The following is a 144179-nucleotide window of genomic DNA, read 5'->3' as shown; positions in this document are numbered from 1 at the left end:
CTTGAATATGGAAATGATTATCTAATATTATTTTATTTGGTATACAGATTGAGGCATAAAATAGAAGAAACGAGGTTGACACATAATAATGTGAAGCAGTTTAGAATGAAGATCGACATTAAAAGATAAAATGAGGTATATAATAATGATTATGTATTTATTTATTTATATAATTTTGTTTTATAGATTATTTGGAGGTCTTACGACAATGGATAAATAATATCGTCTGTGCCGCCACATGCGCAACATAGTTGGGAGGGCTGTTAATATTGGTGTGTTGTTATACCGTTGATACATTTCGCTTTTGTTGAGTACCAAAGGACCGATAGAGTGTTGAGGTAGTTTGGTTTCCACCAGCTTATTCCGTGAATTCTAGAAAAGGATGATGATCTCCGCACATTAGATGCACACGTCATGCCCGTAATTGATTGGGTTACAAAACATGCCTACTACATCAATCTTTGGAACAACAGAGCAACGTTGATGTCAAATCTCACTCTTATTCAATATGATGACTTCGATTTGCAAAATTCAGCACACTCGCTAAAGTAGGTCTCTTTCACTACACTCGTTATTGATCAGACACTCAATCTTCTTCCCTTTATCGGACCAAACTTTAGCCATCCTAAAGTAGGTCTCTTTCATCACACTTGCTATTGGGAGATGACATGTACCTTTTTTGTAATGAATTAATAGTCTCAGCAAGGTTTTTTGTCATGTGTCTGTATCGTCGACCACCATTATATGCTTGCAACCATTTTTCTCGTGGGATTTCTGAAACCCACTTCCAAACACGCTCATCATAAAACATCTTCAAATTCTCCAACCTCTTATCAAAATTTGGTTGGCGTAGTTCATATCATGTTTCATAATATATATATTTGGTTAATTTCAATTTAGAAAACACACACATAAATAGATACATATGTTGAAAATAAAATGTAATCATACTAACTTTCTCGCTACGAATGCGACCATTATGAAACTTTTCGATATAGTTCTTACCAATATGGTGAATACAATATGCAGGATATGCGTGCAGAGGTGTCCATTGACTTCCTGGTAGTTCAATTACCGCCAAAAGGTCTGTTCCTCGATCGGATATCAAGCACACTCCATGTTCTTGAATTTCATACTTACGTAGATTGGACAAAAAGAAATCACAAGCCTTTAATGTTTCTCTTTCAACAATGGTGAATGTTATTGAAAAAAAATTTCGTTGACCATCTTGTGCAACGACTATCAATAATATATGTTTATATTGGTCGTACAACCACATATCATTTACTTGGACCATACGTTTGCAAAATAGAAATCCTTTTATACATGGCTTGAATGCCCAAAAGATTCTATGGAATATTCTCTTCTATTTAAGAAGTTGACCTTGTAGGTTGTATGTAAGCATGGTCTGAGATTTCACTATGGTTCCTGGGATTAAACATTTCATAGCTCGTAACAAATCCAGTAACTCGTTGTATGATGTATCCCAATCGCCATATATCAACCTCTTTGCCTTCTCCTTCGCATACCAAACTAGTTTGTATTTTACATTATATCTGAACTGGTCTCGAATAGATGCAACTAACACCGAACAAGGGATCCTTGAATATTATTCAACCAACACCTTCATATATTGGCATATTACATAGAAATCTAATAGTTAGTGATCTTGTTCGATGGAGTTTCGTAAACATGTGTGAGGACTATTGTATCTTGTAATGATCTAAGCATCTTGCCTTAGCATTTTGGTCACTCTGATCAGCCATTTACACTCGGAGCCATATTTAACAAACTTCGCGTACATAGTTTTCTGGTTAGAATCTGCAACCTTGTAATCTACATGATCTTTTATGCAATACTCTTTAATCGCTAATGTAGCTTTATTTTCCTTTAAATTTCTTCCCACTTAATAATTCACCCGAATTTTTAGATGATTCAGTTACTTAGCCTGAAGTCAAATATGGCATCTCTGGAAATTCAGGTGCTCTTATCGCATTATAATCTATCTCGTACGTGTGAGGAGTAGATAGATACGATGTCGGATATTCATCATTGTCCAAATCAGCTTCACCACCATCAAAAATATTGTCATCGTTAACCAAATCAAGTTCCTCTGTTTCTTCATCTTTTCTGGAATCATGTGTTTCTCCGCAACGATTTTCAACGTCAATATCAACAATCGATTCTGGATTATACATGTTTCTTGCCCCATACTCTACTGTTGTCGATGTCTCACCGACTTCATTTTCACTTTCCAACATCACCATAAAATTGTCTATCGATCTATATGTTAGGTCCTCAAAGTCACTTCCAAAAGTCATTTGAAATGAATTTCCAACCACATTTTTTGACTACCCAGAAGCATCAAATATCTTATACACCTCAACAAATAACTCAATAACTGAAATATTTGTTGAGTCATGTACTTCAATCATGGTTCTAATATCATCATCTTCTTCAAGTGGTACTGTAACATACGTGACTAGATTGGGACATATCATAAACTTGTACCCCAACCCATCAATTGTAGCTCATATTTTTCTTTCTATCATCTCATTCATTTCTATAAATGTGATGTCTCTTTTATATATCATATTTATAGGTTTTTTAGACTGAAAAATAACACCGACCTCATTCTCTATAATTTGTCCATTATAATGGAAAATCATGAAGAATTTGTTGCTCATTAAAAATATATATTTAGAAAAATAAAATATTCTAACAATATTTTGCTATTATTTAAATAATAATTAAATTTTTATACTATTTTTAATAATTAATAAGTCAAAATTATCTAATTGGTTGATCATTTGTAATTCAAATACTAAATCAATACTATTAAAAATGTATACTAATGATTTAGAAGTCAAATAAAAACTAAAAATATTACAAAACTGAAATAATAATACTTCAAATAAAATCTATTCGTACTTACTTGAGAACTCTTTCCCCCAACTTGATTTACAAAAAATATCTCGAAATAACATTTTATTCACTCTTTAATCTACAAATGAACTGAATATCATTTAAGAGAATAATACGAGGTAAAATATAAAAAATTATATAAATCATTCGAATACTTAATAAAATGGTCAAGCAAATTTGTTAAAAAAATTTCTCAAATTCTCCACCGAATGCTCCTTCTTCCAACTGTTTGCTTCTTCTTTCAGTCTTCACTATTTTTTTCTTCAATCAGATAACATCCCAACTCATATATATATGCATCTAAAATTATTTTTATGCAAAGCATATTTTACACGCATAGCATGGCATGGTAACATTTGCAAAGCATTGGGAAGATGCATGGGAACAATGCTTCACTATTCATTCACGGGTAGCAGCTTTGAGTAGTGCAGCATCAACTTTGCATGGAGTAGAGATTCATGTTGATTACACATGGAAATCATGGGGTCTTCACCTTGAAGTCGCATGGAAATCCTCACATCTTCAAATATCTAATGCATGTTGAAAACGTGTAGAAAGCATGGAGAGTTCACCTTGAAGACGTGTAGAAAGCATGAAGTCTTCTCCAAGTAGCATAGAATTCTATATGTCTTCAAATTTACTATAAAAAATACCCTATTTAGGGAAATAAAACACTGGTTGGATTATTTAGGGAAATAATTTTTCCAAAAGTGTTATTTCAACCATTTTGCCACCTCTGTAATGTTGTTATTATTATTTAAAGAGCCAGATTTATTATAATAATAATTATTGTTGTTGTTATTATTATTATTATTATTATTATTATTGTTGTTGTTGTTGTTGTTGTTGTTGTTTTTGTTGTTGTTGTTGTTGTTATTATTATTATTATTATTATTATTATTATTATTATTATTATTATTATTATTATTATTATTATTATTATTATTATTATTATTATTATTATCTTGTAAATTCCCTACATTTGGTACATGATTAGTAATGAATTAATTTCAAGGTAATTTTATTTATTATGTAATTTTTAACCACTTATAACACATGATTTAAATTAAATAAAAAGATAGGTAGAATGTTACATATATATAATACTTTTTAATTAAAATTCAATTTTATTTTTTTTATTTTGATTTTAAGTTTAAGTTTGAAGTAATTTAGATTTTCTTTATACACATAACCTAACAAATTTACACAAAATAAGGATTAGTATATACTTTGGTACTTGTCGCATCCGACCCCTCGGTGGAAAGGTCGACGAGTTGCGAAGGATAGGGGTCTATGAAATTCATTTTAAGGTACGATTAGAACACCATAAAATTATGTAGTTTTAATAAAATATTTTTTTATTAAAACACCAAGTTTGGGGTTTATAAAAACCAAAAAATAGGTTCGGGAGTCAATTACACGTGGGGAAGGGTTAGCACACCTACAGCGCCCAGAAATCGGTGCTTAGTTGATTACCCTATATTTAAAATTTTGGAAATTTGGAATTCGAAGTTTATTTAATTTAGAAATCACTATGGATGCAAAGTTAAATAGGGTGCTCGTTTATTAAAGCCAATAATATTCATCCCCTAGCATGAATGTGGGAGATCAATTATTGTTCCCAACAACCAGACATTGCCTTGAGATTTTAAAAATGAAGGGGTTTTGAAAAGGATGATGACCTACTTCGGGAATTACTAGTAGTCGCCCCCAGAGCATGATTGTGGGAACTATACCATTAATTCCTTAATAAGTCAACATTGCCTTGTGTTTGAAAAAGAAATGCAATCAATCAACAGGTTGAAACCTAATTATACTAGTAAGTTTATTAAAGGATTTCCTAAACTAAGGTAACAATTTATGAAAATTAGAGAGCCTAAGGACTAAACCTAAAATGAAAGCTCTAATATCAATCTTTTAAAAAAAAAACCCAATTATTGAATTGAATATTCAATTTGAAAAATCAGGCATCTTAATGCAAAAACCCAAATCGGATTATTCCTAATTAAAGGACTAAGATGAAAATAACTAGATTGAAGGCTCTAATTAATCTTAATTTATTATTCCAATTGGATCATCTAACTAAAAGTTCAAGGACTAAATGGTGAAAAAAATCTAAGGCCAAGACTCTAATTATTAACTTAATTAAAATTAACCAATTATTGAATCGAGTAATCGAATGAGCCTTCGGGCATCTAAATGAGAAATCCAAATCGAATTACTCCATAAATTTAAGGACTAAAGTGAAATCTAAATATAAGGTTCTAATTATGAACTAAAAAGAATATAAATCAAAGGTTAATCCTAAATCTATAAATTAAAGAAATAAACTTATATAAACTTAAATAAAATAAAAAAAAATAAAAATATAAAAAAGGATAAAATAAAAAAAACTAACAGTCATGCATAAAACACTAAAATTAACAATATAAAATTAATTAATAATTATAAAGATAAATTTATAAACTTATTAGTATTAGGATTAATTAATAATAATAAAATTACTCCAGGGATCAGAATGCAACAAAAACAACGGATTAGGGATCATATTTAAATTAGGACATAAAAAATTTAAATTAGTGACCAAATTAAAAATAAACAGAAACTGAGCAGCAAAATAGAAATAAATTAAAAAAAAGTGAAACAGTGATCAGAATGTAAAAACAAGCTAAACCTAGAAGGAATAAAATGAGATTCTACCTAAAATTCTCAGTAAATTAAATATTAAACAATAAAAGATAAATCATGCAGTTAAGGCACAAACATTTGAAATAAAATAAACAAACACAAGACCAGGGACTATGGTGCAAAAACAAGGCAAATATTGGATGGCATAAACGCAAATAACTCAAAACTTATTACTAAAACATAAAGATGGGAAATAGCAAAATAGGGACATGAAAATTTGAATAAAAAGGAAATGGTGACCAAACTGCAAATAAACGACAAAAGTAGAGGGACCGTAAACTATTTTAACCCTAAACTTTAGTATTTAAACCCCTTTTTTGTTTTTGGCTCACTTCTAACCCTAGCCCAAAAAAAAACCTCTATCCGATGAGAGTACGGAAAGCCAAGATTAGAGATTACTGAGTCCGCTTTTGTACCACTGATGCGTGGCTCAACTAACACAACCATGTCTGGTAATCAAGTAGAAATTGTTTAGCCGCCATGAGGAAGCATGTATGACCGCATCCCTGGACATTCAAACAAAAAATTTTACAATCCATAAAAATGAGATAAGAGAGAGACGTATATTACTCCGTCATGGGCACGGATAAGTCTCCACCCGTGTCATGGTCTGCTACTTCGGTTGCATCAATAGCCTGCATGCAATTGCTTGTATTTGTGAGAGCAGTGGCCTGAGGTCCAATTTGGATAGGTGTGTTCTGATCTGGAGGTTCTCCCATCGGGGCATTCTGTCTAATAATTGAATTATTGGGGGCTTGAGGCGGTGCAGGAATGCAATTTGGGTCGGTGTTACTCATCGACAGTGATAGCCGAGTGTCGATCAGTGTTTAGGATAGGACCTTTGCGAGTTAGGGACTCAGTCTTCGAGCTGCTGGCTTTGTCCGTGCCTCGAGAGAGAGCTGGGAAGTCCGCAAGATTAATGGTTAGAGGTTTGCGGATAAAGGTGGCTCTCGGCTGCTTGGGTTTGGCAGCACCTTTCCCTTTGACAGCTCTCGTTTGTTTGGGAGCGACGGCTTCCGTCTCTATTGGCTGCTTGGAAGGGAGACTTTGTTGAGGACGGGCTGGAGATTTCTCATTTTCATGATCATTTTCCGGTTCAAAGATTGGATTAAACTGTGTCCCGCTGATTATATCATTCACGTTCGACTGCTGTCCTCTACTTTGCTTCTTAGTTTGGCGTCTTGGTCTACAGCATGCAACCATCCATGGACCGTATGAGTTGTCTTCTTCAGGTTTGTTGGGGGGATGCTGATCTGTTGCGGTAATTTCATGCATATTTTCTGCTGTTAGGGTAGGATAGTTATCACGGGAGTGTCTATACTTCCCACATTCAAAATAGATCGATGGAAGTGATTCATACTCTACTATCTGGAGTTTTCCGTTTAACAGCAGCTTGAAAATCAGAGGCTTTGAGAGATCTATACGAACAGCCATGCGGGCGAAACGACAACGTTTGCCCCATTCGGTTTGATAATCGAGTTTGATGACTGGTCCAATGGATTCCCCAATTTCGTTCATGATACTCCTCTTGTACAACGTTATTGGGAGGCCTGGCAGTCTGATCCAAGCCATTACCGTGTTCGGGAAGGGGTCGACGTGGTAAATTCCGGCGTCCACGGCTCTACCGTGAGATAGTGCCCAAAAATTGTCCACGGCTTGTCGGCAAGGGCGTGAAGGTAGTCAGCATGGGTTCGGAAAGTGACTAAGAAGTAATCGTTTTCGACGTCCATTAATTTGATTGCTTGTTTTGGCTTCCACATCTCATTGAGTTTGGTACGCAATGTGGTATATCTGATCCTTCGCCCCCTGGAGTTCAATCACATCTGTTTGTTCAAGACTGTATTCTGCTAGGGTTTGTATACGTTCAGAAAACTCAATTGATATGATGCCATCAACAACAGTTCGGGTAACATCAACTTCATGGATCTCGATGTCCTCTTCATCAAGAATCTCGTCCACGTCTTGCGGATCATCGTTCGGATTACTTATGAGAGAGTCTTTGTAGGATGGTTGCGGAGCAGAAGCATTCACATCGGGAACTACAGGCTTATGCATATTCGCAGGGAGGATGAAGAAAGGTTGGAGAACGGGCTCCTCTTCTGCAGAGGTCCCCCCTCGATCTGGGGGTCATCATCGAGCCGTCGGTGCTTCCTTGGCTGAGGGGGGATGGGGCTTCCATCAGCAGGAGAAAACATGCTAGGGTTTTTTCTTCAATAGGCTAAATGATTTTTTTTTTAATTGTTATTATGGCTCCTCGGTTTTCCTCTTCGTTGGTTTATTCATACTGACGTTGACTTTACATCGGATGAACTGAAGCGCCGGTAAAGAGGAGAGAGGAGTTTATTGTCTTCTACATCGTTTTTGTTGTTTTGGCGTTAGGATAAAAATGTAATTTCACTCTCTGGTATTTTGGGTATTTTATTAAAAAAGGAGAAGATAAAAGGCTTCTAATCTGATCTCAAAGCGCAAATACACCCAATGAGCTAAAATTCAAATGCTCGACAGGCCGTGTCGCATCTCGAATACACGTGTCATTATTTGAATGGTTAGATGAGATCCTAAAGGAGCACCGTGATGCCACGTCTGCAATCGTAACTGTTTCTAGAGAAACCGACCCTTGCCAAGACCAGCCCTCCTCACGCTCTATAAAAAATCCCTAATTTCTTCCCCCCAGGGAAAAAAAAAACAATAAGAAAGGAACCCTGATTAGCCGATCCCTGTTTCAAATCTTTCGAGAAATTGATAGCGAACATGTCGTCGTCAGGGAGGAAGATTACACTGAAGAGCTCGGACGGCGAATCGTTCGAGGTCGACGAAGCGGTGGCGTTGGAGTCGCAGACGATAAAGCACATGATCGAGGATGATTGTGCTGATAACGGGATACCGTTGCCTAATGTTACCAGTAAGATCCTGGCCAAGGTTATCGAGTACTGCAAAAAGCACGTCGAGGCGCCTAAGACCGACGATCGATCCGTCGATGACGAACTCAAGAGTTGGGATGCTGACTTTGTCAAAGTCGATCAAGCCACTCTTTTCGATCTCATTCTGGTCCGTCAGCCCCCTTTTTCCTTTCTCTTTTCCCGTGTTTTCTCTTTTTTGTTTATCTTTCATTGTTTCTGATGTTTCAATAATTTGCTACTATTCTGTTGGTTACTAGGCTAGGGTTTTAGAATTGAATTTAGGGGAAATAGTTAAAAATAGTTTATTTTGGGCCTATAATAATAGGGATCCGTTGCAGTTTTTGATGTGGTTGGCATGCGGCTGAATGCAAAGACAATTACGTTTCAATTTGTTTACATTAGTGATTTGTTGGTGTCTTGATTTTCTCAATGAATTAGAACATACCATCGTGTATCAATTCGTAGAGATGTCATGAATTAGAATACGCCATCGTCTATGCTTAGTATTGTTAGGGATATAAACAAAGTTTTGCTACTTATTTGTATAAGCAAAGTAATATTCCTGGTATAATTATAATGTTTTTGCTTGGTTGTCACAATTAAACAATGCTCTTGTTTCACTTTAGAAGCAGAAACCTAATTTGTGATTTTCATTGGATGAAAAAGTTTGATTCCATATCAATTCCTGGTTTTAACAAAAGCAAGAAACATAGCATGGAAATTGATATTTCGATATTGTGTTTGGAGTTGCGCATATGTTTGCAGTTAACCAATAAGAAATCGAAAATCGTTGTTCCTGCTTTCTGTGAAAATTATATGTATTTCTGCAGGCTGCCAACTATTTGAACATCAAGGGTTTGCTGGATCTTACTTGTCAAACTGTTGCCGACATGATCAAGGGGAAGACTCCGGAAGAGATCAGGAAGACATTCAACATCAAGAATGACTTCACCCCTGAAGAGGAAGAAGAGGTTCGTAGGGAGAATCAGTGGGCATTCGAATGAAGTTTCGGCTTTTCCGATGACTGTTCGTTCGATTGTATCAAACTTATCTATAAAATGTATTCTATTGATGTGACTTTCATCTGTACTTTCGTATGTTTTGTGAGCACTTTAAACTCTTCAAAGTGTCGTCTAAGTTCCTACATGTCTTGAAACTTCACCAAACAAGTCTGTAATGCCCCTTGGATCATGGTTTATGATATGAATGAGAATGGTTTGTCTATATTGCGTTTGTCCTAAGGATTTTGGTTGTTTTGCTTTTATATTAATCATGTCATTTCATAATCCAGGTGTTACCATCCATAGCTATATATATGCCTTTTTTTTCAATTTGTCCTACCATAGTAGCTTCCATAATCCATACTGTCGATCATCTTTATTTTGGTGTGATTGCACAAGAAATTTTGACTTTTCTTTTTCCCTAATGGAATATGTATAGAACTTTGATTTCGATTTAATAAACACAAAACGGTACAATATCAATACTGAGAACAAAATAAAAATGCTATATTAGATTATATTTAAGTTTATAAATGACATTGTACATTGAAAGAAAGTTGTCGAGTAATCTTAACGAGGAATTGTAAGTTTAGACAGTCATTGTTTTGTCGAAGGGTAACTTTTGCACTCTTTGTGAAGAGGAGTTGTTGAACTTGGGTGAAATAGCATTTTTGTATCAATGGGAAACATGTTATTCAAGTGAAAACACACAATGAACTGGCAAAATATTGTCGACCAATAGTAAACTAGCTTTCAGCAAGCTTAGCATCCTTTTGCTCCACACTCTCCCTCCATTGTTCACCTACTCTTAAATTATGATCAATGTCTTTCAAATCTACAAGATTACACCCAGCAACTCTATCCCCCTATCCTTCATCAACTGTTTTACTCTGGCAGCATCCTCCCATTGCCCTGCCACACCATACACATTCATCAATAACTGATAATATGATAAGTTTTTAGGCTCTTTTTCGATCAAAGATGTTGCTATTCTTTCCCCAAATGTCGCACCTTCCCTAAATCGACACGAGATGAGCAAGTTAGCCCAGAGCACAGAATCAGATGATAAATCCTCAACACAATCCGACATTTGCCTTAGGATCTCCTCCGCCTCTCGGGAAAGTTCGGCACCTACATAAATATTTGCCATGCACCAATAATGTGCAAAGTTTGGCTTTATAACAAATTTGTTCTTCATTTGGCTGAAATAGTTTCTGCCTTCTGTTACCAATCTCGCCCAAGCACAATCACTCAGAACACCGACGAAAGAAATTTCATCAGGAGAAATGCCCTCTTCTCCTCCAACCTTGCATCGATCAACCGTATCTGTGAATAATTCTAGACCATCTGCCGGATTACCATGAATGCAATGCCCCAAAATTATGGCATTCCAGCAAACTTGATTCCTATATCTAATCTTATCAAACATCCTACGAGCTAATCCTACTCTCTAGCAGTTACAATACAAATTAACTGTGAGAAAGCAGCCATGGAAGTTGAGACGATTGTATGAGTTGAAGAATGAAGATACAGGAAAATAAGAAAGTGAAAGAGGAAAGCACTGAAGATACTTTTATTTTAAATGACTTGTATGAATTACAAACTAAACTTGGGTATTTTATAGCCCAAATATAACAACCTAATAACAACTCAAAACAGATTTAACAAACTAATAACTAATTACAACTTATTTCTAACATTCTCTCTACTTTCTCAACCCTCTTGAGCTTTAGAACTTGACTCGTTTCTCCACTTGGTTGGTTCAACATTCTCCAAACTGCTATTCTGTTCTTTCCAAAATTCTTTCAAAATTCATTTTCCCTTAACTAGGCGGTCTATCAAGAATCGAAAGTATTATTCTTTCTTTCGTTCTACTTACTCACCTTCCTTTTCTTTTTCTAAAAGAAAAATTTTCATCCAGAATTTCTTCAAAACTTTTTTTCTCTCTTTAGGACTGTACCTCTTCTCACTTATTGGAATTTCTTTTTGTTGGAAGCAAGGCGGTTAAGCTTCGAGCTCCCGGATGCAATCTGAAGCCTCTCTTGGGCAAGAAAACACCGTATTTTGTCTGGTTAAGGAAGCCAAGGCTGTTAAACTCTTAACCCTCCCCAGAGATTTTCAGTCATGAACACTTGGCTGTGAAGCTTTCAAGTCTCATATTACCTTGTGATAGAAGCATCATACCATGAAGAAACTATAACAAAGAGTTCTTGAGCAAACAAACCAGTAATGCCCAATTGGAGTAAGAAACTAATACTCATATAACTCGGCAAATCACAAGTCTCGCTCAACCAATTGATGCCATACTCAAAACAATTATGAGAGAATGAACCAAGTGCAGTCGTGAAACAAAGCAATCAAATATCAATGTGAATTAAACTGAAAAACAAATCTGATACTTAAAAACAGCAGCACTATTCTATGTAGCATACCCTTCTCTACTCTCATGATCAACATTGACTTCCAGTAGCAACCAGAAATTGTTGCTTCCTTGGGGGGAATTGTGCAAACAACTAAGACAAATAGACGAGCCTCTTGAATCATTGGAAGCTATTCTAAGCGGCTCAGAGTCCAAAAATGGACCAAGATGGGATATAACCGAGGGAGAAGAAAAGCATCTCTTTGTAGCAAACAATCAAGAAGATGGTAGGCACAAACTGTTAAGATAACACTTAAACAAATTCATGGTGAAATTGCAGCAATCGTGAAAAAAAACAGAAAAGAACATCCTCCGAGAGCATATGAGATGGAATCATCAAAGGCATGAACACATATATGAATCAACGATCGCCATAGACAATTGATTGATGGGGCAGTAACTGAAACAATAGACATCGGCACATCAAGGAATGAACGATCACAACAAACAAATGGAGATATAATGGACACGATGAACAGACAAGACAATGATAGATCTGAATAAGCGAGCAATTTGTAGCAGTGACGGCCAAGGTATCAACAACAACAAGATTCAATCGTGGCGCAACTACGGAAGAGAAAACGACGCCAGGATCTTTTAGCTCTGATACCATGTGAGAAAGCAGCCATGGAAGTTAAGACGATTGTATGAGTTGAAGAATGAAGATACAGGAAAATAAGAAAGTGAAAGAGGAAAGCACTGAAGATACTTTTATTGTAAATGACTTGTATGAATTACAAACTAAACTTGGGTATTTTATAGCCCAAATATAACAACCTAATAACAACTCAAAACAAATTTAACAAACTAATAACTAATTACAACTTATTTCTAACATTAACCAAAGCTGTATCAATTATAATATTCGACTTCATGCCATTCTTGATTAAAAATTCGTGAACGGATCTCCCTTCCTTTAATCTAGCCGACTTAGAACAGACACTAAGCACACTAGCCACAGTCTTCTCATTCCCCATAAATCCAGTTCCCAAGCACACTAGCCACAGTCTTCTCATTCCCCATAAATCCAGTTCCCACCATTTGTCTAAATAACTTCAATGAACACCCCCGGATTCCCAGCTTTTAAATAACCCTTAATCATAATATTGCAAGAAATCACATTCTTTTCTGGCATTCTATCAAACAAGTTGTGAGCCAGATCCAAATTCCAAATTTTAGCATACGCATCAATGAAAGAGTTCCAAGAGGCAATATCCCTTCGAGACATTTCAAGGAACACTTTATTAGCAAACTCAAGAATCCCACAACAACCATACGTATGAATCAAGCAGTTGCATACAGGCAAATTATCAACGACCCCAAATTTAATTGCCTGGCCGTGACACTTTCGGGCAGATTTAGAACAATCCATTTTCGAACAAGAGCTTAAAAGTGGCACAAAAGTATAACTGTTTCGAACAAAGCACCCATGAGCTCGCATCTGGAAATAAAAAACCACAGCTTGATGGGGCAAAGAACTAAAACAGTAAGCTTTGATAACCGAATTAACACGGAAAGTACCAGGATCCCCAATGCACGGGAAGATCGAAACGGTATAATCCCAACTTTAAGGAATGCATCAAAACCCTGTCCACCCAAAAAGGGTTTTGGAAGAGACCCAAAGTAATCAAGTGAGCTTGGATTTGAAACAGTTTCTTTATATCTGGACACGAATCGAGAATCGAAAGGGTTGTTGGGAGGGAAACGTGCTTGCTCTCGACTCGGTAGAATAAAACGGCGATGGAAATCGGTGATTGGGTTTTGTGGAGAGAAGAGGAGAGTTGGGTTAGCGAAGATGGTGTATCTGAAACGGAGGAGTTCACGAATGGACATTCTTGCCATTCATTTGGGACTTTGTTTTGATGCTTTCTCCTCCAACTCAATTCGATTGCCGCCATTGAAGCATGTTACTGAAGGTCAAAAGGAGAAGCCTGTAGCAGAGGAAAGAGTAGAGAGTGAGAGACATTCTTCAAAATTGTTGTTCCTGGTTAGCAAATTAGGGATCGTTCTATGTAGCCTCAAGCCCGGAACTTGGGTCCAGCAAACACAGAAAATAATGGGTTTCTTTAACAAAATGCCCCATCTTGAATGAATGTCTCAGTTGAGTTGATTTTACATCAGTTGAATTTGAGTCGAATTAATTTATATTTTATTTTTTTATTAATTTAAATTCAAATTAATTTTATATTAAAATTACTTTGAGTTCGAATAACTTTTTTATTTTAATTTATTTTTACTCATCAAATGTGCAATTCTCTTTGGTTTGGGGGAGAATTGATCTTGATGTCAAGATTTGATTGTCTGTTTAGGAATGGAACTATAATTGTATAAATTATATATGAAATGACCAGTGGTACATTATATTATCTTTTAGGGGATTGAACTATATTTGTTAAATTGATCGTACAAACTATATATTCATGTTCCATGTTTGTTGATGAGAACAAGTTGTGTACCGGTTGTTGATGATACACCTCTTTTGGTTTGGATGAAGGATTATACCCAATGAGAAAATGACCTTTGACCAATATTTTTGTGGAGAAGAGAGTGGATCATGAGGAAGAAGACGATGAAAGAGACTATTGAGGTTGCAGAGATTTAGCCCCATTATAGTCTCGATTGAGGTATTTATAGTGGTCGTTAATGTGTGTTAGTCATAGGGTCATGAACTCATGATAGCTATTCATAGATTGATTAGTCTACAAAGATCTGGTGGCCATACTTCAAATTTCGTTATGGCGCATCTTATGGACTTATCAGATGTCTTCTCCATGTGTTGTAGTTAATCAAACATGTGTTTAGAGGATGTAGGCTAGTCGAAGACTCTGGTGAACATAGAAAATTTCAGAAACCATCTCGAGAGGTATAACAATATTCATATTATATTGTTTATCATATTATATATATATATTTTTCATAAATCCTTTTATTGATCTCAAATTTAATTATAATTTATATAAATTCATTTGGAAGAAACATTCAAATACAAAATATTTAAATAATAACTATTATAATTAAATTAGAAAAAATATATTATACTTAGAGGATTGTTTTGATTATTAAACTTTCAAAATCAAATTATCATTAAATTAATAAAATATTACACAAGTGATCATTAAATTTAAGCATAATGATAAAATTAGCTCATAACGTACAAATAGTCCGAGATTATTATAATATAATATTTATTCATAATTTTTCTTAACTATTAATAATATTTATACATTTTACAAACACAACTGTTTAAATCTATAACGTCTAGAGAGAAAGATATTCTTTTTAATTATTAAAATCACTTGAAAACTTTTCGTAATAATTCTGAATGGGTTCTTAAATGTATGTAATTAAGTTATGGGTAAAATATAAAAATAGTTCATGAATTTTTATAGCACTTGCATTTTGGTCACTGCACTTTTGAAACTTATAATACAATCATTGAACTTTCAATTCGTTTTCATTTTTGTCCCTGCCGTTAACTCCTATTAGTTTTTGCTGATGTGGCATTAACTGCCGTTAACCCACCCCCATCTTCTTCTTCAGGTTAATTTTTTCTTCTTTTTCTCCTGTTTATTTCTTCTTCTCCAGGTTACTTCTTCTTCTTCTTTAAACGAGCAGGAAAGCTCTTGTGTAAGTTTGGATGAAGTCTCACTAGAAGCAACTAGATTTCTGCAGCTTCAACAAGTCATGGAAAAGGTATAGTAGATGAAAAGATTTTGTGGTGTGCATATTTGCATGTTACTTACAGATAATGACTAATTTTGGACCTCCATTTTCGCCACTGACCACTAATTTTTGGCAATGAGATATTTAATACGAAGGTAGCTTATACGTCATTGTTGTCTGAAGAATGGTTTCTATAGATGCATGGCTAACACCAATTGAGAAAAGCAAACCCTGATTCATTTCCATCAATTCTCCAAGCTTCTCTTCATTAGCGGATAAACATAGATCATCCACGGCATGCGACTGGATGATGGTAGACCATTCATCACTGATAGCTTCGATGGCATTTAACACGGAACACATGACATCGGGATGCCTGGATTTCCAAGTTGAAACACTAGCAACCAACGCCTTTGTATCACTCCCGAATTTGGCTACGAAACACAAACTCGTAACAAAGTCTGTCGCAATCTATAGCTTCAACGACAAGAAATTCCACGGTAAGGAGGCCTTTAAAAGGTATTTGGCTGAAAATGGAAGTGCTCTCGAAGAACTTGTGACGAAACTTAGAGAAAAGCTACTTGATGGTGAGAGCAAAAAGGAAAGTCAAACAGATCTCTCCGATGATAATGCATCAAAAGAAACGATTTCATTTGATACTACCGATGAAGAAGCTGTCGCCGCCATTGAAGCTTAAGCATGTTGATAATTCGGACTGTAATTGTTTTCTCAAGTTATCTCTTCGGATCAGCCCTTAGTATGTTTTTGATTCAGTGGATACAAATATGGAAGGAATTTGAAGGTCCTCTGATTCATTGCCATTTTTGACCCCTTGTTAAAGTTAATATTAGGGGTTCGGATTGAGAGCATTGTAACTCGAGCATTGTAGCTCGGATGGAGAGATACAAGAAGTAAATCGGAGAAATAACCCCGGAGAAGAAGATTGGGGGAGGTTTTAACGGCAGTTAATGTCATGTCAACAAAAAATAGCAGGGTTAACGGCAAGGACAAAAATGAAAACATATTACAAATTTGATGACTGTATTGTAAGTTTCAAAAGTTGAGTGACCAAACTGCAAGCGCTCTAAAATTTCAGGAATTATTTTTATATTTTACCATTAAGTTATTTATATTTTATCCAAAAATATATAATTGAAACCACAAGTCTAAAAATAATCATATTTCCAGCACCTTTCGAGGTTAGTCTAGACATAATTTGAAGGATATATATGACATAAGTATACGGTTTCGTTGGTGAGCACAGATAGAAATTAGGGTAAAGTATACAAATGATCCTCCGATTATATGATATTATTTTATTGAGTCCCTTTATTATTAAATGTTATAAAATGATCTCTCGATTATAGGGAGTTGCTTTGTTGAGTTCATCGACTATTAAATGTTACAAAATAGTCACTCAACTATTCATTATGTTCCAAATTCATCCTTTTCCGTTAAAAAATTAACAGTCGTTTGAGCTGGACGTTAAAATGTTAACTGAGATATGATAGTCATTTGAGATTATGAAATCATATTTTATCATATCTCAGTCAGTAGGTTAACATACAACTCTGACTGTAGTTAAAATTTTAACGGAAAATGATGAGTTTGGAATATAATATAGTCAAGTGACCATTTTGTAATTTTTAATAGTCAAGAAACTCAACAAAACAACTCCTTGTAATTTAGGGATCATTTTGTAACATTTAATAGTCAAGGGACTTAATAAAATAGTATTCTATAGTTGAGGACCATTTGTATACTTTACCCTAGAAATTATTGACTAATTTACAAAGACACGTCATTCTTAAGCCTCGACTATTTTGCAAGTATACGATTTCTTTTTGTTAATTTTACTTGAATTATATAAATATATACGAAAAAAATTCATTAATTCAACTAAAATGGTAGTAAATGAATACAATAGAACAATTGTATAATTTTAAATTATTAAATGATTTATAACAAAATAATATATTTCATAATTCATAACTCTGACTATCGGAGGCCTTCCACGGAAGCTGTTCTCAACCTGGCGTTGGGGGCAGCATACTATCCTACCTCCTCTCACCCTATTACATATGGAAATAGGGTTAACTGTATAATTGTAATATTATAATTTAGTGATATTAGCGTGAACGAATGTTGATACACGTCGTTTGGATTCAGGAATCTCCGATTATATGGTTAAGTTTAAATTCTACTACTGTCACTCTTGATGAAAAATCTATAAATTCTTATGTAAATCTCGATTGAATCTTAATTATATCATAACCATGATCTGGGAAATCACCCTTAATCTAAACTTTATTGTAAAAGATACGTAGTAAAATTTTGTATTAGAAATGGACACAATAAATACGATACGGAGTACCATATCTTAGATTCTGTGACAAAAAAGCAGAGTACGATGACATCAGTGGGTTGATGGACTATTCAGTGGGAAAAACAATGCTCAACTATTTACCTGGGGGCACCGGTTCTTTTGAAAGATGAGAGGATAAGAAGGTAGTCACGGAGCGAGTGAGCGAGTGGTCACAAACGCATCGTATTTGCCACTACTAGTACTATTAACTTTTGGTTTGATCCCCCTAATTGCACTTTTAATACAAGTAGATCCCTCTTTGAGTGGAAAACTAACAAAGAAATTAGTAGGAGGACTTGATGAACAAAAGTTGAAGAGTCTTTTAAGGAAAAGAAACAAGCCAAGTGGGGAAGCAAACAAAGACCCATATACATACGAGGAAAATGCAAAAAAATAAAAATAAAAACAAAAGCAATGATCCCCCAACAGTCATACTTGTTGCCCAAAATATACTTGTTTTTGCACCGGTTAGCAGTAAACGATCACCTCTTCACCCACACTTGAAATAGCCCTTCCTTCCCTCCCATGTACTCGTTTCCTTTTCTAGCTCCCCCTGGCTGCTGAAAAAGAGGGGCTTTGGTTAACAAAGAAGGCCGAGATTTTCAGTTTGCTCAAAATGGAGCTGTCGACGTTCGCTGAAGCGTGTGCTTTCTGGAGAATTGAGCGGCGGCTGCTACGCGTAACTGCATAATCACGAAGGGGTTTCTTTCATTGGGTTGGTCTTACTCTTGGTCTTTCGGCTAATGAAATCAAATTTGCTTGTTTTTTACCTGTTCTTGCTGTTTCCTGAGTTTTGCATTCTCTTCCATAAGATGAGCAACTTCAAGCTCTAACTCAGTTGTGTAAGCCTGCAAGGGAAAAAAATAAGGAATTTAAAGAGTGCTGCACCTGCATATATCTAGTGGAAAATATTTTTTGAGTGTTTTGAGGTAATGAAAACCTGTTTCCTAGCTCTTGATCGTGCAGCGGACTCTCGGTTCTTGATCATCCTCTTGTGCCGTCGATCACCATTACCGTTATCATCTTCCTGGACCCTTTTCCTACCGAAGGAGGCCAAGCTGGAAGAAGGAGCCAAAGCCTCGAACGGACAATTGAAAGCGTGGACAGTCGAGATGGGGCCGCTTTGCACACGCGAGCTAGACCTGATAGGATCCACGCTATCTAGGAAATCGAAGCCGGGACCCGAATTCAGGCTCAAAACAGTGGCGGGAGGCGGCCGAGGAGAACCATACAGCATGGTGTTGGCCTCCCTATTAGTGGGAGGGACCTCATTGGTAAGAGGCCTGGCGAGAAAATCCTGGAGGACAATGTGAGGATTGGAGCTAACCGAGAAGGCTTCCCTGGAAGAGTGGTCGTGTAAAGAAGCGAGGTTAATTTCGTTCCACACTTCTTCCATGGTTCTGGGTCGATGGGAAGAAGAGGCAGCAGAGACCTCGTTTAGGCCTAGCGTTGGTGCTTTGTTGTTATAGTTGGTTTCGTCCCACATCGGTGAGTGAATATGCTATACCGACTATTAGAGGGAGGGAGAGAGGGGGAGGGTTCGTGTTTGGTAGTGTAGTGTAGTGTAGTGTAGTGGGAAATGAAAGGAATTTTGGATGTGCTCCAATGGCAATGGGCGATACTTTTTGTTGTGATTGGTGGTCATTATTCATTCAAGGGGAAAGGTGAGTGCATTTGAGCCACGCGCTCCTTTGGCAGAACTGTTTGGTATATATATATATCAACATATATTATAAGTAACACACACGAGGAAAAGAGAAAAGAAAAGAAAATGTCACATCCCATCATTAACTGCAAAAGCTTAGAGCCTCGAGTAAAATGTAATGACTCGCCCCCAGTCTACTTTGTGGATCTATCTTAGGCTCGAAAAACTCTTAAACCAGGCTGTTTTTAATGGCCATTTACCAACATTTCTGATGAATTTGACTATAAAAAACGTATGCTGGCGGTGGAAGCAATTGACCAGAAAAAGATACTGAGAATCAACACCATGTCCAGTTCGATCCGTTCATTAAATTACATGGATTGAAATAACCACATTGCATGTTCATTAACATACTTGGTGAACATTAAGTGAAGTGCTGTCAACTGTTGCAATCTCTTTTCACCATCTTTCACAAGTTGTACTGCCTGCAACAACCAAGTTAAAAAAAAAAACCCTCATCACTCCAAACCGTACCCAGCAGCAGCAGCACCATCCCTGCCATGCATTGTCTGGCATTCCAACTACAAGCATAAATGAGTCGAGATTCGGGTTTGTCCAAAACCATTTTTTGAGATGAAAAAACTTGGTTGAGAAGTTTTGATTTGAAGTGCAGCAGGTACAACAAAGTTAAAGGTAATAGGAAAGATTGAATCCAGCACACGATTCAAGTACGTAGATGTGGAGATTTTGAATGGTATGGGGGAGTCTGGATTTGATGGAGACTGGTCTACTGCTTTCTAAATTTGAGTTCCCAGAGAGAGGTTATCAATCATATTCTGAATCTTCTTCTGGTGAAGGGTGATTGTCCCAGGTGGAATGAATGATAAACCGTTGGTTGTTCCCATTCAACAACAAATGACAAATAGCCCGTGTGGGGGCATGCAACAGTAGTAGACAAATAACCCGAAAGCAAAGGAAAAGAGAGGAGCCTTGCCTTTGAATGGGAACCCAGTTCTCCACGTTCAAACAGTTTTTTTCCATATCATTGGGGCTGTTGTTTCATGTGCCTTCAGCCACTTCCAGTTCCACCTCTTCTTGCGTTTTTGCCATATCTGTCATCTCCCACACAAATCGGGTAAATCTTGCTTGAATAATTCATCTCTTCTTTTCCCAGATCAAAACCATTACACTCGTCCCTAAAGGAATAAATATGATGCTCTACCACGCCCTAACTTTTTCATAAACCAATTTGTCTGTTTGATAACTCATTTAAACACATGTACTAGTAATATAGAATGTACCTTTCTTTCATAAAGATAACACAACATCGTATTTTCCATTGTCCATTATTAATAATATCACCAAACTTTTGATGCTAAAAAAGACTCGTGTAAAATAGAATGTTGATATTCTTATAAATCTTAGACTCGAACAATCGTATCTACATCTACGTTATTAATTAACTAAATTTTTTTTAAATAAATATTTCTTTATTAATTAACATTTCACTCTCCATTCAGTTTCTGCGATGGGTTGAATAGCTATTACGGGAGGCTAGTCGTACATCATACTCTAGCCACTACACAATCTACCACATGAGAATTAATGCTCTGTTATAATTAATAGTTATACGTTCATCGTTTAATTTTTTTTTATTTTACTCAATGAACTTTAACATTATTCATTGTTCTTATTTTAGTCATTTTACAGTTGAATAATTAATGATATTATGACAAAACACACAACATCACACCATCAAAATAACGTGATTTTATATCTTTAAAAGAATTGAAATTTAAATCGTAATTTTACATCTCTAAAAAATGAAATTTAAATCAAAACGATATGGTTTTGGTATAAATTTTAAAAAAATATTTCTTTCCTTCATCATATCCCTTTTCTTCTTCTTTTTCTCCCTCTTCCCATTTTTCTCCATTTTCTGCGATCAACATGAACGAACGCAAATCTCATTTCTCTCCATTTTCCGCCTCCATTTTCTTTTGACTCCGCTTTCATTCAACCATCAGAATTTTCTTCGACGTCAGTTTCTTTGTCTCTAATATTTATCTTTTCTCTCACTCTCCTCCTCCTACGACTTCCTCCTCTGATTTTTCTCATTTGTCCAAAGCTTTTTGAGTTAAACCCCCTTAAGAATCTGTCATCTTTAACCCCCAAAGGCTCACAACTTTACATCTCTTCCTTCAATTTGGTCTTTACCAAAAGAGAGCCCTCACCCATCCCTTAAATCAATCAAAATTTGGAAATTAAAAAACCTGGTCTAGACCCTTAAAACCCAAGCTTTGATCTCAACTTCCATTTCCCTTATCTTTTCGGCCTTTGAAATACTCAATACCCACAGTCCCAAATTTGGTCTTTACCCTCATAGCCCAATCAACGAGAGCATAGAGATGATGTTGGGACGAAGCAGAAAGGTCGGAACTCATAAAAGTTTCGATAATCAATGTTGTTGGGATTGGGGGTGAAGAGATAAGGAGGGGGAGAAATAGTGGAGAAATTTTGAGCCGTGACGGCAGAGAAGATGAATTGGCAGGTTCTATACAGCGTGTGGAATAAAATATAAGAACTTTTATTTTTATTTTAAATATTATGTCATAATTAAATATTAATAAATATATATCATCTTGATATACTAAAAAAAACCACATCATTAGGCTGTTACAAATTTAAAGATCAAGTGAACAAAATAATTCAATCTATAGAGTCTAGTAAGTAAAATAAAAAAATTAAAAGTTGAATGAGCAATTAAGAGAGAGAGTAAAATTGAAAGAAGTACGGTGTAATTTATCCTAAATAATAATAGGCTATTATTATTGCGAGAGACGGTCAAAGCTCCAAAACACAGAACCATACATGCAACAAGATCCATTTGTAGGATGGTTGTTTTCAAAGGTTTTTCCCACAAATGACGGACAAACTTCATGAAGCAAAAGAGAAAGTAGTTAATATAACGATAATAGTAGCATTGATAAGTACATATATAATTTGAAGTGTAGTTCTTGGTAAAAATGATATGCGCCTCGAGAAGACAGAGAAAAAGCATATGTAGGCATGAATAGCACCAGTAGCTGCTGCTGCTGCAGAGGCCATTCAACTTACAGCGCCACAATTATGCAGGCATTTACTTCATTCCCCGTGCAAACCCAAGGGTATCAAAACCACCCCCGAGGTTTTTTTTTTTTTAAATAAAGATTCCCCAGGATTTAAACACCAACACCAAATAGTAAAGGAAAAATCCAACATCCTCATAAAACCCAAAAGAAAACATTTTTGGTAAGTCACAATAAACTTCGTGCTACTACTAGCTCAAGTCTGTCGGTTCACTTTTTGTTACCCTTTTCCAAAAGGTGTTTTCCTTCTCTTCTTGTAAAGGTTTTTCTCTAATTTGCTGTACGAGAAATTGTATTTCATCGCAACAAAGGCATAATGATGACCCCATGGTGTCAAAATCATTCTCTACTCTATTCTTCCAGGAACAACTCTAGCATCGGCAAATTTCCGCTTAATTTGAATTATTTGCTGGACCAACTTGAGCACCGATGGCACTTCCCCCGCTGTTATATAGCTCTGGCTGGTTAACAAAGTCCACAAATGATGATCTACCTGATAGCCCACCATCATTAGAATCTTCTTGGCTCATTGCACCACTCTGGTTTGTATTACTCTGATCCAGTGAAATATTCTGAACACAAGCCACCAGCGTATCCTGACCAGATATGGTAGGGAATTGAACAGAAGGTGGCATTATCCACTGCATCCAATTGTTCCTCTTCCTTACTTTATCACCCTAAAATGTGAAAGTAAGGTGATCAAGGTACCTCTCTAGATATATGTTCTAACAAAAACATCAATTAAACATCAACAATAAGAGGCATGAATGTCTTGATGGTCAACATGACCAGAATTTCATTATAGATCACACACATATATATCCCAGGATTATCAATATAGAACGTACCAGTACTTCAACAACTGTTGAACTTTGCAGAGCATCCGTTATAAGCTGACTATTATCTGTCAATAGTGTAACCTGAAAACGGGAAGCATAAAAAATGTTGCCTTTGAAAAGCAAGCTTTAAAGTATATGCTTTCCAAGAAGCAAAATCACAATACAAGCTTATCCAACAGCTAAGCTTCTGAACCATTGTTGTCAACAGCATAAGACGCACTCTAGACACTCGAGCCCTAATACTGCCCAAGGCAAAATGAGCAAAAATGCAGTTTTTTGGTTGAAGTGTACTATCTAGTATGAACGAAAAATAAGCACAAGATTTATAATTATGATCATAAACTCTAAAGACTGATCTATTATATCTACAAAACATGCCAAATTATCTTTTAATCATGTTGGTCAATAAGCATGATTTTCTCCTTGTCCCATGTCTGTTATAGTATATTCAAATGTTGAGAAGTTTGGTATTATATTTATACCCTTTCTTAATAGCAAGAACTTCAATCATGCGGACATTTTTATGGTTATTGCCTTACAAAAAAGGCATGCACAGGTGCATCAAATCAAATGTGTCTTGTGTCTAATGCGCTTTTGTTATTCGACAAAAAGGCAGAATGTCAAGAAGTGATGTTCACTCACTGCCTGACCTGAAAAGAAACGAGGACATAATCACAAAAGTTTTGACTCCCAAAGGATGACGGTAGATCACTATTATATATGGACTAATGTCTCTAGAAAGCGATGCTAACTATTTAAGCGGGGAAAAAACCCAAGGAAACCTGTTCGTGCACTGCGTTAAAATACATTTGACTTGTTTCCAGAACACCACACGCCTTTGGGAAAAGGTTAAAATGTTATATGAGCATTCCAATAAAACTTAAGTCATAATATGAAACATTGGAAAGAGTTATTAACATTTATGACAAAAAGCTAAGATTGCACAAAATTAGTTTTGATGTCATGCAAGCCAAGGCGATAAACGATTAAAAAGATTCATCTCTTGCAATTTATTGAGAAGTTAAAAGAGTTGGAACAAGATTTACATGTGATTTTTATCTACAAGGAGAAAACTTATGATAGTACCTAGAGACATTTTTTATGGGCATTGGACAAGAATACAACCCATCTCAAATTTACTCATATGACAAAGATAAGAACTTGTTATTTAGAGGATATTTATGAGAGCACTTAGAGGAATCATTTTATATGTTTTGAACAAGAACACGGCTAAATATGTTAGTGTACCGTGGTATGTATGAAGGAGTAATTATGAAGATGAGAACTTGTGGTTGATTAAAAGATGAATTGCCAATTACAATATGGGTACAACAAAGATCAACATCAATTCCTTTTCTTTTTGCTAGAATAATGGATAAGATAACGAAAGAAATTCAAGATGAAATACTGGTGTATGCTATCTGCAGACAATATTTTATTGTTTGGTGAAACAGAAGGGTTTAATATAAAATCAGATTCGTTGAGACAAGCACTAAAGTTCAGAGTGTAGATTGTGCAGAACAAAACCAAGTAAACGATACGCACATCTTGTAATATATGGATGGTATTCAAGACTTGATCACACTAAAATGGTAAGTGATGGTGGTAGCAGAGTGCTTTAAATGACTTGGGGTGATGATTTAGAAAGTACAGAGACTAATGGAAATGTTACTCATAGGATCAAGGTTGGGTTATTATCTTTTGAACAAAAAAGGGACCAAGGTTGGCTTACTTAAAGTGAAAGTGCAATACATGGCTACCAAACCTACTACTCTATACAATACGGAACGTTGGTCAACAAGAAGCAACATGTATGCAAAAGAGCAGTGTAGACTATAAGCAAAATTAAGGTTTTCTAGTAAGATTAGGTTGGAGAGTTAGAAATGAGAATATTCATCTCTAAGTAGGGATAGCTCCTACAAAGGAGAGGGTGGAACCATTTACAGTGGTTTGGTGATACTATCATCCTATAGCATTAAATTTAAGAGAATCTTCATGGAACAGTGAGCGGATTAAGTTTCCAAACAGAGAAGTAAAAAATTATCTAGCAAAATTAGAACATCAAACATCTCATGCAGTCACATTTGAATCAATTAGAAATGTTAAGTAAATAATCAAGTTAAGTATATACCATTTATTAATACCTCCAAATTACTAAACAAAAACAAAAAGCACAAACTCATTGCAATTTGAGCTTTAATAAAGCCCATTGTTAACAATAATAAATAAAAAGAACTTATAACATACCAAATGAACAAGAAGTTGGAGAAAAAGAAAAATGGAAGGACTACATGTACCTCACCACAAGTAATAAAGACAGATGATTAAAAGTTAAATATCTCTAAAAAAGATAAACAAGTTCAACCAGGATCTAATGGGTGGGGGTGTACGTGTGTACATAAGCAGCATATAGCAACATAGATAATAATCAACTAATGGTAAGAACAGGCACTGATAGAATGCTACTATAATTTACAAATATATCAACAATATTTGCTGATAGCAAGCTAATATAATCTCAAATATATCAACAAAATGATGGCCCGAGAAGCAGTGATTTATTCAGCATTGGAGCACACAAATAGTTAATGATGGATAATGAACATACAAAAGTATAGTTTTTACATATAAACAAAACAGGTTACAAGTCCTAAAACTTAAAAGTACATCTAGAACGCAAGCTACAAGAAAATAACACTAATGCTAACAGAGAGGCTTAGCAAAAGTGATCTATTAACTGAATATAAATTTATTGGAAGTATGTTCTCTCTTATAATCACAAGAACAGAAAAACATAATAAAATAAGGACAGTCAAGACCCAATACAGAAGATTGAGCCAGCAATAACAGAAATTATAGGAAATATAATAAATAGTTCAATATATAATATAACACGAAAAGGATATTCAAAATCGTGTAAACAATTGCATTTAGATGAGTTTTTGTCCACTGGAATTCTCTAAACAAACAATGCAACTGCCAATAACATTTCTCACAAATAATAGTCAAGCAAAATGTGTCTTAAAGTATTTAACGGTTGTCATTAATAAATAGGAATACTCATGCTAAAAGCATCAAGAAACATTCAGGAAATAGCTCAACTAGCAGGCAATCGTGAAAGTGAACACCGTGTTTCTTGATTATTAGGATTTCAAATTATTTTCTTGGAAATAGAAAAATAGCTTGAAAATCTAGTAGTTGACCATTTCTCGTACTTTAATTTCTAGGAAATAAATCACCAAAACCCAGAACAATGCAAAATTCAGAGTATTCCTTCCATGGTTTTGCAATTTTCTTAAAATGCACAGCTGGCATGTCACTATTTCAGGGAGTATTAAACCCAAAGGAAATCTCTCACATCTGCGCCATAGAAAATGAGGGTGCTGGTTTTACCATTCTGATATCTTTCTCTCCCCCCCCCAAACAGCTTTATGTTTCAGGAAAAGCTTCTCTCTTACAATTTTAAGTAACAAATTACAAATAATAACCAAAAGTACATTTTCTATCATTACTAAATTAATTTATTAAGGCACATATCTGTTTTTCTTCTTTAGAACCTTCAATTAAAATAGATTTACTTTTAATGATAATCACAAAAACTAGCAATAAAATAATAACAGACAAGTCCAGTAGGCATATATGTTATGAACTTAATACTTACATAAGGATAACAAACGAAACTAGCACAGGAACTTCACATGAAAAAATCTCAAAGCGCAGGAAGTTCACAATTCAGATATATGACGCTAGCTCCAAATTCTAATAACACACCTTTTTGAAGCCGGCTATTAATTTAATAGGAACCCAGCCCTGCTCATCCATGTTCTGCCTCAAGTAGGTGTCCTTAATTAGATTTTCATTACTGCAAAAAGAAACAAGCAGATAGCTTTGTGGGTGACCTCAAATACCAAGATATGGCTGCAGGATTAACTAAGTTGACCCAAGTCATCATGCAAACAAAGCAATCACCTGAAATAATAATCTATCTGATTGACTATACTAGCATGCAACTGATTGTCATGAGGCTCCGGAGCTGGGAAAAACACTGGGGGCATTGGTGCAACAAATGAAAAACCTCTAAGTGAATCTGGAGGAGCTGCTGGGACCATATAAAGGGATGCCATATCTAAAAGGAAGTAAAGAGATTATGGGCAAACTTAGAATGTCAGTCGACCCAAAAAAGCAATAACAATAGCGAAAATACATCTTACCAGAATACCCCATTGGGGTGCCAAAAGGCCTCATAGGAGTATGTGCAATAAAAGGTATAGTATTAGGCACAGGAGGTGGTGGTGGATGCCTCATTACCCTAGGGGCAGCCCTTGGTTGCATGTATGCATCTCTGTTATTAAAGTTTCTACCACTCCACTCATGACTTCCATGATCTTGATTGCGCCTGCCTCCAAAATTCTGATGGTGAGAACCATCTCCTCGTGGATGCGGACCACCATTACGATGCCTGTATGAATTCCGTGGGTGTGGGTGATCATTACCGCCAGTATGAGACTGTGATACAAATCCACTTCTCTGTACATGATTCCTAGAAGAGGGGCTATTAACAGGTGATTCAACCACAGGACCTTGAGGCAGAGACTGAGAGAGACCGCCATTGGATGCTGAGATATTACTATTACGTCTCATTGACTTCTGGCGTGTAGGAGTGATATGGTTTGGAGTCATATTCAAACTTGTGTTTGAATTGTTGCTGACTGGTTTCTGTGTCGGGGATGATAACACGCTTCCATTTCCCTACAATTTAGTAAACAAAGTGAAGCTCCTGTTAATACCAAACCCAAAACTAAAATTATATCATAGAAAATTTTGACCAAGTTAATCCCTAAATACTTCCTAAACTCATACAACATTCATTAAACAGTTTCCATCAAATATAATATAATTGAAATAAACCCTAAAGCTGGATTAAGAATTCAAGAATCCTTGCATTTTTTTTTGCCAATTCAAATTTTAGCAATTAATATCTTCCTTACCGAACAGATAACCAATCATCTCCGGTTAAAACAGCTAAATTTAGGTATTTTAACAGCTGGAAATAAAAATATTTGAAATTATAACGCTTAATCAGAATCTAATAAAGAAGGGCTTAAATTTTAGGAAAACAAACCTGAGAAACTGGAGCATCGGAAGGAGAAGACGATGATCCATCCGACAAAGCTCGGGGTGAATCAGAAGAGGATTTGGAAGGAACCTTAGCGGACTCAGACAAAGCAGGCCACTTGTTGGTCCCCATAACCGGCCCAACCTTGGCATCGGCGTTAGAAGGTTTGTTCCATGCTGTCTTCTTACCGGCATTGCCATTAGGCCCAGCGTTCTCACTCTCGACACCTTCCTCTTCGTCCTCCGTCCCCACAGGAGGTTCGGTCAGGGCGGTTGATGGCGGCGATGACGAAGAGGATGAAGGCGTTAATGAAATACCCGCGATCGGGTCGTTTTCTCCACGGAACATTTCAGTCCAGGGCGAAGAAGCCGCCTTCATGGCACGATTCGATTGGTTAGGGCTATTGGGAGAGAGATTACCAGGTATCACTGCAGCGGTGGTATTGAAATTAGCAGTATTAGTATTCGCAGCCATAGAAAACTCCGATTAAAACAAAATTCGCGATTTCCTTTTTTTCCTCTATCTACGAGTTGATAGACGCAGAAAATCACTGGGAAAAAAAAGAACAAAATTTTGATTAAAAAATAAACAAAATCCGCGACGAGAAAGAGTGAGAGCTAAACTATTCGAGGCTCCAAAAACCGCAAAGGATTTTTTCAACAAAAAAAATTAGGGATTCGAAAATCCGATCGATGAAGAGAGACGAAGATTAAAGAAGAAGAGCAGCGATGGAAGCGCTGTAACCTCTGCTTCTCTCTTTCTTTCTATTTTTCCTCTTCTTTTTTTTTTTTTTTTTTTGCCTTTCTAAATATTTTTGTTTTGAGTTTTTATTTTTATTTCAATATATTTCGTCCAGCTCCTTGCTTGTTATATTGTTACGATTTTTCTAACTAATTATTCCAGGGTTGTTTTGGTCAATTCATACTTGAAGAAGAGTAACTTTTTTCACCGCTGTAAAAACTAATTTTGAGTTTTTCACTTGCTTTGATTCGTAGTAAAATTCAGTAACGCAGGGTTTGAAAACCTCTTAACTAACAATTTAATTGAAAATTATAAAAAAATTAATTATGATTATTATCACAAAGCTAATTTCATTATATTTATTTAATAAAATTTTAAAATAATTGAAGATGCCTAATTTCGTCCATGCCCATTATATTTATTTACATTGTGACAGGCCTGAACCTATGGCCCAGAATCATTCCAAGGCTACCCAGACACAAACAAATCCTAATGGCCCAATGCATCAGTAGCCCGTCTAACAACCTGAACCGGGTTCACTCGTGCCCGACCCGAGCCAACAAGCTAGGGATTCCATAACCCTAGTCTTCTCTCTTGCGCCGCAACAATCCATCAAAGGACCCTCCTTTCACGCGGCTACACCGAATCCTCCGACGCCAGGAAAGCACACCAAACTGAAAATAAAACAGCGTCGTGTGTTAGTGGGATTCATCAACACCAACAAACCGAGTTTTACTCGGAATCAAATGGACTAAAATATGACTTTTTTTACTATAAATAAATCACTAGCAACACACATAGGGGAGCGGAAATTACACGAAAAAATAACGAGGAAAATACACGAGAAAATACGAGAGATTACATATGAAATACGGAAAAAACAGAGGAAACTGAAAAAAGAAGAGATTGAAATCTATTTCGGGTTCTAAAATAAAAAAGATCGAAAGAACCTTACTTGAGGGGGGATAGCTCTCGATTTCCTTCTCCAAAGTCAAGCGGACCGTACGTTCTCAAAGGTGATGCTCTAAGCCCTTGGTTTTCTTGATTTTTGCTTTAGTTTAAAAGAGAGAAGTTGAGAGGGGGATGAAGAGCGGTAGAAAAGAGAAGAAAGGGAAGTGATATTAGGTTTTCCCTAAAAACTTATAATGGGGTATTTAAATATGTTTTAAATGCTGTGTTTTGGGTGTTTTAGGGTTTCAAAAATCATTGTAAGGAGTTTATTTATGCGAGAAAAGCTTGGTCTTTGTGATATTTTTACTTTGGTCTTCACTTATATTTTACACTATTCAGTTTTGAGCCTCTTATTTTCTTACTGTTTCGTTTTAGTCCCTTATGTTTATTGTTATAGTCATTTTAGTATTTATATATTTTTTTGACTGGTGGTTTTACGTAATATCTAGCTTACGTCCTTGTAGTACTGCAATGGTTGTAATCGGGTCATCCTAGTTAATTAATTATTTTTTACTTATTTATTTTGGGTTTTGTATATGTTCCATATTTCATTTTAATCATATTTCATTTTAATCATATTTATATTAATGATTTTAATTATTAATTTTGTGCACTATTGCTACTGTTAGGAATGTGATTTTAATCCCTTTAGTCAAAACTTTTACTGTTGAAATAATTTATGCATTATTTTGTTGAAATTTAACGAAAATGGAATCCAATGGTGCTATTAAGTGGTTCCTACCTATATTACATTTAAAATTATGTTTAAGCAACAATTATTTTTTCTTTCATTTTAAATTAACATTTTTTATTTCTTTTTATTATTCATTTATTTATTTGTTTATGGTTTTCCTTTAAAATTTAGATTTTTTTAAATTTTTGTTTCAAATCGTTTCCCCCTCTTTTATATAATATTTATTTATTTATTTATTTATTTTGATTTATTTAATATTCGTTTATTATTTCTTATCTAACATTTTGACTTTTTAAGGTAATTTCATTCGATCAAGGGTAAGTAATTCGAATTGGATATTTTTTAAAATTAAATTTAAATTTTTAATTTTCACAATTAAAGACAATTGATAAATTAATTGGTACCGAAAGGGCGGTTCAAGGGTGCTAATCCTTCCTTGACTGTAACCGACTCCCGAATCTGACACGTTTCTGGTACAATGCAGATCAGGTAAGATGGTGTCCGACCCACCTAAATTCGATTTAAAGTGGTCGGTGGCGACTCCAACCCAATCAATTCAAGTCGAAGCCCAATTCCGGGCCCCACTAAAAGACGGTTCCGACAGCTTGGCGACTCCATTGGGGATAGGTAAGTGAGTCAGGCCGAAATTAATTTCCGGTTGTCTTTTTTAGCGAAAATTACAAGTTTAAATTTTAATTTATTTATTCGATTCTTATTATTTATCTTTGATTATTTTTTTCAAATAAATAGTTGTATTAACGTTTTTTAATGATTTCAGATATTTTTCAAAATTGTCATCTCTAGCTCTATACCCAAGCTCCAAACCCTTTTAAGTGGGGGCAAAAGTGACGTCTTCGTGTGAATTTATTCACCGTATGGGCCTAGCAAGTAACCTTCGGGATTCATATACCTTATGCCTTCGTGTGAATTTATTATTCGTATGGGCATAAGGGAATGTTTCCTCTCGAGTTTAACTTAGTCCACATAAGCTTGTAATAGGCTTAGGACTAAGGGTCTGACAAGCCCATAAGGGCACCGACAAGGAGAACTCGAGTACCTTTTTTAGAACCTAAACCGGGAGAGTATAGGGAATTAGAGCCCACCCCAAAACCTCATTCCAAACCCTAGGTTGTTTTGTTTCCTGCTTTATTTTCTGTTCAAAGCATGCGAATTAGACAAATATGATGTTAGGATTTGTTTGAAATTAGCATGCGGGATAGAAATCATGTTCGGGTAGGAATATTAAGCATGTTCGGGTAGATATCATGTGGGGTAGGACTTTTATTTTTCATGATTATTTTTTATTATTTTTACCTCACTAACTCTTTTTTTTCTCTTTCATTTTATTTTCATCACTTGCATCATTTAAAACAGGTGTTGATCCACCAAAAGCGTGTTTGCTAAACATGAATAATCTGCATTAATGGACAAAAGGGTTGTAATACAAGAGATGAAAATGCAGAGGACAGTCTACAAGGAGGCTATGTGTCACATTTAATCCAGAAGACGTGGTGCCCGCAATTGAAGAGTATATCACTATACTGCATTATAAAGTGCTCAATGAACTGGGTCTACATCAAGCACAATGAAAGTCTATCTTTGAAGAACGGACTGACAGAAGTTTCAGGGGCAAGATGAATACCACTGATCTTAGGAGTCACTTCAAAGACGACAATGACAAAATGATAACTGAAATTGGAGACCATTGCTGACAAATTCAAGAAATAGACAAATGGACTTCACATAGTTCCTATCAATTAAGGGCTCCAATGACGTATTAGTTGGGAACAAGCTCAACAAAAGATAAATGCCGGAGGTGCAGTCCTTCGAGACTTTTTTTTGGGCAAACAACTCGTCATTTGCACGGTTCATCCAGAGAAGCCAGTGCGGTTCGACAGGTTATTCAACCGGTGACGGATGAAGGCGGAAGACTAGTCAACATGTCAGAAGCTGTCAAAATATTTTTGTCTCTTAAAAGATAAAACACTTTTGTCACTAATAAGGATTATTTATAATAACAGACACATTTTTGGATCAATGCCTAAGATATTTCATGCATCATGCATCATGTATTTAGACATTTGGCATTTTGTTATTTTCTTTGCATTCACATTAACTAACATATACATTTTTCATCAAAAGGAGCAAATACTGGATACACCACCTCAAGCATTAGACACACCTCATCCACATAACACCCGCCTGAAAAAGAAGAAGATGGAAGCAAGAATTGAGAAAATCGAGGAGAACATGGCCAAATTGCAGAAAGAACTTGAAGATACGATAAACCAGAGTAGTCTGAGTACTCTGAATACAATTATGAAAAATCAAGAGTCCTTGGTCGATCAAATTATGGCCAAGTTGTCTGGTCTACATCAGACCAGTGCACCTGGGGCAGGTTCACCGGAAGGGGTAACTATACCACCTACCCCTCAAGTGGTTGTCTCACCTGAAATCTTACCAGAACTTCGAGGGGACTCATCTGCTGCAAAAACGAAGCCCTCGTCCTCTGTATTTAACCCTGAGAACAATCCGGGTTATTACCATGTACCGGATTTGGACGAAGAGGACAAAGCGAGGAAGATGAAGGAAAAAATCAAACAATTGGAGGACCAAATGAAGATAGTTAAAAGAGACCATGACTACCCTGGAATTGATGTTGTAGAACTCAGTCTAGTCCCAGACTTAATTCTTCCTTCAAAATTTAAGTACCCGAAATTCGAGAAGTTTGACGAGAACAGTTATTCATCCGCTCACATCACCATGTTCTGCCGAAAGATGACAGGATATGGAGGAAACGACCAACTCCTGATCCATTGCTTTCAGGAGAGTCTGTCGGGCTCAGCCATTCGGTGATACAACCAGCTAAGTCGATCAAATATCAAGAACTGGAAGGACCTAGCCAAGTTATTTCTGGAACAATACAAGCATATCAATGACATAAGGCCAGATCGAGTTATGCTACAAAGCATGGAAAAGAAGCATAATGAAAGTTTCAGGCAATACACACAAAAATGGAGGGACTTGGCTGTGCAAGTTCATCCACCGTTGGATGAAAAAGAAACCCGAAAGCTCTTCTTACAGACCCTGAAGGCTCCATACTTTAGGTACCTGGTTGCGATCACATCAGGAAGCTTTTCAGACTTGGTTATGGCCGGAGAAATGATTGAGTCGGCCATAAAGCAAGGTAAAATTAAGGATGGGGAGGCCAGTAGGAAACCTCCTATGCAAGAGCGGGATGGAGAGATTAACAACATCAACCATGCCAGTAAAGGTGTTACGATCTCCAAACCGAAATCAACTGTTGTTGTACCGTAAGGTACTTCTAAACAAGATTCTAGAGAACCCATGAAGGAAAGGGAGCATTTCGACCCTATTCCGATGACCTACAAAGAGCTTTATCAGCAACTACTTGACACCCATGTAGTGTCACCATACCCGGTGGAACCCATGAAGCCCCCATACCCCAAGTGGTATGATGAGAATGCACATTGTGAATATCATGGCGGTGTCCCGGGGCACACAATTGAGAACTGTTACGCATTCAAAAGAGTCGTACGGAAGATGCGTAACCAGAACTGGATCGACTTCAACAATTTTGGGGCATCCAAGTGAGGAAGATCATTTCATCATCTGAGGCATTCTCTTTGAACTTGTTTTTTTCCACTTTTTCAAGTTTTTGTAAGAACATTTGAATAAATTTACTTTAATGATGATGAACAATGAATCAAATTTGCAAACTTGCAATTCTTTGAATATCATTTGAATTAAAAACTCTGTGAATGGTTCAAAGTTACGGATCTTTGACAAAGTAACAAGTTTTAAAACAATGACCTTGACCTTACCCAGAACATACCCTCAAACATCGTGCCCTGCTTTTGCAATTAACCAATATAACATTTTTCTTTCATAAGGTGCGGACAACATATGGCATCCTTTTGCATATACCATTACTATGCTTTTTATTTAAGACGTTCAGTGATGATCCTGATTTTCACATATGGAATAGTCGAGTAGGTGAATCTAATTTAGGTCAGTTGCTTGAAAATTGAACTCTAAAGATAAAATTTTTGACTTTTAACAACACCTAGACTATAACAGGTTCTTCTTGACAATCTTAAGAAATTAAATCCGTAAAGTTGAGCTATTCCACTAAGGTAATTGGTTATAGAGGAAACTTGAAAGCCCCGACCTTATGAGTAGATTACGTTCAAACCATGACATTGCTCGAACGCTTGGCAATTCGGTGTTTGCTCCACTGCTATTGTCCGGTGGAAGACTTTGTGATGAGATGAACCCTTCAGTTAACTTGATAAAAATGATTATAATGTTAAGTTGTCCCTCTAAAGCAATTGGTTAAACGCCCCGATTTTATGGATTCAGCTAGCCAGATAACGACAAATCAAATCAAATTTATCTAAGCAATAAATTTTCGGTAATGATGGACTAAGGGAGTTAGGGAACACCTGTTATAGTCAACTACACACGAGCACTCAAGAATTTCATTTTTAGATCGATATTTTTTTCACTACCTTTGTTAGAGAATCCTACAAAGCTTGAACAAATGGAAGATTTCAGAGGACCGAAATAAAAGGTCTAGTAATTGATCATGCTAGTTGCGTCATTTTGTTCGCACTCAATTGAAATGCCAAAGTATGCTGCGATATTTCAAAAAATGACATTTTTACCAAAACCTTAGAAAGGAGGCCAACCTAAAGCCAACTCATCCATTTGAACATTTATCAAAGAACTGTAACTCTGAAAGCATTAAAAGAACTCTTGATTCCTTTAATATTCTTTGAACTCACGTTTACAATTTGATTCAATTGCGAATAATATTTTACAACATTTTTATCATTTTCCCTCCTAAAATAAGAAAAAGGGAAAAAATATTTTCAAACATAACAATCTCATATATGAAGGGTATGTAAAGCCCAAACTTGAAAAGAGGATGGGGCACGATCAATTCTATGGACTAGATTGGCAGACAGAGCACGAAACTCCATCCAGGAGATAACACATAACTCATTCATGTTGCATGCATCTTAGACATACCTAGGTGCATCACATTCATCATTTTTAGCATACATGATTTTTTTCAGCTTTTAGAGTCAAGTTTCGACTTCAAGACGAAGAATACTCGATTCAAAAACACCTTTAAAGATCGATGGTGGTTGCTTAACTCAGCAGCGAGAAGCTACCCCTCAACTAACTCGACAGATCGCAAGATTGAAAATCAACTTCAGATGAGTTCGAGAAATTATTTAGAAATAATTCATTTCGGCTAAACTCAACAACGAGTAACAGGTTTCCAGTTAACACTTTCAAGCCAGATTTTAATTCCACGACGAAATATATCTGGCGGACAGAATTTATCAGTGGACTTTCCCGTGAAGAGGAGTCATCCCAAAATTCATATTACTTGGTTCAGACCCGCTCAGAGGAACCACTTGAAGAACTATGACCGGCTTAGACCTGTGAAGCGAAGCCATTTTTTAAGACAACATTTGCAGCATAACTCAATGCTAGAAGGGTTTTATGCCAACAAATCCCTTCAAGTTCGACTACGCTCAGCTCCAAGGCATATCATTTGCAGCATAACTTAAGTCGAGAAGGGTTATCTACCAACCAAAGACCTTCGAGTTCGACTACGCTCAACTCTAAGGCACCTTATTTGCAGCATAGCTTAAGTCGAGAAGGGTTATTTACAAAAGACCCTCGAGTTCGATTACACTCAGCTTCGAGGGCACAACATTTACAACATAACTCAAGGCTAGAAGGGTTATCTGCCAAAAGACCTTCGAGTTCGACTACGCTCAGCTCCAAGGCACATCATTTACAGCATAGCTTAAGTCAAGAAGGGCTATCTGCCAAAGACCCTCTAGTTCGATTACACTCAACTTTGAGGGAACATTATTTACAATATAACTCAAGGCTAGAAGGGTTATCTGTCACCAAAAGACCTTCGAGTTCGACTACGCTAAGCTCTAAAGCACATTATTTACAGCATAGCTTAAGTCGAGAAGGGCTATCTGCCAAAGACCCCCGAGTTCGACTACACTCAACTTCGAGGGCACCTCATTTATAGCATAACTCAATGCTAGAAGGGTTATCTGTCACCAAAAGACCTTCGAGTTCGACTACGCTCAGCTCTAAGGCATATCATTTACAGCATAACTTAAGTCGAGAAGGGTTATCTGCCAACCAAAAACCTTTGAGTTCGACTACGCTCAACTCCAAGGCACACCATTTGCAGCATAGCTTAAGTCGAGAAGGGCTATCTGCCAAAGACCTTCGAGTTCGACTACGCTCAGCTTCGAGGGCACATCATTTGCAACATAACTCAAGGCTAGAATGGTTATCTGCCAACAAAGACCTTTGAGTTCAATTACACTCAGCTCAACGGCACATCATTTGTGGTATAGCTCAAGGCTAGAAGGGCTATCTCCCAAAGACCTTCGAGTTCTACTACGCTCAGCTCTAAGGCACATCATTTACAACATAGTCCAAGACAAGAAGGGCTATATGTCAATAAAATCGTCGAGTTCGATTCCATTCAGCTCGATGACACATCACTCACTATTGTTTGGCTGCAATCGAGGTTTTTCAGTCAAGAAGAAGACTTGGGTTAGCCGTGCCTTAGTGAAAAGAAACCGTTTTCCAGCAGCGTAGCTTAAGTCGAGAAAAACTATCTGTCAATGAAGACTTTTCGAGTTCGATTTTATTCAGCTCGAGGGCTTGTCAACCATATGGTGGAGTCAATGAACTATCCTCCAGTCGAATTTTTAAACCAATGTCTTTAAATCGAGAAGAAGACCGAGGTGGACTGCGATTTGAAGCCACATTCTGATTCTAAACTACGACTTCAATTCCATGTCATTTCAAGATGGACTCGACTTCACGACAAAGGAGCCATCAGTAACTCAATTTGACAGAGAGTTATTCTTCAACTCCACTGAACGAAAATTAATGTCTTTTTATCTTTGTCCTATTTTTCGTTCCACGAAAAAAGGACAAAAAGGGGCAGTTGAAGACACCTAATTTTGTCCATGCCCATTCGATTAATATTATATATTATTTACGTTATTATTATTATTATATTATAAACATATGTATTTATTTTATTTTTTACATCGTGACAGGCCTTAACCTATGGCCCAAAACCATTCCAAAGCTGCCCAGACACAAACAAATCCTAATGGCCCAATGCATCAGTAACACGTTTTGAAGAGAACCATGACCCAATAAGTGACCTGGACTCGCGAACCCGTCTAACAACCTGAACCGGGTCCACTCGTGCCCGACCCGGGCCAACAAGCTAGGGATTCCAGAACCCTAGTCTTCTCTCTTGCGCCGCAACAATCCATCAAAGGACCTTCCTTTCACGCGGCTACACCGAATCCTCCGACGCCAGGAAAGCACACCAAACTGAAAATAAAGCAGCGCCGTGTGTTAGTGGGATTCATCAACACCAACAAACCGAGTTTTACTCGGAATCAAATGGACTAAAATAGGACTTTTTTTACTATAAATAAATCACTAGCAACACACATAGGGGAGAGGAAATTACACGAAAAAATAGCGAGAAAAATACACTAGAAAATACGAGAGATTACATACGAAATACAGAAAAAAACATAGGAAACTGAAAAAAGAAGAGAGTGAAATCTATTTCGGGTTCTAAAATAAAAAAGATCGAAAGAACCTTACTTGAGGGGAGATAGCTCTCGATTTCCTTCTCCAAAGTCAAGCGGACCGTACGTCCTCAAAGGTGATGCTCTAAGCCCTTGGTTTTCTTGATTTTTGCTTTAGTTTAAAAGAGAAAAGTTGAGAGGGGGAGGAAGAGCGGCAGAAAAGATAAGGAATGGAAGTGATATTAGGTTTTCCCTAAAAACTTATAATAGGGTATTTAAATCTGTTTTAAACGTTGCGTTTTGGGTGTTTTAGGGTTTCCAAAAATCATTGTAAGGAGTTTATTTATGCGAGAAAAGCTTGGTCTTTGTGATATTTTTACTTTGGTCTTCACTTATATTTTACACTATTCGGTTTTGAGCCTCTTATTTCTTATTGTTTCGTTTTAGTCCCTTATGTTTATTGTTATAGTCATTTTAGTATTTATAAATTTTTTTGACTAGTGGTTTTACGTAATATATAGCTTAAGTCCTTGTAGTATTGCAATGGTTGTAATCGGGTCATCCTAGTTAATTAATTATTTTTTATTTATTTATTTCGGGTTTTGTATATGTTCCATATTTCATTTTAATCATATTTCATTTTAATCATATTTATATTAATGATTTTAATTATTAATTTTGTGCACTATTGCTACTGTTATGAATGTGATTTTAATCCCTTTAGTCAAAACTTTTACTGTTTAAATAGTTTATGCATTATTTTGTTGAAATTTAACGAAAATGGAATCCAATGGTGCTATTAAGTGGTTCCCACCTATATTACATTTAAAATTATGTTTAAGCAACAATTATTTTTTTTCTTTCATTTTAAATTAACATTTTTTATTTCTTTTTATTATTCATTTATTTATTTGTTTATGGTTTTCCTTTAAAATTTAGATTTTTTTAACTTTTTTGTTTCAAATCGTTTCCCCTCTTTTATCTAATATTTATTTTATTTTATTTTATTTTATTTTTTCCTTTAGATTTATTTAATATTCGTTTATTATTTCTTATCTAACATTTTGACTTTTTAAGGTAATTTCATTCGATCAAAGGTAAGTAATTCGAATCGGATTTTTTAAAAAATTAAATTTAAATTTTTAATTTTCGCAATTAAAGACAACTGATAAATTAATTGGTACCGAAAGGGCGGTTCAAGGGTACTAATCCTTCCTTGACCGTAACCGACTCCCGAACCCGACACGTTTCTGGTATAATACAGATCAGGTAAGATGGTGTCCGACCCACCTAAATTCAATTTAAAGTGGTTGGTGGCGACTCCAACCCAATCAATTCAAGTCGAAGCCCAATTTTGGGCCCCACCGAATGACGGTTCCGACAGCTTGGCGACTCCACTGGGGATATGTAAGTGAGTCAGGCCGAAATTAATTTCCGATTGTCTTTTTTAGCGAAAATTACAAGTTTAAATTTTAATTTATTTATTCGATTCTTATTATTTATATCTGATTTTTTTTTTTCAAATAAATAGTTGTTCTAACGTTTTTTTAATGATTTCAGATATTTTTCAAAATTGTCATCTCTAGCTCTATACCCGAGCTCCAAACCCTTTTAAGTGGGGGCGAAAGTGACGCCTTCGTGTGAATTTATTCACCGTATGGGCCTAGCAAGTAACCTTCGGGATTCATATACCTTATGTCTTCGTGTGATTTTATTCTTCGTATGGGCATAAGGGAATGTTTCCTCTCGAGTTTAACTTAGTCCACATAAGCTTGTAATAGGCTTAGGACTAAGGGTCTGGCAAGCCTATGGGGGCACCAGCAAGGAGAGTTCGAGTACCTTTTTTAGAACCTAAACCGGGATAGTACAGAGAATTAGAGCCCACCCTAAAACCTCATTCCAAACCCTAGGTTGTTTTGTTTCCTGCTTTATTTTCTGTTCAAAGCATGCGAATTAGACAAATATGATGTTAGGATTTGTTTGAAATTAGCATACGGGATAGAAATCATGTTTGGGTAGGAATATTAAGCATGTTCGGGTAGATATAATGTGGGGTAGTACTTTTATTTTTCATGATTATTTTTTATTATTTTTACCTCACTAACTCTTTTTTTTTCTCTTTCATTTTATTTTCATCACTTGCATCATTTAAAAGAGGTGTTGATCCACCAAAAGCGTGTTTGCTAAACATGAATAATCTGCATTAATGGACAAAAGGGTTATAATACAAGAGATGAAAATGCAGAGGACAGTCTACAATGAGACTATGTGTCACATTTAATCCAGAAGACGTGGTGCCCGTAATTGAATAGTATATCACTATACTGCATTATAAAGTACTCAATGAACTGGGTCTACATCAAGCACAATGAAAGTCTATCTTTGAAGAACGGGCTGACAGAAGTTGCAGGGGCAAGATGAATACCACTGATCTTAGGAGTCACTTCAAAGACGACAATGACAAAATGATAAATGGACTTCATATAGTTCCTATCAATTAAGGGCTCCAATGACGTATTCGTTGGGAACAGGCTCAACAAAAGATAAATGCCGGAGGTGCAGTCATTCGAGACTTTTTTTTGGGCAAACAACTCGTCATTTACACGGTTCATCCAGAGAAGCTAGTGCGGTTCGACAGGTTATTCAACCGGTGACGGATGAAGGCGGATGACTAGTCAACATGTCAGAAGCTATCAAAATATTTTTTGTCTCTTAAAAGATAAAACACTTTTGTCCCTAATAAGGATTATTTCTAATAACAGACACATTTTTGGATCAATGCCTAAGATATTTCATGCATCATGCATCATGCATTTAGACATTTTGCATTTTGTTATTTTCTTTGCATTCACATTAACTAATATATACATTTTTCATCAAAAGGATCAAATACTGGATACACCACCTCAAGCATTAGACACACCTCATCCACATAACACCCGCCTGAAAAAGAAGAATATAGAAGCAAGAATCGAGAAAATTGAGAACATGGCCAAATTGCAAAATGAACTTGAAGATAAGATAAACTAGAGTAGTCTGAGTACTCTGAATACAATTATGAAAAATCAAGAGTCCTTGGTCGATCAAATTGTGGCCAAGTTGTCTGGTCTATAGCAGACCAGTGCACCTGGGGCAGGTTCACCGGAAGGGATAACTATGCCACCTACCTCGTAAGTGGTTGTCTCACCTGAAATCTTACCAGAACTTCGAGGGGACTCATCTGCTGCAAAAGCGAAGCCCTCGTCCTCTGTATTTAACCCTGAGAACAATTCGGGTTATTACCATGTACCGGATTTAGACGAAGAGGACAAAGCTAGGAAGATGGAGGAAAAAATCAAACAATTGGAGGACCAAATGAAGATAGTTAAAGTAGACCATGACTACCTTGGAATTGATGCTGTAGAACTCAGTCTAGTCCCAGACTTAATTTTTCCTCCGAAATTTAAGTCCCCGAAATTCAAGAAGTTTGACTGGAACAATTGTTCTTCCGCTCACATCACCATGTTATGCCGAAAGATGACAGGATATGGAGGAAACAACCAACTCCTGATCCACTGCTTTCAGGAGAGTCTGTCGGGCTCAACCATTCGGTGGTACAACCAGCTAAGTATTCGCGTTTTGTGAGTACTATAAAATTACACGCAAATAATGTGCAAGTATACACAATCGCTCAAGTAATAAAGTGATAAGTGAGTATCGTCTCCACAGGATTGGAAGGATATTGAGTAAAGTTCATGCACTATTCTATCTAAGTATAGTTAGTCTTGATATATATAAATGTCAAAATGAAAAATGTATGATGGTGGATATGAATGAATGGTCTGATGGTGTAGTAAATGGAAATGCAGTGGCAAGAACAGATGTTTAATATTGAAAATGGTGAAATGTCAAGGCAATGAAAAATGGTAAAACAGTAAATAAAAGAAAATAAAATAAAAAGAAGATAATCCTCACGTGACAAGCTTCCAATGGAATGAATGGTAGGGATTGATCTAAGGATGCTAAACTTATCTCTCAGGCAGATTTAAGCTATATGGTCTTTACTTACTCGACATGGCTTTCCTAAAATGTTCCCACAGGAACCTAACAGAATAGGATGCCAAGGCATCTGCTCTCACTCAACGATGTTGGACAGCCTACCCTATTGATAAAGACACCCTTTTTAGTCGTTGAAATCCTATCCTAGTCTCTTCCGAGATCTAAGGGATTAGGTTATAATATTCCTAGGCCGGTTCAAAGCCCCTTGAAAATACTATAACCCATTGCTTATGAGGATCTTGTCTTGCGTTTCTTCCGAATACTTACAAGTATTTTTAGCTTAGGATTCTTCCGAACACCTAACCTTCATCTAAGAAATGGACATTTCAATGCCTCTTACAAGCCTAGATGGTGAAGCATTCATAAGCAAAGCAAATAAAGAACCAAATAAACTTAAATATATCATTAAAATAAAGTTAAAACATCCATTAAACCAACCACCACCAAATAAGTTAGTTCATGGTGGGGATCGAATATTCCATGAATTAAAACATGAAAATCATTCTTGCCAAACAACCCAACTAAAATAAATAAAATAAAACAGCAAAGGGATGGAGGAAAAAGCCTTCGACGCGCGCCACCGGAGGTCTCCTCAGCCACCACGAACCGCCTTAGCTCGCTAGCTCCTCTCGGCGCCTAGCTCGCCACTTCTTGAAGCTTTATCAATGGAGAAAAACCCAATGAAGAAGAAAGGAAAAGGGAAAATAAAAATATGATTTTTCTGCTACAATACGCGTCTCCTTTCTTTCACACCCTCTCTCTCTTGTGAGGTGTAATATATAATAAAAATATCTAGGAGGTAATGATGATGTTGTTGGGATATTGTTGGGTGCAAAATACCCCTCATACCCCTAGAATCACATGTTGTGCATGAACCTTATCCTCCAGGTGTCAGTGGTCCCCTAGCAGGTTGTTACAACCATCATTTCACGTGCAGAGCCAGCTGTCCACGTACAGCTGTATATTTTTGTCGTTTTCTGCGCCAGAAATTCCGAGGCATTTCAATCTGCTTCAGCATGTGATGCCGCGACATTACTTCCCAGCTCGTCTATTTTGCTTGTTGTTTCCTGCACATCACTAAAAACCACACCTTCCTCCTCATATAGCACCTTAATAAAATAAAATAACACAACCACCACAAATGCAATTACATGCAGCTACATACATCTAAAATGACTTATATATACCCTTAAACAAACAATAACTTAAGTCAAAAAGGCCTTAAAAGTAGTCTTTTTACAGAGTTATCACTAAGCCGATCAAATATCAAGACATGGAAGGACCTGGCCAAGTCATTTCTGGAACAATACAAGCATATCAATGACATAAGGACAGATTGAGTTATGCTACAAAGCATGGAAAAGAAGCATAATGAAAGTTTCAGGCAATACGCACAAAAATGGAGGGACTTGGCTGTGCAAGTTCATCCACCGTTGGATGAAAAAGAAACCCGAAAGCTCTTCGTACAGACCCTGAAGGCTCCATACTTCGGGCACCTGGTTGCGATCACATCAGGAAGTTTTTCAGACTTGGTTATAGCCGAAGAAATGATTGAGTCGGTCATAAAGCAAGGAAAAATTAAGGATGGGGAGGCCAGTAGGAAACCTCCTATGCAAGAGCGGGATGGAGAGATTAACAACATCAACCATGCCAGTAAAGGTGTTATGATCTCCGAACCGAAATCAACTGCAGCTATACCGTCAGGTACTTCTAAACAAGATTCCAGAGAACCCATGAAGGAAAGGGAGCATTTCGACCCTATTCCGATGACCTACAAAGAGCTTTATCAGCAACTACTTGACACCCATGTAGTGTCACCATACCCGGTGGAACCCATGAAGCCCCCATACCCCAAGTGGTATGATGAGAATGCACATTGTGAATATCATGGCGGTGTCCCAGGGCACACAATTGAGAACTGTTACGCATTCAAAAGAGTCGTACGGAAGATGTGTAATCAGAACTGGATCGACTTCAATAATTTTGGGGCATCCAAGTGAGGAAGATCATTTCATCATTTGAGGCATTCTGTTTGAACTAGTTTTATTTTCTACTTTTTCAAGTTTTTGTAAGAACATTTGAATAAATTTACTTTAATGATGATGAACAATGAATCACATTTGCAAACTTGCAATTCTTTGAATATCATTTGAATAAAAAAACTCTGTGAATGGTTCAAAGTTACGGATCTTTGACAAAGTAACAAGTTTTAAAACAATGACCTTGACCTTACCCAGAATATACCCTCAAACACCGTACCCTGCTCTTACAATTAACCAATATAACCTTTTTCTTTCATAAGGTGCGGACAACATGTGGCATCCTTTTGCATATGTCATTACTATGCTTTTTATTTAAGACGTTCAGTGATGATCCTGATTTTCACATATGGAATAGTCGAGTAGGTGAATATAATTTAGGTCAGTTGCTTGAAAATTGAACTCTAAAGATAAAATTTTTGACTTTTAACAACACCTAGACTATAACAGGTTCTTCTTGACAATCTTAAGAAATTAAATCGTAAAGCTGAGCTATTCCACTAAGGCAATTTGTTATAGAGGAAACTTGAAAGCCCCGGCCTTATGAGTAGATTACGTTCAAACCATGACATTGCTCGAACGCTTGGCAATTCGGTGTTTGCTCCACTGCTATTGTCCGACGGAAGACTTTGTGATGAGATGAACCCTTCAGTTAACTTGATAAAAATGATTATAATGTTAAGTTGTCCCTCTAAAGCAATTGGTTAAACGCCCCAGCTTTATGGATTCAACTAGCCAGATAACGACAAATTAAATCAAATTTATCTAAGCAATAAATTTTCGGTAATGATGGACTAAGGGAGTTAGGGAACACCTGTTATAGTCAACTACACGCGAGCACTCAAGAATTTCATTTTTAGACCGATATTTTTTTTTTGCACTACCTTTCTTAGAGGATCCTACAAAGCTTGAACAAATGGAAGATTTCAGAGGACTGAAATAAAAGGTCTAGTAATTAATCATGCTAGTTGCGTCATTTTGTCCGCACCCAATTGAAATGCCAAAGTATGTTGCGATATTTCAAAAAATGACATTTTTACCAAAACCTTAGAAAGGAGGCCAACCTAAAGCCAACTCATCCATTTGAACATTTATCAAAGAGCTGTAACTCTGAAAGTATTAAAAGAACTCTTGATTCCTTTGATATTCTTTGAACTCACGTTTATAATTTGATTCAATTGCGAATAATATTTTACAACATTTTTATCATTTTCCCTCCTAAAATAAGAAAAAGGGAAAAACATTTTCAAACATAACAATCTCATATATGAGGGGTCTGTAAAGCCCAAACTTGAAAAGAGGATGGGGCACGATCGATTCCATGGACTAGATTGGCAGACAGAGCACGAAACTCCATCCAGGAGATAACACATAACTCATTCATGTTGCATGCATCTTAGACATACCTAGGTGCATCACATTCATCATTTTTAGTATACATGATTTTTTTCAGCTTTTAGAGTCAAGTTTCGACTTCAAGACGAAGAATACTCGATTCAAAAGCACCTTTAAAGATCGATGGTGGTTGCTTAACTCAGCAACGAGAAGCTACCCCTCAACTAACTCGATAGATCGCAAGATTGAAAATCAACTTCAGATGAGTTCGAGAACTTATTTAGAACAAATTCATTTCGGCTAAACTCAACAACGAGTAGCAGATTTCCAGTTAACACTTTCAAGTCAGATTTCAATTCACGACGAAATATATCCGGTGGACAGAATTTATCAGTGGACTTTCTCGTGAAGAGGAGTCATCCCAAAAGTCAAATTACTTGGTTTAGACCCGCTCAAAGGAACCACCTGAAGAACTGTGACCGGCTTAGACCTGTGAAGCAAAGCCATTTTTTAAGACAACATTTGCAGCATAACTCAATGCTAGAAGGGTTTTATGCCAACAAAGACCTTTGAGTTCGACTAAGCTCAGCTCCAAGGCATATCATTTGCAGCATAACTTAAGTCGAGAAGGGTTATCTACCAACCAAAGACCTTCGAGTTCGACTACACTCAGCTCCAAGGCACCTTATTTGCAGCATAGCTTAAGTCGAGTAGGGTTATTTGTAAAAGATCATTGAGTTCGATTACACTCAGCTTCGAGGGCACAACATTTACAGTATAACTCAAGGCTAGAAGGGTTATCTTCCAAAAGACCTTCAAGTTCGACTACGCTCAGCTCCAAGGCACATCATTTACAACATAGCTTAAGTCGAGAAGGGTTATCTGCCAAAGACCTTCTAGATCGATTACACTCAACTTCGAGGGCACATTATTTACAATATAACTCAAGGCTAGAAGGGTTATCTGTCACCAAAAGACCTTCGAGTTCGACTACGCTAAGCTCTAAGGCACATCATTTGCAGCATAGCTTAAGTCGAGAAGGGCTATCTGCCAAAGACCACCCCCGATTTCGACTACACTCAACTTCGAGGGCACCTCATTTACAGCATAACTCAATGCTAGAAGGGTTATCTGTCACCAAAAGACCTTCGAGTTCGACTACGCTCAGCTCTAAGGCATATCATTTACAGCATAACTTTAGTCGAGAAGGGTTATCTGCCAACCAAAGACATTTGAGTTCGACTACGCTCAACTCAAGGCACATCATTTACAACATAGCTTAAGTCGAGAAGGGCTATCTACCAAAGACCTTCGAGTTTGGCTACGCTCAGCTTCGAGGGCACATCATTTGCAACATAACTCAAGGCTAGAAGGGTTATCTGCCAACAAAGACATTTGAGTTCGATTACACTCAGCTCAACGGCACATCATTTGCGGTATAACTCAAGGCTAGAAGGGTTATCTCCCAAAGACCTTTGATTTCGACTACACTCAGCTCTAAGGCACATCATTTACAGCATAGTCCAAGACAAGAAGGGCTATCTGTCAATAAAATCGTCGAGTTCAATTTCATTCAGCTCGATGACACATCATTCACTACTGTTCAACTATAATCGAGGTTTTTAAGTCAAGAAGAAGACCTGGGTTAGCCGTGCCTTAGTGACAAGAAACCGTTTTCCAACAGCGTAGCTTAAGTCGAGAAAAGCTATCTGTCAACGAAGACTTTTCGAGTTCGATTTTATTCAGCTCGAGGGCTTGTCAACCATATGGTGGAGTCAATGAACTATCCTCCAGTCGAATTTTTAAACCAATGTCTTTAAACCGAGAAGAAGACCGAGGTGGACTGCGATTTGAAGCCACATTCTGATTATGAACTACGACTTCAATTCCATGTCATTTCAAGATGGACTCGACTTCACGACAAAGGAGTCATCCGTAACTCAATTTGACAGAGAGTTATTCTTCAACTCCACTGAACAAAAATTGGTGTCTTTTTATCTTTGTCCTATTTTTCGTTCCACGAAAAAAGGACAAAAGGGGGCAGTTGAAGACACCTAATTTCGTCCATGCCCATTCGAATAATATTATATATTATTTATGTTATTATTATTATTATATTATAAACATATGTATTTATTTTATTTTTTACATCGTGACAGGCCTGAACCTATGGCCCAGAACCATTCCAAGGCTGCCCAGACACAAACAAATCCTAATGGGCCAATGCATCAGTAACCCGTTTTGCAGAGAACCATGACCCAACAAGTGACCTGGACCCGCGAACCCGTCTAACAACCTGAATCGGGTCCACTCGTGCCCGACCCGGGCTAACAAGCTAGGGATTCCAGAACCCTAGTCTTCTCTCTTGCGCCGCAACAATCCATCAAATGACCCTCCTTTCACGCGGCTACACCGAATCCTCCGACGCCAGGAAAGCACACCAAACTGAAAATAAAGCAGCGCCGTATGTTAGTGGGATTCATCAACACCAACAAACCGAGTTTTACTCGGAATCAAATGGACTAAAATAGGACTTTTTTACTATAATAAATCACTAGCACACACATAGGGGAGAGGAAATTACATGAAAAAATAGCGAGGAAAATACACGAGAAAATACGAGAGATTACATATGAAATACGGAAAAAACAGAGGAAACTAAAAAAAGAAGATAGTGAAATCTGTTTCGGGTTCTAAAATAAAAAAGATCGAAAGAACCTTACTTGAGGGGGGATAGCTCTCGATTTCCTTCTCCAAAGTCAAACGGACCGTACGTCCTCAAAGGTGATGCTCTAAGCCCTTGGTTTTCTTGATTTTTGCTTTAGTTTAAAAGAGAAAAGTTGAGAGGGGGAGGAAGAGCGGCAGAAAAGAAAATGAAGGGAAGTGATATTAGGTTTTCCCTAAAAACTTATAATAGGGTATTTAAATCTGTTTTAAACGTTGCGTTTTGGGTGTTTTAGGGTTTCCAAAAATCATTGTAAGGAGTTTATTTATGCGAGAAAAGCTTGGTCTTTGTGATATTTTTACTTTGGTCTTCACTTATATTTTACACTATTCGGTTTTGAGCCTCTTATTTCTTACTGTTTCGTTTTAGTCCCTTATGTTTATTGTTATAGTCATTTTAGTATTTATATATTTTTTTGACTGGTGGTTTTACGTAATATATAGCTTAAGTCCTTGTAGTATTGCAATGGTTGTAATTGGGTCATCCTAGTTAATTAATTATTTTTTATTTATTTATTTCGGGTTTTGTATATGTTCCATATTTCATTTTAATCATATTTCATTTTAATCATATTTATATTAATGATTTTAATTATTAATTTTGTGCACTATTACTACTGTTAGGAGTGTGATTTTAATCCCTTTAGTCAAAACTTTACTGTTGAAATAGTTTATGCATTATTTTGTTGAAATTTAACGAAAATGGAATCCAATGGTGCTATTAAGTGGTTCCCACCTATATTACATTTATAATTATGTTTCAGCAACAATTATTTTTTTCTTTCATTTTAAATTAAAATTTTTTATTTCTTTTTATTATTCATTTATTTATTTGTTTATGGTTTTCCTTTAAAATTTAGATTTTTTAACTTTTTTGTTTCAAATCGTTTCCCCTTCTTTTATCTAATATTTATTTATTTATTTTATTTTATTTTATTTTTTCTTTTTGATTTATTTAATATTCGTTTATTATTTATTATCTAACATTTTGCCTTTTTAAGGTAATTTCATTCGATCAAAGGTAAGTAATTCGAATCGGATTTTTTTTAAAATTAAATTTAAATTTTTAATTTTCGCAATTAAAGACAACTGATAAATTAATTGGTACCGAAAGGGCGGTTCAAGGGTGCTAATCCTTCCTTGACCGTAACCGACTCCCGAACCCGACACGTTTCTGGTACAACGCAGATCAGGTAAGATGGTGTCTGACCCACCTAAATTTGATTTAAAGTGGTCGGTGGCGACTTCAACCCAATCAATTCAAGTCGAAGTCTAATTCCGAGCCCCACCAAAAGACGGTTCCGACAATAATTTTTTAAGATAACCTGCCCTTTTCGTATCATTTACTCTTTCTCATAGTAAAAATATTTTAAATTTATAGATAGATAATATTTTCTTTTTCTTTCACTCAATTTTGTAGATGTGCTATTATTTAATACTTGATAAACTTGTCAGAGGATATAGTATAAACATTTATTGTTAAAGTATTAAAAATATTTAATCATATATTATTTTATATTCACTTTAAATTTATTTAAAAAAATTTGATAAATTTGTCTATAATATTTTTATATGTCAAAAAAGCGCCACGTAAGGTAAATTGATTTCATTATTTAAAGTGAAAAAAATATCATGAATTGAAAAAATATTTAAAAAATTATGAATTGATAATAATTAACTATTACATTAATAATATATATAAGAGCTCAGGTTAGCAAGTCACTTAAAATGTGATATGATTCAATGACATAAATTAGAAAGTGATATTAACTGGGTTGATTCAAGTGATAAACAGTTTGATATCGTTTGAGTAATGTCTCAGGTTCAAATCCTTGTGTACGTACCCACCAAAATTAGGTGTGTAACCTAGGTTGGTCCAAATTAATTAAGAAGAAACCTTGGAACCGGAGGTTAACAAAGAATTAAAAAGTGATGGAAAACAAAAGGAAGTGGGCATGGTAACTTGTTGGTCAAGGACGGTTGAAAAGGGCTTCAAAATTTGAGGAATATCAGATAAGATGGAATCTAAGTATGTATAAACATAAAATGCACAAAAATCTATATGTAAAAATGTCTTTATTATTGAAAAAAAAGGTCCCTAAAGTAAGTGTTTTTGTCAACTTTTACCTTGAATTATTTTTTTACATATTTCAAGTTCTTAGACTTTGTTGAATATAAAAGATAGAGATGAGGGTTGATGAATTGATGTGAATTTATTAATGAAATAGATAGGATTCATATTCATTTTCTTACTTGACATTTTAACTATTTAATTATCAGTTTTTTTCCCACAATTTCTCATTCTTATTATGCATACCAAATAAAATTTTAATATATTTTTATTAATATTTATATTGTTATCTCAGCTGGTTTTTTAATTCAAAATAATGATGCGATAAATTTTAAATGGTTTTATAATATTATTAAAGGTGTCACATGAAAATATTATATAAAATTCTAATTTTTTAAAAATATTATTTTAAAAATATTTGAAATCATTTTATAAATTTTGGATTATAACCTTTTGAACTAAAAAATTATTAAGAGAAACTTCCCCATTATCCCACCGAATTGCAACCCAAAAAATCCCATCACTTTTCATCTTCCTCATTTGGTTGTAATATCATGTATATGTTTTATTTTTGTGCATTTTTTTAATTATTAATTTGTGATAAGTACTGTAAGTTTAAAAATAATTCTCAACTGCACGAACCAACTTACCTCAGTGGTTAAAGGAATTATTGTTGTTACTAAAGGTCATGGATTCGAGCACCGGCAATTGTAGTAGGGTGATTAAGCATTTATTGTCAAAGGTTGAGAGTATATTTAGAACAAATACTATTTGTAATGGAATAACGATAATTCCTTTACCACCGATATTACTTTATTCGTGTTATATTTTATGCATTCTAACATGATCATTTGTGGTTATACCTTACTTTGGTACTTCGTTATATATAAGTTAAGATAAATGTATGTATATGTTAATATAGGTTACCATGATAATTGATAGTTAAGATTAGTGGCAGATACATAAATTAAAGAACAGAGTCTAAAATTTAAATATTGTATTCTAAAAAATTTAGGTATGTAAATTTCTTTATTTTTTATTTTAATTAATAAATTTAACACTTTTTTTCATAATAATGAGTGTGCAATTATTCTTTTAGGGAGCCACATACACCTGCCCCTGGTTAAGATCCTAGTAATTGAGTGCATGTTGATAACTAGCTAGAAAAATATGTTGCATGCTTAGTGTAGGTAAAACTTGAAGGCATAAAGGCAATGTCTTAATGGTATGTGTCAATGGTATGATATGTATGTTTGGTAGATGTTCTAATAGACTTATCTAGTAGATAATGGCAAAAACCTATTAGCATGCATGTGTATGGATATTATAAACATTCGTAAGTTAGAATTGGTTTGTGCATTATATGTTAGGAGAAATTATGTGTCATGTTGCATATTAGTTTATTTGTAAAGATGAACCATCTTTTGTGATTGTAAAATGACATAATATGTATGTTGAATTTATATTTTAATAAGAATGGTCAATAGATACTTGTAAGTTATGTTAATGGTATGAATATAGAATGGTTAAATTTTAATGACATTGAAGAACCAATGTTGTCATGTGGTAACGAGTTGTGACATTTTCAAGACCACTAGATTTGTGTTTTTCTTCAAAGATTGTTGCATTGCTTCGAGTTCTAAGAAGCAATCTATTGTGGCATATTCAACTTGTACTTCTTGTACTTGTCGTATTATTTGTCTTAGAAAATTATTGAAAGAACTTCACTTGTCACAAGAAGGATAAATAAAGATTTACATCGATAATAAGTATGCATAAACACTCAAAAAAAATCTTGCATTTCATGATCAAAGATAACATATAGACATGAGATATTACTTTATCATAGAATATATTATCAAGGAACTAGAACTTAAGTGTGCGAGACTTAAGATCAAGTGAAATGTATTTTTATAAAATCTCTCAAGACCGAAGGTTTTTAATGTATGAAAAATTTGATGCGATTAAAAAAATATTCAAATCAAAAGGAAGGGTTGGATATTAATGCTGGTTCCGACTATCGGTTCTATTTTCTCTTTATTTTTTTTAGTTTTTTAATAAGAATAATTATAAAAGGTGGTCTTACAAATGTCCTTCCAACTCAGCATGTTGATTTTTATTTTTGAGTTAGAAAGGATCTTTTTAAGAAGAAAAAAAAGTTTGCATCAGCATTTTAATTAACCGAAACAATCAACGTTGTAAATATTTTAATTATACCAAGTAAAAACATTTAGACTAAATCCCATTTGGAGTAAGTAGAGGGACCAAAATCAGAATTTGACCATCTTCTATGTCTTTCATCTTGACCTTGTGGCTTGAGGGTTCAGTATGGGTTAAAAAAAACCAGTCCATTGAACATAATGGGCCTCATTTTTTTGTTGCTTTTGATTAGACGGAATACAAGGGCAAAATTGGCCCAATAGGTTGGAAGGGTTAAAAAAAGTGGTCCATTAGGTCATCTCCAAAATTAATTTTGGATCTACAACAAATGTTATAGTACAATGTAAACTCGTCACTCCCTCATGTCGAGTTTGCCAAAACATTTTTTTATTGGGCTAAATAATTAACCTACCTACGATATTGTGTCAATTTTTTCGAATACAAGTACACATATATATGGGTCGATAACCCATCTGGTCGATTAACTTGACCCAACTCAAAAATGTTTCTTTTTTCTGTCTTTAACAAAATATTCCTCTACTCCACTTGACACGTCTATTGTTACTAGGGCTGTAAACGAGTCGAGTATTGCTGAGCTCGACTCAACTTGAAAACTCTGATATGAAGCTCGAAACGACTCTAAAACTCGCGAACCTAAAATTTTCAAGCTCGACTCGAACTCGAAATAATGAACTGAAGCTCGTAAAAGCTAAAAAAAAGGCTCGAAATGAAAAAGAAAATCTTAAACTTAACTCTATTGAAGCCTCAAACTCGAATATTAATACATGAAAACCTTATATTGCATTTTAAAAAAAATCAACCCATAAATGTTAATATTATTAATAATTTATTTTCTAAAAAAATAAAATCTTAATGTATTATATTTTTGAACTGCTGATAAGCTTTTTGAGTCGAGTATCAAGTAGTTTGTTTCGTCTCATTAAGAACTCCAGTCGAGCTTGAGCTCGAGTCGAATCCATTTGAGTCGAGATTTGATCGAGTCGATCTCAAGTAACTCGCGATCTGTCGTCTTATTTACGGCCCTAATTGTTACCCTCCAATATTTTTTTAATAACTTAAGGTAATATTTGTTTAGAAATATATCCTCTAATATTTTTATTACTTTGGAGTAAGTATAATGTAGTATTTGTTCTCTAAATCATTTAGCATTGAATGTTTATACCTCTGACAACTTTTCAAGGGGCAAGTTCTGTTCGGGTTGGGTTCGAATGGAGGGTAAAAAACTCTGATCCGAGGATAATAATGTAATTTCTTTAAAAATTTATTATTATTTAATTAAATCCTTATTTTATACTGGATCGGATTGGATTTATACTCTAAAAATTCCTGTCAGGTAGGGTAGGATGGAGGATATAATTTTTTTTGGTCGGATCAGGTTTGGATAGAGGATACATATTTTCAAGTCGAGTTAACCAAAAACCTGACCTGCTACCATCCCTATGTCTATGTTATCAATAGATTAAAATAGTTACGAACATATACTACATTATAATTATCTTAGATTATTAAAAATAAATAAAAATAAAAGTGTAATTGTTTTTGAAAATATTCAAGTGTAATTCTTTTCTAATTTAATCTATTTTTAATTAAAACCTTTTTTTCTTAATTATTTTTAACATTAATTTTAATATAATATTCGTTTTAAGGAAAATGTTGTATGTACACCTAATTCCAATTCCATGGACCTAGGCATTATTTTCGCCACCTTCCGATTGTTTTTAAGAGAATAATTACTAATTTCTTCTTATTGGGAAGTTATACTTCCGGAAGAGCATTCTATTTACTGCTCGATTTCGTTGGTCTATGTTGAGTGGTTTTTGGGAAACAGAATTCGAGTAGGTACAGAAATTCAGCGTTTTTCAAATTAAAATTACTATACCTGGAAAATTTGACTCTAATCCGATTATCCAAATCGATTTATTCGATTCAAAACTCAAAATAAATTCAAGTGGAATGATCTAATCTAAAATTGATCCAAAGTCCGAATAACTCGAATCAAACCAAAATCGACCCAAATTTTAATTAAACCAAAAGCAATCAAAACCAAAATTAACCCGAACCAAAAGCAACTCAAATTTAGTTTACTTACAACCGATTTGAACGTAACTTTGACCCGATCTTGACCAATAATTAATTTCAAGTGAATGAATAATTTATTATTATTATTATTGATAAATAGTAAAATGATAGTATGTTTTATTCTTATTTTATATTATACTACTAGTTAACAATCACTTTTAGTAATAATTTAATGGTTCAATGATCTTTCTCACTCAAAAGACAATCTCTATATTAATGAAATAACTGAATTAGACTATGACAATATATATTCACATAAAATTATTGATTTTAAAGATTTATTAATTTGATTGACTAAGACTAAAACCTTTAGCTCTGAATTTGGGATGAGACAATACATAGCAACATTGAAAGTTATGATGACAAAGGTTGACCTAATAATATAAAGGTTGACCCGAATTGAAACCAGCCTGAATTGACCTGAAAATCTAATAGTTGACCCGAACCGAAACTAATCGACCCGACTCGACGCCAACCGATTTGATATTAACACAAATCGAAAACCAACTGATCCGACTTTGACCCGATCCGAACTAAATCCGAACCAGATCCGCTCCCTAACCCGAATCTAAATCGAAATAGTCTAAACCCGAAATGACCCGACTTGAACCTGATCTGAATGTCCCAATTGCTACCTCTACTAATAAGCCGATTATGCTAAAAGCTCAGCCATGTATGGATAATGCTAATATGTCATTTCCTAACCTCTTCTAAAGCAAAAATAAATTAGCATTTCAACAACTTCAATGGCAATCACAAAAGCCTAGAAGAAAACTGGCATTTGCAACATATTCGAATTCAATCTCGAACACTACACATCCTACAATGGTAAAAGTAGAACAGGACACGGGACGAACTCAGCCAGCAGATTTGCATCCACATGCTTGGAATGAATGGCTTCCATGCTCATCACCTCAAGATCCAAGTTCATGTCATCAGCAACTTCGCCGATTATGGCGGTAGGCTGGCTTCCTTCCCCAAGTCGTTCCAACAACTTGAATTCCTGAAATCCACCTGTTTTTCACCCCACTTCAGTTGGATTGAGTAAAGAGAGAAGAGCACCGAGTTGATGCTGATGATGATTCGAAACACTTGGTGCAAGCAATGTAAGTAAATTATCGATAAATATAGAAAATGAAAAAAATAGATAAAAGAGAGAGAAGATAAATGATTGTATACGTGCAACGTGTATTAAGATCTTCCCATGGGCCATTCTTAACCATGTCGCCTTCTTAATCATGACCGTTAATCTCAGTTGTCTAGATCTTATGACTCCATTCAAACGCAACGTTTCGACAATCTTTCAAATCCAGTATCGTTGAATAAACGTAACCGGCCGCCACGACGGTGATTGCAGAGACAGCGACGAGATTACCGGTAAAGAAACCGCCTTCTCTATACTGATAATTGAGGTAGTTTATTTTTCATTTAAGGAGAAGCTTTAGAGTAAATATCTCGTCGATGATCAAAAGAAGAGCATATTCGGCAACTGAGATTGCCTTCTTTTTTTCTGCGAAAAGTGTCATCAATGGTTCCCCTTTATGAGATTGCCTTCTTAATCCCATGAACATATAAAATGTTATCATTTCAGATAACCTGAAAGAGCTACTAGGTCATCCATAGATAGGCCTCTCTGAGAGAAGCTTTGCTGCAGTTGAGATATGTTGAAGGTTGGAGCTGGCAATTGTATGGTTTCGCTAGCCTTCGACGTTCTCCCGTCTTTTCTTCCCTTAGGCACATCCCACGTAGGACCTCCGGACTATAACGAATTGATCGTATAGACACCATTAGATCGACCGTATGCATATATTACACATATAGAACTTACAATCTGCATGAAAGAATGTCTTACTAGCACAACAGCATCCCTTGCAGCAAAAGCCAAAATATCAGCACACGAAACTACACCAGGACACTGTGCTTCAACTTCTTTCTTTGCATTTTCTACAACATAGAACGCATGCAATGAAAGATTTGCAGGTCCGTCTTTTTCGGCTTTATTGTTTCCCTTCGAGTACAACAGCACAGAAGCATCACAACCCTGAAAAGAAAAGGCCATTTGAATGTATTAGTCAATCTTGAAACCGAACTTCGAAGATGAAATCTCTAAAATCCACACCGATTACCCTTATAAAGCAATCATGAAAATGCATTCGGAGAAGGGCAGCAGGGACCGTCTTATCCTTCACAGTGGCACTCTTGACAGCTTTTGCAACTATCGACTCGACGTCGGGACAGGTTTTCTCGTAGTGATTCAGGCTAAGAGCAATGGCCGGCGAAGAAGATGGCAACACAAGGACAACTAAGGTCAGTACCGCTACGAATAAAGGCATGTCGTCGTCTTATTTTACCGACTCACAAGTAGATTCGAGCTTGTTTTTTGCATGGGAAAGTTTGGAGATTTATAGTGAACCAGAGGGATCCTTTAGTGACGAAGGTGAGGTGACCTGCAGGTGGCCCCATTGTATATAGTCATGAATTGCTTCTTCAAGCAAGGATGAAGTAGTGTTTATTAAGCATCCTTCATCCGACCACAAACTCTCCCATGCAACTGAACTCTGTCATTTTCATATCTATATTAAAAATAACCCAACTTCCTATTGTAACTATGGCTTGTGAGGATTAATTTTCTAATATTACATGCAACTAAATTGATGAATACCCAAGCATTCGTTGGAACATTTGATTTAGTGACAGCTTGAAACAAGTGTTTTTTTTCTCTCAATAGAGGTGTTCAAACGATTAATTCGGTTAACCGACCGAACTGAATTACCCAAATTTTATTAACCGAATTTTTATGGATTGCATCTATAACAAGATTAGGACAACACTCCCGGCCATTGCTAACGTCTGGTCCAACAACAGGAAAAAGAAAAAAAAAGATTCTCGTTTGGTCAAAAAGGAGGTTCGGGTGTAACAATCACAGTGGTTACTTGCCTTAATGAAGCTCCTTTTTCAAGCACGATTAAGGCCCCTTTTTATGTTAGCCATGGTGTTCACGGGGCATTTTACTGTAATACATTTATTTTTACCAAATATTTAGTTTGATAGAAATCGATGACAAACTATGAAATTTAATAGAGAACAAATGAGAATTTGGTTCTTTTGGATATAATACATACATTTTATCCACACAAAAAAAAAACATTTTGATTCTTAGTGGTAGAGGCATGGGTGAAGATGCCCCTGGAACGCCAGAATGATTGCCATTTCCCGCTGTGGCTTCCGGATTGACGGCGACAGCAGAAGGAACTGCCATCGGCGGTATCACCGGTAGAGTGTTCGAGGTCACGATATCGTAACCTATGAAAATCAGATCTCATTGTTAAAAGATGTATGAGATAAACTAGATATGCCAACAGAACAGAAAGGCTACTTACAGTCTGATGCTTTCCAGTCGGGTACCATCTTCTCTCGATCGAAGACGATACGATAACCGGTCATGAAATTTTCTGAATCGAATTAAAGAAAACGTGACAAGGAATTGAAACATTTACTCTTAGAAGAATATAGCTACATTTTGAGAAGCTACATGAATTTATAGACAGGGATCGATCTGTGTCTGGGAGACTTACAAACCCGAAAGTGACATTGGCCTCGACGGGTTCATTTCCATCGACATCTTGGGTTAAGTGCAAGACATCCTCCGCCAGAATTCGATCGATGAAGTGCCGTCCGACAGATAGTCAACTTGACAAGGACAATTATTCCAAGGTGAAGAACATCTTCTATGATGTTCGCACATGGCACTGTTACAGGGAACCTTTGAGCTTTTGGATGATGTATTAGGGCTGTAGATGTTAAACTCTATTCCCTAAAACATGCATATTGCAGCATAACACCCAATACCCATCAAAATGGATGTTCATGCATCAACAAAAGTAGCTTTAAATCATGGGAAGCATAATTTATTCACGGGATCCACTAAGCGTATCACTTTCATAATTTTTCATATAATTAATATTTTAATAATTCGATACTTGAATTTATCGATATTTATAAAACTTCAAATCAATTTCATCTTTATAAAAATGGATGTCACTTGTTCCCATATGTAATGGGGTAAGGGGAGGTAATATAGTAGGTTGCAGTACAATTTCATCTTTATGATATCATTAAAAAAGTCTAAGGGTGCAATGATTGAAGAAATCAAAGAAATTATTATAAGATTTTATAAAAAAAAAAGATAAGATTTAATAAATCAAATAAATCTTTACGGCGGTGTCACCTAGGGATGACAACGGGTTAGATCTGGATAGGATCCAACTAGATTTAAATCTGGATCGAATCTAGTTAGATTTAGATCCAGACCCAATTTTATATATTGGATTCAAACTTACCCCGGATCCGTGGGTTTAGAAAATTGAGACCCATATCCATATCCATAAGATCTCACGGATTCAGGTCTAAAACGAGTCCAAAACGGGTTTGTTAAAAAAGGTCATTTGACATATTTTTAACGTAATAAAAATGTTATTGACTAATTTTACATCACATCTCCAATTGAGGAAAGATTAATTTCAATACAAATAGTAACAGAATAAAAAAAGATAAACTAAGGTCTTAAAAAAACTACAAAAAAATTACACAAATATCTTTTGAATAATACAAACATTAAAAATGTAGATTATAAAATATTTTATTGTTGCAAGCCGAGTTTAAAAACTCAACTCTATAAGAACTCAGGTGTCTCCTTGTAAAATATTTATATATATTTTAAAACATATTATGTAATGTTTATATATATTTTAAAATCATAGGAAGACTTTTTTATAAATGGGTCCAGGCTCGATATCTTAGTATCATAACCAGACCTGAACTTGTACTTTAATCAAAAGATTCATATCCAATTCAGACCCATCGGGTCTATAATTTTAGGACCTACAAACATATATGGATCTACGAATTTAGGTCGGGTCCAGTATCCATTGCTATCCCTAGTGTCATCCCAACTCTGGTTGGGCATGTAGGTCTCGTCCAAACCATTTGTTTTTAGGGTAAATTATATCATTAGCCGTTTTACTTTTACCATCGATCTTTTAATTTTATCAGTCAAACCACTTAACTTTTACTTGTTGTCAACCAAACCACCCGCCATTAACAACTGACAGGAGTGGTGACGTGACAGTTAATAAAATTGATATAATTACATATTTGGTCCTCAATAGTTATATATTCTATTAATTTGATCTTAATTTTTATTTGATTTATTAATTGTAATCCTCTAATCAAATTATGACATGTGTCACAATATAAGTTGAGATTTTTTTATTAATATTAATTTATTTTATTTTCCACCCAACCAGATGGTGACACGTGTCACCATCAAATTGAATGGAAAATTAGTAGAAGCAGAAAACACAAAAGAAAGGGGTGATGAGGCTCGATCCTGTGCCCTTTGGACTGGTTGGACACACCTAAGTCACTGAGCAGCCCCATTATCCATTTATACTTGCCATTTGATGCAATATTCAGTATATAAAAACTGTAACAAATGAGACATTTTTATTAATAATTACATATATATATATATAACTAAATTTATTTTTATTAAAAAATATATGAAATTATTTGATAAATTTAACAATAATTTAAATATATAATCATCAAATTAAATATTTTTAACTTAAGTAATAATTTTAAAATTATATTAATAACTATATATATATATTTAACTCAAAACTATTTAAAAAATTATTTTTTATAAAGTTAAAAACAATTGATATATATATATAATCATTAAATTAATATTTTTTTATTAATAATTTTATATATTTTAACTCAAATTTTTTATTAAAAATATGAAAATATATTATAAAAACTTGGTTAAAAATATATATAGAATTATTTTAAAAAATTGAAATTTATTACTTAAATTAAAACTAAAATTATTTTTTACTTCCTTTCTTGTTTCTATCATTCCTTAAAGTTATATACCATATGTTGCATATGAATGTCAAGCAGTGTATGTAGCTCAAAGGTTTGGGCGTTGATTTCAACCCAAAGATTGCAAGTTTGAATCCCACCTCGCCCTCTTACATTCTACCTTCTACTTCCTTTAATTTTCCATCTAATTTTATTAAATCAAATTAAAATTAGGAACAAATTGATAGAATATATAACTATGAAGGACCAAAGCTATAATTATACCAATTTTATTTCGCGTGGCTTGATTGATAACAATTAAATAGTTAGGTGATCTGATTGATAAAATTAAAAGATCAATGATAAAAGTAAAAAGCCTAAATAGTTAGGTGGTCAATAGAGTTTACCCCTGTTTTTATTTTATGATTCTATTATAAATTTCTGTTTTTGGCGGGATAACCCTTCTATTTTGGGAGTTTTTTTCGTTTCCGCACCTGATTCTCTGCCCTTTTTAATATTGAAGCCGAGGAAATTTATGAAAAATTGTCTAATTGGTACCCAAAATTTAATTTTTTATAAATTAAATTAATGGTACTCGTCGTTAGTGGTGTTCATCGTTGCTCGTCGAGCGTAGAAGAAACCTCCTTAGTTAAATAGTTCAGCCTAATAAAATGAGAATTAGAGATGGACTAAATTGATTAAATAGTTCAGCCGCGGAGGCGGCGATCCCGTTGAGCTAAGACGGCGTAGTATTCGAAGGAGTCTTTTAAAGGCCAATGCGAGAGTTTTCCAATGGAGTTGTGCACGCGTTGAGAGAAGCGGTGGTGCATCTCGAAAGTGAAGATGCGTCCATAGCCGAGTTTAAAGCTAAGACCCAGATTGGTATCAAGAAGAAAAATGCAGTCTTTAACATTTTTCTTTACTGGTAATTAGTTATTACATGAGAATTCAAGTCGAGACTCTAAACAGATTCGTTCTTTGTTTTTGTTACACCGTAAGCGAAACAGTGGCTTTTGCATGTGCACCGGGCCGGTGGGTAGCTGTTGGGGCCTCTACCTTTAAGCTGAGCAAAAGTTATTTTACCCAATAGATCAGAATATGGATCCGATTACTGGGTCTCTCAGGTTGGATCCATTGGGTCTACAAACATGAAGGTCATTTTACCCAATAGATCAGAATTTACAGTCTATTTATTCGGCCTGTCGTGGGGCGCATGTGCCTATCTGTTCGCTCTTTACAGCCTGAAATTCGACTTCCCCAATAACCCAGATTTGGTTCTAAAGATCTTAGCTTTTTGCCTAAATCGAATGGTCGTTAATCCAATATCAAAGTTTTCAAACTTAAGTAATCACATGGCTTGAAAATTGAATAGCCTTACATTAAATGGTCTTCCTGCAACTCCACACAGCTAGGATACATACAAAAGCAAGACAACAAACAGTTATGCAGATTGCATAATGTTCGACGGTTGACATCCACAAATTTACCAGAATGTCAACCATGACCTAGTCAGCTGCATGCATTCTTCCACTTCAAACCAATTGAGGTGAGCAAGGAGAAGTGCAGCAAAATTTTATTTCACGTGATGTGACGATGTCCATTCAATTACCTTTTCTCTTTTGCTTTTTTTTTATTTGACAGATTTGATGGATGAGCATCAAAATTATTTAGCCAAATTCAATGATATAATTGATCAACTTGAAAAACGACAGATAGAGACGGCTGCTTTTGCTGAGAACAAATTTGGAGCATAAGAAATCTTAATATACAGAGGAAAATAATTGTGTTAATTTAGTTTTTTTTAAATATCAAAATAAGTGCCCAAACTATATAATTTTTCTTGAATATATGCCTAAATTATTTTTTGACTCATTTAGTTGTCTAACGATATAAACTTTACCCATTTAAATGTCTGGGTAGTCAACGATTTAATTTTTCCATTAAGTGACGCGTGTCAATGCTTTTAAAAAATTTATTCAAAATTAAAAAAATAAAATTATATATATATATATATTTAAAGAAAAATATAAACATTTTAAAATAATCCCAAAACTTTGAAAATATTCATTTCAAATGCTAAACCCAAGTCGATCGTCTCCCTTTGTCGTCGCCGAAACTCCACCCAAACTCATCTCCCCCATGCAACCAAAATTCCTATGAAATCGTGATCGATCGATGGATGAATCGACGTTTCATACCTCGCGAACCCTAGAATGAAAATCGTGTTCTCACGCGACATCGAAGGCCAATCGACGACAACTGTAATGGCGTATGACTAAGAGGATGACATGGACTACATCGGCGGCGGCAGTCGCGACCTAAAAGGCTGCTGCGACGACATGTTAAGGATAGGATTTGGTGATTTTATGCAATTTGGGACTTTTTTATAATTTAAGAGAAATTATAGTTTTTTATAGATATAATATTTTTTTAAAACAAAATAAATTTCAAAATCACTAGATTGTTACATGTATCATTTAACGGAGAAAATTAACGCCGTTGATATTCCAAACATCTAAATGAGTAACGTTTATAATGTTAGTTAGATATAAGAGTTAAAAAATAATTTAGAATCTAGGTATGGTTTAGATAATTATTTTAGTATTAAGTTTTTTTTTTTACTTCAGAATCTCTGTACCTAGAAAGATTTGTGTTAATTATGTGGACCAGTATGTTTATGATACAATTAGAATAGCCTTTTTTTCCTGACCTGCTACTGCAATTTTCAAAGCAATGGCCCCCACCACTTTCCATGTATTATCATTTCTAGCTGCACAACGTTCTTACTCAAGAATCCTCAAAAAAAATTCAATAATTACCTATCAGACCCTTATGGACTGAATTTTACCGTTATAACATCCATTTGCCGATATAGACGAAAGACACGGATCATCAAACGCACGTTTCTTGAGTTTTTGTCCGCGCTGATGCCATACAGTAAAAGCACGATTCATCATCCGCGCCTTCCATAAATACCCCACCCTTCCATTACTCCTTTTAATTATCACTTATTCTTTCCCCTAAAAATACCCCCTCATACAACTCTCAAACCACAAAAAAAAATATTTTTCTTCTTCCTTTTATCATTCATTCTAACAAGTTTAGAGTGAGTCGTGTTATTGTTTTTAGAAAATAATTTTTTATTTTATTATAATCATTAAATAGTTTATTATTTTATTATATGTTATTGCACTAATTTTTTATGTTTTGTATTTATAAAATGGAAGGCGGGTTGTTGCGTTTAGATAGTAATCATATCTCGAGTCATTTTATAAACACGGTAAAAATTTTAAATTGTGTTATGTTAATTATTGTGAATGCTTTATTTATTTATTTATTTTTAGTATTAGTTTATATTTTAATTTGTATATTATTTATTTAATTAGGGGAATGACCGTATATTAGATCCATTTATTCGTAACGCTAAGTTAGAGTATCGAATCGTGTCTGGCAGTACTTAGCCGAGGCTGGATTCGTTTACATAGCTAGATATGAAGGGTATTGTAACCTTGAATCTAACCTTATTTATGCACCGGTTCAGAGGTGGAGACCAGATACACACACATTCCATTTATCGTGTGAGGAGTGCACTATTACACTAGAGGATGTTTCTTTATATTTGGGGCTTTCGGTAGATAGGGATGTCATTTCTGGTATGGCGGATGATGATTGACATTCCTTGTGTGATGAGTATATTGGAGGTATCTAGCCTAATTTCAACGGTGGTCGAATACCGTTATCATGGATGGCTACAAATTTTTTACAATTGAGCGACAATTGTTCCGTAGAATAGGCTAAAATATTTTCTCGGACTTACATATTACAACTCATAGGAGGGATCTTGATGCCCAATAAATCTTGCAACCAAGTTCATTGTATGTTGTTGCATCACCTCACAGATTTTCGAGTTGCTGGTTCATTCAGTTGAGGCTCTACGATTTTACCATCTATGTATAGAGAAATGTGCCAAGCATCTGATTATCGAAAAAATGCTATCGGAGGATCTCTCATTTTTCTGCAATTATGGGCGTGGTATCGCATGCCATTTTTATGTCTGATTGTGAAAAATCTGTTAGTCTTCACGTTATTGTTGAGATAATTTTCAATACTGAGTTCGTATATAAATAATTTTTCTGAGTATATAATGAAATTTTTTTTTACACTGAATAGGTGGTCATGTATAAGGAAAGATCATTGTGATATACCAGACGAATTGAAAGAAATTCGGCCACTCATTGATCAAAAGACTCGTATATGGGTATGTATTTAAATTTTATTACTTATATTTAATTATTGTTATATATTTGAAATATTATTTTGATAAGAATTATATATATATTTGTTTTAGTTTCAATGGACTCCTTATGCTACTGAAGAAATGAGGCATTGCATCCCACCTTACTTGAGTGCCCCATTAGATGTATAGATGACGGTGGCCCCTCTGATATATTATGTTATTGTCGAGTGGCATCTCACTGATCGCGTGCTTCGCCAATTTGGTTTCGTGCAATCTATTCCTAAAGCACCTAGGAATATAGACAATTTACATAACATCAATAGACGGGGAAAAAAAGAAGTCAACTGGCTGATGAAGCACAACGAATGGGTAATGATCTGGGAAGATCGATGTGGACGTATTCCCCGTAGAGAGATGATTTATGTGGATCATTATTAGGTTACAGATTATTATTATTAGTGGTTCAACACGAATGGGAAGTCGTTCCTATTTTTCAAGGAAGCACGAGACAAGAGCATTCATCGACGTCGAGAAAATAATCCACCCTCACAGCACTATCTTCCCCCCGACTCATGGACAGAGAGCAGTCACTTGGTTTATCCTCAGCTGCAGTACCAGAACCATCACACCAGCCATCGTCTACACAGGTTTACATTCTGCATCAGTTTTAGATGGGGATACAACCATTTTAGATGGCACCGTAAATGTTTCAGATGCCACCATAGCCGGGTCAGACGCCACCGTAGCCATTTTAGATGCCACTACAGCCGGTTCAAATGCCATCGTCGTAGGGTTTTATGACACCTCTTGGTGGATATTATAGTTCTATGCTTATAGATCCAGCGTGGGCTTCATATACTACTTATTTGGCAGGTGATGTTTCACCACAGACTCATACACCTCTGACCTAGTTTTCGCAATCATCGATGTCGATATTTTCGCAGTTTTCATAGTTTTCTATGAGCGGTGGGATGGTTAGTCATACACCTCCAGAGTCCTTATTCTATAGAGGTACTACATCGTCGTTCGTCCCTCATCAGCAAAATATAGCTGCTACTGCTGATGATGATGACGATGAGAGTGAGGATGAAGAAAAACTTATACGAAGAAACCCTCATCGAAATAGACAGTCACCGCCCTGTGGAACACATTCAATACTCAAATATCTTATAGACTTGTTTAGTTTGTAATGTTTTTATTTAATTTTCTTTATTTATCAACAAATGTAATGTTTTTATTTAATTATGAAATTTTTTATTTATTTTGTTTGTTAATGTTTTTATTAGTTAATTGTTTGAATTGTATCGTTTGTATTTAATGTGTGTATTTAATTGTTTTTATTATTTAGTTTGTAATGTTTTTACTTAATTTTCACTTGAGTAGCCCATTACTTAGTGATGCTCAAATGACATTAATTGAAAGTAAACGAAAATGAAATGACACAAATTGAGATTTCAGAAAAAAAACAATTTCATTGTCATAGCATCAATGGTTACGTGATGATAAAAGAGATGGTCATTTTTCCTATTGTGGCCTAGGTTTCTACAATACCCACATCTTTTGTTTTCTTTGGACGTATCTTGAATATCCATATCACAATGAATTCGGGTGGATTTTGGACGACCTATCTCCTTTAATAAGGACGGATCTGGTACAATCGGAAGCCAATTCTGAACCTCATATAGGTCTTTCTCATTACCTATGGGGGAACTCAAATTCATACACCTTAAATACTTCTGAAAGTCAGTATACGAGATCTACAAAATGGTTATAGTCTTGACAGGTATAAGAGTAATCTGCTATGACATGGGAGCATTGATACTTCAGAGTTTAAAAAACTCACAGTCATACCAACTGTCTTGTAGATTAACTTTGAACGAGTTAGCTTCAATCCCTTGATGAGGTCATGGCATTTTTGTGACACGAAATAATTCATGGGTTCGAGAGAAGCTTGTTACAGACATTCCATTTGAAGCAACAATTCTTTTTTGTATATATGCAACTAATCTTGGGTGATAAACATGATCGTTTTTGCATCTAAGTTTCAGCTTGTCCCCTAAGCTTGGCAAAATGCGCTCCCAAACTAAAATTTGTCGTTTTAACCAACGTTGTTACTAGTAAATGACGCGCTCCCTTTAAGGTCGAATTGATACCCTCAACTAAGTTGGTCGTCATGTGTCCATACTGATATCCACCATCATATGCATTTGACACATTTCTTTATCGATGAGGCTGATGTAATTTACCCTTTCTCGTTTTTTCCTCGCAGATCTTGAAGCATGGACTCAAACGTTTAAAGAAGTAGTTCGTAACCTGAGCGTCAAATGTAGTACTTACTGTTAAGTTCCCATAAAAAAATTAAAATGATGGAGAAATGAAATTAGGTATTGAGACATACCTATGCACACAAGTAATTGACGTTCATCATTCTTTTTGAATTTTTCATGATAGTTCGCGATAATATGTCGGATACAGTACCGATGTTGGACATATGGTGGTTGTCACATTGGACCCAAAGACTCCATTGTTACTTTGATCCCAACTCATCGATCTGAAATAACACGTATTTTTCCCCTTGTGACAACATGTAAGCGTATGGTTTTGGGGATGAGTGAGTCGCCGAACCTCGGGTAATAATAGAGTACCCAATAATTCAATGTGAATAATAAAATATGCTGATGGTGATCCACACCTTCCGTCGCGTGTCAGGTTTTCGACAAAGGCGTGATGGTGATTTGCACGTTGCCCACGTGGCGCCAGCTCAGACGAAAACCCAGGGAAGGCGAGCTTGATGATTCTCGCCTTCTATCCATGTTAGCAAATAGGTGTTAGATCGGTAAAATTTAGTCAATGAATTTCTAAAAAGTAATTATTTGTTCTTTAGGTGATTTTTAGATAAAAACTCCTCCAGCTTCATTATCTCAGTTTCTACCCTACGGCAGATACTTTTCACTATTTTCACATCATCTTTAGTCAATCCTTCCTGCTCATCCCATCAAACTACCCATTAAAAGATCAATGAGCATGTGAATCTACATATGATTATTCAATTATCTATCATTTTATCTTTGACAATTTCAATCCAAAATCAAATTAACATGAAGAAGTGCATGGCTCAAGGAATATAATACTCTACTGAAAGAATAAAAAGCATTAACTTCCCCATATCTATACACCTCACATTGTTCTCGTACATATCTCACTGTCCCTGTAACAATAATAATAAAAAAAAAGCTAGTGAAAGAATATACTTTGGAATGCTTTTTTTTTATGTAATTTAGTACCATGTCAGCACTTGGATTTTTCTACTGTTTTCTTTTTCATTTCTGTCGATGATAATGACGGTTAAACTATCGGCTGTAATCTGATAAAAATTATCTACGTGGATTTGTAACTTATTTAAATAATATAAAATTTGATAACTTTTATTTTTATTTAATTAATTTATAATCATTTTTGTTTTTATTTAATGAAGATGTGGTTACTCTGAATTAACTGAGTTAACATCATTTAAATATTTTTGATATAATCATATATTTTGTCCATGTTATTTATATACTCTCAATTTAGTCATATTTTTAATAAATTAAAATAAATTTAATCCTCTAATCGAATGATGTCACATGTCATGCCAGTAAGGTTGTTTAAAAATACTCGACCCGATTGAGCTAACCCGTTGACCCAGTTAAAAAATATCAGGTATTTATAATAAAAATACCCGATTTTTCGGGTCGGGTACTCTGACGGGTTTCTGGGTCGAGCGTTGATCACAAAATGTTAGTTAACCGGGTACCCTAACCCGATACCTGATTTATTATATACTTTTTATTTTTCATTTTTATTCTATATTAAATTTTTATTCATAATCCTCAAATTATTTTTCTCTAACATTCTAAAATCCTAATTTCTTAAATTTTGACACCATAATGTTCTAAATTCTTAATTTATTAAATTATTTTACATTAATGTTTTAAATTATTTTTAAAATATTTATTTTAACTTCAAAACATTCAAAATTTAATTTAATTTCTTTATTTTAAATTTTTAATAAATTTTATTTCAATTATGTAATTTGAATTTTTAACTTTATGTATGGATTATATATATTATAGATTTTCAAATTTTAAATTTTAGAATTTTTTATATAACTTTTTTAAAATAATATAATTTAAATAAAAAATAAAAAAATTATGAACTGAATACATGTGACCCGAATTATATATAATATAATTATATATATATATATATTAAGTTAAAATATTTTATATCAACTTAACAAATATATTTTATTATTAACTTAATTTAAAAATATTTTATTTTTATTTTTATTTAAAAATATATAATTTATTTATTAAAGTATGATTAAATTGAGAGAATATGTAAATAATAAGGATAAAATGTGTGAATATACCAAAATATTTAATTATTGTTAACGACAGTTAGCTTGGGATGACCATATTTTAATGAAATAAAAAAAATGATAATATCTTATGTTTTATGAAATCAGAGATAAAAAAATGAATAATACACAAAGATAAGTTACCATCCATATAGTTAAACTTAAAAAAAATCAAATATGAGGGTTATAGTACTTTACTATATTTAAATGAAGATCAATTATGGCTTCTACATTTTTACTTAAAAATCACCAAATAATTATTAATTACCTATCATATATATATATTGACCAAATTTTATCGATTTAATACTCATTTGTTGACATGGATGAAAGGCGTCGATCATCATCTGTGCCTTTCCTGGGTTTTCGTTCGAGCTGGCACCACGCAAGCAAAGCACGGATCACCATCCGCGCCTTAACAGGGAAAACTGACACGCGACGAAAGGCGTGCATCACCATCCACACCTTTCATTCACCTCATACAACTCTCAATCTACACCAAAAAAATACTATCATTTTTACTTTTATCATTCCTTCTAACAAGTTTCAAGTGGGTTATGTTATTATTTTTAGAAGGTAAAATTATTTTTATTATATTATAATAATTAAATAGTGTATTATTTTATTATATTTGATTGTGCTATTTTTTTTATGTTTTGCAATTATAAAATGAAAGACATATTGCTACGTTTAAATATGAATAATATCTCGAGCCATTTTGTGAATACGATAATAATTTGAAATTGTGTTATGTTAATTGTTTTGAATGTTTTATTTATTTATTTTTGTAGTATTAGTTTATATTTTAATTTGTATACTATTTATTTAATTAGGGGAATAATTGTATATTAGATTCATTTATTCTTAACACTAAGTTAGAGATACTGAATCATGTCTGGTTGTATTTAGCCGAGATTAGATTCGATTACATAGCTAGATATGAAGGGCATTATAACCTTGAAACCAACCTTATTTATGCACTGGTCGAGAGGTGGAGACCATAGACACACACATTCCATCTATTGTGTGGGAGTGCACTATTACGCTGAAGGATATTTTCTTATATTTTGGGCTTATGGTAGATGAGGATGTTATTTCTAGTGTGGCAGATAGTGATTTTCATTCCTTGTGCAAGGAGTATTTTGGAGGTAACATGCCTAATTTCAACGGTGGTCGAATACCGTTATAATGATTGGCTACAAATTTTAGACAGTTGAGCGACAACTGTTCCAAGGAAGAGGCTAAAATATTTGCTCGGGCTTGCATATTACGACTCATAGGGTGATGCCCGATAAATCTTGCAACCAAGTTAATTGTATGTGGTTGCGTAACCTCATCGATTTTCGAGTTGTCGGGTCATTCAATTTGGGTTCCGTATTTTTTGTAACATCCTCAATATCGGGTTAGTGACTAAATTGGAAAGTTTTAGAATTTGGTGATTAAAATAGAATGAATGAATAGTATAAAGATTTATATGTAAATGATTGTGTAGGATTTAATTGAAAGGAAAAAGGAATGTAAGGGCCAAAGAGTCATTTGCAAGGAAAATTAATTAAAGAAGGGATAAGGATATATATGAGTACAAGTAGGTTGAAAAGGAGAGAACATCAAAGACTTCTAGAGTTTTCTTCTTCTTCTTCTTCTTTTTTCTTCCTTGTGCGTGTGAACCAAAGCAAAGGTAAGATTTCTGATTATTGAGTTTCTTGTTAAATTTAATATTGGGTTTTGATTATTAGATGATAACTAAGCTTAAGGAAAGCTTAAGTTATCTTAACATCAAAGGATGATTGAGTTAGGAGAGATTTAAGATTTGAAGTTCTTAAATGAAATCTTGGAATAGAGTTCATAACTAGAATTGAAAGTTATATTTGACTTGCCATCAATCTAGTTAAGATATACGAAGTGTTAAAAGCGGAATTCAAACATGTTGATTTATTAATGTAATTCTTGAATTACATATGAATGATAGGATTTGAAGGTTTAAGATGAAATAAATGAGTATAAATTGGTTTAAGGATGTGTACTAGAGTTAAGAATGAAAAAGAGGATTAAACATAAAGGATTTAATCCAAAATGAATGAATTTTCGGGTTCAAAAGAGGATTCTGGGCAGAGTGCATCGATGCACATTCATAATGCATTAAGGTTAAAACCCAGAAATTGTTTGAAGGTGTATCGATGCATTGGTAGTGCATCGATGCACTCTTTTAAAATAAAAACATCGAATGCAATTCATGCATCGATGCATAAGTAGTGCATCGATGCATCCAATTAATAATGAATCATCGAATGCAATTGGTGCATCGATGAATAAGGAGTGCATCAATGCATCCCAGCAATAATAATACATCGAATACTTTTTATGCACCGATGCATCAGTAGTGCATCGATGCATACCTTCATTAAAAGATGAAATTGACTTTTCTCTTAGTATAAAGAGTGAACCATTAGAGTATATTAGTTATAATACTGATATAAATCCTGTGTGATTATGTAGATAATAAAATTAAGCTTATTCCGGAACGGTCAAAGGATTATAATCGAATCAAAGCAAAGCTAAGGTGAGTGCATACTATATGTATATTATAATAGAATAAGACTTGTGATAAGTCTAATCCCTAAGTTGATTTTAATAATAATATAGTAGTGGTGAACATGCATACATGATAATTATTGTGATACATGCATAAGACATATATATATGTTCATGTGATATGATATGTGATATGACATGTGATATGAGAACATGATATGAAGTGATATGAGATACATGATCACAAGAGAAATGATATGAGTACATGAACATATGAAATATAACAATAATGCCCATAGTAAACGATATGAGAATTATAGGTGTAATTGGCATGCCAAGAGTCGAGGGTATAATAGTCCTTCGGGATGTAGTCCTTCAGGATGTAGGGGTCCTACGGGACATAGATAATAGTCCTACGGGACGAATATTGAACTAAGGTTCGGTGCCCCATGAGGGAATTGATACGAGCTGTGGTGACAGCATTAGTGCACAACCTCAATGTACTCACATACCTCTATTCTCAATAATATACATGGGCTATACAATTGAAATGCAAATTTACAGTGAAAGTGATACAAGAAGGTAAGTTTCGTATGTGCATTATATGTTATCGTGCAATAGATACTTGCATATTGAAATGTCATGATCCAATGGTAAGTATGAACATTCATAAGTTTATTGTTGCATATTCATTTATTGCCTCACTAAGTCTATGACTTAGCGTGTAAGTGATTTACACGTAGGTACCAAAAATCAGGAAAAGTGGAAATAGAAGTAGCACGGACAACAATACTACTAAGAGATCATATCAGAAGTAATTGACAAAGTATGTACTTGGTTATGTATAGAGTGTTGGCATGTAATAAGTGTTAATTACGAATACTCTGATTGATTTTGTATTTTATGTTCTTATGTAAATTAAAGTATTTCGTTTTAATGAAAGTTTTAAAAATTCCCGGGATTTTCTATAAGAGTCAAGGTTTTGAAAAGTCAATGTGACACCTCAGACTTGTATTCGGGTCGGATATGAGTTAAGGGTGTTACATTTAATGGTATCAGAGCTACGGTTTAGTCGATTCTCGGCATAAACCGAAGTCTATAGTGTCTTATAAGGTATACATGCCAACAAAATAGTGGAAACTTCTGATCTGATGGAATAGTAAGTATGTTATTTTGCTAATATAACTATATGGTTGTATTTTTATAGATGTCCGGACAAAGTAGATCTAGAAATGAAGCGGAAGGTGATAGACCCGCTGAAAGCAGTAATTCACCTGCCCTGGCCGGGCAGAGTGAAGAACAGACATCCTCTGGAATGTCTGTCAATGATCAAGATATATTCTTTAGAACGTTAGACGCGGTATTGACGCGTTTCCAACCTCCTGTTACTTCAACTCCAAAAATGAATGTTGCAAAAGAGTTGAAGGGATTAGGAGCTCCAGAGTTTAAAGGGGAAGCCAATGAAGGTCATGTTATTGCGGACCTTTGGCTTAATGACATGAAAGTCATGCTTATGGGACTTCATTGTTCCGATGCCGAGAAGCTGGATGGAGTAATTTCCTTGTTGAGAGGACAAGCAAGGATCTGGTGGACCAATGTTACATTGAGGATATCTAATGCCCAAGTAACTTGGTCATTATTTTTAGAAGAATTCAAGCATAAGTACATTGGAGATCAATTTGTTCGTCAAATGAAGTAAGAATTCATGAATTTGAAGCAATGGAATCACACTGTATATGAGTACGAGTGTGAATTCAATAAGTTGAGCCGTTTTGCTGCCGAGCTAGTTCCTACTGAAAAGGATGCTTGTGAGTGGTTCGTAGAGGGTTTACGTCCTCGGTTAAAGGAAATGTTGATTGTCTTGAATTTATCATCATTTCAAGAAGTTGTTAACCATGCCAAGGCTCTAGAAAGAGCTCAGAACGAGAGGTTTAAAAATTCAAGAGCTCAGACAGTCAAAAGAACGGGTGTTTCTTCGAGTTTCGCACCATCAAAAAGGGGCAGAGATGCTGGTTTTCGACCCCAGGTTAGATCGAAATCAGTGGCATCCTCCGCTAGAGGATCAAATCAAATGAGAGGTAGAAAAAATCAGTCAGTGAAATATGGAGATGGGAGAACTAATCAGAGTCAAGCCAGACAATGCCCGCATTGTGGAAAGAATCATTTAGGGGTATGTCGGATGATTTCTAGAGTCTGCTTTAGATGTGGAGACGCCGGACATTTCGTTCGAGATTGTCCAATGTCAACCAGTGAATCTGTAAAACCAGAGAGGTATGTTTCTGTAGCCCAGAGGGGAAGAGGTAGAGGCAGAGGAAGAAGTCAGTCAGATTCCTCTGCTCAACAGGAGATACACTCCACTGCTCGAGTGTACAACCTCAAGACCAATGAGGATTGTGATGACCCAGATATTATAACAGGTAACTTTCTATTGTGTGACAAAGGTGTTATTGTATTGATTGATCCGGAGTCTACATATTCAAATATTACTAGTACGTTAGTAAGAGAATTGAACATTCCTTTAGAAACTACTAGTAATGAAGTAATAGTGACGAATCCACTAGGGCACAGTGCTTAGGTAAATATGGTGAGTCGAGGGTATCCCATACGGATTCAGGGAATTGAATTTACTGCTAATCTGATGGAATTACCTTTTGATGAATTCGAAGTGATACTGGAGATGGATTGGTTATATCGTTATTACGCTGATGTTGATTGTAGATTGAAAAGAGTGACATTGAGAAGTTTCGAGGGAATATAAGTTATTGTATTTAGTGAAAGATGTAATCCATTAGCAAATGTGATTTCAGTGATGACTGCAAAGAAGTTACTTACAGGGATGTCAAGGGTTTATTGCTAATGTACTGGATGTTAGAACCAAGGAGAAAGGGATTGAAGAGATTCCTATAGTCAGAGAGTTTCTCGATGTATTTCCTGCAGAGTTGCCAGGTTTACCTCCTGAAAGAGAGGTAGAATTCCAGATTGAGATAATACCAGTAACAGCGCCCATTGCAATGGCACCATACATAATGGCTCCAAAGGAATTACAAGAATTAAAGATTCAATTAAAGGAGTTATTGGACAAAGGGTTTATTAGACCAAATGCATCACCTTGGGGAGCTCCAGTTCTATTTGTTAAGAAGAAAGATGGATCAATGCGTCTTTGTATCGATTACAGACAACTCAATAAAGTGACCATCAAGAACAAGTATCCATTTCCCCGAATCGACGATTTATTTGATCAATTAAAGGAAGCTTCAGTGTTTTCAAAAATTGATCTACGTTTGGGTTATCATCAATTAAAGATTCAAGAAAAAGACATTTCGAAAATGGTGTTTATAACAAGATATGGTCACTATGAATTTATCGTGATGCCGTTTGGAGTTACGAATGCACCAGCTGCTTTTATGGATTTAATGAACATAATTTTCCAACCGTATTTAGATCAGTTTGCTATGGTGTTTATTGATGATATTTTAATATATTCAAAGTCAGAAGAAGAGCATAGTTCACACTTACAGATTGTTTTACAGATTTTACGAGACAAGAAGCTTTATGCTAAATTTTCTAAATATGAATTCTGGTTGAATGAAGTGGCATTCCTTGGACATGTAATTTCTGCAGAAGGAGTTCGAGTGGATCCCCAAAAGATTAAAGCTATTATGGAGTGGGAAGTTCCAAAGAATATATCGGAAGTTAGAAGTTTTCTGGGGTTAGCTGGTTATTTTTGAAGGTTTGTTAAAAACTTTTCGATTATAGCATTACCCCTGACTAAACTGATGAAAAGGAAGTAAAATTTGTTTGGATTCAAGAATGTCAAGAGAGTTTTGAAAAGTTAAAGAAGATTCTTACAGCAGCTCCAGTGTTAGTTCAACCCGAGTCTGGAAAGAACTTTATAGTGTATAGTGATACGTCTCATAGTGGTTTGGGATGCGTATTAATGCAAGAAGGCAAAGTGGTAGCCTATGCTTCGAGAAAACTAAAACCGCACAAGAAAAATTATCCAACACACGACCTAGAGATGGCGGCAGTAGTGTTTGCTTTAAAGATCTGGTGTCACTACTTGTATGGTGAAAAGTGCTACTTGTATACGGATCATAAGAGCTTAAAATACTTGATGACCCAGAAAGAGTTGAATTTAAGACAAAGAAAATGGGTGGAATTTCTCAAGGATTATGATGTGGTGATTGATTTCCATCCTGGAAAGGCAAATGTGGTAGCTGATGCCTTGAGTCGAAAGACGTTTGCAGCTTTGCGAACTCTTGATGCTAGATTATCTTTAAGAGAAGATGGTGCAATTTGTGCAAAACTGACAGCCAAGCCCGTATGGCTAAATCAAATTAAAGAATTGCAAGTTAAAGATGAAAAGTGTTTAAAGAGAATACAACAGATAAAGAATGGAGAGGGTACGGATTATAAGATTAAGTCTGATGAGAACTTGTATTATCAAGAAAGATTAGTAATTCCAGATGAAGATGAATTAAAGAATGATTTGTTAACGGAAGCTCATTGTAGTTCATTGACAATGCATCCGGGAGGGAACAAAATGTATATGGATCTCAAGAGTCGATATTGGTGGCCGGGAATGAAGAAAGACATTACATAATTTGTATCAAAGTGTTTGACTTGTCAACAAGTCAAAGCTGAACATCAAGTTCCGTCAAGATTGTTACAACCGATTTCAATTCCTCAATGGAAATGGGAAAACATAACGATAGATTTTGTGACGGGTTTGCCTTTAACTCTGAACAAAAAGGATTTAATCTGGGTAATCGTGGATAGATTGACTAAGTCAGCCCATTTTATTCCAGTACGAACTGATTTCTCCATGGATAGGTATGCTGAGTTGTATATTAGAGAGATTATACGGTTACATAGTGTACCTATTTCCATAGTTTCTGATCGGGATCCTAGATTCACATCACAGTTTTGGAAGTCATTACATAGAGCATTGGGAACTCGGTTAAACTTCAGTACAACGTTTCATCCTCAAACTGATGGTCAATCCGAGCGAACTATTCAAATTCTGGAGGATATGCTAAGAGCTTGTGTTATTGAATTCAAAGGATCGTGGGAAAAGTATTTACCACTTGCTGAATTTGCATACAACAATAGTTATCAGTCAAGCATCAAAATGGCTCCCTATGAAGCTCTATACGAAAGAAGATGTCGTACGCCCTTGAACTGGTATGAACTTAAGGATCGAGAAGTTATTGGTCCTGAGTTGATTCAGAATACGGAAGAGAAAGTTCAAGTAATTCAGAATAACCTGAAAGCTGCAGCTGATAGACAGAAATCGTATGCTGATTTAAAAAGGAAAGAAATTGAATTTCAAGTCGGAGATAAAGTGTTCTTGAAAGTGTCTCCGTGGAAGAAAGTATTGAGGTTTGGACGTAAAGGAAAGTTGAGTCCTCGGTTCATTGGACCTTATAAGATTACTAAGAGGGTAGGATCAGTAGCATATCAGTTAGTTTTGCCACCTGAAATGGAAAAGATACACAATGTTTTTCATGTCTCAATGCTTAGAAAGTATAGATCTGATCCATCTCACATTGTGACTCCTAAAGAAATTGAAGTCCGACCAGATTTAACTTATGAGGAAGAACCTGTTCAAATATTATCTTACGAAGTCAAACAACTAAGGAACAAGACTATTCCATTGGTTAAGGTCTTGTAGAGGAATCACAAAGTAGAGGAAGCAACATGGGAACGTGAAGAGGACATGAGGATTAAGTACCCCTACCTCTTTGCATAATGAAAATTCGAGGACGAATTTTCTTAAGGGGGGAGAGTTGTAACATCCTCAATACCGGGTTAGTGACTAAATTGGAAAGTTTTAGATTTTGGTGATTAAAATAGAATGAATGAATAGTATAAAGGTTTACATGTAAATGATTGTGTAGGATTTAATTGAAAGGAAAAAGGAATGGAAGGGCTAAAGAGTCATTTGCAAGAAAAATTAATTAAAGAAGGGATAAGGATATATATGAGTACAAGTAGGTTGAAAAGGAGAGAACAACAAAGGCTTCCAGAGTTTTCTTCTTCTTCTTCTTCTTCTTTCTTCCTTGTGCGTGTGAACCAAAGCAAATGTAAGATTTCTGATTATTGAGTTTCTTGTTAAATTTAATATTGGGTTTTGATTATTAGATGATAACTAAGCTTAAGGAAAGCTTAAGTTATCTTAACATCAAAGGATGATTGAGTTAGGAGAGATTTAAGATTTGAAGTTCTTAAATGAAATCTTGGAATAGAGTTCATAACTAGAATTGAAAGTTATATTTGACTTGTCATCAATCTAGTTAAGATATACGAAGTGTTAAAAGCGGAATTCAAACATGTTGATTTATTAATGTAATTCTTGAATTACATATGAAGGATAGGATTTGAAGGTTTAAGATGAAATAAATGAGTATAAATTGGTTTAAGGATGTGTACTAGAGTTAAGAATGAAAAAGAGGATTAAACATGAAGGATTAATCCAAAATGAATGAATTTTCGGGTTTAAAAAGAGGATTCTGGGCAGAGTGCATCGATGCACATTCATAATGCATCAAGGTTAAAACCCAGAAATTGTTTGAAGGTGTATCGATGCATTGGTAGTGCATCGATGCACTCTTTTAAAATAAAAACATCGAATGCAATTCATGCATCAATGCATAAGTAGTGCATCGATGCATCCAATTAATAATGAAACATCGAATGCAATTGGTGCATCGATGCATAAGGAGTGCATCGATGCAGCCCAGCAATAATAATACATCGAATACCTTTTATGCACCGATGCATCAGTAGTGCATCGATGCATACCTTCATTAAAAGATGAAATTGACTTTTCTCTTAGTCTAAAGAGTGAACCATTAGAGTATATTAGTTATAATACTGATATAAATCCATGTGTGATTATGTAGATACTAAAAATAAGCTTATTCCGGAACGATCAAAGGATTAGAATCGAATCAAAGCAAAGCTAAGGTGAGTGCATACTATATGTATATTATAATAGAATAAGACTTGTGATAAGTCTAATCCCTAAGTTGATTTTTATAATATAATAGTGGTGAACATGCATACATGATAATTATTGTGATACATACATAAGACATATATATGTTCATGTGATATGATATGTGATATGACATGTGATATGAGAACATGATATGAAGTGATATGAGATACATGATCACAAGAGAAATGATATGAGTACATGAACATATGAAATATAACAATAATGCCCATAGTATACGATATGAGAACTATAGGTGTAATTGGCATGCCAAGAGTCGAGGGTATAATAGTCCTTCGGGATGTAGTCCTTCGGGATGTAGGGGTCCTACGGGACATAGATAATAGTCCTACGGGACAAATACTGAACTAAGGTTCGGTGCCCCATGAGGGAATTGATACGAGCTGTGGTGACAGCATTAGTGCACAACCTCAATGTACTCACATACCTCTATTCTCAATAATATACATGGGCTATACAATTGAAATGCATATTTACAGTGAAAGTGATACAAGAAGGTAAGTTTCGTATGTGCATTATATGTTATCGTGCAATAGATACATGCATATTGAAATGTCATGATCCAATGGTAAGTATGAACATTCATAAGTTTATTGTTGCATATTCATTTATTGCCTCACTAAGTCTATGACTTAGCGTGTAAGTGATTTACACATAGGTACCAAAAATCAGGAAAAGTGGAAATAGAAGTAGCACGGACAACAATACTACTAAGAGATCATATCAGAAGTAATTGACAAAGTATGTACTTGGTTATGTATAGAGTGTTGGCATGTAATAAGTGTTAATTACGAATACTCTGATTGATTTTGTATTTTATGTTCTTATGTAAATTAAAGTATTTCGTTTTAATGAAAGTTTTAAAAATTCCCGGGATTTTCTATAAGAGTCAAGGTTTTGAAAAGTCAATGTGACACCTCAGACTTGTATTCGGGTCGGATATGAGTTAAGGGTGTTACATTTAATGGTATCAGAGCTACGGTTTAGTCGATTCTCGGCATAAACCGAAGTCTATAGTGTCTTATAAGGTATACATGCCAACAAAATAGTGGAAACTTCGGATCTGATGGAATAGTAAGTATGTTGTTTTGCTAATATAACTATATGGTTGTATTTTTATAGATGTCCGGACAAAGTAGATCTAGAAATGAAGCGGAAGGCGATAGACCCGCTGAAAGCAGTAATTCACCTGCCCTGGCCGGGCAGAGTGAAGAACAGACATCCTCTAGAATGCCTGTCAATGATCAAGATATATTCTTTAGAACGTTAGACGCGGTATTGACGCGTTTCCAACCTCCTGTTACTTCAACTCCAAAAATGAATGTTGCGAAAGAGTTGAAGGGATTAGGAGCTCCAGAGTTTAAAGGGGAAGCCAATGAAGGTCCTGTTATTGCGGACCTTTGGCTTAATGACATGAAAGTCATGCTTACGGGACTTCATTGTTCCGATGCCGAGAAGCTGGATGGAGTAATTTCCTTGTTGAGAGGACAAGCAAGGATCTGGTGGACCAATGTTACATTGAGGATATCTAATGCCCAAGTAACTTGGTCATTATTTTTAGAAGAATTCAAGCATAAGTACATTGGAGATCAATTTGTTCGTCAAATGAAGCAAGAATTCATGAATTTGAAGCAATGGAATCACACTGTATATGAGTACGAGTGTGAATTCAATAAGTTGAGCCGCTTTGCTGTCGAGCTAGTTCCTACTGAAAAGAATGCTTGTGAGTGGTTCATAGAGGGATTACGTCCTCGGTTAAGGAAATGTTGATTGTCTTGAATTTATCATCATTTCAAGAAGTTGTTAACCGTGCCAAGGCTCTAGAAAGAGCTCAGAATGAGAGGTTTGAAAATTCAAGAGCTCAGACAGTCAAAAGAACGGGTGTTTCTTCGAGTTTCGCACCATCAAAAAGGGGCAGAGATGCTGGTTTTCGACCCCAGGTTAGATCGGAATCAGTGACATCCTCCGCTAGAGGATCAAATCAAATGAGAGGTAGAAAAACTCAGTCAGTGAAATCTGGAGCTGGGAGAACTAATCAGAGTCAAGCCAGACAATGCCCGCATTGTGGAAAGAATCATTTAGGGGTATGTCGGATGATTTCTAGAGTCTGCTTTAGATGTGGAGACGCCGGACATTTCGTTCGAGATTGTCCAATGTCAACCAGGGAATCTGAAAAATTCCCGGGATTTTCTATAAGAGTCAAGGTTTTGAAAAGTCAATGTGACACCTCAGACTTGTATTCGGGTCGGATATAAGTTAAGGGTGTTACAGTTTTGATATATATGTATAGAGAAATGTGTTAAGCAACTGATTATCGAAAAATGTTACCGGTGGATGTCTCATGCTTCTGCAGTCATGGGCGTGGTATTGCATGCCCTTTTTATGTCCGGTGGTAAAGAACCCGTTAGTCTTCCCGTTATTGCTGAGGTAATTTCAATACTGAGTTTGTATATAAATATTTTTTTCAGAGTATAATTTTACACTAAATAGTTGGTCATGTGTAAGGAAAGATCATAGAGAAATACCTGACGAATTAGAAGAAATTTGACTACTCATTGATCAAAAAACTAGTACACGAGTATGTATTTAAATTTTGTTATTTACCTTTAATTATTTTTATATAATTAAAATATTATTTTGAAAAATATATTTGTTGTAGTTTCAATGGAGTCCTTATGTTACTGACGAAATGAGGCGTTGTATCATACCTAATATGAGGGGCCCACTAGATGTATGGATGACAGTGGTCCCTTTGATATTTTATGTTATTTTCGAGCGACATCTGACTGATCGCGTGCTCTGGTTATTTAGTTTCGTATAATCTATTCCAGAAGCACCTATGAATCTCGACAATTTGCATAACATCGATAGGCGGGGAAAAAGAAGTCAATTGGTTGATGAAACACATCGAGTGGGTGATGATGTGGGAGGATCGACATGGATGTATTCCCCGTAGTGAAGTGATTTATATGGATCAGTATTCGGTTACGAATGACTACTACCAGTGGTTCAACATGAATGGTAAGCCTTTCCTGCTTTTCGAGGAAGCACGAGCTCGGAGAATTCATTGACGTTGAGAAATACATTCATTGTCACAATCATATCATCCCCCAACTAGTGGACGGATAACAAATACTTTCGGTTCGTCTTCAGCTGCAGCACCAGAACCATCACAGAAGTCACCGTCTACATTGGGTTACATTCTGTAGTTGTTCCAAATGGGGATACAACCATTTCAGATGGCTCCACAGTTTTTTCAGATGCCATTACCTCTATTTTAGATGCCACCACAACAGGTTCCAATATCATCATCATAGGGTTTTATGACCTCTCCAGGCGGTTATTACAATTTCATGTTTGTAGATCCAACATAGGCTTAATATGCATCATATTTGGCAGGTGATGTGCCACCATAGACTCAGATACCTCCTACCCAATTTTTGCATTCATCGATGCCTATGTTTTCACAGTTTTCTATAAACAGTGGGATGGTTAGTCATACACCTTCAGGGTCTTTATTCTATAGATGTGGTACATCATCTGTCCCTGATCAACAAAATATACATGTTATTGCTGCTGTTGCTGATGATGATTATGAGAGTGAGGAGGAAGATCAACTTATACAAAAAAACCCTTATCGAAATAGATAACCACCGCCTTGTGAAAAACATTCGAGATGCAAAAATCGATAGACTTGTTTATATTGTAATATTTTTGTTGAATTAATATTTTGATATAACATTAAATTGCAAAATTATTTTTGGACTTAATTGAATTTGTTAAAATTATCAAAAATAATTTAAAGCCCTAATTAACTTGAAAAAATATGTTTTGAATATTTTCCAACTTAGTCAAACTTTTTTAAAAACAAGCTTGATCGTTTTCGATCTTTAAAGTTAAGTTTCCAAGGATTTTTGGCTTAAAGGGTCGATCATATAGAAAAAAGATCGATCATTTACTTTAAAAGACCAATCCCTTTGTTACAACGGTCAATTTTTTTGAAAAATAATCGATCCCTTTTAATAAATGATCGATCCCTTGTGCATTAAATGTTGTTTTTGTTATAGGCAACAACTATAATGATCCCCAATGGCTCCAAACAGCTAGAATTAATGGAGAAGGTATAAATTGAAGATCAAAGCTTTCCAAGGTCATCAAGAATCATATTGAACCAATCTATCGACATCAAAGCTTAGTTTTGTGCTTAATTTGTATATTCTTTGTTGTAAACACACTTGTGACTTACATTGTTTATTTTGCTCAAGTGTAATTTGGGTGAGAACTTAATTAGTGCAAACTTATTTGCCTTTGTGAGGTTTTTCTTTAGTTTGCTAAATTTGTAATTACTCTTTGGCAGAGAGTGTATTCAAGGTTTTGTGGTATAAACCTTGAAGTTTTTGTGAGCTTAATCTTCACTTGAGTAACCCATTACTTGAACGTAAACGAAAATAAAATAACATAACTTGATATTTCAGAAAAAATAATTTCATCGGCACAACATCAATTGTTACGTGATGATAAAAGAGATGAACATTTTTTCTATTATGGCTTAGGTTTCTACAATGCCAACATCTTTTGTTTTCTTTGGACGTCTATCGAATATTCATATCACAATGAATTCGAGTGGATTTTGGACGACCTACTTCCCTTAATAGGATGGATTTTGTACAATCAAAAGATAATTATGAACCTCAACTGGGTCTTTCTCATTACCAATAGGGGGAACTCAAATTAATATGCCTTAAATACTTCTAAAAGTCGGTATACGTGATCTACAAAACGGTTAAAGTCTTGATAGGTATAAGAGCAAGTTGCTATGACACGGGAGCATGGATACTCTAGAGCTTGAAAAATCCATAGTCACACCACCTGTCTTGTAGATTAACTCTGAACGAGTTAGCTTCAATCCCTTTAAGAGGTAGTGGTATTTCTGTGACATGAAATAATTCATGGGTTTGAGATAAGCTAGTTATAGACATTCCATTTGCAACACCAATTCTTTTTTTGTAGATCTGCAACTAATCTTGGGAGATAAACATGACTGTTTTGCATCCAAGTTTAAGCTTGTCCATCGAGCCTAGAAAAAAGTGCTCCCCAAATGAAAGTATATCGTTGTAACCAAAACTATAACTGGTAAATGACACGCCCCCTTTAAGGTTGAATTGATAGCATCAGCCAAGTTGGTCGTCACGTGTCCATATTGATATCCACCATCATATGCATTTGTCCATATTTCTTTGTTGTAAAGGTTGATATAATTGTATACTTGCTCAATTTTCCCTCGTAATTCATGAAGCATGGACTCAAACGTCTGAGGTAGTAGTTTGTAACATCAGCGATTTATGTAGTACTTACTGTTAAGTTCCCATAAACAAAGAAAATTCTACATAAATAAAATTAAGAAATGTGACATACCCATGCGCACAAGTAATTGGAGTTCATCATTATTCTTGAACTTTTCATGATAGTTTGTGGTTATATGTCGAAAACAATATTGATGTTGGACATATGGTAGTTGTCACATTGGACCTAAATGGTCCATTGCTGCTTTGAACCCAACTCCGCGATCTGAAATAACACAGATTTTTCCTTCGTAACAACATATAAGCATAAGTTTTGAGGAAAGAAAGTCCAAGAATCTATATTTTCTCATTCAACAAGGGAAAAAACAACTGGAAGAATATTACGATTGTCATCTTAAACAACTGTCAATAGTAGAACTTACTTGTATTTTCAATGCAAGAATGTCTTATCAATCTGGACCACAGGCTTGTAGTATTTCACAATATTAATGCACTGTGGGTAAGTCCAAAATAGCAGTAGAATTGGCATCAATCGCGAAGCACTCAATCATTGTTGTATGCATGGCAAGTTTCAAAGTCCATTATTGTCCCAGGATTCAGTGTATGCACTACCCTAAACCAACTTGGTAGTTCGTTGTAGGATGAATCCCACTCACCGTGCAATTTTTTAATGACATTCTGCTTTGCCTTCTATGCTTTCTTGTAGGAGACGGTGTACCCATATTTAGACTATATAGATAAAAGCAACACAACAATAGCTATATAAGAGCTTCCTTTGACCATGAGTATGATGGCTTGACAGATAATATCGAAGTCTAAGTTGGGATGGTCCTGGTTTATCTCTCTAGGACAACATGTATGATGACCTTTGTATATTGTTAGTTCTCATATGTTATTTTTCCTCTTCCTCTTCGATACACGAACCATCTAGTTACATCCGTTATCACGTTGGGCACAATAGCAGACATATTTTTCGATGGTGATCGGTCGATTGATGAGTTAAATCCATAGTCACAAATATTAGACATATCCGTAAATTCTGGCCCATATATTGCACTATAGTCAACTTCATATATATGTGTTGGAGGTTCGATGTGTACCGTAGTTGTGGGAACTTCATCTACTTCATCATCATCGGAGTTCACGTTGAATTGCGATGATTATGGCTCAACGAATAGTCCAGTCTTAGCACCATCTACACCTGGCTCACGAAGAGGTTCTTTTGGTGGAGATAGAGGTTTCTCTATGATGCCGATATTTAGGTCGAACAAGCTGATAGTTGAATGCCTTCCTATTGAACTTGAAGGCATCGTGTCATACGGGTTTTGGAGTGAGTGTTGTGTCGCAAACATCTTGACATTGAGGTCAAAGAAGCTCGCAGTTGAATGCCTCCCATTGGAACTTGAAGGCATCGTGTCAAATGGGTATTGAACAGATTATTATATCGATGACATCCTCATATTCAAGTTAAACAAATTGGCAGATGATTGCCTTCCCATTGAACTGGAAGCGACGTTGCCATACAGATTGTTCGTGGAGCCACCTCGATAGGCATCATAATAAGTTGCTGATGAATGTCTCCCCATTGAATTTGATGGGATGGTATCATGATGTGGATTTTTCATTATGGCGTTAAAATCATTACACATTATTGTAGTTGAGATGTCAACTTGATCAGCTTGTTGAGCCAGCCCATAGTGGGAGCAGAATGATATACCACAAACCGTAGACACTTCAACAAATTTCGTATATATATGTGTATCAGCATCTGAATTTTGATTATGAGAATCAACCATCATAGCAACATCGTTATCGTTGGAGAGTTCGAACGTTGTATAAGTTAACGAAAATACTACAAAAAAAAATGGTTGTCCCTTGTTCCCATATGTAATGGGGTAAAGGGGAGGTAAGATAGTAGGCTGCCCCCAACACTAGGTTGAGAGCAGCTTCCGTAGGAGACCTCCAAATTATGAAATGCCCTCCATGAGACTCGATCCCACGACCTCAAGGTTAAGAACCTTGTGCTCTACAATACTACAATAGTTGAAATACGCCTAATTAAATAAATAATATACGGACTTAAAAATAAATTAATGTTAAAACATTAAAAAAATTCACAGTAAATTTAATAACACAATTTAATATTGTTAGCATCTCGAAAAAATGTCTCAATATTTGATACCGCTTTCCATTTAAATCAGTACACAATAAAACAAAATTATTAGTATAAAAAATTTTGGTCAAATAATTAAGTATAAAATAAATATAATATAATATAATAATAAATAATTTTATATTCTAAGAACTATAATAAAATCTATTTAGTTTGATAAAAGAAAGAATATGAAAATAATTTGTGTGATATAATGTTTGCATTCGGGGGTATTTATAGGGGAGGGGATGGGTGAGTTGTTGTGCTTTAAGGTTCGGGTAATAATGGAGTACCAAATAATTTAAGAAGAATACATCCACGCCTTCCGCCGTATGTCAATTTTCCCCGCAAAGACGTGAATGGTGATATGTGCTTTGCCTCTGTGGCGTCAACTCTATAAAACCCAGAGAAGTCCATATCATCAAATGGACCTTAGATTAATAAAATTTAATCGATCAATGCATAACAAATAATTATTAATTGTTTGGGTGCTTTGTAGGTGCCGTATTATTATATAATCATATCATTTAGAAAAGGGTAAAAAGGGTACCCTGCCCTTTGGTAGAGCTGTAAGTCATTGCCATCGTACCTATGTATTATCTTCCGTGGCATTTAGTGAATGTGGGGCTTGATTTATTTTTTTTCACATGGCTTGGGACAGTAAAACATAGCAAAAATTAGTGCTTAGTATAGTTTCTCTCTGTTACAAAAGTTTTCTTTTTGCTTATCCAAAAAAAAAAAAGTTTTCTTTTTGCTCACTTCGCGAATTGGTTGCCAGCATTTGTCTTTAAAAGATCTCTGCCATGTCCACAAACCTCTTTCCTATGAAAGAAAAAGGTTAGGGGAATAGCTGCATTGTTAAATTAGCTATTTCCAGGAAATACACACCAAAGAAAGCAATCTTCATTCATTGAAATGGATGGAGATTTCAATTCTTTTCAAGTCTAAAAGGCCAAAAGTGTAGCAAAAAGACAAGCTTGTTACTTTGTCTCACCTCTGGCATACTCATCTTCATTCCCCCCCCCCCCCTAATGGTTAATCAGGTTTATTTTAGTTAAACCTCTACTTGAAACCCAAAGCATCTCCGTTATCGAACACAAGGGCAGTGAGCCGAGTTGCGGCTTAGTTTTACTCTTGTTTTTTCATTATCTGATGTGATTCTCTGCAACTTTTCCGAGACACTTTTCTGTCACAGCCAATACCTAGTCTTTTCTCAAGGGGTAACAGAAAACTTCTTTTCTTGTTAAAACGAGTGCATTTGTTGTCTAATCAAGAACACAACTTTAAATTCCACAAAAGGAATCACCTTTGGATTTCAGAAATGGGGTGTGCCACTTCAAAGAAAGAGGTTGAAGATGGTGTGGTGTCACTGTGTAAAGATAGAAAACGCCTCCTGAAATTGGCTGTGGAGCGTAGGTATGCTCTTGCAGATGCTCAATGTAAGTATAATCAGTCTCTCTATGCGGTTGCAGCTGCCATAAGACTGTTTGTAGCTAGGCATTCCTCTCCTTCTTCTCCTTTCCTCATCACTTTCCCAGCTACTGAGACCCCTATGGCAAACTCCATGTTCTTTCAGCAAAAACCCACCGAGCCCACCCATGAGACCATTCACTGTCAATCCTCTCTTTCAACAGTTTTTCTCAAGAGAGGGGGTCAATATCAAGGACAAGAGGAAGGTCCAAGAACTGAACAAGGTAAAGAGGGTTGTCTTGAATCCTCAGAAGAAGAGGAAGAAGATGGGGTCATTTGTGAGCATTTTTATGGTGAAGAGGCTCCACCAGCAATACCATCGCCAGAGAAGGAGTTTGCCTGGGATTTCTTCAACCCTTTTGATGAGGTGAGGACAAGGGCAGTGAGCAGCTTCAGTGACAGTTCTCAGGAGGAATTGAGAGCGGTGAGAGAGAAAGAGGGAATCCCTGACCTGGAAGAAGAAGGTGAGAGAAAGGTCGAGAATGCAACAAATGCTGATCATGATGGTGATGGGGAGAGTAAGAATAAGAACAAGAGTACAAATTTGAGTAATGGTGATGGCCATGATGCAAATATTTGCCAAGGTGAAAAGAATAGTTTCAGAATGATTAAGACACCTACAGCTAGAAACGAGAGAGAGTTGTTGGAAGCTTTGAAGGATGTTGAGGACCATTTCCTTAGAGCTTATGAATCTGGTTTGGATGTTTGTAGAATGTTAGAGGCCAATAGAGTTCAGCTGCAATCTGGTTTGGAGGAATTCAAAGGTGGGTTATCTTCTCTTTCTCTTTATCATTTTCTGTTTCTTGAAAATGCTTCTAATTCTCACGTGATTTTCTTAGATAATCTAGTTTTTCTTGTATCATCCTCTTGCAAATTGAGCACTGAAGGTTCCATATTCTTGTTATTGCAAATTAGGCTCAGAATAAGAAAGGAGAGGTTATTTGGATGCCCAATCTATTTACTTCATGGTCTGTGCATGTCATTTTTTTTGCCATACTTCGATTTGTATGACAGTTTAACACGCTGACTGGCTGCAGAGAGCTCAAGTAAAATTATCCGGTCAATTACTTCAAGCCGGTCGCCGCTATCCCGATCTTCGTCCTCCAAAAGCCTCGTTTCATGCAGTTCCAGAAGTTCTTTTACATGGACAGAGTTAAAGACTGATATGTTTGATGATTATGGAGGAATGGAATCTGGAAGCCACTCACTGACTCTAGGAAGGTTGTATGCTTGGGAAAAGAAACTCTATGAGGAAGTGAAGGTACTATAGACACATTTGTCTATCACTGGCCCGAAAATGGGAACTCTCTCTCCTTCTTTCTCGAACACACATGCCTTAGGAAATGATTCCTTTCACCCTGTTGTATTGCTTGATCTACTTATATCCTCTTGCTTTTATTGTGAGTGCTTGAGTTCATTGAAAGTTCGTGTTTTCTCAAGCTTATGTAAATACCTTCCTACATTTTATATTTCTTATAATCAGGCAGCAGACCAGACCAGGAAAACTTACGACCAGAAATGTTCTCAAATGAGAAACCGCATTGCTAAACGGGATGGCCTCTTCTCCGGAGACAAAACAAGAGCTGAAGTGAAAGACTTGCATAGCAGAATCTTGGTTGCAATACGAAGTGCCGAAACGATCTCCGAAAGGATTGAAAAACTGAGGGATGAAGAGTTGCAGCCGCAACTTATTGAGCTGCTACATGGGTATGAAAGCAAATGACAAAAATAAATATTTCAGATGTGTTGTAGATTTTTCATTGTGATAATCTTCATTGCTCTCTCTTTCTGCAGCCTAATGAGGAACTGGAAGATAATGATGGAATTGCATGAAACCCAAAACCGAATCATGTTTGAAGTTACCTCTTTCAACTGTCCTGCTTATGGAAAGTTTTGTAACGACTCTCACCGGCTTGCTACACTTCAGCTTGTGGAAGAACTTCATAATTGGCGCTCTTGCTTTGCTGCATATTTATCTGCACAGAAGGAATACATTGAAGCTCTCAGCGGGTGGCTTTCCAAGTTCATTTCTCCTGAAGTAGAATTACGCCCCAAGAAGAGGTCTTCCGTCCCAGCATTAGCAGTCGATGGACCACCATTACTGGCAACTTGTCTTGAATGGTTGGCTAGCTTGGAGAAGTTGCCGAATGAAGCTGTTGTTCGGGCATTGAAAAGCTTCGGAAAGGATATGCACGCACTTTGGGTTCAACAGGGTGAAGAACAAAAACAGAAGAGGAAGGTCGATGGACTTGCCAAAGAACTTGAGAGGAAGGTCTTGGCATTCCAGAGAACAGAGCATAGGGTTCTCAGTTCAAAATTATCTGAGCAGGAATTAGAAGTAAATGTTCGGAGTCGGATCGAGTATTTGGCAGAACGGAAAAATCTGTTGGATACATTCAGGAAAAGAGTAGATACCGAGAAATTAAAACACCAAACTGTCATCGAAGAAACACAGCAGATAACAGTGAAAGGATTCCAAACAGGATTTTATTCGGTTTTTGAATCCTTGGTTGAGTTTTCAAAGGCTTATGTAAAAATGTATGCCGACCTCGTGACTCATTGCGAAACTGCTAAGGCACCGGAGAAGGAAGATGAAGGTGAACCAAGCTATGTAGATGAAATGAGTTCTTATCTATGGGGTTGAAGTGACTGAGACATGGAAAAGCCCGTAAAAGAATCTGGTTATATAACACCTTATGTTGCATTTCTCACATACGGAGTTTCATAAATAAGTCGCCCGAGCAGCTTGCTCGGGAATCGTGTTTGTGGAAAGCTATTGTATTTGGATGATTGTAAGTATTAATGATCTTAGTTTGATGCTAAAGAGAGTTGCATTTCAACAATTTGTAACTGTTTGAGATCATTGTTTTTTCTTGTTCAGTTGGTTGAAGAAATGAGGAGTTGGTGGTTCTCAAACTTCTCAATGAGTGTTCGTTGATCGAGTTGATAAAGTGTATTTTTCAGTTCTTGCCAGGCCTGAGTCGTTATAGGACGGTTTTTAGGCGTTTTTGCCACACATCATAGACCAAGTTCACCCATTGTCTGCATCATTTCCATGTTGCAAGCTCCGGATAAAAGAGTAGTATTAAGAATTTCTTCAATGTTGCCCTTTTCCATACTCGGCCTTGCCTGCATTTTCAACAGCTTACTTTAGCACATGTTTAGTGTCTGAATTGTCAGCTTACTAACAACAGCAAGGCAAAGTTATAATTGATTGGGGAAAAAAAAACTAACCCAGTCAATGGTATGATAATAAGGGTGACTTCCAGCGGAATCCACAGCCTGCCAGGCAACAATAAGTTGCAGAAAGTATAACACCAAAGCTATAAGCATCACTAAAGGGACTCAAATGGAAACTTGCACAATATGAAGGTTTAATATCTCGGTGGATTATGATTGGCTTAATCCCATCATGCAAGTGAGCTATTCCTGTAAAAATAAAACAAAAATAAAAGAGCATTTTTATCTCAAAATTTAAACCAATTTTTCTATGGGAAATCTACCATTAGCAGCTCCAAATTCCAATTGCCACCTCTTCCTACACGCCAAATATAAGCAGAAATTAGTGTTTCATTTTCTTCTAGTTTTTAAAACCTATATACACAAGTAAAGAACCAATGGTTCGTATTCGTAAACCAAATTTTTTGCAACTTTTGGTCCTGTTTCAAATAAAGTAAAAAAAAAGAGTTTAGGTTCTTAGCATTACTTTAGACGATTCATTAATCAACAATTTGATGCTCAATATACGTACAGGTTTCTTCACAAAACCTCACCAAACCTACGGGATTCAGATAATTTACTTTCGAAAGAAGCCTAACTTCTGTTTCAAGAAACCAGTAAAAACAAGGTAATTAAGTAAATTACTTGTGCTGTTTTAAACTAAAGTACCGGAGTATAATACGTAAGGCTGCTAACCATTTCTAAATTCTTCAACACTGGTACGATTTCGTGCGAGCTCTCTTGATTGCTAATGTACTTTCACTGTCAAATGTTCCGTTATAGACATTGCCCAATGAACCTGATCCCGACAAACACTCCGCACTAAAATTTTTGGTAGCTTCTCCAGCTCCTCCATTAGGAAACGCCTCAACTTCAATTTCTCAGCTTTCAGACTTCGTAATTGTATAAAGATATCATGAAACAAGAAGCAATCAATTCAATGGAAGAACTATTTTTCATTAAGAATAATGACTGGTTCTACAGAACTTGACTCTTGAGGCAAAACTGGTGGTATTAAAGGAAAAACACATATGTGGTCTAAGTTGTTTAACCTTTACCTTCACGGATCCATCTTCGTCTAAGCTTTCTTCTGCAAAGAAGAACAAGAAGGAAAATCCCAGCAGCAAGGCAGCTAAAATGGCAATGATAAGAAGTACTCACATTTTCTTAGGACCATGAACATGATCAGGTGTTTGCAAACCTTCTAGAAAAAATCTGTTGGCCATCCATGTGATAGATGAGTAATGTTCTACCCCAAACTGCTAAATCAAATAATTTCTTCCATTGGCCCATTTTCATAAAGATTTGGTTTACTTTTCTTATGTTATCTGAACAAATTCCTTGACTAAAGGGAGCTATGTCATCATGGACTCCCTCTCCATGTTATCATGGACTTGGTCTTCTCTTGAGACGGAACATAGGCCAAAGAATACATCAAAATTTACATGTGTTGGAAGAAGAAAAGGAGGCATGGAATCTACATGTTCTTGAGTTCAAAGCTGACATGTAATCAAAACAGACGAGAAAAATCAACAAAAACCCATCAGGGTCTCTGCTGTTCCCTACATCACATCTTTGTTTTCTTATTATTGCGGTGCTAGATTCTGAGGAATAAGTTACTTTCCAAAAGGTATGTTGCTTAATATTCATATAGTTTTCATGAACTTCGACTGCCAAATATGATGGCACAATCTTGAAATGAATCTTGTGAACCTGATCACATGGTTAATGGGAAACAGAATTGCTGTCTTTGCAGCACAAATGAAAGCATTGGAAAAGGTAGGTGAAACACTTGTTAATGTACTTTAGTAGTACAACAATCTGCAATCAGACAGTCTTTGTTGGGATGCCATCTGCCATTGCTGCCAATCATAAATGTTATCAAGATTTTAATGTGATATCTGGCTGGCTGGCTGGCTAAAGTATCACAGTTGATCAACTTTTTCGGATCTTAAAATCATATTACTATCTGCATTATCATGCATCGTTGCACTGAGAAACCAACACAACACTATCTCTCAATGTCGTTTCTTGATTTAATTTGAGATTGTTGTGAATCGAACTATGATCATTGCAATTCCGAAACTAAAAAGTCCGATACTGATGGTACTGTTGATGCTGATTGTTATGCAATAATATTGTCGGGAAGATTTTAAGGGCAAAATGAAGCTTAACCTTTCTCCGTGCTTCAAATATGTCGTAGCTAATGGTTGAGGATGCTCTCTTCTATTCAGTGGGAGATGAGTGGCCCGACCCTAAAACATGTTCTGACCGATATCTGTACAAAGTCAGGACCCGAAAAGATTAATTCCCACAGCATCGGCGTTCCTCTGATGAACTTATATTTACAAAGAAAACAATAATCATTGACACAAAACACTGTATTATCTTCACTATGATTCTTAGTAAAACAACAGAGGTCTCAATCCAGGATGAAAACTAACGAGAACTGTAATACCGGCATGCCAACTCGGTTTACAACAGCCATTCACAAAAGGGGAGTCAACATAGAAAGATAGGCGATTAGGAGTTTGATACCACAATAAGATGAATATGGAATAGTCAGAAAAACAGAGTAGGTAAGCATATTATTAACAATATACAAGCCCCGGCAAGTCAGACCGTATAAATAGAATACAAATAGCTTTTTCTTAATTCTACAGTTAAAGAAACAGATCCCTTCTGCACAATGGACAAGAACCATGACTAAGAAGCCACTTATCTATGCAAGGCAGGTGGAACATGTGATTGCACTGCGGCAAACTCCGAACAGTTTCTCCAATCTGAAAGTCCTGCATAAATGATAAGGACAACTCCAAATGTCAATCAAATAAGCTTCTTATGCAACTAGTTTTATTACCACGACTAGGGTAGAATCGAGATAGATTATGGTTGAACCTGAAGGCAAACCGAACAAGGAACTTTCTCCCCGGCTGCATCTGCATTGTCATTGTTTCTGATTATTATCTTGGGGATTTTTTCAACCAGATCTCCAGCCAATCCTCTCGTACCACTGGTGTCAAAGATGTTCTGGACCTCCTCGAAAGTTGTTCCAGCAGCTCCCATCTGATAACATAAGCTGAAATCATAAGCAAATTGCCATTTTATGGAACCATCATTTTCTAGCATAAAAACTATTAACATATTGTAGAGCATATTACCTGACTTTGAACAGCGCTCAGCATTGCCGGACCAATTCGTTCCCGAACAAGCCTCCCACTTAGAAGGCTAGCAATGACATCAACCTGCAGGATTTGCAGGAAAACAAGTTAGATTTGACTATAAAGCTAGAAGGATTATAATTAGAATTAGAGATGGAAACATAAACTTATCGATTTAGAACAATCAAGGTTTCTTGTTCCTAATCCCTCTTTCTATTAACTTAGAAATTAACAATGGAGCCCGTAAAACCCAGGGCAATAAATAAAACTGCTCACCAAGTAAAGCAAGCATAAGATCCCAGATTCGTCGGATTGCCAAAGAATAAGAGAAGATTCGAAGACTTCGATCGAGAAAACAGCTCCAGATATAGCCCCAACAGCAGCCCCTCGAACGAACCCACTCTCCGTCTCTTGCCCTATCAAAGCCCCCGTCATGGCCCCTAACAATGTGCCAACTGCAGACAATCAATCTCATCAGCAAAATTTTGATCATAACAAATTACCTTAAGGCACCAAAATATTCTTACACGTTAAATTCTAAGAACTAGAAGGCAGTACTTCCAAACTGCTTAACAATCAAAAGGCTTTCAATGAAAAAAAATTATGATTCCCACAGAAGATTTGATAAGGGGAAAATGGAGGAAAAGAAAGAAGATGAGAGAAGAGAACCAACCTAATGCAAAGAAAAATGTTAAGATGGCAGAGAAAATGTTCCCAATGATGGCGGAAACAGCGAAATTGCAAAAAACTTTCACATTTCCAATCAAATCTCCAAACGAAGAACATGGTGACAAAGAAAAACGAGGTGGGCGTCCGTAAAAATCCATTCTTTTTCCCCTTTCTTCGCTTCGGGTAATTGTTGAATTGGAAACAAGGTTCCGGTGACCAACAGAATACAGGTGTTAGAATTCGAATACTTCCTTCATGAAAAAGAAACAAGAGAATTCGAATGATTGATTTCGTCTTCTTCTTTTTTCCCTTTTTTTTGAATGGATAAACGATAAAGGTTAACCACTCACATAATATGTATATATATGTTTTTAAATTAATTAATTAATTAATTGCTAATATACAATCTAGACTTTATCTAAATCACTTCACAACTCCCAAAAATTAACCCTAAGTTAAAAACCTATAATATCTTAAATCACTTAGATCCATTACATGATTAGCATGAAATGGAAGTATACAATTTGCTTCCTTTTTCGTCATTTTCGACTCGAAATATGATACTTTATCATCGTGAAATGTGAGAGAGATTAAAATTAAAGAATTTTCAGTCCCCTCCCTGTCCACATCGTTAGAAGGATAAGAACTCATAGCTGAGTTGTTCCTGTCGGGTTTTGTTTTTCCATTCATTCATAGCTGACCATTTCGGCTACCATTTCCGTAGGAAGTTTTTCCATTTTTTTAAAATTAATTAATCAATGATATCTAGTCTATTAACTGATTAATTCATATCAGATACTGTAGAAGTAAAGGCGATTCTCCAAATCCAATTTGTTCCCTTCGTAAACGCCATGATTCGAACCCTTGACCTTATTTAAAGGACCTAGTGCCTCATCCCACTAGACCAATTAAAAATATTTATTTAATTTAAGTTTCAAATATATATTTTTGGGATGTTTTTACTTTACATACCATAATAATATAGGATATTTATTCTATGGAATGTGGATTTATAATCGTGCATAGTAAAATTAAAAGTTAAACAAAATCAATATCTTTGTTTTATCTGAGGTTGTTTTTCAGATTGGATAATTTTGCTTATTTTATTCTTTAAACATTATCAATGAACTTGAACCGATAAGATAGAGCCGAGGAGGGTATCAGGCTGCACCGGCCAATCACGAACCGACCATGTTCGCAAAATATCTCTAAAATATTAAAGCGATTCATTTTTAAAAAAAAGATAAGTACGCATGGCTTCAAGATATTCCTGTATGTGATAAGAAAATGCAGTGCTGGCGAACATGGAACATGAATTCCAGCGAAGCAAAGGAAGATTTGCATTTGAAAACATGCTTGTTGTTGCTTGCATAGGGACACGGATATAATTTCGTAGATTTTGTATCTTGGGATAGGTATAAGTTTAGTGAGTAGTGACGGGTGTGACTGTAAAAAACCATACCTCTGTTGATAGTGGGTAATTGATGGGTTTGAGATCTTACCCACCCACATCCGCCCGCCTACCAGGGGCGGAGCTTAGTGAGGGTCCAAAGGGGCTTCGACCCTGTTAAAATTTATATATTTGATATAATTTTAGTCTAATAGTATTTTGGTTCATGTAAAAATAAATATTTAAATTAAAAAATATAAGAATTTATTGAATATTTTATTAAGTAAGGATCGAACTAAAGAAGAATATTTCCGTGTTCTCAAAAATTTTGGTTTAATAACAATTTAGGTCATTGTAAGTTTAAATATTAGATAAATTAGGTGTTATCTTGTGAATTTTGAGTTTTTTTATTATATAAATTTAGGGTGAGCACAAGGTAATATATGTACAAAGACTATCAACTATTTAACAATAAACGCTCAACCCCTACATGCACAGTGCTCGAACTTAAGATCTCAAGGATAACAACAATCCCTTAATCACTGATGTCGTTTGGTTTGTGATTAATTTTAATTATAAATACCTAATAACTCTTTATATTTTTCTAAATAGTCCAATATTTTGACCCATGTCAATATTTAGTTAGGCTCCGTTACTGCCGCCCACTAACTACCCATCATATAAATTTTGAACCATTATGAATTTAGGTACAATTTTAAAGATTATTTTATAAATCTTAAGATTTTATAAGACATAACTTGTAATTTAACCAAATATTAGGATATAGAGTTTGTAGAAGACAATTGTTTCTCTTATCTCAAATTGATAAATATAGGTGAATAGAGACGGATACCAAATGGACGGTGGATATCTAGTTGGGTAATAGATGTAGGGATCAATTTGAAAATATACCCACGTGGACGGATGTAGATTTAAATATTTTACCTATAATAAATAATTGGTAGGTGGTAAATACAAAATATTAGGTAGATATAAAGATGAAAAAAAGAGTATCCATATCTACCCACCCGTCTACCATCCCTATCTCTGCATCAGTAACAGTTCATCTTACATTGCATGAAGTGAACATGCATAATTAGTAGTTGATTGGCTGTAACAAAATAAAACCTCTATTCTTGCATATGATCAGTAATGGAGGGTGCAAAATGGATGCCTCTATGCATACGATCAGTAATGGAGGGTGCAAAATGGATGCCTCTATGCATACGATCAATTAATTTACACTCGACATAAGTGAAAGTCTTAATATTGTTGATTTTTTTTTCAAAACCCTCCACCAAACTTGTATGTCAGTGATGTGAGATGCAAACAATTTCTCTACATCACACTATTTTACCAACAACAATACCAACAATCTTCTCAACAGTGTTAGTGAAATCAGATCTGGTCAATCGAGAAAAGTGGATGCTCATCACCTTCGATTGTCTGCAGACTCAACAGCTGGTCGGTTGAAGTAGGCATACTTGCTCTTTGTCCACCTGCACATGATGTTTGAAAAGCAGGTCTTAGAGTCCCACCAACATTGTACAACGAATAAAGGCGTTTTATAACTTGTTCTAAACTACTAACTACGACTTCATAAGATGAGCTAAGATTTTGCAACATCTTTTTCCAACTCAGGATGAATGTTGTATACCAATATGTTCCAACACCGGTTTGTCGAATATGGGGGTATTTTAGGGAAAATAAAAAGCCCGAGTATTGCAACTTTGCAAAGACAATGTCTATGTCCTGCTATGGTATCAATTCTCTGCAGGATTTAGTTCTGTTATTTTCATCTGCTGATTTCTCAAACAAAATTTTCTGGAATTTCATATGTTTCCTTAAGAAAACTGTATGACACAGAGATTTAGTGCCGAGATTGTTTATAGTATGATTTCCTTTGAATATTTATTCTCATCATGATCAGAGGGGCCAATATATTGAAGAGAGATTTTACAAACCATTTTATCCCCACCCAACTTCATTGTTCTTTCCATTGCCTTTGCTGTTATTAGCTGGGGCTGTGATGTTCTGCTTAGTGTTGTAATCTTCATCACTTAGCGACTCCTCGAAGTTCTTGTCATCTTCCTCCTACACATTGCACAATATTGATCTCGGAAAAGTTAACCAAGTGACTCTTATCGAACTCATGTTTAGGCATGCTATAGACTTTACCAAAACAGACTCCTGGCTTTCTAATGCCAATACAAAATCAGCTAGATATGATTTCTTCTAATCAAATGGATGAGTATGATTGCTATATAATCAACAGATCAACATGAATCAGTAAGGTGATAAGTGTTTTCTGTGACGAATTTCGTCATAAAGCTAAATGAGTATCGGATCATCCTACCAACAGATTGTGGGGTGCTGCAGCTTCGATGACTGTTTTCTTCAGTGTTCCTTGGTTCTGAGTTTTGTTCCTCACCAGTCACCAGCATACATGGTCATGGATGCAACTAAAAGTTCACTGGTAGATGCAATTTCAAGTTGGAACAAAGAATCCTTATTGCAGACTGAATTTGTTCAACCAAACACATACCTACCAGCAACCTCGACTCGAAATCCTTCTAATGGTTTGGATTTTGATATTTAACAGATGAATGAGGACAGCGATGAGCAAGGCAAATTGCAGAGAATACCAATAAAAATCTCTTTATGGTAAGAGACTTTCCTGATACCGTAGGAAAAACTTGACAAAACTGGAACTAAGTTTCTGTTCTGTTCATTAGTTTCATATCTGAATTTGAACCAACAAAAACCTAAGAACGATACAACATTAACCGGACCTAAAAGTATTGACTAGTAATCATTCTGATAAATTTAAAGGGAACGATGAGATGGGTTTTCTTTAATTGGTATAAAAATATATTATATTCATTGAATAGAGTAATCGAACTTGGCATATATGATATACATACATACATACACATAAGCACATCAAAAGGAAAACCCGCCATTCAAACTATCCACAAAACCCATAAACTTCAACCACGAGAAATTCTTCAAGTTTCAGTGGTGATCTTGAGTGTCTTGGTCTTGAACCGATACCTAGGGGCTCTGGGGATCACCTGACTGGGCCCAAAATGCCATTGACCGGGACTATCCGTGAGAGGAGGGCCGTCATCATAAACATGACCCACAAGTTTCCCGCAGCTATTGCACTTGATCTTGGTTCTGTTCCGTTGGATTCCCCAGTAATCAATGGTCTCGAAGAAAGGCCTGAACTTGTCTTCTTTCTCGAACTTGAACTTGGTCTCGTCGACCATGGCGAAAGAAAGGGTGCCCTTGTTTCCCGCCTCGAAGTAGAAATCTGGAGGGAATAAATGGGTTGTTCTTAGGTTCAGGTCCGTTCCGCACTCCCTACAGCTGTAGATGGAAGCCATTTTTGCTTGTGAAATTTAAGATTTTTGCTCGGAGGAACTGGGATTTTATGGGGGCAAACCGAGCTGACGATGGCGTTCTGCAGAGTTTCTAAAACGCGTCATTGTTAGAAAATTCGTGTACGGCCAGCTTAATTAAAGTTGTTATTGCTGAATTTTGCCTTCTTAAGTCTTCTTCCCATTTTATGACGGAGTCGGTGACGTTAGGTTCTCAATTTCTAGATAAATTATTTTTAGGGTAAACTATAACAGTGACCACCCATCCATAGTTCCTTTTTGTTTTGACAATGATTTTTAAATTTTTTTCAATCAGGCCACTCACCGTCAACAGTTAACGACATGGCTGTTAGTAAAATTGGATTAATTACATATTTGGTCACTCTTAGTTATATATTCTATTAAATTAATCATAATTTGAATAAATTAAAATAAAATTAATCATCTAATCGTATTATGACACGTGTTACAATATGAATGGAGGATATTTTTAAATTTAATTATTTTATTTTTCACCCAATCAAATGTTGCCATATGTCACCATCAGATTGGATGCAAAATTAGCAAGAAAAGAAAAATTCATGGGAATGGGATGTGTGGGAATCAAACCTGCGTTTAACAGGTTATAAATCACACCGCCCGGCCACTAGGCTAGAACCGATGCTTGGATGTGAGTTGCAGAATTTAATTTAGATATAAATTAATTTTATATTTACTTGTCAGATGTTTGATTCTCATCTCAGACCATTTGAGCAATGATTCTTTAAAATTGTTGATATGTCAACTTCAGAAGTAGTAATAAGCTTGAAGCGTTCAACCGTGGTATCGAAACATCCATTCCGAATTTGCAGTCAACTTGAGATCGTTCAAAGAGCATGTTGCCTCGAAAAAGATGTACTTGTGATCTCATCACAATTACTTGTTCAGCTACTTATCCAGTCCAAAGCTACCTTGATTTCTAGTTCCTGGGATCCCACTTTCAATAGTGCTTTTGGGTTTTTTCCCTTCTCTTTCTCTACTCTTTCTTCTTGTTTGAATTTGGATCCGTCATCTCATTAGCCGTATGTTGCTCCAATTTTTCTCACATTTCTGTTGTGTGTTTCATCTTTTCCTCCACACCACATTGTCCAACATTTGAAATATTTTTGCTGGATCCCACGTCGAGAGGTCTATTTTCTTTTCAAGTGCAAAAAGCCAATTAAGTTTGGCCATTTCGAGTTGTTGTTGTCCCAATGCCAATATCCCTTTATAAAAGTCGGGTTCGATTAAGATTGCTTCAGTTCAGCGTACTTCTCTTTGGCCTATCGAGTATATGTATTACATGTTTTTAAACATTATATGTATGTTTAATATTTATTTAATATATCGTAACAAAAGACCCTTCTCTCTCTCTCTATATATATATAATACGATAATATCAAACCCCAAAATGAATATATATAATAACAAAAACCCATAACTAATATTGAGAAGTAGTACTAATGATAATAATTAGGTTAATACTAACAATTAACAATAATAAATAACAAAAATCAAATGGGAATTCTAACAAAATTACGTTTTACTCCCAATACTAGAGAGCTTTCTTGTGAGTAGTGAGTGTTTTGTAAACACCTGTAAATTTTCTCTCTTAGTAAAAGATCTGCAGCAGTCCGGAGACGTAGACACAATTGGCTGAACTCCGTTATCAATTTTTTGGGTATTATTTTTCCATTTTTATTTCGCATTCTCACTAATCTGGTTATAGGGAAATTACATGTTACTCGTTTATTTCCAAACAACTGGTATCAAAGCTTTTGGTTGTGAATTTTATCAATTTTTTGCGAGGTTACTATTCATTAATATTCACGTGAATAGTAAAAATTTTGTCGGCGATATGAATTTGTCGACGGAGGTGTTCTAATACACGGTGGTTCGCAAGAATTATCGAAAACGATCCAAACGAAGCCAGATTCGAGTGGAAGCGATGGCTGCAGACGAATGGAAGGTGAAAATTGAAAAGTTCGATAGTGCAGACTTTGGCTTTTGGAAGATGCAGATTGAAGATTTTTTGTACCAGAAAAGTCTATATCAACCTCTCTTAGGAAAGCAACCAGAGGGCATGAAGAATCAAGACTGAGCTCTTCTCGACAGACAAGCCCTCGGAGTTATCCGACTGACGTTGTCCCGAAATATTGCTTTCAACATAGCAAAGGAAAAGACCACGGCGGGTCTTATGTCGACTCTCTCCAGTATGTATGAGAAGCCATCAGCCTCAAACAAAGTTCATTTAATGAGGCGATTATTCAATTTACGTATGACGGAAGGGGCATCGGTGGCTCAACACCTAAATGAACTCAACACAATCACAACCCAGTTGAGTTCCGTGGAAATTGAATTCGATGATGAAGTTCGAGCTTTAATTCTCTTATCATCTCTACCAGACAGTTAGAATGCTACTGTTACAGCAGTCAGCAGCTCGTCGGGAAACAACAAATTAAAATTCGACGATGTTCGGGATCTGGTATTGAGTGAAGAAATTCGACGAAGAGAATCGGGTGAAGCATCAACCTCCTCAGCCTTGCACACGGAGTCTAGAGGGAGAACTTCAGAGAGAAATTCAAATCGTGGCAGATCCAAATCCAGAAAGAGAAAATCAAGAATGGGAAAGAAAGAATATACATGTTATAATTGTGGCAAGAAGGGTCACTTTAAAAGAGATTGTCGAGCACTGAAGAAAGATACCGGCGCATAGGATTCTGCCAACGTGACAGAAGAGACAGGTGATGACATGATTCTAAGTGTCAACAGTCTAATTGAATCATGGATCTTGGATTCAGGGGCATCTTTCCACTCCACCCCATGTCGAGAAATCATGGAGAACTATTCCAGTGGTGATTTTGGGAAGGTTCATCTAGCTGATGATGAAACCTTGAAGATCGTTGGAAGATGAGATATCCGACTAAAGTTGCCAAACCAGACCACCTGGACGCTAAAAGGTGTGAGACATATTCATGGTCTCAAAAGAAATTTGATTTCTGTTGGACAGCTTGATGGAGAATGATATAACACAACCTTTTCAGGCTGTGAATGGAAGATTACCAAATGAGCACTCGTCATTGCTCGTGGTAAGAAGACTGGTACTCTCTATGTAACCTCAAACTTAGAGAATATCATTACTGTAGCAAATGCTGATGGAAAATCAAACCTATGGCACCAAAGGCTTGGTCATATAAGCGAGAAAGGGATACACTTTTGTCAAAAAGGAAGCTGTCGGATCTAAAGAATGTAGATGTCAGACTATGTGAGGATTGCATCTTTGGCAAACAAAAGAAAGTCAGCTTTGCAAAGATTGGTAAAGACACCCAAGGCTGAAAAGTTAGAGTTGGTTCATGCTGATGTATGAGGACCATCTCCAGTTCCATCTCTTGCAGGCTCATTATATTATGTCACCTTCATCAATGATTCTACAAGGAATGTGTGGGTTTATTTTCTGAAGAAGAAATCAGAAGTCTTTGATACCTTCAGAAAATGGAAGGCCATGGTGGAAAATGAGATTGGTCTGAAAGTCAAGCGGTTGAGGTCTGACAATGGAGGAGAGTACATAAATCGTAGATTCAAAGATTTCTGCGCAAACAATGGGATCAAGATGGAGACAATAGTTCCCATGACACCACAGCAGAATGGCGTAGCAGAGCACATAAACATAACTCTGAATGAACGTGCCAGAAGCATGAGGATACATGCTGGATTACCTAAATTTCTATTGGCTGAAGCTATCAACACTGCAGCTTACCTGATCAACCGTGGGCCCTCAGTTCCTTTGGATGGAAGAATACCAGAATAAGTTTGGAGCAAGAAAGAAATAAACATTTCACACTTAAGAGTGTTTGGTTGTATTTTCTTATGTACAAATAGATTCTGCTGAAAGAAGTAAACTTGATGCCAAGTCCAACAAATACATCTTTGTTGGTTATGGTGGTGATGAGTTCGGTTACCGGTTTTGGGACTATGAAAATCGGAAGATCATCAAAAGTAGAGATGTCATTTTCAATGAAAATGTGATGTACAAAGACAGGTCAACCATGGAATCAAGTAGCTCCAACACCGAAGCTGAAACAAAGGAATTTTTTGAGTTTGAGGAGATTTCTGGAAATGATTTTCAGATCACTCCTGAAGCAGTTCAAGAAGAACCAGTCACACCAGAACTGAGACGCTTCTCCAGAATTTATAAACCAACCCAAAGGTATTCTCCTTCTTTGCACTACTTGTTGTTGAGTGACAATGGTGAACCAGAGTGCTATGATGAAGCAATGCAAGTGGAGGATTCAATCAAATGGGAGTCTTCCATGAAAGATGAGATGGATTCGTTTATGTCAAATCAGACGTGGGAATTAACTGAATTACCACTAGGTAAGAAAACACTCCATAACAAGTGGATTTACAGGATCAAAGAAGAGCACGATAGGAGCAAACGCTACAAAGCAAGATTGGTTGTCAAAGGCTTTCAGCAAAAATAAGGTATTGACTACAATGAATTTTTCTCTCCAGTCGTGAAGCTATCGACAATTAGACTGGTGTTGAAAATTGTAGCTACAGAGAATTTATATCTTGAGCAGTTAGATATAAAGACAGCTTTCCTTCATGGAGATTTGGAGGAAGAAATCTATATGAGGCAGCCAGAAGGCTTCATAGAGGCAGGCAAGAAAAACCTGGCATGCAGGTTGAAGAAGAGCTTGTATGGTTTAAAACAAGCTCCTAGACAGTGGTACAAGAAGTTCGATAGCTTCATGAGTAGCAATAGTTTTACCAGATGCCAAGCAGATCATTGTTTCTACATCAAGAGGTTCGACAATAGCTTCATTATTTTATTGTTGTACGTTGATGACATGCTCGTTGCAGGCTCAGACATGCAAGAGATTATAAACTTGAAGCAAAAATTGTCGAAGCAATTTGCTATGAAGGATCTGGGCACTGCAAAGCAAATTCTTGGGATGAAGATCAAGAGAGACACAAAGTCAGGGACTTTGATATTATCACAGGCTGAGTACATCAACAAAGTACTCTCCAGGTTCAACATGCAAGATGCTAAACCAGTAAGTACACATTTAGGTGTTCATTTCAGACTCTCCAAAGAATAGTCACCAAAGACGGAGGAAGAACGTGCACACATGGTGAAGGTGCGTATGCCTCAGAAATTGGAAGTCTGATGTATGCCATGGTTTGTACCAGACCAAATATTGCTCAAGTAGTGGGAGTTGTTAGCAGGTACATGAATAATCCGGGCAAGGTACATTGGGAAGCAGTTAAATGGATCCTCAGATATTTGTGGGGCACCACAAACAAAGCACTTTGTTTCAAAGGTGGAGATACAATACTGACAGGCTATATAGATGCTGACTTAGCCGTAAATGTTGACATCAGAAGAAGCATTACAGGGTATGTCTATACTCTAGGAGGAACCGCAGTGAGTTGGGTTTCTCAACTACAGAAGATATTTGCTCTCTCCACAACTGAATTAGAATATGTCGATGTTACGGAAGCCAACAAGGAGATGGTTTGGCTCCAAAGTTTCTTGGAAGAGTTAGGCAAGAAACAAGAAAACAATGTCTTGTATTGCGATAGTTAAAGTGTTATACATCTAGCAAAGAATCCGTCTTTTCATTCCAGGACGAAGCATATACAATTGCAATATCATTTTATCCGGTCTCTTCTGGAAGATGGGATTTTGAAACTTGAAAAGATCAGTGGAGCTCAAAATCCGGCAGACATATTAACAAAGACGGTGACCACGGACAAACTGAAGTTGTGTTCAACTTCAGTTGGCATGCTAGAGTAACAAGACTAGAAAAGCTGCTGCATTGATTGAGGTGTGAAAACAAATTAAAATCAGTCTTCAAGTGAGAGATTGTTAAAAGTTCAAAGTTTGGCAACCAACTTTGAAAAAATGATTTTCAAAGTTTGGTAAATGTTTCTTTGAAAATGGTTTTCAAAGTTTGGTAAATGTTTCTTTGAAAAATGGTTTTTAAAAGTTTGGTAGATGTTTGTTGAAAAATTGTAATGGGATAATTATTATTAGTCACTGGACTTTAGGGTATTTATAAGATTAGTCTTTAACCTTCAACTATAAATACCCTAGCTCATTTAGCTTCAAAGATTATCCCAAAAATCATTTTCTTTCTCCCAATACTAGAGAGCTTTCTTGTGAGTAGTGAGTGTTTTGTAAACACTTGTAAATTTTCTCTCTTAGTAAAAGATCTGCAGCAGTCCGGAGACGTAGGCACAATTGGCTGAACTCCGTTATCAATTTTTCGGGTATTATTTTTCTGTTTTTATTTCGCATTCTCACTAATATGGTTATAGGGAAATTACTTGTTACTCATTTATTTCCCAACACCCCCCTCTCTCTCTCTATATATATATAATATGATAATATCAAACCCAAAATGGATATATATAATAACAAAAACCCATAACTAATATTGAGAAGTAGTACTAATGATAATAATTAGGTTAATACTAACAATTAACAATAATAAATAACAAAAATCAAATGGGAATTTTGACAAAATTGTGTTTTTATATTAGTAAGCACAAGGCAGTATCTGTTCAAAGATAACTCTCAACCATTTGAGATTGAAAGCTCACAACCCTAGCATTCTCAGTGTTCGGACCCGAGATATAAAAATAACAACAACAAATCTTTTACCAACAATTTTGTTGGTTAAAGGATTAGATTGATTTTTCTTTCTTTCTTTTGAATAGTTTAGGATGATTACAAAGTAATATACGTTCATAATTTCTTTTAATAATTGACAAGAAACACCCTACAAGCACAAATATAATTGCTCGAACTAAGGACCAATACACTCTTGATCACTATTTTTTTCTTTCTTGGTCACATTGAGTGTAAAATGAATACATGAGTCATATTAAAATTAAAAAAAAACATCGTATACCATCAAACCTAAAACAAATGGATATTTTTTTTAAACTTTCCCAACCTTCTTGTATACCGAAACATCTTTATTTTGCTAACATGAACCTAAAAACAATACCACATCATTTGCACGCAGAGCCGTATCTGAGTCTAGGCAGGAGGGACACCTACCCAAGACTTAGAATTTTTATAATATATTATACTTATACAAAATATAATTTTATATTAATTATAGGATTCAATTATTTTTAATATTTATTATTGTGTGTTCACTTTTTTAATATTTATTATTAGGGGTTTAATTTTATATGTTTTTTCTAATATTGTTATAAGTGTATAATTTTTTGTTAATATTTTTTTTCTAACATTTGTTACTAAAGGCTCAATTTTTTTAATACTTATTATCAGGGGCCCAATTTTTTCAATATTTATTATTAGGAGTGTAGTTTTAAAATTCAATTTCTTTTTTAATATTTATTTGTTGTTATGAGTCTAACTTTTTCAGTATTTTTTTTTATAAATGTCTAGGTTTTTCCAATAATTTTTTTTACTATGAGCATTATCCTAAAATTTACTTTTTCTTTTAATATTTGTTATTAGGGACCCATTTTTTAAATATTTTTTATTATGGAACTAACCTTAAAATTTATTTTTTCAACACAGGTTATTAGGAACAATTACTTATATAACGGCCTATAACCACAACAATGACCGTTATTCAGTGATAACGATATCGTCTAAAACTGCAATAGCTACAATTGTTATGTCCACAATATCATATGTTTTTAAAAATTTACAATCACAATACTTGTAGTGACTGCAATATCATTCGTTATGTCCACAATAGTGATAAAGGCAACGCGGTAAAAACCATAAATAAAACTATAATTTAAATCTTTTATAGGGGCCTAATTTTTTGGTTCGCCCAAGAGCTACCAAAATCTCATAGACAGACATGTGTTTGTAGGTAAAAGTAATAATGAGTAACCAATATGATAAATTAAACAAAATGCCGATATTGGTTTTCTTGTAAAAATATATCTTATATTAATCAAATAGAGTAATTAAGCTTCACATATAACATATATATCACACGTACATATAAACAAATCAACAGAAGAATCCAGAAAACTTCAATCTTCGTAAAAAAAGAAATTCAAGTTTCAGTCGTAATCTTAAGCGACTTAATCTTGAACCGATACCTAGGAGCTCTGGGAATCACCTGACTCGGCCCCAAAAACCATTGATTGGGACTATACCTGAGAGGAGGACCGTCGTCGTAAATATGACCCAAGAGTTTTCCACAACTATAGCACCTGATCTTGATTCTGTTCCGTTGAATTCCCCAGTATTCAATGGTCTCAAAAAAGGGCTTGAACTTGTTTTCTTTCACGAACTTGAACTTGCTCTCGTCGATCATGGCGAAAGAAAGGGTGTCGTGGTTCCCCGCCTCGAAGTAGAAATCCGAAGGGAACAAATGGAACGTCCTTAGGTTCAGATCGGTTCCGCACTCTCTACAGCTATAGATGTAAGCCATTTTACATCAAAATTTATAGGTTTTTGATTGAATTGGGGAACTGGGATTTTATGAAGAAATATGGATTTAACGATGGTGTTGACAAAATGACGATGGTTAAAATATGTGTTTTTTGTTTAGAAAATTTGTTTATATGGTTTGCCTAATTATACTCAATGTGTTTTCTTTTTATTTTTAATTTTCCATTTTATGACGTTCGATATATTTATACTGAAATTTTAGAATTTTTTTTTTATTATGTGTTATTTCTTTAGAAAATTTTAGGAATTTAAACATAAGAACAATGATGGTCTTGTGTATTTGAATGTGCTAAATATAATTTCTTGAACTAACATTCCATTTTTTTTATCTAATTTTTGATTTTGTGAAAATTTTAAATTATTATTTTAATTTTTAAGCCTTAATAATGAAGTTAATCCAAAAACATTGAAAATGAAGATTATTCCATTGAAAATTCCATCCTAGTAAGAGTGTTTGTTTGTTTGTTTGCTTTCTTAAAAAATATAGAACCAAATGTTATCGATAATATAAAGGTATACATCTTAAATTTATACATAAAATTTATATATGTTAAAAGAAAATCGTTAATTGACCAACGGTCAATATACTGCTGACGTTATATTTTATATGTACTTAATTACTGATATGACACATGTCATATTATCACTTTATTATATTTCGTAGGATTCAAAAACAAATGCATAGAAATCAAACATAAACAAAAGAATATATGTATCGTGATTGTTGATTATCGATGCTTAACTCAACTAGCTAAGACTCTGCAACAATCAACAACCTATGGTAATTCTTTTTCTGGGTTAAATACTTAAACTACTGTTGTTTTGGTAGTAATTAGAGGATAAAAATGGCATTCGCTTTTAAACTTATTTGCATGCATGTTGTCAGCACAGGAATTTTCAACCCCTATAAAGGAAATGTTAAATGCAACGAATGACCGGCAATGGAGCTGCTTTAAGGCATAGATTATTGAATAAAATACACGAATACGGTTAACTATCATTTTGTTCCGTTTTGATAATATTAATTTTTTATTTTAACCTAGGTTATTTCATATTGACTAATTGAACGATGCTACTACTTTCAAGGGCTTACCAGACAAACTGATCCAACCAGAAATATAAATTTTTAACGGAAATCGATCTGAGCCGAAGCTACTAGCTTTAAAACGAACAAATTCCATGGTTTCCATCTCGTGTGAACGTGACGAGGTCACAATCTCACCCCTTTTGGATCTGTTCTCCCGTTTAGGCTTGGCTAGTTTTCGAGATGGTGAAGCCTGTGAAACAGAGGAGCAAGGGTCTGTTCAGTTTCCGAGTAAACCCGCCGATAAACCTCGGCGTTAAAAAAGTTTCAGGTCGGACGGTATCCTTTATTCCCAGGGAAGCTAGAAGGCTATCCAAGGATGATAGTTTGGAGGGGTACGAGCCCGTGTCACCCCAAGTTTCATGCATAGGCCAAATCGTGATAAAGAGAAAATCGAGCGTAAGGAAACCTAAGCAAGCTTCTTCACTTCTGGCCCAAGTATTTGCGGAACATTTCAAAAGGAGGGTATTCGTCGGGAGAAAGCGCGGTTACGAATCCGATGTTCTCGATGCGTCGAAGGCTGCTCCTGCTCCTTCCCTTCAGCAGATGAGGCAATTTGGTAAGGGACGTAGTACGTTATCGGAGTTCGATTGGAGGGAATACGATGCAGAGGAGAAGGGAGTGAAAAGAAAGAAAAGGTAAATCATCAATGCAGCTGTTGTAGTTGTAGTTGAAGAGACGAGAGAAGAGACAACTCCGTCAACAGCTCATCTAGTTTGAGATAAAGATTGCAATTTAACCCGAATTCGATATTTTCTTGCCCATGTACATACTTAAAAGAACCATTATTCTAATTAACATATACTCCGATATATAGTTAAAGAAGAAGACGTTGGCCTTTGTGCGTCACCTCCCAATCCCAAGAGGAGGAGCAAGTGGTGGAAGGACGGGACCTTATCTCCCATAAATCATCATAATTAATGTTTGATTATATACACCATTGTTTCATTGATTAGTATTTAATGTATCAATTATATGTAAATTTATTTAAAATGTTATTATGAAATCCATTTATTTTTAATGATATATCACCATTTATTTCACTAATGGTGTATACTATTATATATTAATGGTGTATCTATAGTTACCCCGTATAGTTATACATATATAGCATATGGGTTAACAACATGATTCATCACTTATATTTGTGTTTTGTCCACATTTTCTCATTGATTTAAAAAAATAATAATATACGGTCACCTTCGTTTTATTAGCTTAAGGGTCAGAGTTGCCCTTGTAGTAGACCGAATTTATCAATTTAGCTTCTATCATATTTTCGCATCAAATTGGCCATTGAAGTTGTTTAATTTTATCAATGCATACCTTTGACCATGTTGACTAATGGGACCGTTAGTTTCAGCTGACGTGGACGCCAGCTGTTGCCACCAAAGATTTTTTTTGCTTACATGTAAACCTGCTAACGTGGCAATAACCCAAAAAATTCTTTTTTTACGTAACAGTTACATGGGCTGGGAAAATCCCCAATTTTCTTAATCCCTAAAAATCATGAAGGCGGTTGAGATCTCTCCAAAAATCACGATTGAGAAATAAAATCTCAAAATCACGACTGAGAAACAAAATCCCAAAAATACAATTGATAAACTCTCCCAGAAAAATCGATTGAATACTCTCCAAAAATCAAACTTCTAGCAAAAAACACACGATTGAATACATTCCGGAATCAATACATCGGGAAAAATTGAAAGCGAAGCGAGATAGAAAGTTTTAGGGTTGAATGAGCAAAGAAGAAGTGGTAAGTTTTAGGGTTTTGAGTAGTATTTCATTGTTTATGGTTTTCTTGATCTGACAAAGTTTGAAATGTTCAATTTTTTTAATCGAACACGCCAAAAACAATTTTTATCATGTTTTGGTTGATATACACTTTCACACAGTTATCCATGCACATGTGTTTTTTTTTCTTTTTGCTGCCATGGTCCTATGCTGTTGACCCAAAAAAGATCAAAAAATGACTTAGATTCCTGCCATGGTCCCCGTGTTTTTCTATTTGAAAAAAATAATTCTCTTTTCTGTTTGTTTACTAATTTAATTTGAATGGTTCTGTTATTATTAAATTGTTAATGTGGTTGTTGTATTACAGGATGGTTTTCAGGTTGTTTGACGCCGTTACACTGCCGTTAGTACGTTTGCAATATGGTCACTGAGCTTTTCAGGCGCTTGCATTTAGGTTCCCCAACTTTTAAAACTTGTAACACAGTCCTCAATTTATTATAAACCCCAAATTCCTTTTCTATCTCGAATTTCCTTTTTCGCTTCTCTTTTCTAATTTCCAGCGTAACTTTTCAGTCGGGGATGCATGAGAAATTCTAATCTAACTTTAAATTATGTGGAGGTGTTGACTTGAATAAGTGTCCATTGAGAGAAGACCCGACCAATGGACTATCTAGACCATCAATGATTCAAGGTGTAATGTTAGATACATGTCATCTCAGGTGAAACATAGATGTTCGATGAAATGCTTGTGAGAAAAAAAATGAGGTTAGAAAAACAGAGTTGACAAATACTACTAAGATGAACTAAATATCATTGTTGAAAGTCACCAACAAAGCTGTAATTATTTTTGTATAAAATGACATATAATAATTTCTTCGTTTAATCCTTGTGGTTAAAGATTTTCCAACAGATGATCAAATATAATGAAATCCCAAACAACATATTCATCTCTCAGTCTCTTTCGCTCACTTGCACTCTCGTTTGGTTTTTGTTCTTCAATTTTCCTCCATGTAAAATTGTAAACCCAAGCAATGCTTTGTCTTTCAGCTTTTTATTTACAAAGAAAAAAATGGAGGAAGAATTGTTGGAATGCAACACCGATTGCGTTTATTTCTTAGCCTCTCCCTTAATTTGGGCTATCCAGAAGTAAGCTTTTCCTCTTTCGCACTTTTCCATTTTCACCTCGCATTGTGTGTTTTTTGTTGAAATTTTTATGTTTCTGGAACTGAATGTCAATGATCTGGATATTCAGTGTTAGTTTTGAACCAAAACCATCTAATTTTCTTTCTTTTTTCTTAATAAAATTTTTTAGAACTCCTTATGAAAGATATTCAATCCATCAGAATAGAAGTGAAAGAGGGTCCTAGGCTAATTGTTTTGATCTTCTTGTTTGGTTTTTCTTTAAATCAGGGAATTGGTTGTGAGTATCGACATAGTGAAATCGTCAGCTCAATCCGAGAGACTGCTGGTACTAGTTTATTGGAATTGTATTGATCCGACCTGTGGTTTTCGGCGTCCTGTGAGCTCGTTTTATTTTTAATAAGTTCATGTTGATTATGAGACTGATATATCGTGAACGAATTGGATTTTTTACATGTTTTGGAAATTGATGATTGTGTTGCAAGTTTTAAAAATTAGGGGACCTAAATGAAAGCGCCTGAAAAGTTTAGTGACCATATTGCAAACGTACTAACGGCAGTGTAACGGCGTCAAATGGTCGGTTACGTTGAGGACCATATTGCAAACGGACTAAATGTTGAAGGACTGTATTGCAAGTTTTAAACGTTGGGGACCTAAATGAATGATTTAGAAAAATTCGTTTACCATTACTATACTTTACCCTTATTTTTATATTAAGTATTTTTATAACGAAGGCGACATTTAATTGACATTTGCATCATTCTCTGATCGCATAAACCCTAAAATTTCCCGATTCTATATCTATCTCGCGTTCAAGAGTTCCTTTTCTCTTCGTCAGAAAATGGTAATATCTTTCTCTCTTTAGTTCACACCTTCTTTGGTTTTGCCTTTTATTTTAGATGGTCTAGAATTCCTCAATTTAAATGCGTTTTTGGTATGGAGCAGGCGGATTCTCCTCGTAAAAGGTTAGCTTCTTCTCTCATCAATGTATTTTGCCTTTTGATATGTGGCTATGGTACGCATGTATTTTCCTCATTTCTTGCGAATGAGATATGGTGAAACCCTAGATTGAACAAGTCGGGATGATTTATGGATTTAATGGGCTTCATTGTGAGGGATTCAATTTCCATGTTGCAAATCATTTTCCTTTTTCTTCAAAATATGGATATATTTTATTTCTTTCAATGTGGGATTTTGATGATTGGTATTATATCGAGCTCTTCATGTTTCTTCAAAGCCTGTTAATCAGTTGTTGTTTTATCAATCTCCATCTTCATATAATATGTTGCTGTTTGTATCAGGAATTCTCATTCTCCCTCTCCATGGAGAGAACAGTCAAGGTCCAGATCTAGACCTAGGTCTAGGTCTAGGTCAAGATCCCGCTCCTGGTCGAGGCCGAGGCATAGGTCTCGATCACGTAGTCCCGGCAGGTCTGTTGCCCACCTGCTCGATTTAAATTCATATTGTGAAGTATTCCACTTCTTTTTTTAATTTATTGTGATTTGTTTTGGCTCTTTTCTCCTGATCCAGGTCAAGAAGTCGTGGCAGGTCAGTTTTGATTTGACATTGTTTTCCTCTGTGTGGTTGTGACTTGAGATGCAGTGTTTATGCTTATATCACCATATCTTGTATTATCATACTTGAATGCTGGGTTATTTATTTACCTGTTTATATTCTTTTTTTTTTGTTGTTGATAAAACTGTATATTCTTTTGGATTTGTGTTAGGGCTGAAACTGGAAATCCTGGCAACACGCTTTATGTGACTGGTCTATCTCAAAGGGTCACAGAGAAGGACGTTGAAGAGCACTTCTCCAAGGAGGGGAAGGTTGCTTTTTCTGCAATTTACTCAAAATTCTGGGGTTCTTTTTTTTCATTATTTTATTGCTACTAGCGCATCTCAATATATGATTAATGAGTTGATTCTGTTTGAAGGTGGCATCATGTTTTCTGGTCGTTGAACCTCGCACACGCATATCTCGTGGCTTTGCTTTTATTACCATGGACAGTGTTGAAGATGCCGACCGCTGCATCAAGTATCTCAACCAATCAGTTTTAGAAGGTCGATACGTAACTGTGGAGAGGGTACTCTGACTCTATCCTTGATTCTTAGAGTTTATTGTTTTGTGTGTTTATCACCTTCTTAACCTGGAGGTTTTCTGGTTATATTCAGAACAGTATTGTGTCAGCTATGTTGGCAGCAATCAAAGATGATATCATCCATCTCAACTTAAGTCAAACAAGCTTGATCAATGGCCAGCTAAAACAGCTTGAAAATACATGTGATCAACTAAATTAGCAACTAATTTGCCCAACAACTACACAACCTCAGCATTCACTTTCAACTCTCAACTAATCAACGGCCAATACAACAACTTTATAATCAGGCTGTTATGGTATATCGCGTATGGCATTTATATAATATAGGAAATACTCGTGTCGTGTCCGGATGTGTATCATGCTTGTTGTTTCCCTCTCTTTCAATGGTCATTTTCACCTTCCAGGTGATCTTCCAAATGAAGTGTTTCCCCCTTTTTCAGAGTAACATGTTAGGTTTTTGATGATATAATGTTGTAGATCCTAAACCATTTTCATGATGCTAACCCAATATTTGCCTAGTTGAATATTGAGGTGTTTTGTCTTCTTTTCAGTCACGTAGGAAACGGCCAAGGACTCCAACACCGGGGCATTATCTTGGACTGAAAAATACCAGAGACTATGGTAATTCTGAAATTTTAAATAAATTTATTTGTTAGAAAACAGGACGCAGTGATTGTGACTAATATTCGTGATGTTAATGTATTTGGGGGAAAAGGTGGTCGGGGTGACCGTGGCAGGTATCGTGGTAGTCATGACGACTATGCGTATCGTCGATCTCCAAGGCACTCACCATATCGAGGTCGTGATTATTCTCCAAGATATTCCCCTCGTGGCGGAAGATCAAGAAGGGACCGCTCGTATTCTCCACCTTACTCTCGTGGTTCTAGGTGAAGCGTTTCAGTCGGAAGCAATCTCTAAGCTTGTTATGTCTTGTTAGTGTTGATGTATTCAATAGTTTGGAGTTTGGACAGATCTTCAATGTTTGCAGCTTTTTTTTTCCCTTTATCTGTTTAGTACTTGTATTACGGTGCTCTATTAAACTTGGCTTAGGCGTTATTAAAAGACCAAAGGATCTTCAACCATGTGAGTTTTATGTGAATATTAGGAATCCGATTTCTGAACCTTGTTATTAAAATATTTCAATTTTTCACTATCTAATATTTGACATATTTAAAATTTAAGAAAGTGTTAAATTTGATAATAATAATCGTAAATTCAAAAACTATAGCCTATTCTGATATTTACACACACTAGTTATTTTGGGTGGTGGACTGAGTTTAGAGATATGGATACACTAATAAGCGGAGGACTGCCAATGATCATAGTGCTGGTGCTGCAACTTCGACCATACAAGGTCTTGTTTCTTAATAAAATTATGGGAGGATATCGTTGACTACTTTTTTTTATTTGATTCGTTTTAAGGTAAAGCAACAAATGCATCAACAAGGAAATGATCACTTAATTATAGGGTTGGTGTTAATATGATCACTATATTTTTAATTTTGGCATGATCACATAATTATTTAAATTATTTCAATATACCCCTTATCGTTAAATGTAGACGGTATAGTTGATTTAGGCCTTTGACTTATCGTTAGTCAATAATAACCACATCAGCTACGCCGCTTGTTTTTAACAGCAAGTGACTACATTGAAATCACTTAAATAATTTTGTAGTCATATTACCAAAATAAAAAATATGATGATCATATTAACAATTACCCTATAGTTAAGTGGTAATATGATTGGTATACCCCCTTAAAAAAAAAATCCTCACTCCTAACAGTTTGGCTTTCCGCGTCGAATCTTACATATTTGAAACGCATGTATGGATGTCTGGTCGGCGTTCCATCCACTTTTCTTTGCCAATTCCAACAAACTTTATTGTCCCTGTCATTGGTTACTTGTTCTTCCATATAAAACCTCCCAATCTCAAACGGTTCTCCTTCATCTCTCTCGGAGACGATGCTCGGTGCTCAGTTTTGCTCCCGTACATTCTCCACTTTCTGGGTTTTCTCAGATTCACCGGATGCTTATCACCCAACACCCTTCTTTTCTTTTCCTCCGCTTCGCTCCTCTCCCATCCGTTTACATTTCACGGCGAATCCCCGCCCTAATCCGAAACGGGCCCTCATTTCTTGCCACTCGATCCATGGTAGCTTCGGGTCTCAATTTAGCAACGAGGACGACCCAGATCATCAGTTTTTTAAAGCTTCTATTCTCGTTTCAGGTCTGACTTAAAAAAGAAACTTTTTTTCCTTGAATTGGGTGAAGAAAATTTGGGAATATGTTTAATTTTGGGGTTATGTGTTGGAACAGAAACTGTTTCGCACTACCGGATGTTAAGGCAAGGATTTGAAGAGGAAATAAAATGGCTGTCGTCTAGGAGACAGCATCCCATGTCAAGGCCTAAAATTGCTTCAATTGGGCAATCCTTTCTTAGTCGATTTCGCAGTCCAACTATTTTTCTTAAGATTTCTTGTGATGGAGATTTTTTGCTACCCATTATTGTAGGTAACATGAAAATCAACAATTTTACCATGTTATTACATTGCTGTCGTTCGTTGGATCTGTTGTTTCCTTATGATTAATCTGCTCTTGTAGGTGAATTCGCTGTTGAAAAATTAATAGCTTCCTTTTTGGGAGTTGAGAATGGGGTAATATGTTAATCTGTTGTTTTAAACATTTGATCTTATTTATAAGTTAAACATATGTCATTTGTATTCATTTCTTGACTGTGGTTTATATTTTGCAGGATTGTCCAGATCAGTTCCATCTTGTTAAACATGTTGTGGAGAGGCTTGAATACAAAGTATGGAGTTGGTTTACTTTCGTGATGGTGATCGATATTCTCGGTTGCACTAACTTTAACCTAGGAAAATTGTACATGATGCAGTGTAATATCTCTTTTCATTGATTTGTACATGTTTTTGTTCCAGGTTAAGATGGTGAGAATTACAGAAAGAGTTGTTAATACTTATTTTGCAAAGTTATATTTTACCAAGGTGGTTAAAACTTGAAAGATCGTTTTAGTTCGTTTGTTTCCTTAGAATTATAAGGCACCTGTTTCAATTGTCGGTTCTTTTGTTAACAGCCAGGGGAAAATGATGTGATAAGTGTGGATGCACGACCCTCGGATGCCATCAATGTGGCTAATAGATGCAAGGTATGTACTGGGGAATTGCTTCGTTTCTAGTCTTACTATGTCTTGATCACTACCCAGACTTGTTTTCTCTTTGTGTTTGAGATATACTGGTATAAATATCAGCTTTGAAGTTCAATAGAGACTAATTGGTTTGATTTGAGTAGGTTGGTCTAATGTTTCCAGTTTTGCAATCTCTCTCTTATTTCAATGTCAAATGGCTCCTTTTTTCAAGGTTGTGTGTATTCACTTCAACCGACTGCTTCTCTGAAGCTTCTAATTTGTGGTCTTCTGTATGCAGGCTCCTATCTATGTAAGTAAACAGATTTTCTTGGAAGATGCTATTAGAATTGGCTATGGGATGTGCAGAGTGTGTGATAGAAAGTCTACTTATGATGTATTGCTCGACAGGTTCGTTGTATATGCCTGCCTTTGGAGTTTTCTCAAAAATAGGTTGTTTTCTGTTAACTAAACGCAGGGTTTTATGCTTCCAGTGCTGCAGATGGCCCGGATTTGCTAACGGAGGAGTTGAATCTGGTGAGAAATATAGATTTAGCTGTCGATGAAGAAAGGTACAATGATGCAGGTAATAAACATAGAATATAATCTCGTAACCAAGATAAAAATTTCAGAATCTACGAAATGAATTACCAACTCACAATGCTATTTCTTTCCTTTGTTATCAAACATTGAAGATCTTAGTGTTTTACACTATAAAACGAATTTTGTGCAGCATTGTTAAGAGACAAACTAATGAAGCTACGCCACTCAAGTGATGATCAGTGACATGTTTTGGTAGCGGTAATTCGATTCGGAGTTTCATCGGCTGCTCAGTACTCAGCTATTATAGTTTACAGGGCACAGGATCTTGTTATGCCAAAGTAGTCAGCAGAGAGAACCATTAACCTGTTAACCTAGAATTTCAGTGCTAGATAAGCGTGAGTGAAATTCCTGGAATGGATGCGTAATATGTATGTATGTTTCTGGATTCATTGTATAATACTGGAAAACCTAGATTCACATATATTTGGGTTCTTCCCTTGCACACGCACACGCACACGCACACACATATATATATATATATAATAAAATATCATTGACATTCTCAAGATAAAGGAGAGATATAAAATTCATTCCATCCCTACTTTCAGAACATAGTCGATCGATGACACTCTATCTAAATGAGGAGGAAATTACAAATGTTCAACAATTTTTTTCCCAACCCTTTAATCACCATAAACCAACACATCACTTGCTGTACATCAAGCATGAACAAAAATACAACAAAATCGGATAGAACAACAGTTGCTATTTCTACAAACAGTGTGGCTGAGTGAGTGCCTAAGTAATTTTGGTCAGAGGGAGTGAGAGCGAGACATTCCTTGATTAATGGTGGTTGAATTTCTGGTTCGGCAATGCGGAGAGTGTATCACCATCTTTCCATTGGGGCACACCTTTGAATTCATGCTTTGCTTTATAACTGTACGACCCAACCCACGTGCTCGTCTTAAAGGACAATATCAGTTAACCCCGTATATATTTTTCTCACTTTGGAACTCTGGTTTAGCTATTTCTGCAAAGTACTACTGCCCAACCCATGTCCCAATTTAAAGGTCACCTTTGCCTATATAGTAGACCAAATTTATCAATTTCGCCCGTATGATAATTTCTCATTTATTTAAACCTCAAAGTTGTTTAAGTGCATCGTCCTATAATATACACCCTAAATTCAAACTTAAAACCTTAAACAATAGTAAATATTTTAAACATTAATGCAGTTGAGTAATTTCGAAAACTAAATTGATGTGAAAATATGATAAGAGCGAAAATGATAAATTATGTATACTACAGGAAAAAAAGTGACTCTTAAACCGATTATAAAAAAAAATTATACAAATGATCAATGATGTTTGATTCCTTTAGTTACAGCTTCGATGACTAGAGCCATTGGCCTTTGATCAATGACTTCATCAATTAACCCAAACTCTTTAGGTCTTCGGGGGTGTAATAAAACAATCCCTCTCAATATTCTTCTGAATCACATCGACCAATTGCCCCGTGTGCTTGGATTACAAAAGCGTTCAATGCATCCCAACACACCAGCGATTTGCTTGGTATGAATGGTGAGATCTTTAGCCTGGCCGCTGTACCCACCAGAAGGTTGATGGATCATGATAGTAGCATTGGGGAGGGACCGCCTTTCACCCTTGGCACCCGCTGTTACAAGGAGAGAAGCCATGGCTGCAGCTAAAGATGACAATTTAACTCGAATCCGACGGGTTCCGACCTGACTCGATAGGGTCAATTTTTTAAAATAAAAAAATTAGGTTCCGGTCGGGTCGAGTTGGCTTCGGGTGGAGGGGAAAAAAATCCGACCCGATCCAAGGATAATAATGTAATTTTCTTAATTTTTTATTTTTAATTAAGTCCTTATTTTATATCGGATCAGGTCGAACCGAATTTATACTCTAAAAATAAGGATCGAATCAAAGTCGGGCAGATGATATATATATTTTTAAGTTTGATCGAATTCAAGTGGATGATGCATACTTTTAAATCGGATTGGGTTGACTAAAAACCAGACATTAACCTAACCCGTTGCCATCTTTAGGTGAAACTTGCCCCAATCAGATTGTATTGATCAGAGATTTTATATACTCCATTGTATCATAAATCGCAAGGTCTACATTAAAAACAATAGTTTAATCTAATTCTTATCCCTATATTATGCTGAAATTTAAAACTAACTTATTTTAATTTTTTTCGATTGTCTACTTTAAAATTGTTATCGATAGTTCCAAATTTCAGCTATTATTTGTGTAATTTATCTTTTATTTTTTTTATTTTATTTTATGTATTCGCTATGTTATATCGACAATCTATTAATGGTTTAATGGTATTTTACTTTTAATAATTACATCTTAATTAAATAAAAATAAAAATAATAAAATATTAATCCCAAAAAATGTATAAAAGTTTAAGTGATTAATTTTATAGTTTATTCATGCTTTTGTTATAGTCTTAGGGGATTCATGAATAATAAAATAAAGCTAAAATTTTATTTTTAGTTTCTATATTATGCATAAGTTACTAATCTAATACTTATATTTTAATTTGGTTACTCTTAGTTCTTATGTTATGCAACAAAACCTATTAAGTCAAATTCTAAAATTAGTTATATTCAATGTATAAATTGTAGATTTAGTTATTGTTCGAAAAATTTGATCATTTTTAGTTCATATAATTTAGTCATATTGATCATGTGTGCTACTTGTAACAGAATAACGGATTAAAAATAAATGACTAAATTCTAAATATATATGCATACAGGGACTTGTAACAGAATTAGACCACGTTTATGTTATAGTTGGAGTTTTCGTCTCATCTCGTTGTTTCACTCTCCATTTTCTTGTTCCCCTCCGATTTTTCTCAAGTGATAATAAGAAGCTTAGTCCGTTTCTTTTTCAATTTCGTTTTCCCAATTTTTATTTAATGAATATTTGAGCCCTCCATTTTTTTTCCTGTGAATCTGTTTTGGTTAGCTGGAGTGGTTGTTGCGACACTCCCCAATGGCGATTGAAGAGGACGCAGAGAGCTGCGGGAGTAGAGCTGTGGACTCGTTGGCCCATGTGAATCCTCGACATCAAAGGCAAAAGCTTGACGTTTACAACGAGGTACTTAAGCGTATCCATGAGTCTAATTATGAGGAAGCCAATCTGCCTGGCTTCGATGATCAGCTCTGGCTCCATTTCAATCGACTCCCTGTTCGGTACTACGTCTAACCCTAGCTTTCTGCTTTCGGTCGATTCTGAACCTCTCTCCTTAAAATGATTGTTTGCTTGCTGTCTTGCTGATGATTGGAAGGGTAAATTAGATATAAGGATTCATGAATTTTACTATGATCCTTTTTCTTTCTTTTAAAAAATTCATTTTGTCGTTGGCAAAACGTTGAAAAAAAAGAGTTCAAATCAAATCAGAGAAACAGTTTTGTTTGTCTCGTTTGATCTTTTTCATTATCCTTCCACATTAGTCTAGTTAATGAAGCTCGAAATTACTGGTACTTCTTTTTTTATGAAAAGTTCAATAGTTGAGCTTATATTAAATTATCAGTTGTTCTGCCATGATGTTTTGAGATTTATGTTACTTTTGATAGATACGCATTAGATGTAAATGTGGAACGGGCAGAAGATGTTCTTACACACAAAAGAGTATTGCATCTGGCAGAGGACCCTGCTAATCGTCCTGTTTTTGAAGTTCGAGTAGTGCAGGTATACATTTTTGCGTGTCTGACACCTCTATAACTTAAGGATGTGGGATTTCTATTGACGTTTCACTTTGACCGTGATATACCCTATTACCCTTCTTGAAATCCTGGAGATTGAATGTAGCTTAGCTTTGACGATTAGTATTTTATTGATGAATGTTAAAAATAATTTTGTTTCATTCTGGTATCTTCTATAGGTTTATCCTGTCTCCACCACACCTTCTGTTGACTTTGTTCATTCTGATTCATCTGTAAAAGAAGATGCACAAAGTGCTTATCATTCAAATAGACTGGGGTAAGGCTCTTGTAGTTAAAATTAGTATTTCCATGGATTCTTTTTATGCTCTTCCTCCATATTCTTTCTAGACCCAAACTTAACTACGGTTTTCTCTTTTTGGGTATCCCTGCTGTTTATTTCTGTCTTTCTTCAGCATTCACCCACCGCCTACCTTTGGTTCATCGCCTCATTTTGAAGCTTTTTCTCTTCAAGCAACTGAAAGATAAAGACAGTGACGTGAATTCAATACCATGCCTCCGGTAAGAATTTGAATTGAGCACTTTTTTTTTAGTCTCGTACTACAAAGTGGCTTTTTTCTTTCTCTTCTGGTTATTGTTTGACACTAGGACCCTTGAGCTGAGCCCTTATCTATTTTCCTTGCCTTTTTTTTCCTTTAACTAATTCACTGCTTTTTGTTAATAGGTGCATAACTTGCCTTTACATTAAATAATATTCTCTAAGGTGGACTCTTGTAGGCCTATGCATGAGATCACCTTTTCAACAGTTGACCGGCCAAAACTCCTGAGTCAGGTAGTTGATGCTTCCACTTCTCCTGTCTTGATGATGCCTTCCACTGTGTGTTCTCAACTTCTCATAAATTTTTAGATAAATACTGCCATCCTCTTTTTGTTGCTTAACACGACTGATACTGGAGTTTCATTTCTTATATTATGCAGCAGAATTGATATTGTAATTAACCAATTTTCATATAGAAAGAAAAAAGATAAATTTTAACACTTCATTTACTGATTTTTTTTGAAAGGGATGCCATGGATATCACTCTTTATGTTGGCATTAGCTTTTGTAGAAACAGAATTTCTCATCTCTTGATTTTCTGCCTCTGCGTCAATTTAAAGGAAATGGTAACAACATTGTGGTTTAACAAGAGTTATTTGATGCTGAGACATGAGAGTCAAGTTACCGTAGAAGTTAACACCTCTGGTTATATGATACTCTTGTCTGGAATGATATGATGTCAGATTCATTTGAAATTTTATATATACATTTTACCATGTTCTTGTTGCAGGAAGATCCCATTTGGTATGTTTTTGTTGAAACTTTGTCTTGTAATGAATGATAGATATCAATGATTACTTTACAGTTGACTTCTTTACTTGCGGAGATTGGACTGAACATTCAGGAAGCTCATGCTTTTTCCACTGTTGATGGGTACTCTTTGGATGTTTTTGTTGTTGATGGTTGGCCTTTTGAGGTTTGCTCTTATATATGTTCACCCTAATAATTGGATCAAATAAAACATTGTTTAACTCATTAATCTTTTAGGAAATCGATGGGCTCAAAGATGCACTAGAGAAGGAAATTTTAAAGTCTAAGGTACTTATTGTTCTTCTCATTCCACCACTCCTATTGTGATGCCCATGAATGTAATCATATTTGTCTTTCTCTAGTAATCTTGAATCAAGCCTTGTCAGTGCTATTAGTGCTGCAGATGATTGCCGAATATGGCTAGTAGTCTTCCTCTTTGTTGGAATAGAATTTCTTTGTATATATCCAAATTGAAGCTTTGGCATTTATTCTTCTTAATTAAAGTGATTATATGCTAAATATAACTTTCCAGAAAGTGAAAGGTGAACTGTGGTTTCCACTTTTAGCTTATTTTGTCTGACCTCCAAACATATGCATACTCACTGCTTTTCGGAAGATCAACCCAACTCCTTGTACTTGATGATGACTTGTAAGACCATAGTAGCAATCATGTTGATTATGGATTACTGGAGCTGTATTTTTCTGCTTCCATTTGATTGGTTTCTATGTGGATGCAGGGGCCATCTTATCCTACAAAGAGTTCAAAATCTGCTATGACTGGGCTCGTCGAAGAAGGGGTATTTTCCTTACCCAATTGTCTTGAAATCCCAACTGATGGAACTGACGTATGGGAAATTGATTCCAGGAAGCTCAAATCGAAAACAAGATTGCATCTGGTTCATATGGTGATCTGTAAGTTTTGTCAGCCTCAAGCATGCTTCTTTTTCCTTTTGAATTGGGGAGAGTACAAATTCTAACTCATAACCTTCTTTAACATCTTCAGATACAGAGGCACATATTATAGTCAAGAAGTGGCTATTAAAGTCCTCAAGCCTGAGCAGGTTACTGGAGAATTGCTGAGAGAGTTTTCTCAGGAAGTTTTTATTATGAGGTTTGTTGGATCGGCGATATATTCTAATTGTTTTGAAGTGAACCAGTTGCTTATGGTGATAAGCATCGTCAATGTCTTCTATAGTTGGATGTTTCATAATAATACAAATTCAAGCCAAAATATCATAAACTCATATTAAAAAATTATCAGATTCTCTTACCTCTCTCCATGTAATACAATTGCTGAGATTCTTTTCTATGCCTTTCCTATCATCTCACCATTTTCTGGAATTATTTGTTAGCTTACATCACTGTATCAGAGCTAGATTCTTGGATTACCAGTTGTTTCTATGGGTTTCCAGAATCTTCTGGTTCACTAGACCAAGTGACTGTTTCTGATGTCTCAGATGATTCCATTTCTACCAGATAGGTAGGATTCTTGCCTGGCACCACAAAGATTTTGAGCAGCAATTGGTCAATTATTTTCCCTATTTCTGTTCCTAAAGTTTCAATACCAGTGCCCACCTTTGTATGGTTTTGTTAAGAAACTGGTTGACTGTTGTGCACAATTTTAGTTCAATTGTTTTGCTCCACCTCTCCCTAGATTTCTGAATCACTAGATGCTGTAAGTTCCACGTATTATGGTGAATGAATATTATACTGGGGAATATTGGTTATTTGGTACATAAAAAGTTAAAGGAGACAACTATTGATGCTGGTTATTCTTGAAAATGGGATAATTAGCTCTCAAAGGAGGGTTTGAACTTTGAACGTTTCAGAGGGACATAGCTTTGCGATAGGCTTTTTTTTTAGTTTGCAGTCTGCATATCATATATTTACCATGCACATTGCGTTTCAATTTTCTTGCAAAGCACCATGTATTTCTCTATTTTTGGTTTGATTTGTGGTTGTAATGAAGTCTGAACTCCATCATTTTCCTACTAGCCTCTAGTAGAACTAAATGATGTCATGTGTCCATATTTATATATATATAGTTTGTATATATTGGGTGCAAGTATTACAAGAAAACTTGAGGCAGGTATCATTTGGATATTTCATGGTCCTCACATATTATAGTTCAGTTTAAGAATTTCTATAGTTATTGAATGCATTAATGTTATAATCATATCATTGATTCCTTGGAAGCTGAGACTTATTGGTACTTATTTTCAAGGTGGATATTCACATGCAGTGGAATTTCAACCTTTTTCTTCTTTCCCCCCCCCCCTTTTCCTGTTTGTAGGAAAATCCGACATAAGAACGTTGTACAATTCATAGGTGCATGTACAAGAGCTCCAAACCCCTGCATTGTTACTGGTATAATCTAATGATGTTTCCAGCTATGATTTATTATGCTCTATACTTTTTTCTTTGGTGCATAAAATTTTGAAACTTTTGCTTCTAAAATGGTGTTGTTAAGTGTTTCTGTTTTTATCTTTACCAGATATTATCTATAATTATGTTGCTAGAAGGGGACAATTCTGGCTTTGGAGTGCAAACTGAGAGAGTGACACAAAACCTACCATTACGAATTTAGTGTCTGAATTCTATACCAAAATTTAAATATTTGGATGTGTATGCCTTTTCATCCCCTTAATTCTATGATGATACACTCCGTGGCTTTATAAAAACAGAAACATTTCCTTTTTTTTTATAGTGATATTTGTGATTTATCAGAATACATGGCCAGAGGTAGCTTATATGACTATCTGCATAAGCAAAGGGGTGTTTTTAAGTTGCCGTCTTTACTCAAAGTAGCCCTTGATGTTTACAAGGGAATGAACTATTTGCATCAAAACAAAATCATCCACAGAGACCTGAAAACTGCCAATCTTTTGATGGATGAGAATCAAGTAGGCTGTTTTTGTTAATCAAGTCACTGATTAATTAATTTTCTATTAGAAACTATTTTGTTTTTATTTTCCTTATGAATTTTTGACTGGGATTATAGTATACTGTAAATTGTATGATTGATTAACTTATGATATTTGTCTTAAAATTATTGGTCTGTCCTTTACAGGTTGTTAAAGTTGCCGATTTTGGAGTTGCTAGAGTGCAGGCTCATTCGGGAGTAATGACAGCTGAAACCGGAACATACCGCTGGATAACTCCTGAGGTATGCATTTTTTCTTGGACATTATATTTCTCTTTTGTATTCTTTACATCATAATAGTTTTAGCTACTCCGATGATCTTGTAATAAACTTAGCTATTTTATGTTTCTTCAAGATCATAAAAATACATGTTACGGTGTTCAGACTAATTCTGTGTCGGAACTAAAAAATCATTTTGTATGTGACGCTAACCCATTAAATATGATCATCTTCTAAATGATTACACTTTTTTATCATTTGATTTACCACCTTGCACTGTAGATTTTTTACTTATTAATCGACACAAACATGAATTTCAATTCTAGAAGGAGCTCTAATCTAATATTGCATCAACCTATCTTAACTAATGTAGGTTATTGAGCACAAACCATATGATCACAAGGCAGATGTTTTTAGCTTTGGGATAGCACTCTGGGAGCTACTGACAGGAGAAGTAAGACTCGTTATTTTGTGGAATGGTTCTGTTTTTTTATTGTGGATACTTGCCTGTGGCAAACTTTCTTTCTTCTACGAGTATGATACTTTGAGAATTTATATCTTTATGACTGATTTATTCTTACATTGCAACTGCTAGCTCCCATATTCTCTCTGGACTCCACTTCAAGCAGCAGTTGGTGTGGTGCAAAAGGTACTTTTCTTTTTGTACAAAAAAATACGAAAATTATTTTTTTGTGCTAAGGAGGATATTTTGTTTATAACAATCTAATGGTCTTTTCAGAATCTTCGTCCTGCGATCCCAAAGAATACAAACCCAAGACTAGGGGAATTGCTTGAGAGATGCTGGCAGCAGGACCCCACTCAAAGGCCTAACTTCTCTGAAATTGTAGAAATCCTTCAACAAATAGATAAAGAGGTACAATATTCATATGACATGCTTTTTGTTTTGCCTTATCAAACAATTCTAAAATGGTATACTATTGTGTCAGGTTGCAGATAAGGGGGAAGATTGCAACATGAGCAAGTCATTCGTCGGTGTTTTTTCATCTATGTTGAGGGGACACCATCAACCCTAATAGTAAAGAGGATGCTGTGAACTAAATGTATTGTTGTCTGACTGCATTGTACGTATTATATCGTTTTATATATAGCATTATGAATGATGAGCTATTCAGTACAGCAGCTTGCATTTAGAGAGATTCAGTTTTCAGCTATCCTAAGTTACAATTGCCCTCTCTTTGGTTCCAACTTTTCTTTCTTCTCTAAGCTGCTATGTGAAGCCCTAATACTTGATTCTTCATTTCTTCCGTTTTTGCAATCTGTAAAATGGATCATCTGAAAAGGTACAGATCATCATTATCACATTCCTGGATCGTGACTCGATCTCTTGTTTATTGCAATTTTGTGAAAAAGAGTACAGGAATTGTTGTACAGGAAATTTTTGCAATAGAAAATGTTATGACCTATACCTGTAGCAAACGGTGTTTATGGCTAGTTGAAACTGAAGGTGACACTGCAGGGCAAATCGGCGGTCAGTCACTATACTTGCCGAGGAGTTGGCGGGTTGGAACTCTGACCTGTAACCTGACAAGTGCATGCATGCAATTCATTGTTAGACGTGCTTGTTTTCTTGCATACGCCCCTCGGGCCACCGCTTGCAGCTTGACTAGGCTTCTCAAAGAGCTATATGCTCGTCTCGCCTGTTCATTATAATTTTCAATTATCAAAACCAGAACACGAAATGTTAAGTTTAGCCATGTCTTAGATGTTTGAAAAAGAAATGCATGTAGTTACAAGATGACCCCTGAAGAATGACTGGATTTTAATTGCTGCAATGTCCTCTCTGGTTAAACGTTTTGTCTGAAATGACGATCTAGACGAAGCTGAGATGTTGGGGAAGTCTCTAGCTTCTTTGATCGTTGGATGGTGACTTAGATTTCTGCTATGAATAATTGATATGTCTCTTTGGTGGGATCATTTGATGAACTTATTTCGAACTGCGTTGAACCAGTTTCTAGCGGTGCCAATATTTGCAAAGTCGGCTGGTTTTTGTTTCTATGTATCTGATTCGAGGAGGAGGAAGGGGGGGGGGGGACTTTAAGGCAAGGAGTTATGCCGTGCAAGCCATATAAGTGCTACTTTTTCTTGCTGAACAATGATCGTCAGACTAAGAACGTGGGAGGATGATTTTATTTAGGGTAAACTATTCGTATCACTATTTATTTTATTATTTTCCTTTTTCATTTGACCACCGATTTTAAAATTTTGTTAATCAGACCACTTAATTATTTTAAGTACATCAATTAAGTCATTTATCGTTAACACTTAATGAATAGGGTGATCGGGTTGTTAAAAGAATTGATATGATTACATATTTGATCTTCAATATCTATATATTCTATCAACTTAATTTTAATTTAATTAAATAAATTTAATCTTCATTTAGTTTGTGACATGTATCAATACCTAATTGGTATATTTATTCAATTTTTTTACATATATAATTACAAAAGTATTATTTAATAAATTAAATATAATTTAAAATTATATATATATTTTTTGTTGCCCTCCAGTTTCAAGGTTTCACCTTTATTAATCTAGACCGATTCGGGTTGTACACCTGATTTTGGTGGGTGAATTTCTGCATACACAATGATTCAAACCTGAGACATTGCTTAAGTGATATCAAGTTGATTACCACTTGAACCAACCATGTTGATTAATTATATAATATTTTTGTAACATTATTTTTAAAGAAATAATTTTGAAGATAACATTAATAAGAGTATAAATGAGTCCATAAAAAAATAATACTTCTACCGTATCCGGTTGTATCACAAGTGAATAAAAGGCCCAGCGTAATTAGAGTGCCAGGCCCAGTTCAGCGACATTTTCAACAGAGTTGGGTCTACGTGGAAATGGGTACATCGGCCATTTTCACCTCTTCTCTTCCTCCTTCCTTCTAGTTGACTCCCGACAGTCGACTATTGTTAGGGATTATAATTGAGTCCGAAAGTTTTAATTTGATTCGATCTAATAAAGTCAGATTTTAAAAAAATTTGGGTTCAAGTTGAGTCGAGTTAGATTTTTTAAGGAGTGTTGTTAAATGGAGGGTGAAACATTTTGACATGAACCAACTTAGGGATAATAATGTAATTTCCTTAAAAATTTATTATTTTCTTAATTAAATCCTTATTTTATGCTGGGTTAGGTAGGATAGAATTTATACTCAAAAAATTTGAGTTGGATCAAAGTTGAGGGGAAAATATATATTTTTCAGATCGGATAATGGCGTATGTACGATATATAATTTTTAGGTCAGATCAAATTTAGATAGAAGATTCATATTTTCAGATTGGGGAGTTGACCAAAAACCCGATCCATTACCCTCCCTAAATGTTGTCCGTTTCGCAATTTAATTGTTTGTATATCAAGTAAACTTCATTTTCTGATTTATCAACTACAAACTTAATCATTTTCAGACGGCTTAATATTAAAAATAAATATCGAAATTATATTCTAAATTGATTTTTGTTATCTAAAGAATTTTTTGTTAAAAATAAGTGTCTAATATTTTCTCCGTTACACTTTTACGTAATTACCGTGAAAAGGACAGTTAAATGACACGTGTCATGTTTATATTTTTATTTTTTAAAAGAATAAAATATTGTCTAAAAATAGTTTTTTAAAAAAATTAAACGTGACACGTGTTATTTAATGATTTTTTTAACAATATACCCCTAAAAATATAATTAGAAAAATTAGATACTTATCTTTAATTAAAAGTAATTTACATATAAAATTTAATTTTATGTATAATTTAGACATTTATTTTTATATTAAACATTTTATGATTAAAGTTCATACTTTTTTCGGGGGAAAGAACTTTATTATTTGAGTTTTTGGGTGACTGAGGATTATTCATGGTTGTTGACAGAAATGGTTTTCTTGAACTGGGTTCGACCTTCTCCTGAACAACAAAAATCTTGCATTAACAAGTAGTAAACCAAATACAAACTAGTTGATTTGTACATTCAAACTAGGCATATTTCCTTTGTTTCTTGTGGGGAATTTTCCCTTTTTGATGTTTATGTTATTATTACCAGGTCTGGAACATTCAACCATGACACTAAATACAAAGGAGCTACTGCAAAGCCGGTTTCCTGCATTAAGGAAGACAAGGAGCTCTCCAAAGATGGTTATTTAATCAACCATGCAAGGGTTTTTTGTTGGTTCTGGTTTTGAGACCTATGAAAAGGGCAAGACTGCTCTGCAGAACTGGAGGTTTGTTGTTTTTGCATATTGGGTTCCCCCCCCTGTATATGCAGATAACTAGTACTGAGAGGTATATCATGGCCATATATATTTTTGGTATTGTTTGTAGGCACTTTGGATTAGATCGGGCATTTGTTGATTCCAAGACTCCTATTAAAAGTGGGGAGAAGTTCTGTGTTTGTCTCAAGGAATTTCTGCCATGGGTCATGATGCCTCTCCAAGTGGTATGTGTAAAGGAGAACATAAGGGCTAAGACTAAGAAGACCGTTGCCTCCTTTGGCTTTGGTAGTGGCACATTACAAGGTCACCTATTGGTTAGTGTTTACTGCTTTTTTCTTCTGAGTTGCGGTTTTTAGTCTCAAAACAAAATATGACTTGGGTTTTTGGTTGGGTCAAGTTATTGTTTTCTTTTTGAGTTTGAAATGGCTGATTATCTGCATGAAGTGTTTTCCTGTGCCTTTTGAAAGTTTGTTGAATACAATCAGATTCTATTGATTGCTTATTGCTGCATATTACATAGCCTGATTGATGATAACATGGTTTGGATTTTTTGCTGGAAATCAGGCTGGGAAAGAACGGTTCTCGATCGAGCTGGACGAGAATGATCAAGTGTGGTATAGAGTAATTTCCTTCTCAAAGCCTGCTCGCTTCATATCATTTGTAGGTTACCCTTATGTTCAACTGAGGCAAACGTATTTCGCTCATCAATCTGTGAATGCAGTTCTGAAACATATTCAGTGACTGTATATATCGATTCTTATACTTGGTTTGTTTGAAACGAGAAATCGAAACTTTGAGCATAATAGCCTATATTCTTAGGAAAGTCTTTGAATCGGATAGTGTAAATGAGGTTCTGTTTACGGATATCCTTCATTTTGCAAGACAGATCATGGCATAGCTCACCTAGGACATCTTGTGGATTGTGAAGTTGAAAGTTAATAATATTAATAATTTAATTTAAAATTAATATCATTTCTTTGAGTTGCTCGCTAGTTTCTTGAGTCGGGTGTCAAGTAGTTTTGTTTCGGCTCATTAAGAATTCGAGTCAAGTCTATTCAATTCTAGTGATGACTGAACTTTACTCGAATCTAACACACTCATTTTGTCCCTACCTGTACTGATCCAGCTACCTTAAACAGGCCTTACTGGCAGCCATTTTCTAATAATTGAGGTTGTTGAAGATGCTCGTAAAAGCTTGTATTACATGACAAATTGGGTGGCACTTCATTAAACAAGGTCGTACACCAGGTACAAAATACATAGGATTCTCTGACATTATTGAATTGAAACAGGTCGATATTATATTCATGTCTATTTTTGGTGTTAAAAACAATGTAATGTGGATATGCAAGATTCATCGGTGGATCCTATATGTTAACCCCTAGCAACCGGCTGAAATTCATGGGAGCCACAAGTGGTTCTGATGCACCAAACAGAGTCAAAGCCGCCAACTCTGATGCCCTTTGCGTTGGATGGAACCGGTCCCAAAACAAGTACTCGTCGGGGTTCAAGCAAAAGCTTGCCATCTGATTGCAGTCATAAGTTCCATTCCCGCAGCAAGCTGCTGCAATGTTCTTGAAACCTGAATAAAACATGTTCATTGGATTGTCAAAATGATTATTTGTTCGTGTCGGGTAATAAGTAAATGCTTACCGAAGGCCAACATGTCTCCCATGAAGAAACTGGTCATCAGAAACGTATTCGCCATCGAATACTTCATGTCTTGGACTTGGGAGCTGAAGTTGTCTAATACGATCATCATGCTTAAGGAGAACTCTAGTGCAAGCTCTTGAGCCGGTTCGAAACAGCTATTGATACCAGTGAAGACGGCTCGAGCGAATGGGGTGCACCCGATTGGCGAACGGTTAAAACTGCGAACGTTTGTGCTCCGAGATCGTATAGAGTCTGTGACATATGTGGAAACATGTATAAAAGACGCACCATAGTTCAAGGCTTCAAGTGAACCAACTGAAAGAAGGGGAAATCATGGTCGAACCTTTATATGATACGCGTATGTGGATATCAGAGTGGCGTTGAACTCCAGTACCGACATTGGCGGCGTGGGGTTAAGCAGATATTCGAGGATGTCGTTGCTTCCGATGCTGATAAGAAAGAATGCTTTCGAAAGAATCATATCGGTTGCTTCTTCACTGCCTGTCATGTTGGTGATGTTTGAACTAATGGCTGAGAACTGTTTGATCTGATCCTCCAAGGAAATCGCCCTTTTCTGCAGATGTAATTATGTAATATGTAATTTAAGCCTTGAAGTTTATTTGAAGTTCACAGAACTAAAAAGATGAAAAGTCACGTACTACTTGTCCAGTATAGTTCAAATACTGGATCCTCCAGAGGCATAGTTGGCACCCTGCACTATTTTCTCCTGGAAAGTTGATGGAGCGTTGACAAGGTATAGAAATGGCGGCGGACTCTTCGTTAACCTGAGAAGAATAGCTAAACAAATTGATCAAAGGAGTCGTTAATACTTGTCATGATCACTAGCAAAGTGAAAAGCTAATGGCGGATTCCTACCTATCTGATCCGCAGTGTTAAGGCCGTTGCTGAACCTCCCCGTTGGCCTCGAGTGAGGGAAATCAATACCATTGAAGTAGAAATCTGCCCTGGCCAGGCACCCAGGAATGAAGTCGTTAGTACCGACATCAAGGGTCGAGTCCCCGAATATGTAGACGGCTGGTGGTGCTGCCAGTGCCGCTGCCGCCTCAGCACGGAGGAACAACGAAGTTACTGCAATCGACGCAAAAACACAAAGGAAACATGAAGCATACCTCTTCGCCATGCGACAGTGGCTATTTGACGCATAATCAAACTTGTGATTTGGAGTATTTATACATGCAGAATCAAACTAAAAGTTACAACCTGCAGGATGTGAAGACAGTGATTATGCAGGCGGAATATCCTGTGTAAAAGGATCCACAACAAGCACGAAACAGAATAACTCCAAATTGAATCTTGATGTCAAGGAAAAAACAAGAAGAAAATATAAGCAAAGGAATCATATGAGTAATTTTCGCCATGAATGATGTTTTGGGAGACGATGATGATTGGAAAAACTTATGTGGCGTGGCGACATGTGTAAGCTCGCAGCAGCTCCATTAGGCGGCTTAGTCCGACGTTAAACCACAATGTTGAAGGCGTGTCTTTAGTGGAAGTCATTTTCATCCTGCTCACATGCATGCTCCAAAAAAGCACGTAAGTTTGTTTGCTTTTTCCAATCACATGAAGCTTAAGACACTAACAAAAACCAATTTGACGACAAATCAAATCTAAAACAAGGTCGCTTATAGTTCCTTTCGGCCCTTAACATATGCGACAGACTGCAAGTTTAATAATTGGTTATTGCATAACCTTATAAGCTAATTTGATTCAAAAAGTTGTTTTAAATAAAATTTGAATCATGAAATAAGAATCGTCAGATACAAATTTTTTGAATCATCAAAGATTCACCTACAGTGAATATTAGAATAAACTACACGTTTAGTATCCTAACTATTATTTTGTTCTATTTTGGTCACCCAAAATTCTTTGCACCAAATCCATCATATCCGCAATTGTCGTACCATTTTTTACACTTCTTTCCTCCCCCTTGTTCTTCAATTAATTGTACCTGGCGACACGTACGGGCTTCACAAAATATAAAACCAAAATTGAACATGATTATTGGCTGTTAATGCATGGTCGTGGTCCATATGGTCGGATAATAAGACAAAAGCATACTCATTTTCCCATTGAAGGTACATAGCATTAGCATGGATGACATAGAAGACAAATTACGTGTTTCCCTTGCAGCCATTTTACACAGAAGCCTTTCATATGAACCTCTAGATTTCATCTACCCGTACTGGATGAGCACAAGCATGAGGCAGTATCCATAATACAGTCTTAACCCTTAAAAAGATTAGCACACATAGCCGAAAACAGCATAAGAGGCTTCTCATGTGCTAATTCTTGAATGCATTTGCAGTAACAGAAATTACGATGCCACAAGCCAATTTTTCCATATAATGTAGTGGCTCATTTTATCGATCAAATAGGGGTGTCAAATTGCAACAAATAAGAACTACAAACCAGAGAGACTGATATTCGAGGGCACTAGTTAGACGGCTAGCCCTTGTTCTCTAGCTTTCTTCAACCACTTGAGCGTAACCTCCAATGTTGAGTAAGCAGCAACATCATTTAGACTCTTACTCTCAACAGCATAGTCAAACACATCATATGCCTCTGCAACCCTACCCTCCCGACAGAGCGCTCTCACAAGAGTAGCATAAGAAGCAGTCTCAAGCTTCATACCAGCCGACTTCATTGCCCCGTATAACTCCATTCCTTTCTCCATCAATCTACATTTGCACAATCCATGAAGCAGTGTTATAAGTGCATGAATTTGGAGTACAGCCCTTTCTTTCCATCTCCTTCAACAAACAACAGCACCCAATGCATTCCCTTCTACACATTCCATTCATCAGAGACGTGTAAGTAACAGCATCAGGTAAATGCCCCGATTCGACCAAAATATCTAAATACTTCCTAGCTTCTTTTACTCTCCCGGATTTCGATAACCCGAAAATCAAAGTATTATAAGTCACAAGATCAGGCTCGACACCTTCCTCTTTCATTTTCTTATAAACCTCTATCGCTTCACTCCCTTTACTCAACATACAATACCCTTTCATAATGGTGTTATAAACAAAACAATCTGGCTTAAACCCTGACTCATTAAGCACACCAACCAATCTCATTGCCTCACGCAAATTCTTCGAATTACAAACATTATCAATCAATATGGTATAAGTAACAAGATCAGGCTTTATATCAAACGATCTCTTCATATCATCAATAAAACCGTAAACCGTGCTCAAAGTTCTACACTTGCATAATTCTTAACAAGAAAGTTGAACGTATAGGTATCAGGCGGAAACTGCTTTAAAGAAAGTTCTTTTACCAATTCGACCGCATGGTCGATGCGCCCCTACTTCGCAAAGAGACCGAATAGCGATATCGGTTGTGACCTGATTGGGTTTGAGCCCATTATTGACCATCATGTTAACTATCTGGTTAGCGGCGGAGAGGGAGGAATCAGGTGTTTTGCAAGATTGGGAGAGCAAGATGTGGTAAGTTGATCGGTCGGGAGAGAACAATGGTTGGGTTTTGACCATGTGATGAAGAAGGGAGATGGAGTCATGGAGGGTGGAGATTGAGGCATAGGATTGCAAGAGGGTGTTGTGGAAACGAAGATCGATGGAGGACTTGGTTGTGGCAACGATGTAGTTGAAAACCTCTTGGCGGATGAAAGGTCGGGAGATTTGAATAAGGTTTTGGCTTTGCCGGATGCTGAGGAAGCTTGGGGTTTCCTAGAATGTTGGGGCGGTTTTTCTTGGTGATTTTCTCGGGAATATGATTTGGGGTTGGGATTTCTAAAGGGAGCTTTCTAGTGAGGGAACTCGAGATCGCTGGACGAAAGGAAGGCGGGACTTTCCCCATTTTTTCTTCTTAGTGGGATTTGGTGAGTTAGGGTTTTGCAAAGGAAGTGTAGAAAGGTGGGAGGGAATGTGAATATGAAATGCTATTTATAAGGGCCCAATTTCAGGCGCGTTTTACCCAAGAATCACACAAACAATCAAATAATTATGTCACTTATATTTTGTTTAAATATTACCGATTTAGCACTCCTTCTAATAGAGTAATAATAAAGTGTATTTCTAAATATGTACCTTCTTGTGGTTCTATTCGAACTGACATCATAATGAAAAAACGTGGATCGGGGAATTTGACACATGGCGGAAGGCATAAATAATGATTCGTGCATTCCATTAAATTACCACCTACCCTTTAATACCGTCCAACTGCCCGTCCCCATCCCCTCGCTCGTATAAATATCTTCCCATACAACACTCAAACCACACCAAAAAATTTATAATCTCCCTTATTAATTCTTGTAGCAAGCTTTAAGTAAGTTTTGATGTCGTTTTTAGAAGCTATAATTTTTTATTATATTATAATCATTTAATAGTTTATTATTTAATTATTATTTATTTACTAAATTTCTTATTACTTTTTGCAGTTATAAAATGAAATGTGAGTTGCTACGTTTAAATAAGAATCATATCTCGAGTCATTTTGCCCATATGGTAATAATTTTAATTTTTTATTTTAATTATTGTGAATGTTTTATTCATTTTTATTATAAGTTTATATTTTAATTTGTATATTATTTAATTAATTAGAGGAATGATCGTATATTAGATCCATTTATTCGTAACGCTAAGTTAGAGATACCGAGTCGTGTCTGGTCGTATCTAGCTGAGGTTGGATTCGATTACATAGCTAAATATGAAGAGCACTGTAACCTTGAATTCAACCTTATTTCTGCACTAATTGAGAGATAGAGACCAGAGACACACATATTTCATCTTCCGTGCGGGAGTGCACTATTACGTTGGATGATTGTTGAAACATTTTTGATATTTCGATATAACAAATTAAGTTAAATGGATTTTAAGATTTTCCAAATGATTTTCTAAGTATATTCGATATAACTATTCGAATATCAAAACATTACTCCAAATATTTCAAAAATCATTTTAATCCTTACTTAAGTGTAAAATTAAGTTTTAATCATAAAAAATTTCAAATAATCTTACAAAGTATTTCGAACCAATTCAAAGCCAAAAATTACATATTGCTCAGAGGGAACCGATTCCCCCCCATAGGAGGAACAGATTCCCCTAAATGGTTTTGGCCCCGAGATTTCCAGAATGCTCGGAGGGAACCGATTCCCCCCATAGGAGGAACCGATTCCCCCCTAAACAGTTTTGCTCCGAGAATTCCAGTATGCTCGGAGGGAACCGATCCCCCCCAAGGGGGTACCGATTCCCCCCTTGTACAACGGTCGAAATATTTGAATTTTACACTTAGGAACCGATTCCCTTCAAGGGGGAACCGATTCCCCCACGCTCCAAGCTGTTTTATTAAATGTTTTCACACTAAAACAGCTATAATATCTTTTCTAATCATCCCCAACGTTCAGAAGTGATCCAAGGTGTATTTAAGCAAGCTTAGAAGCCATTGATCAACAACAAGAAACATCAAGCAACTAGAATCAAGAGAGAATCAAAGAGAAATCATCAAACCTCAAGTTTCAGCATTTCAAGCCTATTTTCATTCAATATTCATTTTGCTTTCAAGAACACTTTTTGTGCTCAATTGTATTCATCTTTGAGTGTTCTTTTCTTTGTTCTAGAATTGTGCAAACATCTTACCTTGTGAGGTTTTCTTGTAAGTTTGCAAATTTGTAATCTTCTCTTTGGGAAAAAGAGTGTTCTCAAGAGTTGGGGTATACTCTTGAGGGAATTGTAAGGTTATCTCTTTGGCCTCAAAAGAAAGAACAAATTAGTGAATTTGTTGGAAAATCCTTAGTGTGGATAGCTAAGGTAGTGGACGTAGACTTTATTTGAGAAAGTCGAACCACTTTAAATCGCTGTGCAATTACTTTCAATTTTCTGCAAAAGCTTCCACAAAAATTTTAATTGCCAATTCACCCCCTCTTGGCCGATTTCGTCAATCGATTAACTCAACAATTGACATCAGAGCCTAACTCATTTGAAGGTTTTATCGCCTCTTGAGTCGATTCGGGAAGAGTTATATCGATTATTAAAGTCACCAATGGCCTCCGCTTCAAACTTCGACTCCGGTCTCGATTCGATGCCCGTCAACAAGCCTCCTTTCTTCAATGGAGCTAACTATGCCTATTGGAAAAATAGAATGACTTCATTCAAGCAAGTGACATGGGAGAATGGAATGCTGTAGAAGAAGGATACATCAAACCTCTCACTCATCCAAGGTTGTGGAGTGAAGGAGAGACAAGAATGTTCCAGCTCAACTCCAAAGCCATCCATATTATATTTTGTGCTCTTGGACCAGATGAATACGGAAGAGTTTCATCGTGTACAACCGCCAAAGAAATATGGGACAAACTTCAAGTCACACATGAAGGTACAGATGAGGTAAAGAAATCAAAATTAGTATTCTAACGCATAGCTATGAAAATTTCAGGATGAAACCAAATGAAGACATCAAAGCTATGACGGATAGATTTTCAACAATTGTCAATGGTCTCAAATCATATGGAGAGATCATCTCAAATGAAAAGCTTGTGAGGAAGTTAGTCTACTCCCTCCCAAAATCATGGCAATCAAAGAAGACGGCAATCATCGAGTCTAAGGACATATCGTCCTTAACTCTTGAAGAACTTATCGGTTCACTCCTCACTCATGAGATGATGCTTGAAGATGAGGTGGACCTTGATAAAGTTGAAGAGACACCAAAGGAAAGGAGAAGAAGAAAAATATTGGAGTTGCTCTCAAATCCACAAAAGAGAGTGATTCTAATAATGATGATGATGGAGGAAATGGCATTGTTTGCCAAACGGTTCAGAAAAATGATGAGAACTTACCAAGGAAGAAAATTCAAACGAAACGAAGGCCTCAAAAATGAACCAAAAGAGAAGGACCCAATCATATGCTATGAATGCAAAAAGCCGGGGCATGTCAAATATGATTGCCCATAATTGAAGAAAAAGGGTCAATCAAAGAATAAGCACAAGGCTCATGTGGCTACATGGAGCGATGAAGAAATTTCCGATGAAGAGGAACAAGAAGTAGCAAACTTGTGCTTGATGGCATTCGGGGAAGATTCTAAGGTAACCTCTAACTCATCCGATTTTGATGATTTATCTTATGATGAGTTATTTGAGGAGTACAATGGGTTGGCTTCGGATTATGAGAAATTGTTTTTAAAAATAAAAATGATGTTTCAAAATTGAAAAATGAAAACAAACTCATATCCAAAACCAACAACGATCTTGAAAGTAAAATCAAAGATTTGCAAATCAAACTAGAAGAGTTTGAAAAGAAAAATTTAGATTTGCAAATTTACTTTCAAAGATCAATGATGATCATCAAAAGAAAATTGATGATCTTAAAACTTCTTTTGATAAAGTTGGAACAAAACATTTTGAAAGAGGTGGAAATTCAAAATCCAACTTTGTTAGAAAAAGTTTTAGAAACTACAATCATAGAGGTCCCCAAAGAACCTCTAATGGAAAAATCATTAGAAGTATGTGGGTTCCTAAAGAACTCATTACTACTAAAGATAAAAATATCCTACACAAATGGATACCTAAGGGGACTAGGATTTTGGAAACTAATGAATATGGACCCAAAAGAATTTGGGTACCAAAAATCAAAAATTAATCTATGTTTGTAGGGAAAGGAGCATTGCTACAAGGCACGGGAAACAATTCAAACTCATGGTACCTTGATAGTGGATGCTCAAGACATATGACCGGAGACAAAACCGGTTCATTGAGCTTAACGCCAAAATGGAGGAGAAGTGACTTTTGGAGACAATTCAAAAGGTCACATTGAAGGTATTGGTACAATAGGTAATACCTCTTCCATACAAATTAAGAATGTTTTATATGTGAATGGATTAAAGCATAATCTTTTGAGTATTAGTCAATTATGCGATAAAGGATTCAATGTCTTATTTGAAATTAATGGTTGTAAAGTTATTGACATTGCATCTAATCAGATTATGCTTATTGGTCATAGAATAGGAAACATTTACATGGTGCATTTAGATTCTATTGATATGACTAATTTATGCCTAGTTGCTAAGGATGAGCATGATAGTTGGTTATGGCATAGGAGACTAGGTCATGCTAGTATGAGTGTTTTGCAATGGTTAATTCAAGGAGACTTAGTAAGAGGGTTGCCTAAGCTTAAATTTGATAATGATAAAATCTGTGATGCTTGTGCTAAAGGAAAACAAAAACGAGTTTCTTTTAAATCTATTAATGATGTATCAACTAGTAGAGTATTACAATTGATCCATTTAGATCTTTTTGGGCCAACTAGAACTACTAGCTTGGGAGGAAAACAATATGCTTTTGTCTTGGTAGATGACTATTCTAGATACACTTGGGTTCTATTCTTAAGTACTAAATATGAAGCATTAGAAAATTTCATCACATTTTCAAAAATAATCCAAAATGAAAAAGGTACTATATCACTAGTGTTAGAAGTGATCATGGAACTGAATTTGAAAATCTTGGATTCATTGAGTTTTGTAATTCTAATGGTATTAGCCATAATTTTTCAGCACCTAGAACCCCTCAACAAAATGGAGTTGTTGAGAGGAAAAATCGAACTTTAGAAGAAATGGCTAGAACCATGCTTTGTGAAAATAATTTGCCAAAATATTTTTGGGCGGAAGCCACAAATACCGCTTGTTATGTTGTAAATCGAGTAATGATTAGGCCAATTTTAAAGAAAACTCCATATGAAATTCTCAAAAATAAAAAGCCTAACATTAGCTATTCATCCTTTTGGATGTAAATGTTTTGTTTTAAACAACGGTAAAGAAAATCTTGGCAAATTTGATGCTAAAAGTGATGAAGGAATTTTTCTGGTTTATTCCTTAAATTCTAAAGCTTATCGTGTATTTAATAAAAGAACTTTAGTTGTAGAAGAGTCTATACATGTTGTTTTCGATGATAATCCCCTTCCGAGGAAGGATTCTTCTGTTAATGATGATGTAGGTATTGTACAAGCAAATGACGTTAGACATGACGTTGGAGAATCATCATCAAAGGAAGAAACAAAAGATGAGGAAACTCATGATCCCCTCGAGAATCCAACCATTGAAGAAAGGGAAGTATCTTTTCCAAGAGAGTATAACTATGTCAAGGATGGTGAAATTATAGGTGATCCATCAAAAGGGGTAACTACTCGATCTTCTCTTAGAAATATCTGTAATTATGTTGCATTTATTTTATGCATAGAGCCTAAGAACATCAAAGAAGCATTAAAAGATGAACATTGGATTATGGCTATGCAAGAAGAATTAAATCAATTTGAGAGAAGTAAAGTATGGACATTAGTTGAAAGGCCTAGTAATAAATCTACTGTAGGTACTAGATGGGTTTTTAGAAATAAACTTGATGAAAGTGGTAATATAGTGAGGAACAAGGCTAGACTTGTTGCTCAAGGCTATACTCAAGAAGAAGGCATAGACTATGATGAAACATACGCTCCCGTAGCTAGGATGGAAGCAATTAGAATGTTATTGGCATTTGCATGTTTCAATGAATTTAAATTATATCAAATGGATGTTAAAAGTGCATTTTTAAATGGTTTTATAAAAGAAGAAGTGTACGTGGAACAACCTCCAGGTTTTGAAGATTCAAATTTTCCGAATCATGTTTTAAAATTGACAAAAGCTCTTTATGGTTTAAAACAAGCTCCTAGAGCTTGGTATGAAAGATTGTCAAATTTTTTAATTGAAAAGATTTTTTAAAAGGAAAGGTTGACACTACATTGTTTTTAAAGAGAAAAGGTAAAGATTTATTAGTAGTTCAAATTTATGTTGATGATATAATATTTGGTTCTACTAATGATGTTCTTTGCCAAGAATTTTCTAAGCTAATGCAAAGTGAGTTTGAGATGAGCATGATGGGGGAGCTCTCATTTTCTTGGGACTCCAAATCAAGCAAAGAAAAGATGGCATCTTCATTAATCAAGCTAAGTACGTCAAAGATATGCTCAAGAAGTTTGGACTGGAAAATGGGAAACCTCATAACACTCCAATGAGCTCTTCAACAAAGCTTGACTTAGATGAAGGAGGTAAATGTGTAGATGTTAAATTATATAGGTCAATGATTGGCTCTTTGCTTTATCTAACTGTAAGTAGACCGGACATTATGTTTAGTGTTTGCTTATGTGCTAGATTTCAATCATGTCCTAAGGAATCACATTTACTAGCTGTTAAGAGAATCTTTAGATACCTTAAGGACACTCCTAGTTTAGGACTTTGGTATCCTAGAGACTCTAGCTTTAGCTTGCATGCCTTTTCTGATGCGGATTATGGAGGATGCAAATTAGATAGGAAAAGCACCTCCGGTACTTGTCAATTCCTTGGAAATGTTGATTTCTTGGTTTTCAAAGAAACAAAATTGTGTTGCATTATCTACCACTGAAGCGGAATACATTTCAGCCGGTAGTTGCTGTGCACAAGTTTTATGGATGAAACAACAACTTTTTGATTATGGAATTGAAGTAGGTATTATTCCTATCAAGTGTGACAATACTAGTGCTATTTGTCTCACTAAAAATCCCATCCAACACTCTAGAACTAAGCACATTGAAATAAGACATCACTTCATTAGAGACCATGTCACTAAGGAAGATGTAGTTATAGAATTTGTTGATACTTTGCACCAATTAGCGGATATCTTTACAAAACCCTTAGACAAGGAAAGATTTTGGACACTTAGGAGAGAATTAGGTTTGACCAACCTATCTTCACTTAGTGTTTAAAATAATTTTAGCACTTTTAAAAATCTTGAAAAATGCTTATAATAATAATTTTTGATTGCATTCTTGCTATTAGTTAGGGGGAGTTTGTGATTTTTAATGAAAATTAATTTTATGTTCAAAAATCGATTAAAGATTAATTTAATTGTTTGAACATAATTAATTTTTGATATATGAGTTGCCAATACCACTAGAAAAGATTAATTTAGCATTTTGTGCTTAAAAAATCAGATTTTAGCATTTTGGTGCAGAGGGAATCGATCTCCCCCCTGAGGGAACCGATTCCCCCTTTGAAGGGGAACCGATTCCCCCCCACAGGGGAATCGATACCCCTGGGGTTCTGTTAAAATCGGACAGAACCTTCAAAACACCCAAAACCCTCCTTTGTTTTTTCTCTTCTGCCGTTTCCTCTCAACTTCTCAAATCTCCATTTTTGCCTCAAATCAACGATATCAATCGGAAATCACTTCAAATCATCTCCTAAACTTGCAATCATCATTAAAATCGTGCAAACAACATCTAAATCCCCTCAATCTTCATCTTTCAAGGTAAATTTTTCTAAACTCTCTATTTCATTATTTTTGAACATAGGATTAGTTTCAATTAGTTCTAGGTTGAAATAGTGATCGGGCATTGATTATTTAGGGATTAGAAACTAGATGTTACAACTAATTTCATCAAAAACACAAGAATTTTTCAAATTTTTTTAAATTTTCGAAATAAAAAAAATGTTATTTTTCAAATTATTGTGTTTTGATTAAATTATGTTGTTGTTATGAAAAACTATACATATATTGTTTCTCAAAACCATATTTTTCAAAAGTTTTTCAAAAACTTTGCCCATTAGGATTGATTTAGAGAATCTTGAAATATTGAGGACTCATTTGAGTTTTGGGATTAATTGAATTGCATACATTTGTTTTAAAATTGCAGGTTATTCTATCTATTCCGATTTCCTTCACCATGTCAAATCCTAAACGTCCTAAGTCTTCATCTAGTCGTTCTAGTCGTCAACCAATCCTCCTCCTATTCCTCAAATCCTATTCCAAATCTTGATCCTAACTTGACTATCCAAAATTCTTGTTTCAATCAACGGGTCCTAAAGATTATCGTTATTGGTTTTACCAATATTTTGACTCGTATAAGATTAGGGAAGAACGTATCCCATCTCTTCAAACTATG

At 35.6% G+C, this 144179-nt stretch overlaps 12 protein-coding genes, 1 long non-coding RNA gene and 4 pseudogenes across 15 annotated transcripts; 7 read left to right on the top strand and 10 right to left on the bottom strand.

Moving 5' to 3' along the window:
* Positions 1–8281: 8281 nt before the first annotated feature.
* LOC120118938 (SKP1-like protein 1B) lies at positions 8282–9737 on the top strand. Its single transcript, XM_039138846.1, has 2 exons — positions 8282–8661; positions 9344–9737. Exons 1-2 carry the CDS (start codon positions 8365–8367, stop codon positions 9515–9517), a joined length of 471 nt encoding a protein of 156 aa, XP_038994777.1. The 5' UTR covers positions 8282–8364; the 3' UTR covers positions 9518–9737.
* A 612-nt stretch (positions 9738–10349) lies between these two features.
* Positions 10350–13305, bottom strand: LOC120119057 (pentatricopeptide repeat-containing protein At3g51320-like). The gene is made up of 3 exons (XM_039138961.1): positions 13118–13305; positions 12875–12986; positions 10350–10964 (listed from the first exon to the last, which is right to left on the bottom strand). The coding sequence occupies exons 1-3, from the start codon at positions 13303–13305 to the stop codon at positions 10350–10352; spliced, it is 915 nt and encodes a 304-aa protein (XP_038994892.1).
* A 5267-nt stretch (positions 13306–18572) lies between these two features.
* On the bottom strand, positions 18573–19447 carry LOC120119056 (protein FD-like). Its single transcript, XM_039138960.1, has 3 exons — positions 18902–19447; positions 18732–18809; positions 18573–18644 (listed from the first exon to the last, which is right to left on the bottom strand). Exons 1-3 carry the CDS (start codon positions 19445–19447, stop codon positions 18573–18575), a joined length of 696 nt encoding a protein of 231 aa, XP_038994891.1.
* Positions 19448–23126: 3679 nt separating this feature from the next.
* LOC120118933 (la-related protein 1C-like) lies at positions 23127–29163 on the bottom strand. The gene is made up of 6 exons (XM_039138842.1): positions 28696–29163; positions 27785–28322; positions 27543–27699; positions 27345–27435; positions 23583–23654; positions 23127–23411 (listed from the first exon to the last, which is right to left on the bottom strand). The coding sequence occupies exons 1-6, from the start codon at positions 29161–29163 to the stop codon at positions 23127–23129; spliced, it is 1611 nt and encodes a 536-aa protein (XP_038994773.1).
* A 26833-nt stretch (positions 29164–55996) lies between these two features.
* LOC120119054 (peroxidase 64-like) lies at positions 55997–57543 on the bottom strand. Its single transcript, XM_039138959.1, has 4 exons — positions 57303–57543; positions 57029–57217; positions 56773–56935; positions 55997–56190 (listed from the first exon to the last, which is right to left on the bottom strand). Exons 1-4 carry the CDS (start codon positions 57507–57509, stop codon positions 55997–55999), a joined length of 753 nt encoding a protein of 250 aa, XP_038994890.1. The 5' UTR covers positions 57510–57543.
* Positions 57544–87431: 29888 nt separating this feature from the next.
* Positions 87432–91030, top strand: LOC120118924 (protein ALTERED PHOSPHATE STARVATION RESPONSE 1-like). 2 transcript variants are annotated; one of them, XM_039138833.1, is made up of 5 exons: positions 87433–87905; positions 88005–88919; positions 89193–89416; positions 89639–89862; positions 89950–91030. In XM_039138833.1, exons 2-5 carry the CDS (start codon positions 88007–88009, stop codon positions 90797–90799), a joined length of 2211 nt encoding a protein of 736 aa, XP_038994764.1. In that variant the 5' UTR covers positions 87433–87905; positions 88005–88006; the 3' UTR covers positions 90800–91030. The 2 variants fall into 2 exon arrangements, with proteins under 2 accessions (XP_038994763.1, XP_038994764.1); XM_039138832.1 differs by having other exon boundaries at positions 87432–88919.
* A 39-nt stretch (positions 91031–91069) lies between these two features.
* On the bottom strand, positions 91070–92271 carry LOC120118932. The gene is made up of 4 exons (XR_005515801.1): positions 92071–92271; positions 91659–91693; positions 91390–91584; positions 91070–91284 (listed from the first exon to the last, which is right to left on the bottom strand). It is a non-coding gene; the product is annotated as an uncharacterized LOC120118932 (long non-coding RNA).
* Positions 92272–93892: 1621 nt separating this feature from the next.
* On the bottom strand, positions 93893–95490 carry LOC120118927 (NEP1-interacting protein 1-like). The gene is made up of 5 exons (XM_039138835.1): positions 95209–95490; positions 94812–94990; positions 94536–94619; positions 94273–94440; positions 93893–94166 (listed from the first exon to the last, which is right to left on the bottom strand). The coding sequence occupies exons 1-5, from the start codon at positions 95360–95362 to the stop codon at positions 94038–94040; spliced, it is 714 nt and encodes a 237-aa protein (XP_038994766.1). The 5' UTR covers positions 95363–95490; the 3' UTR covers positions 93893–94037.
* Positions 95491–99417: 3927 nt separating this feature from the next.
* On the bottom strand, positions 99418–100110 carry LOC120118930. The gene has a single exon (XM_039138840.1). It carries the CDS (start codon positions 99981–99983, stop codon positions 99603–99605), a length of 381 nt encoding a protein of 126 aa, XP_038994771.1. The 5' UTR covers positions 99984–100110; the 3' UTR covers positions 99418–99602.
* A 7942-nt stretch (positions 100111–108052) lies between these two features.
* On the bottom strand, positions 108053–108433 carry LOC120118931. Its single transcript, XM_039138841.1, has one exon. It carries the CDS (start codon positions 108431–108433, stop codon positions 108053–108055), a length of 381 nt encoding a protein of 126 aa, XP_038994772.1.
* Positions 108434–109664: 1231 nt separating this feature from the next.
* Positions 109665–110463, top strand: LOC120118929. Its single transcript, XM_039138839.1, has one exon. The coding sequence runs from the start codon at positions 109721–109723 to the stop codon at positions 110177–110179; it is 459 nt and encodes a 152-aa protein (XP_038994770.1). The 5' UTR covers positions 109665–109720; the 3' UTR covers positions 110180–110463.
* A 2659-nt stretch (positions 110464–113122) lies between these two features.
* LOC120118928 (serine/arginine-rich splicing factor SR45a-like) lies at positions 113123–115558 on the top strand. Of its 2 annotated transcripts, XM_039138836.1 has the most exons (8): positions 113123–113252; positions 113354–113373; positions 113710–113838; positions 113939–113956; positions 114135–114234; positions 114342–114491; positions 115058–115127; positions 115222–115558. In XM_039138836.1, the coding sequence occupies exons 1-8, from the start codon at positions 113250–113252 to the stop codon at positions 115395–115397; spliced, it is 666 nt and encodes a 221-aa protein (XP_038994767.1). In that variant the 5' UTR covers positions 113123–113249; the 3' UTR covers positions 115398–115558. The 2 variants fall into 2 exon arrangements, with proteins under 2 accessions (XP_038994767.1, XP_038994768.1); XM_039138837.1 differs by lacking the exons at positions 115058–115127; positions 115222–115558 and adding an exon at positions 114580–114766.
* A 772-nt stretch (positions 115559–116330) lies between these two features.
* LOC120118925 (bifunctional nuclease 2-like) lies at positions 116331–118682 on the top strand. The gene is made up of 9 exons (XM_039138834.1): positions 116331–116736; positions 116826–117020; positions 117111–117163; positions 117262–117318; positions 117446–117511; positions 117601–117672; positions 117950–118059; positions 118143–118234; positions 118382–118682. The coding sequence occupies exons 1-9, from the start codon at positions 116472–116474 to the stop codon at positions 118432–118434; spliced, it is 963 nt and encodes a 320-aa protein (XP_038994765.1). The 5' UTR covers positions 116331–116471; the 3' UTR covers positions 118435–118682.
* Positions 118683–121091: 2409 nt separating this feature from the next.
* On the top strand, positions 121092–127515 carry LOC120118923 (annotated as a pseudogene).
* A 2743-nt stretch (positions 127516–130258) lies between these two features.
* Positions 130259–131352, top strand: LOC120119037 (annotated as a pseudogene).
* Positions 131353–131978: 626 nt separating this feature from the next.
* LOC120119043 lies at positions 131979–133405 on the bottom strand (annotated as a pseudogene).
* A 1317-nt stretch (positions 133406–134722) lies between these two features.
* Positions 134723–136109, bottom strand: LOC120119048 (annotated as a pseudogene).
* Positions 136110–144179: the final 8070 nt, after the last annotated feature.

Source organism: Hibiscus syriacus, unplaced genomic scaffold (genome assembly GCF_006381635.1).
Source record: "Hibiscus syriacus cultivar Baekdansim isolate YM2019G1 unplaced genomic scaffold, ASM638163v2 tig00110330_pilon, whole genome shotgun sequence".
Taxonomy (NCBI): domain Eukaryota; kingdom Viridiplantae; phylum Streptophyta; class Magnoliopsida; order Malvales; family Malvaceae; genus Hibiscus; species Hibiscus syriacus.
The sequence above is the reverse complement of the archived record's forward strand: the minus strand, read 5'-3'. Positions and strand labels throughout refer to the sequence as shown.

Excerpts from the sequence above, each read along its gene's own strand:
- LOC120118938 (XM_039138846.1), top strand. The coding sequence starts at position 8,365 with ATGTCGTCGTCAGGGAGGAAGATTACACTGAAGAGCTCGGACGGCGAA. Across the intron at positions 8,662-9,343 it reads CTCTTTTCGATCTCATTCTG|GCTGCCAACTATTTGAACAT; the intron begins GTCCGTCAGCCC and ends GTATTTCTGCAG.
- LOC120119057 (XM_039138961.1), bottom strand. The coding sequence starts at position 13,305 with ATGGATTGTTCTAAATCTGCCCGAAAGTGTCACGGCCAGGCAATTAAA. Across the intron at positions 12,987-13,117 it reads TGGAACTCTTTCATTGATGC|TTATTTAGACAAATGGTGGG; the intron begins GTATGCTAAAAT and ends TGTTCATTGAAG. Across the intron at positions 10,965-12,874 it reads CTGTGGCTAGTGTGCTTAGT|AGAGTAGGATTAGCTCGTAG; the intron begins GTCTGTTCTAAG and ends TGTAACTGCTAG.
- LOC120119056 (XM_039138960.1), bottom strand. The coding sequence starts at position 19,447 with ATGTGGGACGAAACCAACTATAACAACAAAGCACCAACGCTAGGCCTA. Across the intron at positions 18,810-18,901 it reads GATCAAGAGCTAGGAAACAG|GCTTACACAACTGAGTTAGA; the intron begins GTTTTCATTACC and ends TTTCCCTTGCAG. Across the intron at positions 18,645-18,731 it reads TCAGGAAACAGCAAGAACAG|TTACGCGTAGCAGCCGCCGC; the intron begins GTAAAAAACAAG and ends GTGATTATGCAG.
- LOC120118933 (XM_039138842.1), bottom strand. The coding sequence starts at position 29,163 with ATGGCTGCGAATACTAATACTGCTAATTTCAATACCACCGCTGCAGTG. Across the intron at positions 27,436-27,542 it reads CAGATAGATTATTATTTCAG|TAATGAAAATCTAATTAAGG; the intron begins GTGATTGCTTTG and ends TTCTTTTTGCAG. Across the intron at positions 23,655-27,344 it reads TAATAGCCGGCTTCAAAAAG|GTTACACTATTGACAGATAA; the intron begins GTGTGTTATTAG and ends TCCCGTTTTCAG.
- LOC120119054 (XM_039138959.1), bottom strand. The coding sequence starts at position 57,509 with ATGCCTTTATTCGTAGCGGTACTGACCTTAGTTGTCCTTGTGTTGCCA. Across the intron at positions 57,218-57,302 it reads TTCATGATTGCTTTATAAGG|GGTTGTGATGCTTCTGTGCT; the intron begins GTAATCGGTGTG and ends TTTTCTTTTCAG. Across the intron at positions 56,191-56,772 it reads TGACCTAGTAGCTCTTTCAG|GTGGATTTCAGGAATTCAAG; the intron begins GTTATCTGAAAT and ends GGTGAAAAACAG.
- LOC120118924 (XM_039138832.1), top strand. The coding sequence starts at position 88,007 with ATGGGGTGTGCCACTTCAAAGAAAGAGGTTGAAGATGGTGTGGTGTCA. Across the intron at positions 88,920-89,192 it reads TGGTTTGGAGGAATTCAAAG|AGAGCTCAAGTAAAATTATC; the intron begins GTGGGTTATCTT and ends GACTGGCTGCAG. Across the intron at positions 89,417-89,638 it reads AACTCTATGAGGAAGTGAAG|GCAGCAGACCAGACCAGGAA; the intron begins GTACTATAGACA and ends TCTTATAATCAG.
- LOC120118927 (XM_039138835.1), bottom strand. The coding sequence starts at position 95,362 with ATGGATTTTTACGGACGCCCACCTCGTTTTTCTTTGTCACCATGTTCT. Across the intron at positions 94,991-95,208 it reads AACATTTTTCTTTGCATTAG|TTGGCACATTGTTAGGGGCC; the intron begins GTTGGTTCTCTT and ends GATTGTCTGCAG. Across the intron at positions 94,167-94,272 it reads CTTGTTCGGTTTGCCTTCAG|GACTTTCAGATTGGAGAAAC; the intron begins GTTCAACCATAA and ends TCATTTATGCAG.
- LOC120118930 (XM_039138840.1), bottom strand. The coding sequence starts at position 99,983 with ATGGCTTCCATCTACAGCTGTAGGGAGTGCGGAACGGACCTGAACCTA.
- LOC120118931 (XM_039138841.1), bottom strand. The coding sequence starts at position 108,433 with ATGGCTTACATCTATAGCTGTAGAGAGTGCGGAACCGATCTGAACCTA.
- LOC120118929 (XM_039138839.1), top strand. The coding sequence starts at position 109,721 with ATGGTGAAGCCTGTGAAACAGAGGAGCAAGGGTCTGTTCAGTTTCCGA.
- LOC120118928 (XM_039138836.1), top strand. Across the intron at positions 114,235-114,341 it reads ACTTCTCCAAGGAGGGGAAG|GTGGCATCATGTTTTCTGGT; the intron begins GTTGCTTTTTCT and ends TTCTGTTTGAAG. Across the intron at positions 115,128-115,221 it reads GAAAAATACCAGAGACTATG|GTGGTCGGGGTGACCGTGGC; the intron begins GTAATTCTGAAA and ends TTGGGGGAAAAG.
- LOC120118925 (XM_039138834.1), top strand. The coding sequence starts at position 116,472 with ATGCTCGGTGCTCAGTTTTGCTCCCGTACATTCTCCACTTTCTGGGTT. Across the intron at positions 118,060-118,142 it reads TATGATGTATTGCTCGACAG|TGCTGCAGATGGCCCGGATT; the intron begins GTTCGTTGTATA and ends TTATGCTTCCAG. Across the intron at positions 118,235-118,381 it reads AGAAAGGTACAATGATGCAG|CATTGTTAAGAGACAAACTA; the intron begins GTAATAAACATA and ends AATTTTGTGCAG.